Source organism: Cupressus sempervirens, chromosome 11 (assembly GCF_028749045.1).
Source record: "Cupressus sempervirens isolate cs-2001-9-10 chromosome 11, ASM2874904v1, whole genome shotgun sequence".
Classification (NCBI taxonomy): domain Eukaryota; kingdom Viridiplantae; phylum Streptophyta; class Pinopsida; order Cupressales; family Cupressaceae; genus Cupressus; species Cupressus sempervirens.
This window is the reverse complement of record NC_143128.1, coordinates 572598026-572742204: the sequence shown is the minus strand read 5'-3', so window position 1 is coordinate 572742204 and position 144179 is coordinate 572598026. Positions and strand designations below refer to the sequence as shown.

At 35.3% G+C, this 144179-nt stretch overlaps 4 protein-coding genes across 5 annotated transcripts; 1 reads left to right on the top strand and 3 right to left on the bottom strand.

Moving 5' to 3' along the window:
• The first annotated feature begins 45280 nt into the window (after positions 1–45280).
• Positions 45281–128637, top strand: LOC149530929 (putative pectinesterase 53). Of its 2 annotated transcripts, XR_016358585.1 has the most exons (8): positions 45281–45569; positions 61801–61990; positions 62260–62466; positions 71982–72067; positions 75209–75284; positions 75364–75472; positions 118244–118329; positions 119527–119622. XR_016358585.1 is itself a non-coding variant. In XM_089809338.1 (6 exons), the coding sequence occupies exons 1-6, from the start codon at positions 45433–45435 to the stop codon at positions 127498–127500; spliced, it is 822 nt and encodes a 273-aa protein (XP_089665464.1). In that variant the 5' UTR covers positions 45281–45432; the 3' UTR covers positions 127501–128637. The 2 variants fall into 2 exon arrangements, 1 of the variants encoding a protein (XP_089665464.1); XM_089809338.1 differs by lacking the exons at positions 71982–72067; positions 75209–75284; positions 75364–75472; positions 118244–118329 and adding exons at positions 64663–64764; positions 127411–128637.
• LOC149530930 (uncharacterized) lies at positions 108126–111595 on the bottom strand. The gene is made up of 2 exons (XM_089809337.1): positions 108869–111595; positions 108126–108703 (listed from the first exon to the last, which is right to left on the bottom strand). Exons 1-2 carry the CDS (start codon positions 109606–109608, stop codon positions 108394–108396), a joined length of 1050 nt encoding a protein of 349 aa, XP_089665463.1. The 5' UTR covers positions 109609–111595; the 3' UTR covers positions 108126–108393.
• Positions 127498–129285, bottom strand: LOC149530928 (UPF0481 protein At3g47200-like). Its single transcript, XM_089809336.1, has one exon. The coding sequence runs from the start codon at positions 129283–129285 to the stop codon at positions 127621–127623; it is 1665 nt and encodes a 554-aa protein (XP_089665462.1). The 3' UTR covers positions 127498–127620.
• A 10154-nt stretch (positions 129286–139439) lies between these two features.
• LOC149530927 (UPF0481 protein At3g47200-like) lies at positions 139440–141017 on the bottom strand. The gene has a single exon (XM_089808273.1). The coding sequence runs from the start codon at positions 141015–141017 to the stop codon at positions 139440–139442; it is 1578 nt and encodes a 525-aa protein (XP_089664399.1).
• Positions 141018–144179: the final 3162 nt, after the last annotated feature.

The following is a 144179-nucleotide window of genomic DNA, read 5'->3' as shown; positions in this document are numbered from 1 at the left end:
TGTAATTCCTGATATCACAATCCATGTATTCAAATACCAAACAGACGAAGAGTCTGCCATAATTGCATTTCATGTGATGGACATCAAGTAACCTACATAATTGCTTCAATTAGCCCCAATGAGAAGAGTGATAAATGCAATGTAAACAAATACATAGGAATTATTGTCATTGAGAAACAATGCACGCAATGTAAATAAACATAGAGGAATTATTGGCATCGACAAATAATGCATTCAATCTAAATAAATCCAAATGAATTCTTGGCTTTGAGATACAATGTGTTCCTTACCTTACAATGTTAAGATTCTGAGATAACATTCTTAGAATGGACATCTCATGAAGGGTATGTTAGTTTGAGCTTCACTTGGTTTCAAGAATACTATAATATTCTCTGCTCATCTGGCCTCACCCCCCTCCCCCTAACATCAATCTAAATTACCCATTATCATCTAACTACATACTTCATTCATTCATTCATCCATTTATGAACTATAACATTCAATCAATTATACAATCACATAACATTCATTAATATGATATAAAATTCATTAATACACAATACTAATCAAGACTTCATTAACACATAACAATATTGATTAACATAAAACAAAAATTAGTATTAATACGCATCATTCATAGATAATTACTTAAGACAAAGTTCTTTCATTATCCAACAAGATTTATCAAAGAGCATTGTTAAAACATCATTTATTCTTTTTGTTTTTCTTAGTTCTCTTAAGAAAAGTGCTCATAAGAGCATCCATATCTGTGTCATTCTCCTCCTCTTTTGGCACGTATAATGTCAAATTATGATGGCCCCTTCTCTTTGGAGGAGCAGGAGGTTGCTACACTAAAGGGGGCTCTATTGCAAGAACAAGTAAACGGGATAAATTGGCATACTCTTTTTTCTTTTTTTAACTGTTACAAGTCTGTAATTAAGTACTAGTACAACATAACATGCATTTTTCTTACCTAATAATTCCACATCATGTACATTAACATTTTGATGCAGCGATATGTTGAACACTTGGAACATGCTCCACTCCTTCAGCATGATGTTCAACATGCTCTGAAATATTCAAAAAAATGATACACGTCAAATTAAAATTGAAGATGTTAAATTGTATTCATAATTGAATAATTAATTTCCAATAGCAAATTAATACCTCCACCACTATAATGCACATCATGGCCTTCGTCACGAGTAGGTTTTGTGGTAGGATATGAAGGTTGCAGTAAAATGTTATGCACATTGTTATGCAATCAATTTACGTTCAAAACTAATACCAAAAAAGAATCTTCTCAACTATTCAATTTCATTTAATTTATATCTGACCAATTTACCTGTGAGATATCATTTGGTGCACTGGATTCATGGGCAAGGCTTTCAGATTCTTCGTGTAGGTGTGCAGCCACGACTTTATAGCCTTCCTTCAAGGCAATTTTTCTATATTCATCTGTGACCTCCACATTGAATTCTGTGCCCTATATTTTTTGCTTAATATCATCAATTTTCCATGTATGGTTTCATTAAACAAAATTGTTTGCAACATTATATAAAAAAATTAATATGAAATTTCATTACTCCTACTTACAAGTCAAGATTGGAGATTCATATAGCCACCAGAGCCAAGTTTGTGTTGGCCAAACTTTTATAGTCTTGCTTTTGTAGCCATGGATGTGTCCTACAATCTATGAACAATTTCAAACATCTTAGATTGTATATTTACAAATATCAATAATTAGTGCATGATTACAATTTACTTAATACTATCATGACATACCTTTTTTATCCCTGTGCTGCTTCATTTACTCTATTTTCACATAGCCTTTTCTCCTTTGCATCTTCTATTATTTCATTCCACTCCATTGGTGGAAGCATAGGAGGACAGTCATACTTTGGGTTATCCTTAAGAGCCCTTCTATATTGATCCCCCACAGTCTTTATATGCTTTGATGCTCTTTTGAGAAGTAGGCCAATGTCAAAAATGATTTTTCCAAATTTATGCTCAAAAGATGCAATTAGCTGATTTTTTAGTTCCATAGCTTGTAAATTCCACCTTTTTAAAAAAAAATAGATTGTTAAATCAATAACTCTAATATATTGCAATAAATGGAAGAAAAGAAAAATTATGTAGCAATGATATGAAACTACATACATTTTACATATGGTGGGTGCAAATAGTCTCAATGTCATATGAAAAAGATGATCAAAGAAAGCATTATTACCTACAAAAACATAAATGGTTTATTAGTCCAAAATGAGTAATGTAAAAGTAAACTAAATTTACACTTTAAATAATAACAATTTTAAAGCACCTAGAAGCTTTTGTTCTTTTAACGGAAACATAGTTTTCTTGTTTAGCAACAATGTCCCTTCTTATGAACCAGTGCTAATCACACGGACTGCTCTAGGAAATGGATCAACTTCAGAAGTACTGGTCTCTATTGCTCTATCAACTAAAACATCATGACAATTAAAGCAGACACCAAATGAAATGAAAGGCAGAGAGACACCACTAGTCACACTTTGTTAATATGACCAATTAATTTGATGCTTAGAAAAAAATGTAAATTATAATGCTGACCAAGTAGAATAATGTTTCAAATTGGTCATGGCCAACTTAACCTAATATGGTTGACTTTATAAAAGACTTTAATTTACTGACAAACTTGACAGTTGGATTATATATCTATAAGCTAGCAAAAGTATCTCAGCATTGGATATTCAAATTGAGTTTATTCAGAATGAATAGCAATCATATTGCATCAGTAAGACTATCAATCAACAAATTGAAACAAATGATTAGAGTGTGTTGTAGAAAAGTTGTTAAGAGAAAAGATACAATAATTGTAGAGTTTGTTTGAGGACAGTGATTCATAGAAAGGATTAATCTTTTATTATTTCAAAGAGGAAAATAATGATTATTGTTTTAAAAGGTTTGATTCATAACTAAAGAAGCATAATTAATTTTTTTTTGAGATCTATTAATATGTGTTTAAGAAACAAGTGTGATTAAGGGAAAGGTGACAAAACTGAAAGGCTACGTCCATTTCAAACAAAAAAATTTCTACATGAAGGTATACAAGATAATTGAAAATCAGTAAGAGAGGAAAAGAGTGTAAGTTCTACAATATAACATCATACAAAATGGGGCAGATATAGAACAGAAGTACATGTGTGGTGTGTGCAATGAGAAATATTTGAGTAAAGAGCAGGCATAATGAGGGTAAGTGAAATGGAACATGTGTGTGTCGTGTGTATGATAAAGATATATCATATAAACTAACAAGAGATATTATATGCAGATTTATAATGTCTATGGCAGACTTATAAGAGGAATAAGTGCACATTTGAAAGGATAATAAGAGCAGACATTAAAGGATAAAAAGTGTTGATTTGGGAAAAGGATAAGTGCAAACAACGCAAATTTATATGAAGAAAATATAAAAAGGTGCATATATTAAAAGAGATTATAAAAGGTAGATTTGAGAAGATCATTGCAGTAGAAAAATGCAAGAAGAAAGGTATAATATTTAAAGAGATTATAATGTCCATCATCTGGTGAAGATAGCAACATTGTCAAGGTGAAATTTCAGACTTAAGTGAAGTTGGTTCTTTGCTTTGAGGGGTTGGTGCCTACAAATTGTTGGATTTGTTGCTTCTAGTGATTTGATGCACATACAATTAATGATTTTGTGCCTCTAATAGGTTGGGGCCTACAAACATTGTAAAAGAACAAGATATATAGCAATTATTTGTCACAATTGTTTGCAACAACTCTTCAAAATTTAGATCTGGGAATGGTTATGGACTTGACATAATGTTTTTGATGAAAATCATAGATGGGCAATATTAGCATTGCTCAGAGAGTTAATTACTTTATTCACATGAGAAGAATTGTAAAAAAATACTACATTATTGTGAAATTGCTGAAAAATAACAATAGGCTCAAAGAAATTTCTTGACTATATCATGATAGCATTGTTACAATAGTATAACATGATGGCATAATAAAAGCAGCAATAAATATATCATGATAGGAAATAGCAATATAGAAGCAATAACATCAATCATTATGGTGGTGACATCAATAGATTGTAGTAAAACATAAGTAAAAATTGTGATTTAGATTCACAGTTGATGATATAACAGTTAACACAGCAATAATTTGGATTTATGATCTTACTTTTCAAAAAGGTTTCAGACTTCAAAATTCTTGATATCATTGGAGTCTATCATTATTCAGTTGAAAAAGAAAATAAAGGTGCATTATCCATACTTTGGTACAGTGTGGTACTGGACATAAAGTGCAAACAAACAATGTCTTTTTGGAATGTGATTGGCATGCGTGCTTTTGTAGACATCATTTAAGCATTGATATGCTAGTTCATTATTCATCAACTTATATAAATACCTCTCTGCATGTCTCCATGTCTCTCTATGTGTGGGTATATATATATATATATATCTATATGTATGTATGTATGTATGTATGTATGTATGCGTGGTGTACATGTATGCATGTGTTTGTGTGTATGTAGGCTTCTATAGACATCATTTAAGCACTGATATGCTACTTCATTGTTCATCAACTTGTAGAAATACATTAAAAAATATAGCACATTATAAAATATAGAAAAACAAGGTTTTACCAGTTATAGTGGGCATAGACAAGGATGTTTGCATGGTCCTTGTTGCCAACAATGCAAAAATAAGCAATATTGGACTACCAACTGAAGGAGGAGTCTGCACTTCATCATGAGCTGAAGAATACAATATTGTTAACAAAGGCATTTTCAATGTATAAAGATCAAATGGGATACTAGCTAGAAGCGTCCACAAAAAAAAAGGTAAGTGTTATAATGTTGATGAAAACAAACAAAGAAAGTGTTACTTACACGAAGGTTGTGCATGACAACCCTCACCATGTTTACCATGTGATGTCACAATTGGCACATATGTCTATACAAGAACACATAAAATTAGAGACCATGATCCATAAGATACTATAAAATATTAACATCTATTGAACTTCTATTATTGCTTTAGTCGAATTACTACTTACCTTCAAAGATTGGATTTTACGGTCTAATTCTTTTCTCAGTGCCTCTTTCTCCTCACTTCTATCACTCTCAATGATAATGTTAACAAGTTCATCAGTGTATCTTTCTTTAATTTGTTGGGTGATGAACATAGGGCCAACATTAAGGGCAATGTCATATAGAAATGATGCCCATATTTCAGATCGCATTTGATCAGCAGTCATTCTAGCTTTTTCCTATCATTTGTGACATCAAATATCAATAAAATTTCATCAAAATAACTCCAAAGCCATAAAGAAAAGAGCATAATAATATGAAATTTGTTTCTATATTAACATTTAAAATTGCAATAATTAATGTTTACCTCCGCTGAAGGTGTCTGTGTTGGAATTATGGTATATTTGTCATTAGTGCAAATACTTATTCAATTCTAAATGCTTATCTAGCTCATCACTTAGTCTACAGTGTATACCGAGCATTCAGTGGTTACCTTATAAATTCAACAGGTAAACAGTTCTCACTGAGCATTCCAAAGGATACCGAGTGAATGAGAAGTTCACTAGTGTTCACCGAGTGAAAAAGGTAACCAAAGGACTCAATGTTTACCGAGTGAAAAAGGTAAACAAAGGACTCAGTGTTTATCGAGTGAAAAAGGTAAACAAAGGACTCAGTGTTTACCGAGTGAAAAAGGTAAATGAAGGACTCAGTGTTCACCAAGCAAAGCAAGGTAAACGAAGAAGCTAGTTTCTATCGAGTGACACTATATCTACTGAGTCACCAATGGTTACCGAGTTCCAAGCAATGTTGTGTGGCTAGTATGAACCGAGCCTCTACTCCTACCAAGTGCATGATGATGCTGAGTAATGTAGTGGATGCCGAGTATTAGAAGGTGATCGAGTCAGCTTGAGAAACTCAAGTTTTCTACTTTCTGGGCGACTCAGTAATGTTTTATTCACTTGTGTTTTGGCCGACCTTGCAATTGTAAATATTGAAATGGTATATATGTAATGTATGATATCATTTGCAGTATGGTGTGTGTGTGAAAAAGATATAAAGGAAGAAATTGATGTTCGCATGTAAAGAGGGTATAGAAAATCAATAGCAAAGTAAAAGGGATACAGCAAGGTCAACATAGGAGCAGAAAAGTTATATCTATCACATCAAGTGATCAATGCAAAAAAGATCTTATCAAAAAATAGTTGTAAGCAGATCCACTGCTTCATCCTAATAGGTGAATCAGTTTATAAATCCTTTAACAAGGTAGACTTAACAGTCTTTTTGTAAATCTCCTAACAGAGTGCATACTTTACTGTATGTTTGTAAATCCTCTAACAAGGTGGATCTAGCAGTCCTACTTGTTCCTAACAAGGTAGATCATTAGAAGTGATCATTGTAAGCCTTAACCGGCCAACTTCATACTATAGTAATGAAGTTTTGTGGGCATCATCCCCACCCCAATTTTACTTTCTATTTAGAAGGTTTCTGGGTCACCAAATCTCTATGTTCATGTGCAATAAATGTTTGATCTTTCATTTATGCAGTAGATTAGATGAATGAATGATTAATGGCTAAAATGTTGAAGTGTTTGAAATTTTTACAACTTACTGATTCACCCCTCCCCTCTCAGTAACCTATCTTATCTTGAATATTTCTAACAATTGGTATCAGAGCTTTGTGGTTCTCAAGATAAAAGTTTGATAGCTTGAGCAAAGATCAAGGACAATGGAGATATTCAGACTTGACAAATCTATTGAAAATGAAAAGCTAGATCTGGAAATGGCCATGGCTCAACTCAAAGAAGCAAAGGAGCATCTTTCTCAATCTCTAAAAAGAAGGAAGGAACTTGCAAGAAAAATGAATGATCATTGGTATGTTGAAGAAAAGATTGAAGACCTTTTAACATCAAGCAGTTCAAATGAAGTTAACGAAGAAATCAAAGAACTCCTAGCAAAGAATGGTTCTCTACAAGAAGAAGTAAGGAAGCTTAAAAGAGAACAAGAAATCCAATCAATCAAGCTATGTGAAGTTTTGGAACAGAGAAACAAGGCAAATGAAGACTTAGAGGTAAGAAATAATCAATTCCTTCAGCATGAAAATCTTGTAGGTCAACTATCTAATGCTAATGAAGAAATTATGAATCTAAGATCTGAGAATGAAAGTTTGAGAAATGATTTAAGCACTAAAAGACAAATCAATGCAAGCTTACAAAGTGATCTAAGATCTAAAAGACAAATCAATGAAAGTTTGGAAAATGACTTGATCACTGAAAGGAAAATCAATGAGAGAATGATGAAATCTCAAGTAGACATGACTCAATTAAATCAGCAAAGTGAGAAAAACTTTCATAGACAAAAAGGTAAAGCCGGTCTTGGATATAAGGAAGAAGGTGAATCCTCCAAACAAGGTGCCCAAAGGAATCAAAAACCCACTTGCAATCACTGTGGTAAGTTAGGTCATACATCAAAAAAATGTTGGAGTAATGGAAAAGGAAAATTCAATGGCAAATGCTTCAACTGCAATCAGCATGGTCACAAAGCTAATGAATGCAAAGAGAAACCAAAATTTGAAGGCAAATGTCGCAAATGCAAGAAACAAGGTCACAAGGCATCTGAATGTAAATCAAAAACATTCAATCTAGCAGAACAAATTATCAAAGCAATATTTGGTTGGGACTACAATACTTGGTGTAGGTGTCACTATTGTGGAGAATATGGACACATTGGGATAAACTGTGCAAGACATCACCTAAAAAAGAAGGATACAACCATAAGATGTTACACATGTACTAAACTTGGTCATATAGCCAAAAATTGCATGAATATTGAAAGAATTGAAGATGAAAAGAAAGCTAAAGCTGATAACATTCAGAAGCAAATGAGACAATAGTGGATTCTTAAATCTACCAAGCAAGACAGTTCAAATGATGGTCATGTCACTCAAGAAATAGGTGACTCCACCATTACTAATTAGATTTAAGAAGAATCAAGAACTGCATCTTTTAGCCATATCTTAAGCAGTTCTAGAGTGAAAGAGTGCAAATGATCAAATCAATATTTCAGATACAAGGATCAAAGAAAAGTTATCATTCACTGTGTTGCATCTGTTGGATACAATTAAGTAATTGTGTATTGTCTTTGATGTTACACAAATGTCATATCAGTTATCAGACAGAGTTTATCGAGCTCAGTCGGTCAGTAAAAGCCTTTTGCAGTATATACCGAGCGTTCCTGTATGTCACACGGTGAGTTAGTGTTAACCGAGTTCACTCGATAAGATAAGGAAAGTTTAGTTCTTATCGAGATCACTCGGGTATCAAAGGATTTTGTAGCGAACGGTTAGTGTTAACTGAGTTCGCACGGTAAGATAAGGAAAGCTGAGTTTTCACCGAGCTCACTCGGTAGTCGAAGACAGCTTTTACCGAGTCCAGTCGGTTTCCAAAGGAAGTGGCAGGTTTACCGAATTCCCCGGTAAATGTAGTTTTTACCGAGTTCTGCCGATTAACACAGGAAGGAAGCTTTTGTTCTGTATTGACCGAGCAGCGTCGGCCAGTAAAGAATTTTGTTTTTAGTTCAAGCCGACTTTGGAATATGTTTCGTCAAGTTGGTTGGGCAAGCCGACTTTGGAATTTTTTTGACAAGTTGGTTGGGCCGACCTGGTATTATGTATAGTATATAAAGAGGTGCTCAAGATGCGGAAAAGTGTGGAATATAGAGTATGTACGGATAGTGCAAGGAAGTGCAAGGAAGAAACTTGCGTATGCCTAAGCAAAATTGAGCAGAGGGAAATCTTGGAGCTGCAGAGATATATTTGATCAGTAAGGATCTTGTGGAGCTAAACTGAGATCTGTATTCAGCAAGATAAGTTGCATGTATTTTCAGATCATTCATTGTTGCTTTCTAACCATTGTAACAGTGATTCCAAAATCTCCTAACAGAGTTGGTTTAATAGCCATTTCATAAATCCTTTAACAGGGTGGCAATTCAGTTGAATTGTTCAAAAGACCTCTTACAAGGCCACTCCTAACAAGGTGATTAAATCCTCTAACAGGGTCACACCTAATAGTGTGTTTTGTAACCTTTAACAGGGTTGGCTCCTAACAGGGCTCACTTCAGAAGAGTGAAAATTGGTGACTAGTTGCTGGTGGTTTTTCCCATATTGGGTTTCCACGTAAATCTAGTGTCTACTGTGTTAATGATTACTTTCTTTTGCATAGTCGCTTATTTCATTAAATGCTTCATAAATTAACTAAACATCTATCAAGTTTTAAGCAGTATTTTTTGTGTTTATCAAGTAGCAGCAGCAACTAAGTTTAAGGCATCTTTGGGACTTTTGAAAATGTTTTTGTGGTAACTGATTCACCCCTCCCCTCTCAGTTACCCCATCTTCATTTTCCAACAGCATCTACCAAGCAAAGTTGGTTGAAGACCTTACTGAGCTAGGTCAGGAGTAACTAAAAGTTTTGTTTGATCACCGAGTTGCAAGCTTCTACCAAGCAAGTGAATGACAGACTGGCAAACACTATGTCATCACAGCTACCTTCGTACCAAGCATTAATGATAGTATTTTTGTCAAAAGGGCAGAATTTGATTTCATTCTTCATTGTGATTTCAAAGCAAAGAAAATTCTAGTAAATCTAGAGCAAATTCCACGCAATTTCAAGCGATTTTCAAGTGAAGAATTTGTTCAAGATTATCTTATACTTACCGAGCAGCTATGGCATCTGCAAGCACCAGCAACACCAAGGCGAAAAGAGGTTCAAAAATGTTGATAAAGGGTATAGAATGGAAAGTACCCAACTTCAGGATTGTTTCGGCCATTGCAGAATCACTCAACCCAACTAGAGCTCAATAACAAATATCACCTAAGGTACTTCTTATCAATAATATTCGTACTCATTCCAAATGTTCCATTCAAGAAATCGAAAAGCTAGAGAACAATGCCCTAGGTGAAATGAGTGTAGATGGCTCTCTGAAACCTGAGTTCAAGCATCTTGAAACCAAAGGCTTGACTCATATCTCGCATATGCCTAGAAATTTCCAAACCAAATGGATTAGGTATATCTTGAGTCGGGTGCATAATGGATAATTATGGTTAGAGTAGCTAGTGCTAATCACAAAGAAGATGATTCACAAAATCACAGGTCTCCCTCTGCTCAATAAAGCAAAAGCCACCAAAACCCTAGGTCGGGGGGAGCTACAGAAGCAAACCCTAGCCGAGTGGGATGGTAGAGGTTTAAAGGTCAACACTATATCAGATGTTGAACTAAGATTTGGCATTCATATAATTGCATATAAATAATAGAGTTCCAGTAGATTGAATAGTGTACCTTGTGAAGCTGTGGATTTGGCCCTCAAGATTGTAAAGAAAAACCTTGAATTTGATCTGTCTGAAGTATTGCTCAAACAATTGAATAAAAATATGGATAGTATAAGGACTTCCAAGAATAACCCTTGTAAATTTGGTTCTCTGTTGATCTATTTATTTTTCTACGTTCAAAAATTCTTTCCATCTAAAGGAACTATCATATGGAGAAAAGACATTCCAATTTTGTATCAGATAAATGAGTTTGTAGCAGAGATGGGTGAAAATTCTGATAGCATCATGGACAATTATTTTGAAGATTTCAAGGAGAGAATGAATAACAGGTTCTGGATTCCACCAAAACTAGTTGAAGATTACAGAGATGATGTATGCTTCATGGTTGACTGTGATAAGGTGTACATCTAGGCGGTTAGACCCCGAGTTGCATGGGTAAAACCTCTTCCCTATGAGGTAAATATTGATGAAGCCAAAGACATCATAGAAGCACTAGTAAATGAGCTAGTAGACCCAAGGCAACCAATTTTTGGAACCTATGATGAAGCAAAGGCCAGAATTGAGCTTGAAATCAAGCTACCACAGGCCATAAGCAAAGGCAAGAGAAAGATAGCAAAATTGAAAACTGCATCTAGCCCTCTTATGCTAACAGAAGGAAAAGGTGAGGATGAAGGAGATGATGAAGAAGAAGGAGGAGAAGAAGAAAAAGAAGATAAAAAATCTAAAGAAGAACCTCTGAAGAAGAAAGGAAAGGCAATAATTACCAAACCTAAGAAGAAGCCTACTGCAGTATTCACAAGAAGAACTAGAAAAGATAAGCAGGAACCTATACTGGTCAGGCCTGCACCCACATTTGAGGAAAGGCTTAAAAAATTGGAAGAAGGAGCAGGCATCACAAATTTCAAGGCATTGAAAGTTGAAACAAGAACAAATGCTGAGAAAATGCAGATTAAGGTATTGGTACTGAGCAAGATGGGTAAATGGAAATACTCCCCAGACCAGCTTGCCTCCCAAATCTCAAAAGAACTGTTGGAGAGATTGCAACCAAGATGGGAGTCAGCGACCCAAGCGGTAAAAGACATCTATGAGCAATCTCTAAAGAATCTTAGACCAAGTCTCACTGGAGCATAAATAAAGACTGAGATGAAAAACCATGAAGGTAAGATGATGATAAGATTTCACACATATTTAATTTTGATCAAAGACATTGAGCATGTTGTAAATGATGCAACAAGCATGTGGAAAAACATCTATCATCTACATAAGCCTAGTGAAGACCCAGTAGAAATCAAGGATGATGACAACAGTGACGGTGATGATTTTGATAGCACTCCATCCATTGTAGTCTCACCAGGAGAGTTGCATGCATTAATGGAAGAAGACAAGGAGGAAGAAGCTGAAGAGGAAGATAAGGAGGAAGATGATCTAGTAAAAATTATAGTAGCAGTTGCTAAAACTATCACATCATCTAAGTTGGAGTCAGCTTCAACAAGTTTGATAGCTTCTACAAGTGAGATTGTGAGCAAAATTTTCACATCAATTGCTCAATCTTCACCGGCCTCCTCCCAGCTCCAGGTATTTGAAACAGATGTGCCGAGCACTTCATCTACCGAGCTGACTGTTACTTCTTCAACTACTGAGCCAGCCTCCTTAGATCCATCATCATTAGTCAGAATAATAGTAAGTTCCACAATTTTTTCTTCATCAATTCCATCTTGTTCTACAATTTGGTCAGCATTATCTACATCTACTTCAAATCCAGTTAGTTCAGATACTGCATTACCGAGTGTATCATCATTTTTGGGAAGTATTCCAATTTTTGATCTGGTAAATACTCCTATTGGCACTCAATCCTCAAGTCCTATCCCAGTTTTCACTACTAGTCCTTCCATCTCCACTATTATGTCTATTCCTAAGGTCAAACCAGTCATCACAGAAGTCAAACAAAAGCAACCATTAAGACTTCTGATCACTGGAAAGGAAATTCCAGAAGATATTGACTTAGACACAGAGATAGTGATTCCAAAAATTGACTATGAAAATGCTACCACTGAAGAGATGAGGTATGCTAGTCAACTAATAGAGATGAAGGCTACATAGAAGTAGTTAAGGTCTAAAAGGGATAAGGAATATAGAATAATTGAAAATGCCAAGAATATAATTATAGATGCTATAGGTGTTGAAGTAGATTCTACTCAACACATTTTGATTTAGTTAGAAGAGGCTGTAAATAAATTCAATGAGGACACCTCTGGTCAAGAAAAATTGATTGAAAAGGCTGAAAGAAAATTTGATAATAAGGTTCTTGAGCACATTGCTCAGCGCATTGCAATAAAACAGGTAGAATTGTCTACAATTTTGGTCAATCTTGAAAATTCTTTTAATAATGTAACTTCACTTTTTGTCAAACTTTGTGATGTTACCGAGTACACCAAGGAGATCAAAGGAAAATTGAATAAAATTGATGAGGATATGAAGGTCAGTGCCCAAATGCTGCAACTTGACCCTAATTCAAGTTCATCCCATCATCTCAGAATCAGATTTTTGTCAGAAAAGTAGGCAGAATTGTTGAGAGAGGAAGCAAGGATTAGGTCTACCTTGATTGACATTTAGAATATGATCCTTCCTGTCATGGACACAGTGCAGAAACACATTGTATACTCCAAAACATTGATCCATGACAACAATTTTTCAGTTGCAGATCATATGATTGAACTTTTAGCTGAAGTTCAAATAGCACTCTCCACCTACACAAGTTTGCAAGAAAATTGGGATAAGACTTTGGCTCTTATTCTCAAGGTACATTTTGAGTTTATCTCCCATTTTGGTGTTTCTGTGTAAATACATATTGTTTACTTTGGCATTATTGTCAAAAAGGGGGAGATAGAGTACCAAAGAAGAGATAGAGATATATGTAAATAAGGAAGCCATGTGTAAAGAAGAGATACTTGTAAATACTTTATGCATATTGTATGGGGGAGATATATGTAAATCAGCACAACAAATTTTGCACATAAGTTTTGGCTCATAAGTGTTTTTGTCACTAATGCCAAAGGGGGAGATTGTTAGAATTATGGTATATTTGTCATTAGTGCAAACACTTATTCAATTCTAAATGCTTATCTAGCTCCTCACTTAGTCTAGAGTGTATACCAAGCATTTAGTGGTTACCTTATAAATTCAGCAGGTAAACAGTTCTCACCAAGCATTCCAAAGGATAACGAGTGAATGAGAAGTTCAGCAGTGTTTACCGAGTGAAAAAGGTAAACAAAAGACTTAGTGTTTATCGAGTGAAAAAGGTAAACAAAGGACTCAGTGTTTACCGAGTGAACAAGGTAAACAAAGGACTCAGTGTTTATCGAGTGAAAAAGGTAAACAAAGGACTCAGTATTTGCCAAGTGAAAAAGCTAAATGAAGGACTCAGTGTCAAGGTAAATGAAGAAGTCAGTTTCTACCGAGTGACACTATATCTACCAAGTCACCAATGGTTACCGAATTCCAAGCAATGTTGTGTGGCTAGTATGAACCGAGCCTCTACTCCTACTGAGTGCATGACGATGCCGAGTAATGTAGTGGATGTCGAGTATCAGAAGGTCACCGAGTTAGCTTGAGGAACTCGAGTTTTTCACTTTCTGGCCAACTCAATAATGTTTTGTTCACTTGTGTTTTGGCTGACCTTGCAATTATAAATATTGAAATGGTATATATGTAATGTATGATATTATTTGCAGTATGGTGTGTGTGTGTGTGAAAAAGATATAAAGGAAAAAATTGATGTTCGCATGTAAAGAGGGTATTGAAAATCAGCAGCAAAGTAAAAGGGATACAACAAGGTCAACATAGGAGCAGAAAAGTTATATCTATCACATCAGGTGATCAATGCAAAAAGGATCTTATCAGCAAACAGTTGTAAGTAGATCCACTACTTCATCCTAACAGGTGAATCAGTTTATAAATCCTTTAACAGGGTAGACTTAATAGTCTTTTTGTAAATCTCCTAACAGAGTGCATACTTTACTATATGTTTGTAAATCCTCTAACAAGGTGGATCTAGCAGTCCTACTTGCTCCTAATAGGGAAGATCATCAGAAGTGATCATTGTAAGCCTTAACTAGCCAACTTCATACTACAGTAACGTAGTTTTGTGGGCATCATCTCCACCCTAGTTTTACTTTCTATTTGGAAGGTTTCTTGGTCACCAAATCTCTGTGTTCATGTGCAATAAATGTTTGATCTTTCATTTATGCAGTAGATTAGATGAATGAATGATGAATGGCTAAAATGTTGAAGTGTTTGAAAGTTTTACAAGTTACTGATTCACCCCTCCCCTCTCAATAACCTATCTTATCCTAAATATTTCCAACAGTCTGAGATGGTGCATCCATGCCGCCCTATGAAAAAAATTAGTAAGTCTTAGAAATCAGCAGCAAAATTAAAGTAATAGACTTACCCAAAAAATAATAATAATAAAGTAGATTGTATATGTAAATCATTTGTCTTAAGTTAGCCAAAAATTTGGTGTAACTAATGTGTATATCTAAAAAAATATTTGACATGTTCTACTTAATGTTTATATCTACACATATGGTTTGGAAAGAAAAATTTGGTCGTACATGACCCCATCATAGTTGACATTGATCCTACCTAGACATTTCATTGATCATCATGATCTTCATCCATGTCATCATCATCACCATCATCTTACTTGTCACTTTGATCATCATCATCACCACCACCATCTTCATCACCATCACCATCATCTTCATCACCATCATCATCATGACCATCATCGCCATGATCATCTTCATCTTCATCACCATGATCATGATCATCATCAGCATAATCATCATCATTATCACCATTATCGTCAACATGACCAAAATCATCACCATCTTCTTCTTCTTCATCACTAGGTAACTGTCATTCCTGATAATCATTTACTTTGTTTTGTGCTTCTTCAATATCTTCTTCTTCCATCACATTATACTTTAACGACCTTCCTCTTGGGTCATGTCTAACAAAAAATGACCAACCTGGTTTGTGTGGAACACCAAAGTAAAACACTTGCTCGCATTGGCTTGGAAGAACATAGGGCTCATCTCCGACTGGCTCAAATGACCTTATATTAATCATAGTAAATCCACTATCATGTTCAATAATAGTCCTATCAGAATCATTTCGATTAAGTTGTAACCTAAACCATTTGATGACAAATAGAACTATTTTGAATGAATTAAATTTGTACTCAAGTATATCATCCAAAATGCCATAGTATTGATTTTTAGATTGTTGAGGATGTATGTCAGTTCTAGAGGAAATATTGGTGACCGCGAAGAAAACACTTATCCCAAAAACACATGTGTTCTTCTTTTTTTCTAACTTATTTGTGAAAAATTTATAACCATGGTAGTACATAGCTTTGTGGTGTTTGACTTACAATTATTCAAACATGTCAAGATTATTTGCATCGATCTATGAGTTGATATTAAACTTATGTCTCATGATTAGTAATCTTATGTGTACCTTTGTATCTCTTAAGCCATATATTAGATCAAGTACCATTAGCGTAACATTGGGATCTCCATTATGATGAGCTTCTCTAACCAATGATGCAACACCATTCCATGTTAATGAGTGATCATTTTCTTGAGATTGTTCAATCCATACCGTTATCCAATCAAGATTGTTTTTAATATACAAATGTAGTGCATCCCACTCACAACCAACTATCAAAAAGATAATTGCATCAGTTAGAAACAACTTATATATATTGATGATGGATAAGAATGATTAAACTACAAAAAAAAAAATTATAATTACCTCTCACCCTCCTCAATCTACCTTTCCTCGTCAGGTACTCCCCTTGGAATTTGTCATTAGAGTTGGGATCCCAAATGCGATCTACATGGATATCTGCTGCAAACTTTGGAAGATATTCACTAATGTACACCATGGTCTGGTATACCATATATCCCTCTATCATAAAACCCTCAGGATGTGCTCTTTGTCAAACCAAGCCCTTCATAAATTTCAAGTGCCTCTCAACCATCCACATTGACCTAGTTTGTATAGGTCCACACAATTCACTCTACTCAACTTGATGTATGAGGTAGTGTTCTTGAGCATTGAAAAGGGTTGGATGTAAACACTTTTGCATTTCACACATAAGTTGTGGAATTTTTCTCTTCTAATATTTTATATCTTTTTTATCAATTTCTTTAGATGATAACCACCTAAAAGAGATTCAACACGCAAAAACACATAAATGAGATTTCAAATAAAATTATACAATAGATTTCAGATAAAAAGCTACAAATCTAAGAAAAAACACTTCTAACCTTGTGTACTTTCCAAGATCGTATATAACTTATTTAATACTATTGTCAAACTGGTGTGGAAGGGATAGAGGTAGGACATACTGCAATCATTAAAAAATGATCATTTCAATATATTATTAAATAATGCAATAGGTAGTACATTTAATTTTACAAATATATTGTAAATAGAGAACATGACTTACCTTGACGAAGGTATGTCAATCATGTGTTTTTAACCCTAGCCCAAAATCACCTTTCTTTGATAGAAGAGTGCTTATATTTACAACAAATCTTGTTGGAAATTTTGGTTTTTTTATAACTTCTTTTAATGCATCACTTTGTTGCTCTGTTAGTAACCAAGGAAGGGCACTTGTATTTATGTGGTCTCCATTGCTATTTGATTCATTGAAAACTTTTAGTGCATGATTGGATTCATTAATGTCAGTACAAATTTTGGCAATTTGTTCTTTATCACACCTTCCATCCAACATTTTCCATAGTGTCTCTGTTACATTCTTTCCAATATGCATAACATCAAACAAATGCACAATTGGGAGATCCTTGTAGTACAGTAACCTACTAAATTGAGTAAGATAACTTTTCATTCCTCTAGGAAGTTGGTCATTGATTCCTTGATGACCTTCACAAGCATCAATTATAACATTAGTAAATATAAGACAATATCCAAATATAAATTTTAAACTTCAGACGACAAATTGGACATTACCTCAATGATTTAGTCGATCATATTCCAACTTCCATAGATGAGGTGTCATTCTTCGTGGCCTTGATGATGTCTCTTCTTTTCCATTGAAAAGATGTTTTTTACAAAAATTTGATACCTATGATTATTGTGGAGAAAGTGCCTAAACTCATTAAACACCTACTTTCTTAAACTTCTCGAATGACGAGATTTCATCTTCGAACCACAAACTAGACATACAAATTTTTCCTTTGTTTGAAGACCTAAAAGATCATGTACAATTATCATGCGCAACTTAAGCATATGATAGTAATGTGTAAGCACTATAACAAGCCAAAAATATGTGATCTTAACAATATAAAATACCGCAAAAATGAGTTAACCCAGGGGCATCATGTATTGTCCATACAAGCATTGCATGGAATTGAAATTGTCAATGTCCTATTGGTCTAGAGATGTCATACATAGTGATGCCATTCCATAACTTCAACAACTTGTCAATTAAGGGCTCAATATACACGTTCATATCTTTAACTTGGTACTTACCTAGTAATTGAATGAACATAAACATTACATAATTATTATGACCATTTTCATGCACTATTTATAATTTAATTTAGATAACTATAAAATGAAAAAATACTTGGCACAATCATTGACAACATTGTGTGCTCCCTCTTTATGGACATCCAAGGAGGAATATTATTGTTAATAACAAAAATAGGCCACACTGAGTATATAGATCTCATATTTCCATATGGATTGACACCATCTACTGCCAATGAAAGCTTCAGATTATGAGGTTCTTCTTTAAAGTGTGATCATGTTTCTTCTATCTCTTTAAATGCAAAACCATCCACAGGCATTCACATAATGTCATCTTGACTTCTATTGTGTGCATGGTAATCCATAAATTGTGCCAAGCTAGCATACTTGAATAATCATTGAAGATGTGGAATAATGGGAATGTACTAAAGAACCTTGTGAGGCACCTTTTTTGTTATTTGATCTGATCGATATCTACTAATATGACAATTAGGGCATTAGATATTGCAAATTCATGTTGTTTATCATATAGAATGTGATCATTGGGACATGCATGTATTCTCCGATACTTCATTCCAATCTAATTTATAATGTTAGATAATTCTCAGTACAAACGAGGAAAAATGTTTATTGGTGGTAAGAAAAACTCACTAATCAACCTACAACAACAAATATGCATTGTTAATATAATTAATAGTAATTGTATACTAACATTGAAGATGACAAAAATGGCATACCTTAACATATGTGACATTCTTACATTGGATATACCATTCATAACCTTTAAGTTCACCAACAACACTATAGCCGAGAGTAGAGTTGTTTGGGAGCCTTCATATAAGGGCTCGTGTGCCTTCTCAAGTAAAGGAATATCAAGACCATCTTCATCATAATTATCAAATTTGCTAGTACCATCATTGTGAGCCTCTTCATCACCTGCCCCAATACCACCTTCTTCGGAACTGAGCCCACAATGTAGCCATTATTTCATTATTATTTTTTGGGTTCATATTATCATGCGTGGTCTTTCTTTACAAGAAAATATATCTACAAATAAAGTGGACATGTTGTAGTTAATGTTTATATATGCACATATGGAAATTGTGATTTAAACTAAGCAAGAAGATAACTGAGATAAAGAAGCAAATATATTGGTCTGAAATTTATTTATTGTAGCACAAATAAATTCTTTACAAGCATGCGCAAGCTTGAAACTAGCTCAAAGATTCAACAATTACACTGATAAGAATATGAAATATGATTTAACAATTACACTAATAAAAATATGAAATATGGAAACATTCTGTGTTGTCTAGTTATTGGTTGATGGACAAGACCACAATACACCTATAGAGGGACAAAATAGACCAACCATAGTAGGGAGAGGTCTTATTTCTCCTCTCAATAACTTGGCCAACACAAATAAAGAGGGCAAAGCCAATGTTACATTTGCATCTTTCATACTTCTGACCTGTGCAAAATACCTCACCGCCTCCAAACATCTTGTGTCTTGTGGAGGGATGGCAGTGACTCCTCGCAAGCTTAGAGTAATAGCAAAGCATTGGGTATGAAGAACACTCACTGACTAGATGTCAAAACTATAATGATGGGACTAACAGTCAAAAAAAGGTGTAAAAGGGGCTTTTTTTTTGTTTTATCCTTGTTTTCTAAACATTCAAGTGGCCCCTGCTTTTTAGGTCTTATTCTGAAGGAATTTTGACTGACATTGTTTCTCCATTTTGGGTAGGTGGACTACATCCTGGGTTCGAATCCCATGAAGATGTCGTACATGGTTGGGTATGGATTAAAGTACCCAGAGAGAGTTCACCACAAAGGCCCATCTCTACCTTCAATTGCTTAGCACCCATAGACCACTAGGTGTAGCGTAGGCTTCCAAGCCCTGAATAGCAATTCCCCCAATCCAAATCTTCTAACTAGAGCAGTTGTGGGTGGCCCAGATTGCAATGATCACTTTTCTGATTACAGAAATGATTATGAACAATCTAAACCTTCTACCTATATCAATGCACCACTAGTTGGCTCTCTCACTTATTTGGCCCATTCCACTCGCTCTTAAAACATACTACTTTTTCTCTATCAATATCAGTATGGTAATAGAATTGGGTTAGCTACTTTCAATATGATATATAGACTCTTGAGAGTGTACTAAGTAAGAGTATGTTTAGCTTGTTGTGAGGATGGCTCAAAGTTGGAGCCTTAGTCCCCCATTGCTTGATTATGTTGTGTTTTTCCTTGCGATCAACTTTAACAAATAGATAATAATGTTTTTGAAGCATGATAAAAGGCTTTTGAGATTCTATCATTTTTTCGTAAGTTTTTAATGTTGGCTCTGCTCTCTTTGAAAATACTATGATTAACAAAGGCTCTTTCTGAATGATATTCCATCTGCCGCCAATCTGAGTATGTTGTGAGTGTGTTAGTAGTGAGAGGTCACAACTATGATTAAGTATAAATTTTGAAGGAATCAATATTTTTCTTTCTTTCCTGTTAAAATATCTAAATTTTGATGTTTACTAACTGATTAAAGACCTAAAATTTGACATTTACTAATTGAGTCTACCAAAGACTATGTCTCTGAATAGATAAATCCATTCACAAAGAAGAAGTTATAGACCTTATTTTTCCAAATGCTCCTAATTTTACAACTTCCATTAATAGTGAAGTCTAGGTAATGCTTCATTGAAATAGGACTCAAAACTACAAGAAATGGCTCAAAATACTTTTGTTTAAAATGCCAGGCTTTTGCTATCCCATATGAGAGTAGATAAATTAGATGGATGTTTCCCTAAAGTGACATCTCTAGTTTGAATGGATATGTCTGGTTTGGAAATATTGTGGAAACACTTCTCTTTAACATATTTTTTCAAACACTTGGCATGCACCCTTAAATTCCCCACATTTTGTACCCTTAAATCATAGCAGCTCATTAAATTGTGCACTCAACAATAATATCTAAGGACAAGATATGATGAAAAAAAAATAGACATACTAATGCTCCAAGAGTTTAAGGTTGTCGAGTTCTTTCTAGATATTAGCTTGAAATGTAAATGGAAAGATGTGAGAGCATTCACCTCTTCTTACTAGAAAGGACAGGGAGGGGATGCTAATTTAGTAGGACTTAAGTGAACCAAACGTATTCCAAATTGGAATTGTTCCCCTTGTCATTGACTGGTTTGGAACACAAATAAAATTGATGATAAAGAGACATATATCTCCAATGTGTACGCTGGCAATGATCATAGAGATAGAATTGAATTGTGGAAATGGATGTTTCGATTAAATAGAATTCCATATATCACTAGCAGTGAATTTAACATGGTTGAGGCTCCTCAAGACAAGATTGGAGGTGACAAGTTTGAATGGAAAGGGTGTGAAATGCTCTTGTGGTACAATATGATTAATAAGCATAAACTTTTTGACACCTTAGTTGGTTGCAAGTACAATTATAAAGGAATTTTGGCATACCTGGTACAATTTTACAAAATGGAAATAAGAGAACTTAAGAGATTTTATGTTCATAGGGATGTTTTTTAATTTTAGGAAGGATGACACAAGTGTTAGTGTTTGAGTCAGCCCCTATACCTTATTGAATCCCCACCCTATTATTGCTGATATTTTTCGAATTGGTAGGGCTTGTTTGGATAAGGGGGCAAAGAAACTTACCCAACTAAAAAATGAAGATATTAATACTACTATTAATATTATCAGATGATTTAATGAAGTGATGGTGAAGCACCAACTTGCTATTGAGACATGATCCCAGAACATCAATAGTTGCTAAACCCTTTTTTAGGTAGTGACATAAAGAAAGCCAAGAGAAGATAAGAATGGAATCTAAACTCCAAAAACCTATATAATGCTAGAGTGCATGTAGAGTAAACTAGTCAATATTGCTACTAAATAAGAGTTTGTGGCCCAGTCCAGAGACTCCTTCTGGAGGTTGCAATATTTCAAGAATCAAGGTGTCAAAACTAGAGCCAGACTTAATTGGATCAGCCAGGGTAATAAGGGTGCTAGATACTTCTTCCAAATCCTCAAATCCAAAGAAGCTAGAGAGAGGATTGAGTCTATTTGGAATGAAGGGAAAGAACTTAACTCACAAGATGAAATTCTTTTGGCCTTTGCACATTAATATAAGAAACTCTTCATTTCTGAAGATGTTGGACAAGACATGGAAAATGCTAGGACAAAACTCAATGGAATCATTCCTAAAAAGGTGCCCATTGAAGAGACAACTATGCTTGACAAACCTATATAACTGTGGATGAAAACAATGCTATTCAAAATTTGAGTAATGAAAAGGCCCCTGGGCTAAATGGAATCCCAGTGGAGCTCTATGAAAACAATATTAGTTGGATGGGCAATGAACTCCTCTAGATTTATACAGAAGCCATTAACATGTCTCTTGGGGTGGACATCAACTCCAGTCTCATCAAACTTATCCCCAAGGAAGGAGATAGAACATTCATCAAAACTTGGAGACTTATTACATTGTTGGATGTATCTTACCAAATTTTGGCAAAGATCCTGGCATTAAGGCTAGAGAATGCTCTTCCTCGTATCATCAACCCTTCCTAGACTAGGTTTATGAATGGCAGATATATCTTGGAAATTCTTATCACTTTCTATAGGCTATGGATTAGGGTAGGGAATCTAATCAACAGGCATGCATGTTGCTCTTGGGCTATGAGAAAGCATACTACAAAATTGAATGGAATTTTATTGCTATGATGGTCAATAGTTTGGGTTTCCTAACTTCTTCTTTCAGATGGTCTTAACTCTCTTGAAAGAAGCTAATGCAAGGGTGCAGGTGAATGAAGTGAAATCTGAAGCTTTTGATCTTTCAAGGCCAATAAGGCAAGGTTTCCCATTGGCACCAGCACTTTTTGTCATCGTTGCAGATGCTCTATACTATAGACATAGGGATAACTCTCTATCTCCAAGAGTTAAGGGTATATAGCTTCCTAATGGGGAAGATATATCTAATGTCCAATTTGTTGATGACACATCAATTACCATTGAGCTTGTTGAGGATAATATATGTAACCTAATGAACACACATGACTTATTCGGTGTAATGGACTTAATCTAAAAATTTGTGACCTGTGCAAGATACAGTGCTATTTACTTACAGACAAAATCTAATACATAAACTTGTAGGATTTAGATAAGTATGATTCACACCAAGTAATAAATCAAACCAGAATGAAAGTGAGCAATACAATGGACACAAGTTTGTTCTCCAAAAATTATGCATTTTCATTCAAATCACAAGAGTAATGTTGTCAACATATCCAACAGTGAGTTACAATTACATGAAGAGAAAAGGAATCAATACAAGCTCTACAAGAAAACCTTCAAGAGATCTGGATACACGAAGAAGAACTAACTCCAAAATGAGTTGAAAAACTCAATAACTACAAACTACCCACAACCTCCTAGGGTAAGATGCAAGAAAATAGCTCCCAAAATAGGACACCCCACTCTCTAAAATGAAGTCTAAAACATGAAAAAGTCCCTCCAAGTCATTGAAACATTTATGACTCCCTAAAACCACCCCAAGAAGTGCTCCAACTACTCATAAATAACCTTTAGACTCTATGGAAAAGTCAAATTTGACTTCCCTATATTCTCTCTTAATGTCTCCAAATTGGTTAGATTTGAAGAAGTCTTTGAGCTCATGAATACATCTTTTCCATTTAAGAAAATGCATCATTATTATGTTTCCTTAAAAGACTTTAACAATTATCAATTGATAAATATAACATTTATCAAAATAAGTAACTGTTAAATTACAATATTTGATTCTAAAAGGAGACAAAAATAATACTTTACTATTATCTTTATTTACTAATATAGTAATATAGTAACATATTATAAGTGTATTTCACTATATTATTAATAAAGACATGAAAGTGAAAAAATCCCACAAAATTGCAAGGGTGTCAAACTTGAAATTTTCTTAAATGCACTTAACGGCTTTTTAGATAGTCCAACATCCCTAAAACACTTATCATTTTACACTTACAAAATTTGGAGAAGAGAAGATGTTGAGGGTTTTGAAACCCTAACTACCTACCATTGTTGACAATATGTTAATTTGTTCGAGTCATAAGGAGCTTGAAAATTGAAGTTCTCTGCTATTTCACAATGACATCTACAAATTTTAACATTGGTAAACATTTGTTTGCAAAGTTTTTTCATTATAAGATGAAAGCTTATTCATTTCAAATATGACCTTGTATTGGACCTAAGTTTGTGGCTCCTTCTATAGATCTCAATGGTGTCATTCCCTCTAATTTTTTAATGAAGATTGTTGGGAAATTTGAGGGCTCAAACATGAATATTTTCTTGTCATTTTTCAAATAAAACTCCATCCAAGGTAACTCCAAAATCTATAGTTGTCACTTTTTTACTCATTGTTGTTATAGAAATGTCCATTTTCTATTTGTATGTATACTATGTGCTTGTTGCTTAAATAAAACCCTAAAGGTTTTTCCTACTATATTTATCTAAACTAGTTATTAACATTGATATCTATGATGAGGGATTCAAGGAAGGGTGTGTGTTCTTTCCTTTTAAATTTTGTGTGTTTTGTGATTTCAAATTTTAAACTTTGGATTTGTTGTTTTATCTCCAAAAGTATCTATTTGGTACCATATTGAACAATCACGCTACTAAATAACATCTTTTCCATTCCCTATTCTTGCATTAAAATAATAAAACTCTCAAATAATTCCATTGACATGGTTAGAAGATCTTTAAACCACCATTCACTGTCTATCAATTATCTTGAGCTCACACTAACATTGCCCAAAATTTGGGATTGTGATAATTTTTATTTTATTTTTTGATCAGGAAACGGTCGTAGCCTTGATTAATTATATTATATTGAAAATAGAAATAAAGTAATTCCCCCGTTCTGACGGGCACTAGTAGGAAAGAACGAGGAAAGAAAACCTCCAGTCTAGCTCGGGACTACAATCCTATGTTATACATAAGTAAAAGGGGCATACCCCAGTGAATACATCATAATTATGTTCAATACATTTAATTTTCCTTTCTGACGAAGCTCCAGACTGGAGAAGACATTATCAAAATCTATCTATAAGTCATCACATCCAACAAAACGTTAAGGGTTAAAGATAAACCGAAATCATCAATCCTCAGTACACAATCAGGAGAAAACCATTTAAATATTGAGTCATTTAAGGTAATCAATTAATAATTAATTAACAAATTTTCTTGTGTTTATTTAAATGTTTGCAAATTTGCTTGATTTTATTTACTTATTGTATAATTAATGATTAAATTAAAATTTGAATTTGGGTATCATCATAACTAAACATGAATGATACTTGTGAGAGATTTTTTTTAAATGATTATTAGTTAATGCAAGATCATATAGTTATTAACCAAATCCAGAGGGGGCAAGCCGAGAAGGAACGAAACAGAATATAGAAGGGCACCCAATCTTTAGATTTATACACTGATAAAATAAGCTCTAAAGATAATGCTTTTATGCGTGAAAACCAGAAATGGAGGGTTGCAATAAACAAAATTAGATCTAAAACTAAACTAATGGAGCCGAAATGATAACATAAATCATGTCAAATCTAAACTCAGATAACGAGGCTAAATTTTATCTATAAACCATTTCATTAATATAGATTGATATATACAGTAACAAAATAATCCCTGATAAGTATTAATATGGACACTTTATTAAAATGTGCCCTGCAAGCTATTTTGACTAATTTATAGTGACTGTTGCTATCTACAAGAATACCCATAATTAAAAGATCACTAAAATCCAAAATTTTGGGTCGGAGTATTATACAAAATGACCCAATAACATCTTAGTATCATGCCTTCTTGAAAACCATAATGATTTCTGTAGCTTCATGCAGAGTAGTTGCCTTGGATCCTAGGGGGAACTCATATGTTGACCTTCCCCTACTAGTTCTATCATAATTCGGCAAGCAGAATTCCACCTCCTCTAGATTGTTAGAGTTTACATCTGGATGAATGTAGGCATCGTACATCCGCAGGTAATTGGTTAACCAGTCCCTTTCAGGGTCTTCGACAATTCCCCTCCACCTTAACAGGAAGTTGATACTCACCTCCATTCGCATCCACTCTCTAAAAAACTAGACATTATCCCTGACTATCATGCATGGGCGTCTCGAACTCCTTCCAATTTTGGGGCTGTTCACATCAAATTCCATGTAAGCCTCTGGGAGAGGGATATGAAGCCGAGCATCAATGTTTGCAACAGCATTTTCCAACCCAACTAACCAACAGGGCTCAAAAATATTATGAGTAATCCTGATGATATCCCATTTTTCTACCCCCGCCCTAGCCAAGCAACCTACCCAGAGCCCAACAATTTCGCTATTGATCCTCCATGAGTATTCATGACTGAAAACTCCCTCTCCTAAAGCTCGACTAACTGCTACATGACTCATATCATATATGGGTCTTAACATATGATTCCAACGCTCTGGTGTAATCGACCCACAAAAGGCCATGGTGCAATTTTTGAAAGCATGAAATAGACATATATTGGAATCCATAACACCCTGACCAGACCGCTACCTGTCTATTGGAAAGAGCCAAACTCAAACTAAGGTGAAAAGTAGTATAGCCCCTAATCTACTAATAAATAGGTGAAATCAAAATTTCTAGATGCCTAGTAATGGTGAAGGCATTTGAATAAATAATGTCATTCCTTGCAAATTCATCATTTAGAAAGGATTGTTTTACTTAAGTGAGAGATTTCCACAGTATTAGTACTCTGCCCAAAACATGTGAAATCATTATATGTGTAGGAGCTTGAAAGAATATGATTATACTGAAGTTGAAGAAGGTTTAAAGTTATGATTAAATATTAGAGTATTAAAACCATTGATGCCTAGATTGGCTAATATATCAACCTCCTCATTGCCTTCTCTATAAATGTGCACATATCTTATTTCTTCAAATGCCAAAAGAGATTTGATGATAGCTTCTAATTTGGAATTTAACACCCAGTTTGGGATAGTTCCCATCCTAAGAGCATTAATAATGATTTGGGAGTCCCCTTCTATAATAAGTTTTTTAATATTAAGTTTAATGCATAGGTTAATTCCTTCTTCTACTGCTTCAAGTTCGGTAATATTATTTGATACCATGTCTAGAGACTTAGATGTTTTAATAATCCAATCACTTGATTCATCCCATATAATGCATCCAATTCCCACTTTACTTGGATTTCTTCTTGATGCCCCATCAAAATTCAACTTCATCCATCCTGGTGGGGGAGGTTCCCATTTACACTTGAGTCTAGCTAAGTCATTCTTATTTTTATAGTAGAGGGGAGGATTAATTAATAGTGTCCATCATTTTTTAATTTCTGCATCCCATTCAGAGAAAGATCCGTCTTCTCTAGGTCTCTTCTTGAGATCATTGTTCGTCACTTTCGAAATTGCTACTTCTATTTTTGTAAAGAGGGCTTGTTCTGATAGACATTGATCTAAGAAAATTAGGCGATTATGTTCTTTCCAGATTTCCCAAAGAACAATAGCCGGAGAGATGTTCCAAAATTTCTCATAGGTTTTCTTTGGATCATCTTTAGGCCAACTTAATAAGTGATCTACCCACTTACCTACTAATAGAGAGGACCAGTTAAATTTACTTTGAAGCCACCTCCAACATTCCTAAGAAAATTTGCATGTGTATAAGAGGTGTTCTGCATTTTCTTCCTCCTCTTTTCAAAGAGTACATCTAGATGGCCCTTCAAATCCCATTTTCTAAATTCTATCAGCTGTTAGTATTCTCTTTTGCATGGATGCCCAGAGAAACATTGTTGCTTTAGGAAGTCCAGCTGGATCCCAGCATAGATTCAAGGGGAGGGTACTACTTTCCCATTTCTATGAATTGGTGATCATTCTGTATCCTTCTTTAGCTTTGTATATCCCATCTTTTGATGCAGCCCATATTAACTTGTCCTCCCTATTTTTAAGTATAATAGTTGTGTTCTTTAGAAAGTCTTCCAATTTCTCCTTATCTTCCTAGTTAATATCACAATCTGATAACGATTTCCATTTCCATATCTTACCTATGTCTGAGTCAATTTCTTCGAAATAATTTTTCACCTTGGTTCCCCATAAAGTTTTAAGGATAGATATCGTTTCTTGAGAAAACTCTGCCCCTATCAGAGGGGGATTTCCATTCCATGAGTCTTCTGAGAACAATGTTTCGTTTCCAGTCCTTATGTCCCAAGTGAGGTATTTGGAAATCAAACTACGATTATTCATAAGAAAATTCCAACTTGTAGATTCTTTGGGAGGGGATTTTATTCTGAATAATGAAGTTTTGTCTAAGGGACTAATATATTTATTAAAGAATATTTTAGCCCATTTCCTTTCCCTTTCTTGATAGAGTCTCCAAACTTGTTTGGCACCTAATGCTTCATTCTGCCATTCTAAAATTTGTATTCCCAATCCACCAAATTCTTTCAGTTTGCATGTTTTACTCTAGCTAATTAAGGCTACTTTTTGCTTGTCCTCTAATCCTTTCCAAAAGAAGTTTCGTAGTTTACTTTCCAATTTAGCGTTGATATTTTTGGGCAAATGTAAACATGAGAGTTGGTAGGATGGGATAGCTTCTAAGACTGCTTTGATCTTTGTTGTTCTCCCTACCTTTGTTAACCATCTTCCTTTCCAAGATTCAGTATGGTTATCAATTTTCCTGAGGATGTGTTCCCATCCTGGATTCAAAAGTGTACTCTTGTCAAGGTAGATTCCTAGGTATTTGAATGGTAAATTGCCTTTTCTTGAATCCTAATTTTTGACAAATTTGATCTTTGACTTCTACCTTTGTATTTAGGAAAAAGATTTCTGATTTCTCAACATTGATCATTTGTTTGGATGCTTTTGTATATGTTTCCAAGATGATTTGTATCTGGTCTGCCTCTTGTAAGGTTCTAATTCCAGCTAGTATAGTGTCATCAACAAATTGTTGGTGGGTAGTGTTATCAACTTCATTTGTGAATTTCACTCCTTTGATTTTACTTGCCTCTTATGCTACCTTGATTGCCCTTCCAAATGCCTCCGCCATTATGATGAACAAGAATGGGGAGATTGGGTCTCCTTGTCTAATATCCCTTGAGATATTGAAAAAACCTTTCGGGGTTCCATTAATGAGAATCAAAATTTTAGGAGTTGAGATACATTGAAAAAAAATGTTGATCCATTGTTTGGAAAAGCCAAATGCCTCTAAGGTTTTACAGAGGAATCTCCAATCTACCTTATCATATGCTTTTTGGATATCTAGTTTAAGCAACATACAGGCTTCCTTGTTTTTTATTGCTGAATGGATGGTTTCCTGTATAATCGATATGCCATCTGGTATGGATCTACCAGGGACAAATTTGGTTTGCTCCTCTGAAATGAGTTTAGGAAGGAAGCTTTTGAGATGATTAGCTAAGATTTTTAAGAATGCTTTATATATAGTGTTACATAAAGCAATAGGCCTGAAGTCCCCGGGCACTACACTTTCGTTATTTTTAGGAATGAGAGTGAGAAACGTATGATTAATTTATGTTAAAATTGCTCCTCCCTTACATGTGGCTTCTAAGGCTTTCCACAATTCCTCTCCTAGAATGTCCCAACATTGTTGAAAAAAGAAGGCTTGAAAGCCATCTAGACCTGGAGATTTATCCGGGTTCATGCTGAACAATGCGGATTTCACCTCTTGGAGGGTAAAAGGTTTGTTTAGAAATTTATTGTCCTCTTCTGAGATTAGCTTGGGGATGTGTTTTAACATCTCATCTTGTGCAAATTTGTTTGATGAGTCAAAATTGTTGAGTATATCATAGAAATACTTGATGAATGTATCAACAATTTCCTCTGGATTCTCAGTTTGCTCCCCCTCTAGATTCCTGATTTTAGAAATGTTTTTATAGTTTCTATTGTTAATAGTGCTATTATGAAAAAAAATTGTATTCCGGTCCCCTTCTAGGAGCCATTTTTCTCTAGATTTCTGTCTCCAGAATATTTCTTCTTTAGCTAGAATTTCTTCGTGTTTTAAGAGGTACTCTTTTTCTAATTGGTAAGATTCGTTATTCATTCCTTTCAGAAGGATCTCTTTATTTAGTTTACTCATGTTTTCTTCAATTTCAAGTTTTTCTTTAAAGATGTTTTTAAAATGTAAGTTATTCCATTTTTAAAAAAATTATTTTATGCTTTTCAGTTTGGAGATCAGGCAAAACATTTTTGAAGCCTCAAATTGGTCTTCCTGCCACCATCCTCTAATCTGATCCATACAAGTTTTATCCATAAACCACATTTTCTCACATTTAAAGGGGTTTTTGCTAGGTTTGATCTGCTCTTTGATTTCTATTTTCACTGGGAAGTGATCTGATTCGGCCATAGGTAGAATTTTCGCATTAATCAAATTATTTGTGCCAAGATCTCCTTTCAGAAGAAATCTGTCCAGTCTTTCTGCTATATAATAGAATCATTTCCTTCTATTTTTCCAAGTATATATGTCATTCTTTGTTTTTATATCCATGAGAGAGTCTTTCTAAATTGACTTTTTAAAAGCTTACATTGCTTTGCTTATTTGATTACTGCCTCCCTATTTTTCTTTCTTGCTTAAGACCGCATTAAAGTCTCCTCCTATAATGACTATTTCTAGTGATAAAGAGTTGATAAAGGAGCTGATCATATTCCAAACTGCAAGCTTGTCTTCTATAGGTGTCAATCCATAAACATTAATTATAATTGTCTGTAAGTTAGATTTTGTACTAACAACTCTAGCTCCCATCCAATTTGTTTGTGAGGGAAATACTTAAACATTGATTAGCCTAGGGTTCCATATTATACCCAATCCTCTTGAGGCCCCCTGTGCCTACTAAAATTCTGATTTCCATTTTCCTAATTTCTGGCTCAGCTTTTTCCCTTCTTCTTTATTTAATTTAGTCTCTTGTAATAATGTAATATTTGAATCAAATAAGGTGAGATTATGCTTTAACAAGCATTTTTTGCTAGGGGCATTTAGGCCCCTAGCATTCCAGGTTGTGATTTTCATTGCTCCTTGGGAAGGAACTTCCCCTTCCCATTGTGAAGAATATAAAAAAAATTTGTCTGATCCTTGACTAGCCCTGCAACCTCTCTGAGTTCTTTTAGTGATTTCTTGCCATGTTTCTATTTTAATTTTCCACAAATTGGTGTTTTCATTCCTTCCTGATTCATTGCTATACCAATTTTTTCAATATTTTGCTCTTCTAATACCTTTTCTGCAATAATAGACACCTCACCCTCCTGGTTTTCTTCCATGATGATTTCCTTAATTAGATTTTTGTTGATTTGTTGTTCCTTGTCCTTTATTACCTCATCCTCTTTAAAACAATCTTTTTTGTTTGGACTTTCTATAGACTCACTCCCCCAATTTTGAACTATTTCTGCTGAAAGTAATGATTCTCTTAATGCTGATCCAGTGTTCTCTGTTTTTGCTGCAAACATGTCTTTCCCATCATTAGGTGTTTTCCAAAACTTATAACTTTTCTTTTTCCCTTTCTTCCTGATGGTAATGTTTTCCCACTAGGCAAAGTCTGATGGTGGGATGATGACCGCTTGCTTTGTTACTCTTTCATGAATAGCCTTTCCTAGCGGTGTTTTTGGTTCTTGTTCTATTCTTCTATCTGATGTTTTCTTTGTTTGTATTAGTTTATTATTCTCGCAATGATCTAAGTCAGCTTCTTGCTGTTGATCCTTTTTTTGACTTTCACAAACTCCTGATGTTTCCCTTATTTCTGTGATTTGAATCATTTTCCCTTTATGTTCCTTATGTATTTCTTCTGCTAATATACTTTGATCAATTAAATCATTTTGAATCAAGAGTGTTTCATGAAGGAGCTTGTTTAATTTGATAATATTCAAGTCCATTTCTTTAATGACTTCTTTTTCCATCTGACAATCCTTACATTTCTTGAATTTATTAAGTGAATGCTAGTAGCTAATATTGTCCTTCCATTCTGTTTCCTTTGTTCTATCTAGATCCATCTTATTATTTATTGGCTCTGATGTATAATCTGTATCCCCTTTCTCAAGAAATTTTGCTTCTATTTCTTCATTCAGAGCTTCTTTGAGTTTTGAGGGTTTTATTATAGCCTCTTCCTTCCTTTCTACTATTTTGCCTAGTCTCTTTTTAATGGTTATTTGATCTTTAATATTATTTTTGATACAAGAATTTGAGAAGTCTGCATCTACAATTTTTAGTATTTCTCCTAAATATTCGTTGAAGGTTAAATTGTATATGGATCTGTTTGTGATGATCTTCTTTCTGACCGGATTGTTTTGATCATTTTTAACCAAAACCCTGATTTTATTGGATTTATTTCGATTCTCTTCAAATCCAATTATGGTACCTAAAGAGTTACCAATTCTTTAAATAGTGGTCTCCTCCATTAATTCTAACAGGATTTCTATGCTCTCCATCCATTTGATGGTTTCAATATTATTAATATAGTTTTTGTTAAAGTTAGGTTTCTAGTTTAGAAATTTAATGTGGTATCCTTTATAAAAGAGAAGGTCTATTTTCAAAATTTCCTCTTTATCCTATGCATGTCGACATAAAATAAACCAAAATTTATTTGCAAATGGGTTGAGAGTACTTACCTTGTCACCCCAAATCTTAGATATAATGCCTACCAGCCTGGATCTTTTCCTTGACAGACCATTCCAATACATGTAGATGCCCTTATCCTTACATTCCATCCACCTTCTTTCACTATGTGGATTGTTGATGATTACTTCGTCACATTTTGTACTCTTGTCTGAGAAACTTTGTTGTGTCCTTTCTACTGTTCTTCCTTAACATGCTGTTAGATCTATCTTTCGGTGTGGCGGGATATACAGTGATTCTTCTTTAATGGAGTTATTAATTCGTGAATTCCTATCCAGTGAATGCTTTGGTGGAGCCTTCATTTTTTGGGGAACTTTCTCAGACCCTGCCCTAGAGGGATGGCATTGACTTTGGAGATCCATCGTGGCCTTTGTGGTTGCTCCTTTTGGATGAGATTTTTTCCTGACTTGTCACTCGGATTATCCACTGGTTTTGGCACATATTTGGTATGATAGTTAAAAAAAATTGTTTCTAATTTTTTTCTCACAATCCTTCTTGTTCATGCCAAATTTGAGGCTTCTTTCTTTTCCTATGCACCAAATCCCAGCCTTCTTCTTTTTTGAGGGTTTGAGTGTCGCACATTTCAAAGTTACGTTTGGTATGTTGTCTGACGAAAGATTCAAATTTGTTTTGATCTGCATCATGAATTTCTTCTTGATCTAAGTTTTGCTATGAAAGGGCATCAAATTTGTTTTTAATTACCAAGGGAGGTTGTGGATAAGTCTTCTGCTGTTATGCTGCGAATCTCAAAATGGGGTGACTGGGTTTTGTTTGAAACTTCACTTTTTTCGTCATTATAGCAGAGCAGAAGTGATTTTTAGGAATTGTGATAATTTTATAATTTTATTCTTAATGCTTTTTTGTTAAGGACATGAATAATTTGATTAAAAATAATATGAATCTTAGCTACATAAAATGGGATCTAAAAAGACAATTTTATTATAAAATATTAGGAAATTTGTTGTTAGGCATCAAATTATTTTAGATAATAGGGTTCATTTAATGTTTTATAGATATTTGGATATGGTTATGCTAACTCTATATTCACTGATAAGGGACTAATATGTTGGATGGTAAGTGGTTAATTTGTAGAGTAGGTTTAAATTAATAAAATAATTTTCTTGGCAAGGTACATGATACATGAATATAATCTCAGCAAGAAAGATGTCACTGCCTAAATCAACTATGCTAGATTGGGTAGATCAACCTCCTAGCTAGTGCAACAGCCTGGATCTTGCAAGGGGAAACCCTAATCATCAAGTACAATAATTAGGTATCCCATTTTTAGTCAATCCCAACTTACAAGGAATGTGGGACTGGATTAAGGGAAAATTTGAGAGAAAATTCAGCAAATGGAACACAAATAATCTCAGGCACTATGGGTAAGGAGAGTGGGGGGTTTGGGGTTGAAAGACCTTACAACACAAGGGCTTACTCTTGTCATCAAGTGGATTTCCAAAGCTACCCTAGAGGAAGAGCCTTGGAAGGTGCTGGTTAGAAACAATATAGCTAGGGCCAATCTTGATAATACCTCATCCTGGAAGGGTCTCCATATTAATGACTTATTATCTGGTAATTTTGCAATCAAATTCATAGGAATCAGTGCATTCAAAGCCATTTTGAAAATTTGGGAGCATGTTAGGAAGTTAATAAAAAATAACAATTGCATTGATGAGAATAACAAGCTCTGTGGAGAAAAATCAATATGGTGGAATCTCAAGCATGGGGATAAGCCATTGGCTCTCTTTTAGGGTTGCTATGCAAGAAGCTGGGCTAGCATTATCGATTGGTAGGAACTGCAACATATATTTGGTATTCCTCAATCACATTGAAGAACACATACTATGATGAGAGAAGCATGCAACAAGTTAAATTTTCTAAAGGACTAAATATTGTCCCTTAAGTGGGCCTAATGGTGCCAGTCTTCCCAACACTAAAGTCAAACTTGTATACAAAATCCTTCACGATAGCCAAGAAGTCATTGAACATCTTAACTCCCATTAGAGCATGAACCTTAGACCCATCAGATTGGAGCAAACACCTTACTAACTTGTGGCATAGACTTGTTGAACCCAAGAATCCCTGCTTCATGTGGTGCTTCTTCCTACATAAACTACCTATTAAAAAGCCATTGGAGATGTTCATATTTGTTCCTTTTGCAAAACCTATGTTATTATTTTCCATATTTTCTTTGACTTTCCTTTGCCAAGAAAGTTTGGGTTATTTTTGGCCTATTTTTGCACCATTGTTTCAACTTACTTACTAACTTGAAAGTTCTTAGGCCTAAAAATCAGTAGCAGTTCAGTTTGGTATGTTCTTTCTATTGAAATGATATGGTTCACTTGGAATATGTGTGATGAAGACATTTTTAATGGTAGATTTGGAAACCATATTGAGTCTCTTTGGAGGGTCATATATTAGGTGTTGTCTATGGTGCCATGAAAATGCACTTCCTAAGACCGTAAATATAACACTCTTAACACAAAAACATAGAGAATGTCATGTCCCCTTTTCAAATAATAAAAAAATAATAATCTTTGCTAAGACAGGCAGGCCCAAGAAAGTGAAGTTTCGGAAAAAGGGGGGTTAATCTTTGGAAACCGTTGGACTAATAAATGAAATTATTATTAAAATATGTTTCATTAACCTCTCTTGGATGTGAGTTACAGTTATGGCCTCTTTTAAGGGGTTTGGAGGCATTTTGGGCAGGGAGGAGAACTTGATTTTTGCTGATTCTTTGTTATTCTTCAGAGGCTACCAAACCTGTGGAGAAGGAGACCCAAGAACGAGAGTTTGCAGGTTTCCAGGGAGACCCAAGAATGGGAGTTTGCAGGTTTCTAGGAAGGCTAAGGATGAGAGTTTGAAGCCATTCTATGTGCATGCTCATACAGAGTTTGCCTTTGTGCTGAACAGTGTAGATTTGTGAATTTTTGGGTGTGTTTTTTGCATGAGTTTGGTGTTTTCAGTTGAGCATTTCATATCAGTTTTGGTTGCTGCTGTATTTCAGACTTTAAGCTGTTAAAATAGAGCTGAATATATGTATTGGGACGTGATTAAACTTCTGAGATAGTTTATTAGTGTTTTTGTGGTGTTTCCGAGCATTTTTGTGTTAATTTTGGGAGCCCGATGAGCATAGTTTTTGTCCTACATTTGTGAGTTGTTGTGTAAAGGCTATATAGATCTAGAAATGTCATTTTGTAGGCTGTTATGCTGCTGAAAAATTTGTAAAAATGGCCATTTTTAGATTTATTAATAATAGGTGAAGCTGTGAAGCTTTTGGCACCATTTCTGGCATACCCAATTTGGGGTTTCTTGAGAAATTTGGAGGATCTTTGTGATATTAGTTGTTTGATCTTAAAGATCTGATTGAAGATTGGAAATATCATACAAAATCAGAAAAGGGACATTTCAGTGGTATCAGAGCCATGATCTTTCCAGCCTGAGGGTTTGTAAAAGTTGCAGGTCAGTTTTGACAACTACCCAGATCTTGCATGTCAATTTTGACAACTACCCAGATTTTGCATGTCATAATTTATGGTTGCATGTTTCTTCTAATCAGTTGCATGTTAAAATTTATGATTACATTCTACTTCTAATCATTTTCATGTTAGTTCTTGGTGAATTTGGTGGTTGGAGAAGTTTGCATGTCAGTTTTGACAACTAGCCAGACCTTGCATGTCAGTTTGACAACTACCCAGATCTTGCATGTTAGTTTTGACAACTACCCAGATCTTGCATGTCAGTTTTGATAACTACCCAAATCTTGCATGTCAAAATTTATGGTTGCATTCTACTTCTAATCATATGCATGTTAGTTCTTGGTGAATTTGGTGGTTGCATGTTGCTTCTAATCAGCTGCATGTCAAAATTTATGTTTGCATGCAACTAAGTGAAAGAGAAAAAAGATATTTGCAGCGAGAAAAGAATAAAGAAATTTTGATCAAACCTCCAATTGAAAGTAAAAGTAAAAAATCCAAGGAAGGGAAAAGTATGGCTGATCCAAATGAGATGGCAAAGAAATTCTTCCAAGACATCCAAAATACTCAGAAGCAAACAGTGGATAGTTTGGCAGAAACTAGAGAGGCTTTGCAAATATTGACAGAAAAACTACAAGGAGTTGCATCTATTAATGAGAAAGGGAGCACTTCAGAGGAGCCAAGAAATCTGAAATCCACACCATCTAAATCAACCAAAACTATTTTCTTGCCTGCAGATGAGCCACCAGTACCAAATCCAGCCATTAATCCTATGGAAGAGGTTACAGGTAACTTGATTACATTAAGAGCTACTTATAATGGCTTAGATGATGACTTTTGTAGTTCAGTTCCTTTTAGAGAATATGTGGATATGATGAACACTTTGATGCCCAAGAAAGAGTACAGAAGGGAGCATGACATAAGTGGAAGAGAGCTCAAAAATAAAATAAGCAAGTTTATAGCACCTACTTTTGATGGAACAAATAAAATTTCAGCTAGAGCATGGCTACAAAAATTACAGACCTTCTTCACACTTAACCCCATGAAGGAGAGTGATGTTGTTCAAATTGCAAGTCTACACTTGGAAGATGCAGCCTATGATTGGTGGTATCATGGAATGACTACTCAAGGTCATGATCAGGTAACTACATTTGATGATTTTAGTCAAAGAGTGATAGATAGATAGAAAAAAAATGGAAATGACTTATATAAGAAAGGGAATATTTATTAGAGTAATAAGATGTTTTCTTATTAATTCTATTTTAATTAAGCCAAACTTTAGACATATATAATTAATTTTTAATTAATTATTATCATGTAATCTAGGTTAGTTTACTATTAGGGTTTTGATATCCTTTTATAAGGATTGATCTCTCTTTGTAATTAACACTTTTTGATTGAATACCAATTTCTATTTTGCACATCAAGAATGTCTCCTCTCTTATGGATTTGTGAATTCTATTCTCCATAGCTTTGTTCCTCTCTTTCTATGACATGTGTTTGCATGCATTAATTCTTGGGACTTGTGGGTTGAGCTTTCATCAACTTCAACATGGTATCAGAGCTCCAAAATTTCATGCCCCTATTCTCTTTATAAGAGGTTTGACTTTATTTTTCAGATCCATTATTTTTAGAGGTCTTTTGGTTGGGATACAAAGGTGAGCTATTTGTCAGAGCATCTTAGGCCAAAACAGACCTCACGGTTGGATTCATAGCACCTATAAACCCCTATTTTCATATAAAATTTGTCTATTTTGGACAAAGTTGCAATCTGTGGCAAAACATTTTCACCTAGGGTGTACAACCTAAGTATGGTTAACACAACAATGATATTTAAAAATTGACATTTTTTTTTGTTTCAATATTATTTTTATTATCAGGGCGCATTCATCTATTTGGTAGAAGGGGGAAATTTTTTTCCAATAATTATTTTGGGGACCCATTTAATAAGTACCCCTATCAACACATGCAGGTAGGGTATGGGCCCTCCTGCCTCATACCATCTTGCATCTCCTGTCAATGCAAGTGTGTTCCAAACTAGTGGGCCTCACTTTGAAGGTTGTACTTGTGTTATTGCAAGGTCTTGGGCTTGTCAACAATGATAAAGCCTTTGCACCTTTTTTTGGCAAGTGCCTAGATGACACACTTTACTCCAGTGCCTATCAACTTCTAGTACAGGCAAGCGCCTTGGAGGTTATGAGTTTTTTGGGCATGTATTTTTTTGAGGGGTGGGCCCCTCCACTAGCTGTGTTTATGGGTTGTAGCTGCATTTTGTTTGGAGATCACATTTTGTCCAACACTCCCTTCATTCTACAGGCTCTACACTTCCACCATCCGAGTGACCCCACATTTACCGACGTGCACCAACAAACTTTTTCCATGTGGGGAGATGTAAAGGCTACTTGCATTTTCATAGTGTTCTCTGACTCCTTTATGGAGGCTACATGATGCAAGGAAGCATATTAAACCTTTTCAAGAACTCCCAAATCCACCATAGAATTCAATGATAACACAATTTCTTCAACATGATAGAGGCATTAACACATGTGAAATAAACTCTATTCTCATCATGAAAATACAATCATAAACAATCATCAACAACTCTTCAAATATTCATAATCAAGCCAATCCCACAATTCATATTTTAGAATAGCTAATTATGCATCATGTCTCCAATTTATAGCAAGATTCAACGATGCAATAAAAAGTTACGAATGTTTTCCCAAACTTGGTCACTGTGAATCAAAGTTTTAGTTAGTTACAAATAGTTTTCACCAAAATTTTGATAACTTCCTCAATATTGCATAAAATCATCTCAAACCAAAAAAAATGGAAAACTTATTCAAAGTAATAAACTACCCTTATATAAATACACTTGTTTATAGGTTGTACATGGTCGTACAAGACTTGAAAAAAAGAGAAAAAACTTTCAAGACAACAAAACAATATATTTAAACAATGTAAATATGATACCAAAATATTTCCAATGCTTATCCAACATTACATCATGCCTATTAAAGACCATTACAAGGTTTTAATAGCCTTTACAACTTCATGTGGAAGTTATAACTACTCAACTTCCTCTTATGACCATCAAATTTCCCATTTTGTATTTTCACGACTTTTTAGAAGTTGCATTTCACAATTTCTACAATATTTGACTCAAATGACTTTACAACTTTACAAGAACATTCCAAACATATTAGGATGGAAGAATATTGTCCTTTATCACCATTTTACTGCTTCATGGTTATTTTGTACAAATTTTATCAAATAACCAATTCAAGATCATAATAAGAGAAAATTAAATACTTTGTTGGTGCCCCTCCACCACTACAACATTTTTTATTTTGAGAATGATAGGTGATATATTCCCTTGTAAAAGGTAGATTTTTTTGGCATGCACGGGAAAAAATGACATTTTGTTTGCCACATGAGGAAATTTAATGCCAAAAGTTATTTATTAGCAAGGTGTTTTTTTCTGGCATTTAGATGTTTTTTTGTCTCGATGACCATTTGATGGTCAAATTTGAGCTCATCACTTGTTGACATCAATGCCTACATCATCACACTTGTTAGCCCTTATGGGTCTATTTTGACCTACCTTCAATTTCTTCTCATATCTCAGGCATATGGTCTTCATTTTTTACAAACGAGATATTGTCACAACGTTGGTTCTCAAGCTATTGTGATGGTACAAGTATTTTTGATTTTTGATTTTTTTTTACTATCACATTTAGAAGTTCTATTTTGCACTCTGAGAGACATATCTTGAGCATTTGATATCCGATTTGAGAATTCTTTATATCATTGGAAAGATATTTCAATGTTTTTTCTAGTGATGCTAATTGTTTTCCAATTTTTTTATTTATATTTTTTATTTTTTACTATGGGTGCCTCCTTTTTTTTCCATTCTAGTGGATATCTTTGTTATTTTAGGTGTAGGGATAATTTTTTTGCTTCAAATAACTCGACATGTGTTGTACTATCTATTGTACTAGCATTAAGTCCTTTGATTTTTTTGTAGACATCTATTATATACATTTTTGCAAACACACTAAGATGAAGTGTCATATTTCCATGTGTGCTTTTGTTTTAGTTGTTTTGCCTTATTTTACCTTCTGATTCGAGTAGTGTCATATGACGACACTCATATAGATTATTGTATTCTTGGGATCTACCATATCTTGTACCTTATTGTACATGCACTACTCTAATCAAGTGCTATAGGGGTTTTTTTTTGCCTTTGTTTGCCGTCTACCTTTGTCTATTAAGTTTGTCTTTTATGACATTAGCCTCATGACTTGTCTAAGATAAATCACCTCAGTAGTACACTATTATGTATTTATGCATCTTGATTGTGGTTCCTTGACATGCAATTCTTATTAACCCACTTCTTCAGTTGCCTATTACCTCACCCTTGTCTACATTTTTTTTTGGGGTGGGGGGGAGGGAGTTTCTCTTACTGGTTCTTATAATTTCTTGGTTTGATAGAGTGAGCTAAGGTATTCAATATTCATTCCTATGTACTAGGTGGATGTAGTGGATGTGTATCTATGCATTTTGGTGAGATGGGTAATTTATCATATAAACACTCTTCTTTTCATTCCTACTTTGGATGCAACCTTCCATGTTCGATTGATAAACTCTTCAGGATTTGGTGTTCATGTCATCTATATCTTTGTTCAGTTGTTTGCTTCTGCGTGTCTCATGATTCAAATGGTGTCATTTAAGGGCACTCTTGTAGATTATAGTCTTCTCTACCTAGCCAATTAAATTTTAGTAGAGGTTCTTCATATAAACAATTACTTTTTGATAGAGCTTTGCAGCTTCTTCATGCTTCATTAGTATTTTTCATGATCATCCATTTTACTCCCATCTCTTGAGAAATTATTTAGATTGAAGTCTTATGGAGTCCTTCACTATTTCTTTCAACATTCTTTCCATCTCTTCTTGGAGTAGGGATTTTCCTATGTGGTTTTCTCCATTTCTCCTCTTTACAAAGATTTGGTTTGGATTGGGTACCTCATCAAATCTTGTTCCCAAGACCCAAATTTACTTTCAATAGTAGTTTCTAGGTTTTTAGCTACTCCTTATTGCATAATCTAGTAGCTAAAGGTAAATATATTTGGATTTAAATTTGTTTATAACATACAATGCCATGTCCAAATATTATAATTTTAAAATTGCATTTCAAATACCACGACAAATGTATTGATGTTAAATTAATATTTACTAATTGGACATGTAAACAAAACAAATATCATGAACCCAAATGACACTTTCCCAAAATTTTGTGAAATATTATATTTGCAAAAAAAAATCTAATTCTACTTATATAATATGATTTCTTTCAAAATTGTACAACAAAAAATAACTATTCAAAGATAAAGAACACTCCAAAACGAACTTTAACTAATAAATCATACATGACAAACAACTTATATTTAAAAAATAATGTTAATTAGTGAAATCATTAAAATATTTTCAAAGGGATCCAAACTCTTTTTTTTTTTATTGATAAGAGATTGAAACCAAGGTTAATTATTATTATTTATTGTGATTAATTATTTCAATTATTAGTTAAGCTTGAGTAGTTTTGAATCCAAGACCTCCTAATTAAGAGGCTCACAATTTACCATTGTGTTGTAGGCTCTTGCCTACAAAGGGATCCAAACTCTTAATAAGTTGACAATTATCAAAATTGTCAAATTCAAAGTTGCCTATCGGTTGTTCCCTTACACCTCCTATGACGCAAGTGCTAGTAATAAAGTATTAACTATTAATATTTATTATTACCTACTTCTACATTCTATATAGTTACATTAATACACATTTCATAGTGGTATCAATTTTTTATAGAGAAACTTCGTTGCTGCCAATAGAGAATTGTGTTGCGCACGAAGTTTAGAATTTTCTAAACTTTTTTTCGTTAGCTAACCTATTTCCCATGCAACTACTTAACTTTGTTTTCAGTAGGAGTGTTCCCATGGAAAATTACCCCATGTCCCTATGCTACTTAATTTTAAGCAATTGAAGTGTCCCCATGCAATTTTTTGATTATAAAGAAATGATAATTTAGAATCTTTCCCTATTTTTGTGGAGCAACAGTGCTTAAAAATTGAAAAGAAACATTAAAAAAATAGATAGGGAAATGATAATTTAGAATTTTCCCCTATTTTTGTGGAGCAACAGTGCTTAAAAATTGAAAAGAAACATTGAAAAAATAGGAGGGCTTTAAATATGGAGCTGAGAAAGTACACATGTTTTCACAATTTTATTAATCTCTTATTTATTTGCCTCTAACTTAACTTTAAGATTTTTTTTAAAAATATACAACTACAAATATAATTTCAATAATATTTAAAAAATTTATGCATAAGACCATTTGCTTAATATTGAATCTTTTCATATTTTTACAAAACAACTATTATTTAAGAATTAAAATAAACTATGTAGAAAAAGAAGGAGCTTAAATAAGCAACAATGTTAGCACCTACACATCCCCAAGATTGAATGAATGAATGCTTTTTAATGATGTCCACGAGACCAGAGCAGTCTAAGGGACCGGAGATCAACCACACTACGTAATTTCCTAATTCCTTTCCATTTCTAATCTTTTGGATTTCTAATTTTTTGATATGTATCTTAACCAATAATAGGAGCCTACTTTATCCCCTTCAAATAAACTATGAATGTTGTCCCCTTTCAAGATGACATCGTAGAGAATGAATGAAAGATTTTTAATGATGTCCACGAGGCCATAAGCCTGAGGGACTCGCATAGAACTCCTAATCAATCTGATGAGATTTCTCCAGCCTGTCTCTTTTGTTGTGAATCTGCATACGTAAAATGGCCCCCTTGAGGAGTCTTGGTCCTTCGAAAAGGTCTTTTATGTTGTTTACTTTTAATGTTTCTTTGTGTTGGCTGCAAATGTCTTTGTATGCGTACAATCTTTTAGATAGTGCCACTCTGTTTCCACAACACCCTCATTGCAAAATCTACAAATTATGTCCTCCCATTCTTCCTTAGGGACCTTCCATCTACCAATTTCACATCTCAAACGATGGGAACCAGATCTCAATTGAGCGATTAGGATTCTTGCCTTTCCTTTGATCTCTGCTCCTAAATATTCTTTGTTGTCATGTTCGTATGTGGGGTTAAATTCTTTGACATAATAGGCTTTTTTTTCTACCTAACTGATTTGCCCACATGATAGATCTGAATTTTCCTGCCACCCACTTTTTTATTTCAGAATTTGTTTTTCGAGCATTCTTGGTAGTCAATATTCCACTTATTGAACCATTTATCGTTTTGTTTCTTCCATGTCTTCTTCTGACGAGTCAATTCTTCGTCAACCACCCTACTAGGCTAGTGATGTGCATCCATTTTATTCACCTTCTTTAGATAGCTTAGCAATCTAACAATTGTCGAAGCCTCGATCGGGAACATGCCCGCCTCCGCTAAAATAATCTCATATGGGACTGTGGATTTGATTCTAAGATTAGTTGTGATGAAGTGTTTCTAAATCCTTTCAATTTGTCGTCACTTATGATTTGATACACTGCTCCTCCATACCTAGTTGCCATATAAAATAACTAGTATCACCAGCAACCCAAAGAGGGTTTTCTTAGTCTTCCAATCCCATAACTCTGCTGTCCTACACCTGTTTTGAAGAAGATAAGATGCCTTCCATCCCCCTTGTATACTTTTTGATTTGCATGTTTCCCAACTAAGCCGGTAATGAAAATCTATCTCCAAGTATTTGTATTCTTCTAGAATTTTTAGTGTTTTGTCATTAAATATGAAAGTGCATTGTTGTTTTCTCTTCCTCAAGGAGAAGACCATGATCTTGGTCTTAGAAGTGTTGACCTCCATCCCTACCTCAGTGCAAAAGGTTTCTAAGTTCTTCAAATGTTCTCTCAACACTTGTGCTATTTTAGCAATGAGAATGAGGTCATCAGCATATAAAAGCAAACTGATCACATAATCAACCAGTTGAATTCCCTCTCTATTGGTTTTGTTTAGCCACTCTTCTAACTTGTCAATATAGAGGCCAAACAATGTAGGTGACAATGGGCATCCCTGTTTGACCCCTATGTCACTGCCAAAGCATTCTGACATGCCCTCTTTGGTTTTAATTTTCATTTTAACCTGTTCATAAAGCTTATAAACAACATCTCTATATTCTATTGGGACCTCTAATTCTTCCATCCTATTCCATAACTTATCCCTAGGGACAATGTTGAAAGCCTTCTTAAAGTCAATAAAGCAGAAAAAAGCCTTGTCCCCTTGTTTATCCCATGTTTTTTCTATGACGAACCTTAGGGTAATGCAGTGATCAATGGTGGAGTGTTTTGCTTTGAAACCTGCCTGTCCCATCACTCTTTTCCCTTCTTTTTGCGCCCATCCACTGATTCTCTGTTTTACCATACTCTCGTAGAGTTTGCTTAGTAGTGGGTTTATCATGATGGTGCGGTAGTTGGAGGGGCTGTTGACATCTCTGCTCTTATGGAGAGGAATAACAACACTAGTGGTCCACTCCGTGGGAAAGTAGCCTTGTGTGACCATGTTAAAAATGTACCTGATGTGTGGAGTCAATAGATTTGTCCCCCACTTTAGAAATTTAGCTTGCAACCTATCGATATCTTGAGCTTTTCCACCTGCTAATCTCTTTATCCCTAGAGTAATGTCTTCATCTGAAAAAAGTTCATCTGAATTGGTGGTTGTGGGAAGTGAAACTTCGTCCTCTAGTCTCTCATAAAGAGTCTTTGCACACTCTAACCATTGAGAATCCGTAATTTTATTTCCAACCTGTTTTCTAGCTTGTTGTAGCTTCCTCCAAAAATCTTTAGAATTGTGCTTTCCTAACATGATTAGCTCCTTCTTTCGATTAATCACATTTTTTTTTTAAAGGATTTGATCAGCTGTTTGAACTCTCTTATGATTGCTTTGTTTTCTTTTTTCCCTTCACATTTCTTTTTTGTGGCCTTGCATTCATCATCATACCATGGATTAGTCGGGAAGGTGTTTGAGATGCTCTTCTTTATCCTTGTTCTCTTGCAACCTTTTAGTGCTTCCTTAATTAATGGGATTAGAGAACTACTGCTGACGTGACGTGATGTTCGCGATGTTATGATGTATTTGGAACTGTTGTTCAAGCTACCACAAGTACAATTAGAGAGTGGCTCCACGCAGAATAAGCCTAACAACTGCATGAAACCTTTGTGTAATTCTCTGTCCTATTTCTCTCTTCTTGCACATCCTTCCTGAACATTTGGCTTCACCTACCCATGGACGGAGAGGAGATCGGGCTTGGTGAAAGGCAAGAGGAGCATGGTGCATGAGCTCCTGCCGATGGCGAGCAAGCAGCTTGCGCTGGTCAAGAGTCTGGCGGGCACGGCAAAATCGGGCACTTGTGCTTTTCGCTGTTTATCTGCCGCTCGTTGTGGGCGATTTCTCAGTTCTAAAAGGTAACCGCCTTCTGTGGTGCTGCTTATCTGCAAAATGCCTTAAGTTTTCGCATTTTTTTTTCATTACAATGTGTGCACCTTGTTTCTCACCTATTGCTTGATTTATTTTGATTTTATCAACTGTGTCTTGTTTTCGAAGACACGTCTACATTGTTTCCCTCAATTTTTTTGGCGAAAATTTTAATTGATCGCATGGTAGTTTTGTTATTGCCGCTTGTGATAGCAACCATAATAGTTACAGTTGGTTTCTGTTTGTCTCATTTAAAAAAGAAATATGCTGTGGCAGGGCATCTTAAGTTTTATCTGCAAACTCTGCCTATTATTTATCATCCATATATGTGGTAATGACAGAATTTGATTAGACGATTGAAGCAAGTTAGTTGCCATCGTTGCAGAGTTTTCCTGTAAACTTTGGTTTTTTTTTTTTTCTCTCATCCACATTGTCCACTACAGTCTCTGGTTCTATAAATTGCCAGAAACAATATGAGTAGGACAAGTATGCCTTTTAAATCTTGTCTATCCAAACATACCAGGCACCTACTATGAGGAATCAGAGGAAAAACAAAGTTTTGACTTGTAATTTTGATTACTTTTATAGCTTTATTTGTAGACTGCAAGTATGTATTTGAGCGGATCATAGGGTTTAGCTTCGATGCAAAAGAATTTAAGTTTCAAATGGTACCTTGTGGTGGAAGCTTTAGAAAAGAGCGTAGGTTCTACTGAAATAATTCTATGTTGTAAAATATAGCAAAAACAATTATATAAGAATCAAATCAAACATTTAGTAAACAAAATGGGCGTAGTATGGAAGGATGGAAGGAAACATTTAGTAAGTTGTTGTGTGAAGGAGGCCTAATTAAGCCTTGACTGCCTGATAACAGTCCCTTGTTGAACAAAGTCTCCCAAAGGAGGCTGATGATTAGTTTGAATTCATCATGTATCCCCGTAATGGGTATCTAGAAATGTCTATCTTTTGGGTCATTTTTCACTGCAATAGAAGTTATAGTCAGAAAATCAGAGGTCGAGGGCTACTACGGGGACAGTGCTGTCTGTGTGAGTAGCAGGACAGTCTAAGGTGACAGTGTTCCTGAAGGTTGTTTGAGGAGTAAATATGCTGTAAGTGCCTGGTACAAGGTGTTCTTAAAGTCATCTGAGTTTGATAAACCGTGGAACCATAAATTGGCATTTGTGACCTATAAAGCAAAGTGTCACTGTGAAGAGGAGTTTTAAGTCTGTGAAGGGTGGCAGAATATTGCTGTTTGGATACTTCCCTTGATGAGTCCTTGTCCAATTGAAGTGTTGCATGCTAAAGCGACTTCCTTGAGAAGGAGTTCATAGTATGATCATTTTTGTTGAGTCTGTGGGAAGGGCATTGAGCATATTGTCATGAAATATGCCTGACTGGCATTGAGATGTTTACAAGTTTTTGAGAGTTGAACCCTTACCTTTGCATCATTATTGGTACTATAACTGTAGACCTGAATGCTCTCTGGTTTAGCTTGCCTCTTTATGTTTGAGTCAAGCACTTTGTCTTGAAAACAATATAATGCATCATTTCCAACAGACAAGAGTCTGTCTCAAGCATTATGATGTATCATATGCAAGATATGTGTCCAACGGTCTCTATAAGTCAGAAGAAAGGTTTCTCAGAATTCCATTTGTTGTATAATGTAAGTTGGAGCATTTAATCTTTCTGCATAGTACTTTCTTCATGAACAGGAACAACTCAAACTATTATCATTATGGAATCAGTCTTGGCTATCCCTCTTGCTTTTTGTACTGCAGAACATGGTGAGGTGCCTCTTTTTATGCAACTGTTTTCTAGCAAAATATCTCTAGAAGGACAGCTTTCTGATGAATACAAATAATATACAGGATAGCTTTGCTAAACTTGGCATATTGGCATAAAATATCTAATGGGTTTTTTCTGCCAGCCTTTGTCTTAATTTTTTGGTCAGAAATATTAAGTTAAACCCGCCTCAATTAGTGAAATACAAGTGATGCTCAATGCAACAGCTGGCCGTCATGAATATGCAATATCTGTCACAATATTTCTTTTAATATATGTGATGAGCTTTTGGAATTAACATGTGCGTGTCCTAAAATGTATGCAGCACCTGCTTTCTTGGCTTCGATAAGATCCACAAGCTCTTTCTTGACTGTACAATCCTAGTTCGGGCTCTTCATTAAGTCATAGTTGACTTTTTCTTATCTATGTAAAAGCATTTTAATTGGGTGAACTTTCAAGACTTTATATAGTGAAGGTATGGAATTTAGGGGAGAGAGCCTAGCAGTTGAACACCCAAAGTCACACATCTGAATATCTTGCATTGAAATTTCAAATCACTCCCAGTTTATTAGAGCAGCTTATTAGTTGGAAAGTCTCCTGGTTATAACTAAGGAGTCACGGCCACATCATCAAATATGAGGGCACATCAACATGCTTTTTGCCAAGGTGGTCAAAACAGCGCAAAAAATGAGATAGTGATGATCATGCAAAAGGGAGATCTACCCTTAGGCAGCTGATGTAAAATCACATCATTGGTCACTTTTTAGATCTAAGGGACACATTTCGTTCAACTATGGGTTGTCAGCATCAGCAATAACAACCTTAAAGTCACAACTATTGGTGCAATATTGTCAAAAAAGTTGGGACATTAAATCAATAAGAGCGAGAGTTAAATCGACCACTGCTATCACAACACTGGAATGCACTCAAGTACTGGGTCCTTTCCTCTAATGCATGGTTAGATAAAACTTGTCACAGACTTGGTAATAACCCTGTTTATTACTGAACCTAAAATTTCCCTTCTTTCATGTCATTGGCATTTAGTCAAACAGTTTGCATGCTATTACTGAATGGTTTCAGTTGGTACTTTGTTTCTGGACAAACAGATGACTTGAAATGTAATGTACCAATTTTCATTACTATTTCTTATAAACCAATCAGAGATATATAGTAATGAGGAACAACACCAGCACAATTAATATTATTCTAGTGGTGATGCTAACCTTCTAGCATTTATAAAGAAACGCATCCCACATATGCTCACTAATTTTGTATTTGAATCAAAGATTAAGATTTATCACAAACAACATATAGTTCACCCATTTTGTTTAATCTTTGAAGTTATAATGGCATTTGAATCTCTCACCAGTTATAGTTTGAGTCAGAAATGTTTCCGACGATTTTCCTGAGGAATGAATAAATGAACTGACATCTTTTGTAACATCCCAAAGATACTGTTTCTCTCTAAGCCCTTTACCATGTTTGTTAGATCCTTCACCTTTCTCTTTTTCCTTATATTTCTCTGCTTCTGAAAGAGTCAAGGTATGCAATAACACTTTGGTTTCAACATTATCTCTTTGTTCAAAGCTTTCTGGTGAAGTAGTCAACATGGAATTCTGTATTTTGTTTTTGCCTGCACTTTCCCAACTATTGTTCCTACCAAAGTTGCAGCTTAAAGCAGTTTCCAAAGAAGCATTCTCGATCTTACTTATGTCTATGCTTAATTTTGAACCAGAATACAATGGAACGCAAAAGACTAAAATACAATAATTGAAGACGCAACAACTTATCCTGGGAAAATCCTTCTACTCGAGGGAAAATCCCAGCCACACCCAAAAGATGGTGCCTTTATTCAAAATTGCTCAAGCAATTACAAGAGTGTTTGCTCCTTATGACTTGTTCAGCATGCAGTGATCACTCACTGATTAATATCAAATAACCAACATAGTTTTGTTGTTAAGGAGTCACAATACATAGAGAAGAAAACAAGACACTACATAGAGAAGAAAACAAGACACTGATGGTCATACACAGAGCATAAACATAACATGATATAAATTGCTCATACATAGAGCATAGAGAACATCATACAACTGCTCATATATGGAGCAGACACTAGTCACAATACAACATAGACACTGTTGAATAACTTCAACAGATTCTCAAAGAAAACTACATACACTCTATAATCTCCCTCAAAATCCCTTCAATACACCTGATATGATTGCAAAGGCATGATACATATATTAGGTATGCCGTTCAGTAGAATAATTACTTCTGCCGCACTTCTTGGATAATACTGCGAAGAATCACTCCACATGGACACATGAAGAGACAAGGAAACGTTATAATTGAATCTGTCAATAATAATAAAGCAATCATTTAAAATGTCTTGCCACATGAGAAGCAACAAATTTCAGTGAAGACTGCCAGCAATGTTGCACATCAAGGACAATAATCTTTCTTATCAGTTACTTGATTTCATCACTGCACAAAACTGAAGAGATGCCAAATAATAGTGACCATTAATTTCATCAGTAAAAATGGTGGTGCTGGAAATTATAACAACACAAACAAAGAATAACACGAAAGAGGGAATCAACACTAGAGCGCTGCATAGTTGGAGATATGCCATTATGACATGAGAGCTCACAATGATGCAAGACCACCAACATTACATACACATCTTTGAAACTTCAGATATGCCATTATTCCCCAGATATGCCATTAGAGGAATAATTACACAGACATCTTTGAAACTTCATATATGCTAAGGTCCAAGATTGTCCCTCCTTGACCACATCCCAGATCACACTATACTTAAAGTTTACAAATCTACCAAATGTCAAATCTAAATACTTAAAGTTTACAAATCTACCAAATGTCAAATCCAAATTGACTTTGTAATTATGTTCTTTGCAAATAAGAGTTTTACGATTAATTATAGCACTTGGCCTTGTAAAACTGCAGCCCTCTTGACTGACATACAGAATTATTCACAAATCTCCCTCTTGATCCTTGCTGCCTCAGAGATTGCAAATAAGCTCACTGGAATTTAAGTCCCTTTGAGAGTCATCTTGGCCCCTTAGAAGAAACTGATCACAAAATAGTTAGAGTCCTCATTCTCCAGCGTACATAACTTGTTCACAAGTTGTATCAATTTCTTCCTTGTGTACAATCTCTCAGTAACTAAAAGGCTCACTGCACCCTTGCTACAATAATGAAGAATATTCTTCAGCAAAGATTTTGTGATGGAGTGATGCCTCCTTAGAAAATGGCCTTTGAAGTTACTTGGATATGGTAAATCAGTCTGTAAAATTCTGAAACATTATTCATATGTCTGTGGAAAAAATCCTCAACAACTCAAACAAAGCAACTAGATATCAGTAGTTTATGTGTTGTATCGATGACAGGCTTTGTCATTGATGACAAGTTGACAACATATGTTTGTATTTTCTTGACAGAAGAAGATTCTGTATATCTCATGATGATTGTTAGCACAATGAATTGTTACATGACAGGTTAAGCTATGCGATCTTAGATTTGTGTTGAAGGATGAGTATAGACATCATGTCAATGTTCGCTGATGTAATGCCTCACCAGGGAACCCAAAAGAAATAAACCTAAAGTTTCAGTAAGTTTGTCAATTTTTTTTTGAAGATAACAATTAAACAACAATAGATAAAATAGCGGAAGCAATAACTCACATACATACAACCATCATAAACAGATTACATCTCTTAAGGGTCCCATGATGTTGAATCACATTTAAGTTCTATTAATATTAAATCTAACACATAACCAAAATCCACATCATGGAATAATCACAAGTACGAATCCAATAAATAATATACAATTACAAAGGATGCCACTCAGCATAACCAGAATGCATAATCATCCACTGTACAAATCACAGGGTATGAAAAGCTCAAAGAATATACATCATCAATAAAATACATCACCTCATAAGATCTTTGATAAACAAATACAGTACAACAAAATATAACCATCCAACAGAAATATAAGATAAGAATGAAAGGATCAACTGCATAGGTACATCAAGCAACAACATCCAACAGTCGAATCTCAATGGGATAAGAAAAATGCACTACCACCCAACCTTGTGGAACCTAAATGGCCCACTCCCACTGTGCTGAGGAGATAACCTCAAGTCCCATACGGATATCAATCCACAAGTCATAACCAACATCTAGGTCAAGGAAATGCCTGATAGAAAACTATCTCAAAGGGTATCAAGACACGAGTATCATCTAAACCCAGAGGCAACAAAGACACGTAGGAAATTTACTATGCAAGTGTCATCGCATGAGCCAACTCTAAGGTTGCCCTGACAACCTTTTTGGACTTTGGCCCCCTAGTGTTTCTATGCGGCACTAGTATCCTTTCGTACAGACAAGGCATACTAATGAAGCAAGGGCGCAACCAAGCATCCGCTCTACTCCCATCCTAACCTGTACCAGCCCTAGAGGCATGGGTGAGAAAGAACAATGATTCTTATTAATTCATTTTAAAACCCATTTAATGAAATGTTATCACATATTAAAACAGCTTACAATGGGTTACCCAGGCAGCTACTCTGGGCTCCGGCCTCCACTGCAAGCCACTTCCCAACACACACATAGATTACCTACCCTAGGCTCATAAAAGTACAAATCATAAAATCACAATTTTCACCTCAGTCCTTTACAAGCAACTGGAAAACACCTACAAATAAAACACAATATTTATCTTAGTCCTTTACAAGCAATTGGAAAGCACCTAAAGACAAATCATAACATTCACCTTAGTCATATGCAAGGAACTGGAAAGCACCACAAGGCAAATCACAATAATCACCTTAGTCTTATACAAGCAACTGGAAGCATCCAAAAGACCACTGATCGAACACTCAAAGGTTATATTAGAAACTCATACCATTCACCTCAGTTTTATACAAGCAACTGGAAAGCATTAACAAACAACAAATCAACACTCATCATAGAAACATGTGACACATCACCATGGTCGGGTATAAAAGATCATATACATAACATCATCATAGAACAAAACCTCCAAGCCTCTGGTAAACATCTTGATTGGTCAAAGTTCTAAGTCAAACTTGAACCCCACAACAATAAACCACACGTCACAAAGTATATAATAATCATAGCTTTCATAATTCATTAGGTTTTGAAAACACTAAAGTTCAATCTTTACTAAAGGTTTTCAAGTTTCCAGTTTTCGTTTTCAAGTATTACAAGTTGATAGGGTTTTCGATAACAATCCAAGGTTTTAGTTTTTATTGCCAAAGTAACAAAATTACTAATATTTTGAATTATCAGAAGATGTAAAAAGGTTCCCTTAATAAGTAGAAATCGTTTTCATAGAAATTTGATTTGTTAAGTAAAACCCAATTTTATTAAAACATTCCATTCTCTAAGTTGAATTACAAATTTATCAATTACCTTACAAATATATTTTAAAGCATAAGGTAATTAATAAATTTTTCAAATATATATTATTAAATTTCAGCATTAATATTAAATTATTAAAGATAATAATTATCAATTATTAATAAAATAATTAATATTAAATTTTCAATAAAATAATATTAATTACTAATAATAATATTTAATAACAATTAATATTTAATATATATAATCATTTATATAAAATAATATATATTAAATATTAACAAAAAACAAAACAAAAATAAACTAAATCTATCCTAAGCCTTACACGGGTTGCACAGCAGCTTTGGCAGCCGTGGACTGCTTTGGGTAGTTGCGGTCTGCAGCAACAACCGTAAGCTTTAAGGTTGCCGCGTGCGAAGAGAAAGGAGGAAGGGGGGGTGGGCTGGTGGTGGCCCCCGCCTACCATTTTAAAATTATATATATATATATATATATTTTAAACAACAAGCTTACCTGTTAAATGCCATTTTCTTGATTTCAACAAAAATATATTGTGATAAAAATTATCATTGTAAATATTTTACTATGGTAACTTTTATTATGTTTTATTATATTATTATTTTTAAAAATAATTTTATGAATTAGATCTAATAGGGCAACAAAATAGAAACAATCGAATTTAATAATTTAATCTCTGGTGTTCCTTCTCAAACCCCCATCCCGAATCCAAGCAATCCAATTTCAAATCCCCAAATTCATCAAACAAGTTTTCCAATCTCAATTTTGTTCACAGTCATTTTCAAACGAAAAACAATAATTACACAAACAAGGGTTTCTAATTCCCAAATCATATACAGATAATCTCAAAATGAAGAACAATGAAATTTGTAAAAAGGTTTCAACCCAATTTAAAACTTTGAAAACAGAATCCCCAACAAACACGGAGAAGATAGAGAAATAAAAGAACAAGAAAACTACCGCACAAATCCACAAGATCCTACTTGGATCTGATGCTAAACAACGGATGCACGAAGCTATCTGATGCTAAACAACAGACACACATAATTTGCAAGCAATTCCACTTTTTTAAAAACCTTCTTTGAAAATTCGCTCCTCCAAATCTCGATATGGAGAAATGAACTCTAATTTCCTAGTAAATAGTTTTTCCCCAATTTACGGCTTCGATTTTGCAATCATGCGAAACCCTTTTACCTTTTATTATTTTATTATATTTTAATTCATGTGCACCTTTTTGCAACTTTAATTAAAATAACTTTATTAAATCAATTTTTTCTCTCTTATTAAATCACGAGATGCTTTTAATCAAATATTTATTAAATTCAACTAATAATATTATTTAGACTTTATTATTAAAATTAAACTCTTAAATGATTTATTATTAAATTAAATAAATATAAATATACCAAAATTAGAACTTTAATTAAATCTTCAAATTTTATTCTTTTATTTAATTAATTACTTAATTAATTAAATATAATTAAATATTGAATTTTCTTTATAAAATTTTCATTAAATTATCTTTTAATTTGACTTAATTATAACAGAAATCACAACAGGCCCACAAGATTAAATACGACAACTTAATTAAAGACAAAGAACATAATTAAACTCCAGGGTCAAAATCACAAATTCACGTCACTTGACGAATTCGGATGGTAAACAACTCAGATATTTGTCCGACTTTCTAGGGCATGTACATATGCATATAATCAAACTAAATAGGCAATGGTGGGGAGTGGTGCATTGTGTAGATCTTGACTAGCAGGTGACTACGACTCCCTCCCTCAACCACATTAGAAACGTCAAATATAAAGTAAAACATACAAGTACACCATACACATGCAAGTATGGGATAAGTAACCATAGAAACTGCATATAAATAGTCCATCTAACTATCATCATGAAATAATTGAACATACATGTATCATCATCGAAATAATTTTGAACACATGAAATAACTAACTCAACACATATATCAATTGAACATGAAATAACATTTAATCAAATCCGGTAACCAAGTACCACTATTCATAAAACATAATCATAACACTGGCCTAAAAGAATTCAACAATAAAACAGAAAAGTCAACTAGGGGTAGACATATTAGCTGAATCCTATGTTCAGTTCTGGATAAGTTACAAATCATTTGGTGAAGACTAGTAGAAGATTAGTGTACAAGAATCATTGACAGAGATAGTTGATTGTATATTTGCTGTATCTTATTGGTGAGGTGGAATCAATGTCAACGAGCTTGGATCATGGCAGAAGACTTTCTGCACCTATGTTCGTGATAGCAAGGCGTTTGGATTATTCTGGAAATGTTGCTGTTGTGTAACGTGTAGTGTATTCTACTGGCAGCTGACTATGAAAAGGAAGAGTTTTTTTTTTATCACTGTAAAATGTAATATTTGTATCATAACGTGTGGGAACTACATTGTAATGTTTGTAATGATGCTTATGAAGGTGTGTAAGTCTTAGCATGGACCTATGTAATTAATTGTAGATTAGGGAAGCCTTAAGAAGACTACCTAATTAATTAATTGTAAAAGGTATAGAGGAAAGATGTTTTCCTTGGTTGGGAGTGTGGTTATCGATCAATCATCATGTATGTGATCAATGGATGCGAACTATGATGCTGGATGATCAGCGCAGGGTAGTGATTGAGTTGGATGATTAAGTTGAGCTTCAGAGGAACTTTTTTGGAAATTAAGTTGAAGATCAGCCAATTCATTGTTTTAGATATGTTATCTTAAAAATTTGTTCTTTGCTATTGCTGGAGCATTTAGGCAGTGGTTCTATTTGTTTCTTATTAGCCTTTAATAGGGTTGGAACCTTCTAACAAGGGTTCAAGGTCTCCTAATAGGGGCCTTTCCTCTAACAGGGACTGTCGTACTAAATGCATTGTATTTGACTCCTAATAGGGTCACATCCTTTCACAAGGAACTTATATATTAGTACAATATCTTGTGGGTACCATCCCCATTTGGGTTTTCCCTCTAATCAAGGGTTTCCCTAGTCAACAAAATCATTGTGTTATGATGTATGATTTTTTATTGTTGTGCATTATTGCTTTAATTGTTGGAGTTCTGATTTATAAGTTTGGATTTAAAAATATATTGGTACAACTGATTCACCCCCCCCAGTTGTGTGTGGACTTTGCTTCTTAACATGATGCCTCCTTAGAAAATGGCCTTTGAAGTTACTAAGATAAGGTAAATCAGTCTCTAAAATTCTTTAACATTATTAATATGTCTGCTGAATCAATCCTCAGCAACCCAAACAGAGCAACCAAATATCCAGGCTTTAAACTCTTCAATACTTGCCCAAAATAGTCTCAATTTAAATCTGCAGCCTTTTATGACATCATTCCAGACTCATGGCAGCAAGTAGGATCACCATATTTGTTTCTCGATTCGTCCTTAACACTTTAAAAAAGATTAGAAACAGATTCAATCTATGATTTGAAGAAAAAAATACAGATTAATGCTAAACAAATTCATGGTTCTAGTGTAATAACACGAATTCATGATCATTAATCAAAAGTACAATCACAAAATATTTATCTCTTGGTTGTTGATTAATTTAGCAATGTTCCCACAGATTTCAGGCTTCACATTTGCTCAGGATAGGAACAAAAATTGACTTGATTCCACATCAACACTTACTTAGGTTAATCAAGATGGCTCCTATGTTGTACTCATAAAACCCCCTTGAACAATACTCCACATTCTATGAGCTACACAACTAGTAGCAATTTTTAGGACAAGCTTGTTGCCAGTGGGCCAATGCCCCTTGCTGGATATGCAAAATGGTTTAACAACCTCCTTTGTCTTCTATAAGTCTAGTGGGTGTATTAGGCATGAACAGGTTGATCTTTTGGTTCAACGACAACCTTAGCATTTAACACACTAGTACATTTGACCTCATTTTTCTACCAAAATTTTCGACCATCAACTAAAAAAGTTTAGGTTGGTCGGAATGTAGAAGGCAAAAAATTCATTTTTTTACATCTAAGCCCCGTGTTGGTCGAAATTTCAACCAACAGGGGGCTTAGATGTAAAAAAAAATTAAACATTTCATGTTTGTTGTTTTTAGAGTGTGCAGGATCATTTGCATTTTTTTGGAGTTTTCCGTGCACGCAGAAGAAGATAGACTTGTACATGCAAAGAAGTGGCTTGATTTTGTTCTTCCACTGTCAAGCTCTATAAATCTAGCTTGAAGATTTGTAACCTTTTGAAGGGATTTGAATCTTTTTCGGATTCTGTGTAGTCCATTTAATTCTTTATCATAGGAAATTGCATACCATTAGCTGATATGTGTTTGGGAACGTTTATACACAGTATCAAATTATTGCCAGGTCAAGGTGCACAGTTGTGTTGAGCTGCAGGAACCTATGCTAAAATAGTGAAGAAAAATGAAACTCATAGTCTTGTGCGGTTGCCTTCTAATGCTGAAAAGGTCTTAGACTCTCGATGCAGAGCCACTATCGGTATGGTTTCCAATCCCAACCATGGAGCACGGGAGCTTTATAAAGCAGGACAGAGCCGGTGGTTGGGTAGACGTCCTATTGTTCGAGGTGTTGCTATGAATCCAGTGGATCATCCTCATGGAGGAGGTGAAGGATGCACAAAAGGAGGCCGACCTTCAGTTTCACCTTGGGCAAAGCCTACCAAATTTGGATATAAAACTAGAAGCCCCAAAAAAGCTCCATCTTTTATAAAATCGTTTTGAGAATCAGCAGAAATGGGTTACACCACCTTTTGGTATGTCCAATTTGACATCTTTTATTTGCACATTCAAAAAACCATGTTTTAAATAAATTAGGTGATTGCTTGTACTCCCTTCTTCGTCACCAACAATTTTGCAGTTTCTGGAAGAGACACTGTTTTCTTGGCTGATTCTTGGTTCAAAAAAATATAAAGGGATTGGCTTGATTGCATCATCAGCATTTTTTGAATACTTTCCTTGTAGAATTGTAAAACAAATCATACTTTTAATTTTAATTTTTATCTAAGTTGAATCTCAGTTGTATTTTTTTATGTTGTATTCAATTGAATCTAATAGCATATTGGTTAATATTTCCTGATTGGCAGTTAATTAACTGTCTCAGTTATAATAAAAAATTAAAAGGAAAAACATTACTGAATGTTGTTCTTGATTTTTCAAGACTTAAGCATGTTAGGCTTTTATTGTGAACTTGTCGGCATGCCTGTATCTTGATTCCAAACCAGCTGATATATGAATGAAACATGTTGGAGATACCTGCAAACCTCTTTCTGGTGCAGAATACAACTATTTTAGGGCCCAAAAATATCTGTCGAACATTGCTCAGTGTAGAATGCGTAATCATCCACACAGAAAATTATGTCATGTATTTAGTCAACAAATGCCTCACTGTGCCAAATGTAGCAAACTCTATCTTTATTGCAGAAAATTAAGGAACTCAATGTGTCAATTCTGCATATGCAATAACTTTGTCTTGTTGATTCTGTTGCTGTCTTCAACAACTGCTTTAAGTTTTGCATTAATACTGCACACTATACTCTTCAATATACCAGTAGCCAAGCAACCTTACACACCAACAGGTATACACTATACACAGTCTTTATTCAATCGTTCACATTCAAGTAGTCTGGCATTGTTGAGGAGTTTCTCTCTAAAGGCATGTCTAATAAATTTGAATTGAAAGACCATTCTTTCTCATTAATACCATTTATCAATCACAAACAACTGAGCTTGAAGTAAATGACCGTGTGATATTCTTCTTACATTTTTGTTTAGCTACTAGAGCTGTAGAGATTTTTGTTATTGCAAGAAGCATTTTACCTTCAACCTGATATGTGCGTCCGGGGAAGAAAGATATTTATCTCTTTTGATTTCAACTTGTGAAGAGAGTTTGGTTAAATTAGGTTCACAAATCATCTCTGCATGGTTAGTCCTAGAGTGTGGTTTAAGATTCTTTCAAATCACAATTATTGTTCTTGTCAAAAGATAGAACATCCTCTTCTTGTAATTAAACCATAACTTTCATTCTAAGTTGCATATGCACACACATTAATTTTACATCAAAGGATGGTGTCACACTTTTTCAGCAAAAGCTTTCCATGCATATAGTTATTAAGAGGTGTTAACTCATCTTTAAAATAAAATGATTCCAAAATAAGATTATTACAACTTTTGGGATGTAAAGAACCATTTTTGTCTATTCTTCCTACAAAACCAAATTCTCATATTCTGGTTTTGCACACAAATCTGAAAAATATTTATTATTAAACCTTTTTGGAATAAGATGGCTTTCCATACCTCTAAGATTAAAAATTTCTACCTCCAGAGTGAAGAAAGACTCTAGCAACTCTTTGCCATTTGAACTCTCGTGATCTTCAATGTTGTCCTGGCTCTTTTTAGTTGCCGAGGTCTGGTTTTCTTGAGGCGGAGTCATTCCTTTCTGAACTTCTTTCTCATCCAAGATTTTGCAATTGCAAGAAATAAAATTTGATGAGATTACCAGAGCTTCATTGTCGTCAACTTCCAGTTCTTTCTCAAGTTGAGATACTTTCTTTTTATATTCTTGCAGATTTTTTACCTTATGAAACCTGACACACAAACTACTCCAATAAAGCATGGATGCATGGTCATCTTCTTGTTTCAAGCCAGTTCTCACAGCATGAGAGATACTATCCTCGTCACGATCCAGAAATATTATAGCACATTGTTGTTGATTTGAAGGATTTTGAAGATGGTAGGAATTGGTGTTATCTTTCTTGCAATCTTTCTATTTGGCATGATTTTTAATAGAACTGTGAAAACGGAAAATGGGAAGAAGAGTGTTAAGGCACATAGGGTGAAGACCTCAAGAGACAGGAGAAAAGATTTGGATGAGGTTTCAGTTGTTTGTTTGGTTTGTGAGGGCTTGGGAGAATTGAAGTTTTGGGATCAGTGCAAGAAAGGGTTTCATTTGAGCTGCTTGGGGCCGCAGGAGGTGCATGGAATCGATCCCTAGCAATGCCACCATAGAGGCCAGGTATTCACTATCTTAAATTACTTCAATCCTCCCTAATCAATCATCGTGTGATTGCTAGAATAGTGAATCATGGACATAATGAATTTTTTTCAAATTGCACTTAAATATATTATTTGTGTACAAGAGACTTCAACCTTCCAGCATTGGTGCAATGCCAGCAATAGCTCCAGAGGACAACGCCTTTCCATGTTGCGGACATTTTCCCTATGTTGTGCAGTGCTTTTTCTCTTTTTTTGTGTATATATATATGTGTGTGTGTGTGTGTGTGTGTGTGTGTGTACACATTATATTCAGGATGTAGGAACTTGAAAGTTGAAACTGCTCAATTTAGGGACACATCTCTCGAATTCGTTGGGGAAAGGGATGTGATTGTTGGGGAGGGAAGAGGGGGTGGCATTGGATACATCGCATTTGACATAGCATTTTCTGTTTGAAAATCTGGTTTGTTATTTTCCACAAACATCCTAAAAATTCCTGTCACCAAAATTTGTTTACTACTATACCCATAGATTTCATTAGTAAGACCTAGAAAATGGTAATATATAGGATCCTCGATGATTGCCAACATCAGACCAACGTAAGCCCACAGAATAGTCAGATGCTTTCTTGATGTTCAAGCTCTCCATGCAGGCAGAAATCAGCAATAATTGCATCCTACTTAGATTGCAAAAAAGATTGCCCTCCTATTATGGGGTTTCTTAAAGTTCCACATGTTAGTGAATATTCGATAATTCCTTTTTGATACTCTGCTCTCCAATTCTAACGATAATCCATATCAGTCTGATTCATTTTGATGTTGTATTATTTATCTTATTCTCTTCTAGCTGTGCCCTGGCACTCTTGAGTTCATGTAAAGATTTATAGAACAAGTGGAGCCTACCCTGCACAAATCATCTACCTTTGACAAGTAATAGATAATCAAGTCTGAAGCAAAAGAGGCTGGGAGCATGCTTTTGACAAGTAATTTTTGAGTGAATTTAACATGTCACGTAATTTTTTTAATATTCCATCAAATTTGAACCAAAAAATTAAATACTTTTGACCCCAGATCTGAAAGATTTCCAGCAGAGAGCAGATTTAGTCTTCACATGAACTCAACAGTGACAGTGGACAACTAGAGGAGAAGAGGCTGGGAGCATCCTTTTAACTGGTAGTGGTAATAGATAGCCAAATCTGAAGCAAAAGATGCTGGGAGGATGCTTTTGACAAGTAATGTTAAACTGAATCTAACACGTTACATTAAAACTTGTAATATTTAATTAAAATTGAACCAGAAAATTAAATACTTTTGCGCCTGAATCTGGAAGATTTCTAGCAGAATGCAGTTTCCCCCCAAAAAATTCAATTCAATTCAACTGAGTTTCAAGACTGAAAAATGTTGAAACAACAAATTCTGATTGTTGTTGTTCTTGGTTTGTTATTCACATCTGTAGTGGAAGGCAATGCAAGAGTGCATAAAGAAAAGCCTGTCCATACAAGGGCATTGAATATAGAGAATGAGTACACCAAATGGATAAGATGGATGGGTACTCTGAGCCATTCATTGTATAAACCAGCAAAGAACAAGCTTCTACCTTCCTCTTACCTTGTGGTGGATCCTATAGATGGAGTAGGGGACTTCACTTCTGCTCAGGAAGCCATTCATTCTCTGCCTCTCTTCAATATTTTTAGAGTTGTTATCAAAATCAATGCAGGAGTATATGAGTAAGTATGTGTAAATTAATGTGGTTTCGAAAATAATTGTGTGACTTTCTTTGCATCAATGCTTATGCTTAGTGATATATTAATAAGATGATGAAATATAATTTAAAGACTGAAAAGTTAGCTGAGTTTGAAGATTGAAGAGTTGGCTTACTTCAAAAAGGATAAAATGGCACAATTTTATCTTTTGATCTGTTATGATTGTAGTTTACAAATTTGGATTGGATCAACCTTGTGAGTTAGCTAAAAATATTTGGTTTTGGTATTTATTTTGGTGTTTGACAGGGAGAAGGTGAACATACCGATGACAAAAGCATTTGTAACCCTTGAAGGGGGAGGGGCAGATTCCACAGTCATACAATGGGGAGACATGGCAGGAACATTAGGGCTAGATGGAAAGCCATTGGGCACATACAATGGTGCCACTGTAGCAGTTAATTCTCCTTATTTCATTGCCAAGAACATTACTTTTAAGGTGAGATTTGGGATTTCTTACTTCAAATGCTTTCTATTCAGAATTGGCCTGCATTTTTTGTGCTTGGAATCTTGGATGATTTTGAGAAATATCACAATGTATAATTGATTCATAAGTGATAATTTTAATAGGTATTTGAATATATGTGTGGGTGTTCAGTTTGATATTAGTATGGTTTGATGGCTAAATTGTAGTGTTGTTCTTAATAATAAAGTTCAAATTCTATGAAAGAACATTTTTTGATGTTGAAATTTTTTTTGAAAACACAGAATACAACACCTATTCCTCCACCAGGGGCAATAGGGAGGCAAGCAGTAGCTCTGAGAATAACAGGGGACACAGCACCTTTCTTTGGGTGCAGCTTCCTTGGAGCTCAGGACACCCTTTATGATTACACTGGATGCCACTATTTCAAAGACTGTTATATTGAAGGCTCTGTGGATTTTATCTTTGGGAATGGCCTTTCACTCTATGAGGTACATACCCTTTTTGGAATTTGTGAGAAAGATTCTTAAAACAATTTTTCATATTGATCATTTTAAACAGTAGATTCTAAAGTTTCATGAGGTATACTCAAAACATTTTATTTGTTTTAAGTGATTCATTTGAAGTCGTAGTAATGATGAATCTTATTTAAAAAGTTCAGTGATTTCTTATGAACATCATAAATAGATTAGGTAGTAAACCTAAAATAGTACTAACTATTGTGATTTATATGAACAACACACTAAGTCCTATCCAGAAACTATTATGGTTTATATGAACATCATACTCTTTATGGACTATCTGAAATTATATTAATAAATAGGTCTTATTGAAGAGGTTATACCAATAAATGGATATTATTGGAGAAGTTAAACGTCATACTCTTTAATTAATTAGATTAAGTAGAAATCTGAAATTATGTTAATAGATAGGTCCTATTGAAGAGCCTAGACCAATAAATGGGTATTATTAAGACCCTGAACTGTATATCTGATTCAATTAGGTATATTCTCTAGTTTTGTATGGGTGTCTGTAACTTCTGTAATGGCAGTTGTATTAAATATTGGTCCAAACAAGCTTCTAGTTGTATCTTTGTAATTTGTCTTTCAATTTTATTTTGAAGTGTCCATGATAGACTCATGGGCAGAATAAAATCTTATTGAATCTCTTACGCCTGAGATGATCAAGTGATTGATATTGTTTTCAATTATTCCTGTGTCATATTATGTAGAGCAACACACAGGATGGACATTAATCACAGAGATAATGTTGCAAGGATTATATCCTGTTTTAAGGATGTCCACTAAGAATTTGAATGTGATGCTGAATGAAACATAGGAATTTTGGTTTTGAATAAATCAAATTACAATTTGTATAATGATGTTTGTTAAAGTTTAGCTTTCCTTTTAACAGTATATCTACATTTTATGTTGGTACCTTTTTACAATTTTCAGTATGGCACACTAGCGAAATCTGTAAAATGCATTATTTGGGAATTATTATTTTTCACGGTAAGGAAGTGTTGTTGAGATCATTGTGAAGGGAGCTATGGTCACTATCTACCACGTCTTGGTGAGGTCAGTACTAATAGGATGTGCATGCTCAATTCTCCCTTGCTATGCCTTTTGGTTTGGTCAATACTCTACAGTATAAAAGTGAAACTACTGAAGTATGAGCCTTGAGGCTTTTGCAGCTCACCTCTTTTTTTTCACAATCCCCATTGTCTTATTGCTTACTAATTATATATATTTTATCGATAAAAGGCTGAAGTCAAGATCAATATTATTATGTGTTGTGATCAATTCTCATATAAGATACTCACAATTTACCGTTGTGTTGTAGGCTCTTGCCTTATATATAATGTATTGTTATTTATTATCACTACTACATTTGACCTTTTAGACCAAAATTTTTGACCATCTAATAAAATGGGGTCAAATTGGTCGAAATATGGAAGGCAACATATACATTTTTTTAAAATACACGGGCTTACACTATGTCAAAAAACATTAAAAGCTCTTTGCCACCCTAATTTCATCCTTATGCGACCGGAAGACAACTTGTGTGCATCTTTATGGCTTCGGTCGATCAAGTTATCTTACTCAAGTATTAGAAACTGGCTCTGGGTCCTAGTCGCATTCTTCCTTCCATTCTTAGCACTTCCATCTCGAGGTGCCCTACTATTCTATAGCAGGGGTGCCCGGTAATGGTGCTTAAACTTGCTCATTCATTCCAGCTAGCTACATAGATCCGGAGAACAAGTGACCGGGCATCGAACTCCATCCATTGGCCCTATGGGGCGAGGCACGACCGCTTGAAAGCATTGGACTACGATTAATTTTTTCCTCATTGCATTTTGTGGTGCCAAGATTACGCGCAAAGGCAGGGTTTGAGGATTACATGCCAACAGCGTTTTACAGCTTCAAAGCGTTTTACGTGCAGAGGCAGGGGTTTGAGAGCTTCACTGATGCAACCTCCAGAACATACCCTTCTTTTCTTCATTAGAAACACAAACATTTTAGTTTAATCTAATGGCTTTGCTCAATCATTTAATGCTTAATCGTTTAATGTTAGCATACATTTTATTTCCATATTTCCCATAGTTTGGCAACTACATTTGGATACAATGGGATAATATGTTACTTTGGATATGAATTTGTATCCTATTTTAATGTGGAATTCTGCAGATTGGTTTAGCGGGAGAAAAGAAAAACATCTTTACTAAAGATGGTTCGTGTACTGTGAAGTGGAATGCATCAATTTCAAATCAGCATTTGACGTGGTATAAGGTAATTCATTTTGGTATCAAGTACACATCTCAGTTATCATTTTCATCCTAAGATCACATAAAATTGAAATCCATATAGACTCGCACGAAAACAAATGTAAGGGAAGTTCATTTTGTATATAGATTGCCTTTAAAATTCATGGAAATAAAAAAAACACGCATAAATATCTAGCCTTATTTGTGCATGTGTATGTGCATATAAACTATCAAATATAATGGTTGTTGGACTGATTGAAAAAATACCTTATATTTTTCAAGTGGCATTTTTGGGCAAATTTAAAGATGTGTGGAAATCTTTTTTTCTTTTTATTTTACATTAATTTTTCAAGCCTTTTTTATTCAGAAACATATCAGTTAGTCTATATCATTAGACAAATTAATAAGTTTGTGGCCTGAGTTGTCTTATGCATAGATTAGCTTCTAATTTTGAGTAGTAGGCTTGGAATTATTATCTCGAAAAGTAGGGCTGCCAATTTTAAATAATTTCATCAAACACTTCAAATTTTTTGAAATATGTTCATATTTGGATGTTCATCTCAACTTTCAATGAGTACATGGAACACTACTAGGTCAGGTGACTCTTTAGTTCCTTTTCACAATCCCTAAAGACACTTTTTTCTATCTTCTTCTGTATTTGTACTTTAATCAATTTGAAAATGGTAAGGTGCAAGAATCCAAGAACACAAAATATACTATTGTTGAAGAGAGGGATTCCCAATAGTAGACCCAATGTTACCTTTGCATTCTTGACTGTGGGGCTGGTATAGGGGATTTGGCCAAATATAAGTATATTTCTCATACTTGTCTATGTTAGGATGGTCATGTTTGGTTGTTATTTTGGATTGTGGATGATAAAATTTCTAACACAAAAAATATTATATTAAAGTTATAGTAAATAAAAATTGAACTTTTAAGCCATGATAGTCAAGTGTGAATTGTTTGGTAGGTTCCCATCTTCATGGTACCAAAATCAAAGAGGGTGGTGAAGTTGAATATATTACAACTCCAAAGGAATTCCTATCATACAATTTCAATAATGTATCAAATGTCAACACTCTATGGGAGACTTTCTAGAACAAGCAAAGAAAACTATATGAACTATCCAAATGGTATGGACCAGGTTGCAAGAAGACACTAACTGCCTGAAGTAAAAGAGTATTAATATTTTGGATGTGGAGGAACAATGAAAGGCAATTTTGGCAAGTACTAGAGAACAAGCAAAAATGGTCATGCAACTAAACCATCATACAGTAAAGGAACAACTCTGAGAAGCTAGAGAAGAAGTAGAGCAAGCAATGCCAAAGGAATGAAGAAGAACCAAAAAAACTATAGGATCATCATCATGATTAGAGTTGGAAAAGGACGTAGTACACTAGGTTCTATACACAACAATACCAATCAAGATGACTGACCTTCAAACTTCGTCACAATTGAGACTGGCAATTACCAACACGGTGACAGGAAGACCCAAGTAAAGACATGATAGTAGAGACATGAAAAACCAAGTGTTGTTGATAATGAATATTCAGAAGATGCCAATTCTAGTTCAAATGGAGATCATGGAGACAAATTTGACCAAATCCGTTGTGAGAGATGAGCGGGAGTCAAAGTACTACCCAAAGGTACATGAAAGTGACATGGGAATCCAACCCTCTAGCTACCAAAATTCCAATTATTAGGCACTGACAAGCATAGAATCAAACTGTCGGGGTTACTGATGGAACAAGAGGCAATGAGTGGAAGCCAACAATTCTCCTAAATTTTGAGGCCATCCCATTCCAGAAGAAAGCATACAATGAATTAGTCAAGAGAGTGTCAATTGGATAATAGAACACAAAATACATTTAAAGCAAGGGTTTGAAGTATGTAATGAATTTAACGAACCAAGTTGTCACCGAGGAAGTAGTTTCCTTAGATTTTTGAAATTTAGGCTCCAAAGAAGACAGATGAATAGTCAAGGTCAAAGAGATCAAATGATGTAGAAAGTTTCTAGTCATGCTCAGAGGATGAAATAAACTTTTCAGATAGCCTATTTCATCGGCAAGTAGAGGACTATAAGGTAATTATGTCAACGTGTAATTTTCTCAAAGTCACAACTCTCTATGAAGAACAATAGATGAAAGAATGCAATTTGCAAATGATATATCTAAAAGTATAAAGATAAAAGTTTTAATATAGGTCTTGTCAAGAGAAATCAACTTTGACAAAGATTTACTGAAAATTTTAAGAAACAAAGTGATTATGTGTTATGACGAAAAAGATAAAAGATAATATTAAGGGGAAATTATAATGAGGTCATTCGTAATATACGACCTCTTCATTTTCAAATTGTAAAACATAAAGAAAAGGTGATTTCCAAGAAGGGATAAAATGATAAAGTGCACCCAAGTCAACCATATGAACTATATACTTTGCATGGTTTCCATTTTACATATCACCATATACTATATTATATGTGACCTCAACATTGACCGAAAACAGTGTGAATCTGGAAAGTTATTATAACTATATTATTGGCAAGTGATTACATGATACATTAGTTTGGTCCTTGTTTGGAAAGAGTCAGGAAATGCAAAGTAAATTTCTGATGTAGCCAAACCATTATAATGCATTTAAAGTTCAGTTGACATTTTGGGAATGCTGCACTAATGGTTAAAATTATATATATCATCTAGTAGTTGAAAGCCACTTCAGAAAATATTTATTGCTATGGAAATGACACACTGTTACTTCAGAATTCCTGAAAGATATTGGCAATACTAAAATATTCTTTCTGCTGTACTATCGGTGGAGGGGAGGACAAATGCAGTACTAGGAAAATGAGGTGCTTGGATTCATCCACTATGATTCAAAGAGACTTATCTGATTGAAACTAAGTAATGGAGTTTCATAGCATGTTTCATAATTTTAAATTATTGGTATTCTTTTTCTCATAATGAAGTTGTAAATATCCATGTAACGTCTATTTGAAAAGATAGTTTGTGGAGAGGAAAAATACACTCTTGATAATGAAGCCTTCAAAACAAAAGATTGTATTTCATTGTATTGAGTTAATTGAGCAAAGTACAATTGTGCAACTGTATATTAATGCCGATCATATGAGCCTTGCCCTACTATCTGGCCAACCTTTTTCTTCGCTTATGTTTTGTTGGATGTTATGGCATTATGTTGACGAAAAACGAGATCCCTATTTTCTAATATCCATGGCTCACATGAAGCCAAAGGACTCAACCAAAAACTTCGTGGCTTCATCTTCTTGGCCTTTGATATGATTCAGTACATTTGAAGGAAACAGTCTGCCTGTGTGCTTATCCTTTGATTAAAAATCAAATATTTAAATAAATATAATAATAATGCACATGGCCGCAGCTGGGGCTTTCATCAAAAATCTGCATCGCTCAATTTGTAATGACTATGAAATGAGCAATGGCATTAGACAGATATTGTGAGAGCACTTTCTTTGTATAGGTGTATGGTGTATAATTCTTAATGACTGACAATGATTATATGAGACATACCATTTAAATCTAACTACCAAATGTCAAACTTCTCAGGGCATATAGCTTGCAAGACATTTTGGTTTCTGTCTAGTTGTATTGGTGCACACCTGTATTTTCTTATAAGAAGGTGGTGGTTGGTTGTCCAGTAACTCTGATTTGGTTATGATCAACAAATACATTCCAAAACATTGTCATAAGATATGGTCAAAAAGAGCATGTTGATGTTGGCGAAATATGTAATGTCGTGCTCACCCAAGTGTTAACTCTTACCCTGCTCTGATATTTCTACCATAGGATTAAAAGTTATATTAAGTTCATTCTGATATGATGTAATTGTAGGATGGATATGCACCTTCTAGATTGCAATCACCTGTTCACAATATTATGATAGTTCGGTTGTGATTTCAATTATCGGATTTGATGCTTCACCTCAAGTCTGTATAATGTATATACAAGTTTACGACTAATGAATGTATATGGAAAGGAATGACATGGGTTCACTAACCCTTCTTACTGTACCTAGTCTGTGTGGTCAAGTTAGTGACCCTGTTACTTAGGGTATGTTTTGTTACTTCACCCATCATGTTTGGATACAAATAAAAGGATGTTCTTGCCTAAATTGCCAATAATCTGAACTGTTTGTTATTTTGAACCCATGTGTTGTGGATGAACATGCAAAATGGTTGTTTCTGTTGAATTTGTAGCATCATTCTTATCTGATTATTGCTCTCATACATAAACGTGTGTGTATGTGTGTGTGTGTGTGTATATATATATAAATTGACTGTACAAACTGGTTCGATCTGATTCAAATCTCTGTTATAAAGCAGCGATCATACTTTGAATATGATTCCATTATTTACTGTTATTGTGAACTACTTCATTTTGCCATATCATCGACTGAGATTGGGTATTGTGAAATATCATATGCCAATCATGATTGGACTTTTGAAGCACATAACCACCGATTGTGGTTAAGGATAACAAATAATGGTTTAAGGGTAGTCTCATGTAGAGACATTTGGGCACGTAGAGTCACGTCTCTACATGAGACACAACAATTCAATATTTATATATATAAAGTGATATGATCGTTTGGAAAAACATCACACAATACATGTTACTACCAGCGATCTGCACACACACACATATATATATATATCAATCTGCAAATACTAAAGTAGCATCAGTAATATTCATTGAAAGAGCAAAAGACAAGTAAGATATCAGGAATTTATACAACGCATTTAATCTATACCTCTGATGTGATCGATATCAGAATTAAAGCAATCAGATCTGTCATTGTCTGGCAGTTACTTATAAGGTAATCTTCTACCTCTGATCTAACATTCCTTAACAGTTTCCTTTGTGTGTCTTTATTTTACTTGAGCTCACTTTCATGTGCACTTACTAGGTTTTTGAAATGCTTTTTTTAGTGTGTTTGTGAAGCAATTCTAAATGCTTGGTCAAAAAATTATGAATGGCTAAAATGGGACTGATGGAATGTAATAGTACCAATGTGAGAGGTTATTATGTATGAATGGCTAATAGTGCCAGTGTGAGAGGTTAGAACTTAGTATAACCCCAAAAATGGCTAGATGACAATCATGTAATCTCGATGTGTCAACATAAGCATATGTGATGAGCTTTGGATAGGGGATGTCCCTTCCAAGAAGAAACCTTAGGGGGTGCACTCCAAAGAAGATGGTGGAATAACTAAGGTTAGAAAAATTGATCTAGAGACATCCTTAAGGTTTGGGGTTAGAATTGGGGTAGCACTTGCACCTAGAATATTATAGTTAAGCTTGTTATTATTTGCTAGTAGGGACATTACACCCCACACAGAGCTTCATGGTAATGCACCTTGTTTATTTCTTGTTAAAATTTTTAACAACAATACAGTCTGTAGGGAGCATTCTCTTCCTCTTTGGTGACTGCCAAAGAGCATAGGCTCATGTTTTACAGGTTTTCTAAAGTGGAGAGCCTTGGAGGAGCCACCTTTTAAGTTTGGGGGAAATGTTTTAAGCTTGGCTATTTTTCTTTTCCTTAAGTTTATGATTGTGCTTTTGCAGTACATTGGGACGCCCTAAAATCCCTATGATAAGTAAGAGTACATCATTGACCTGCTCAAATACATAATGCAAAATTCATACATAAAACCTTGAAACTGATTAGAATGGCATTAGAAGCGATCAACTTGCTTAAAAAAAGGGAAAATATGAACTCATCGAGAAGAAGAAGAAACACATAAATCTCCACGTGTGGGATAAATAGAACTGAAATCAAAACAATTTAAAATGGTAACTATGCATATTGCCCTTTCATTTGGTTTGCTTGTTATATACACATAGCATTTCCCAACAGAGCATAATTTCATAAAGATGCTACAAGTATCTTAACATACAAATTTTGCATTTATATTACTTCTATTGAATTTACTGTCATTGATGTCAAAGGTTAATTTAAGCTCATATGAATTTCAGAGGATCATGTAATGTATTAGAATATTTGGTTAAGCTGCTTGCTTGGCTAATTGAGCTGGTTGCCTCTCTACGGCAGCTGGCTACTTGTCTGCTTCTTGTGCCATGTCAACCTTTTGTGAAAAGAGGATTGATTTATAGGAAGATTTAAATATGGTTTCAGATTTAAGAGCAAAAGGTGTCATCTCAGATTTTTATAATGGCTTCAGATTTCTTTGCCATGCTGCTGCTCATTAAGCTTTAACGTCTTGGAAACAAGTCACATGTGTCAAGTTACATGGTACTGCCATCCTCGTATTATGTAATTTTGCTAGCTTTTGGTAATACTTGAACCTTGAGAGGGATGGAACACTTGGATCATCCCATCTATATTGGAGGAACCCATAAGAAAGTCTTAAGACAAGGCCAAAATTCTTGATGACATGGTACGATGCACTATTAGCATAAGTACCTATGCTAGTCAATACTAATGAGTTCCTTATCAATCACCAGAGATCCAAGTGTGCATTATCTTTGGTATTCACAAATGCACATGAATGCCCATATATGTCTTGTTTTCTTTTTTACTAAATTTAAAACAATATTTATTCACAAGAAATAAAATAAAAAAAACCCATTTCATATCGAAACTCCAAATTAGTTCAATGACTAAAACAACTACAATCTGAGTGCACTGCATTATTATATATTCAGAATACACAACATCTGTTGAGAATAAAAATTACGTTCTTCGGTGATAGATATTTTTTTGAATATCATATGCAAAGAAAAGCCCTTCTACATTTGTTTCCAATTACTGACATGTCCTCCTTGATACGTATTTGGCACGAGAATAGAAATTGGTGTTCTAGTAGTTTGACCTACAGAAAACTATAAAGATGATCAAATGATCAACACCATAAATATTATACAATTATATGTAGAACAATTAATTAACTATTCTTGGGAACAGGTTATCGCATTTTCCGTGCTATTTACTAAGAGATTAATTGTTTTTTGTTGAAATTGTCTTTAGACTCTCAAAATCAAAGTGTCGTGAAAGGGTCTGTGTGTTGTAACATTTGGGAGCATATCTTACTTTTTGTACTTTATAATATGAGGGTAGATTTTTGGATTAAATATCAACATAATGATTTTCAAGGACATAAAAAAAAAAGAATATGCTCATACATGCATTAGTAGTATTGAAGCTATTTTACAAGGCTTAGGTTTGTAATTGGAATAGCTACAATATGCAGGGTCTGAAGCAGGAAGTGATTATAGATCTTGTTGGACAATGTCATACTTACAAGCAGCGCATGATGCATCTTGTCAATACAACTTCGTAAGTTACATTTTCTATTTATGATTTTCATTTGGAATCCATTGTTTTAGTTCTGAGATGAATTTGGTAAAATTTTTTTTGAAATGAGTGAAAACTCTAAAATACTGGGATGTCCTTTGTAAGTTATTATGTTGAAACATTGTAATCATTTTAAATGCTAACTTTCATCGGAGACACCAATTCTAGTTTGGGTAACAGGGTCTGGTAGATAGATTTGTTAAAAAACTGGGATTGAATTCATTTTGGATTCTGCATAATTTCATATGACAAATTAAATTTCTGTGAAAAGGTCATGTAATTTGGCACAATATACTCCCAGCAACGAGTCTAATAGCAATTTAATAACAATGACAAAGCATGAAGGTAAAACTATTTATCTCATAGATGATCAAAAAATCAAATGACACTTACTTAAATCTTAAAATAAGACACAATGCCAACAAGAAACAAATTTACATTCCAAAAGGAGAGTTGTTGTCAAGCAGCAGCTTCTATATGATGGAAAGAGACAGAGGAAAAATAACAGAGTTGAAGACAACTCTTCAATTTATATATTGCATATAATCAGTAGATACAAAGTTATCTTTACAAAATAGAGCTGCTGCCCTACATGTCAAATACAAAAAAAACATAGTCCTCTATTTCAGTTGAATATTTTGCTGTTACTACAGAAACAGATAATTTCTTTTTAAATTTTCAAACTGTTCTGCTCTGCTACAGCAAAACCCCTGTTTTCTAACTTTCTTCATTACATATTCTCCACTCCCTGTACATTCAAGGAAAAAAACCATAAACATAGCATTACAAAAAAAAATATATCAAACACATACTATAAATGTTTGAAGTCCATTGTACAAGTCTCCAGAAAACATAATAATAATATAGTAAGTACAAAACTTGTCTTAGACAAAATGATGGGACAACAAACAGCAAAATGATAGGTAAGCCTTGGTAAACGAAATTATTGGCACTTTAAAATCGAAGTTCCCTACATGAGTTGGCTTAGCTTTGGGCTATGATATGATGTGAGGATAAGTATTCTTCACACTAGTTAACTTTAGTCTCTTTCTCTTTGAATGATAAGGGCTCTTTTGGCCCCAGGAATAGGAATCAGGTATAGCTATCTATTATTGTGTATTTTGTTATTCCGATCTGTTATTCCAACCATGTTTAGTTCTAAAAAATGAAATTGGAATATGAGTGAATTTGAATTGAAATTAAATTATAAATTAAAATTTGAATGTGTGAGATGAAATTAAAATTTTTATTGTAAGCCTGCACAGTCAGCACATAGCTCTACACAAAAGGCATCCACTGTGACTTTGGAGGGTGCTAGGTGCTAGTTCATTGTTGTCAAGCCAGTATGAGTCATCCACATGAGCAATGACATTGCAATTTTCTCAGTTAATTTTGTTTCCTCCTCTCTGCAACTTAAGTTTCTTTTGAGATTTCCCAACTGGGTTTCTTTAACAGAAAATGGAATCCCCAATGAGCTTGCATGATAACAGAATCTTCAAGCTGTGTGTTGGGAACAACATGGATTGCTACAATCATCACTCCATTTGATGACTGTGTCTTTGAGATGATTAGTACTGTGGATCTCAGTCTTCAGAGCTTCCACTCATATTGGCCACTGCATCCCAAACATAATGTCAAAATCAGTTATGCCAATTTCTTGAGGAAGCAGTTGCTTGGACAGTCAATATGGACCACCCATTGAGGTTTGTAGAATAGAGGAGTTGTCTGGTATGACCCATTTAACAGGACCCTGGGAATCTCCATGGTTGAACTGACCCAGAATCTGGGTGTGCAGGCTAACATACCATTAATATAGTTTTTAATGCATCTCACTAGCAATAAAGCATGTTTTATTAGCCCATTATCTAGCTGTTTCACCTTTATTTCAAATTTAATGCAGGGACGAGGAGCTTGTTGGTCAGGGTCTTGCATTGAATGATGAATTGGATCATTTTGTCCTCTATAAGTTTAAATAGCTCTTTCTTCTATCATCTAAGCCACGTATTATGTCTGGCCTATTATTGTTTTGTGCTTTATAACTTGAAATAGCTCTTTCTCCTCTATATAATCTTGTGTTTACACATTTGCTTTATATTTTTAATACTGTGTTAAATAAGCCTATCAAAATAGGGTCATCCTATTCCATCCCATACCCTACTTTGACATGAAATCTTCGCATATTATTAATGGGTCTTTACGGCGCTCAAAGATTTGCATAATTAAATTGGAAAGAGATGTGATACCTTCATCCCACTTATTGGATTCTTCATTTAGAGAGATGTCCATTCTCTGCTCCTCCCATTTTGATTACAGTTTTAGTTTTGTAACTTGATATTGTGAGTCACATGTGTGAAATTTTGAGTGAATGATGTTGAAAATTGTTCATTGGAAATACAGGCACAACCCTGATGGAATGGAATACTGAAGAAACTGTCATCATAAGACAAGAAAATGTCATGTTCCTGCGAAGAAAACAAAATGTTAGCAAAATCAGAACTTGTTTCTTCTCCTTCCTTCATCCACTCATCCAATGTTACTGCCACTTCTTCATTCTTCATACTCCCTTCTTCATACATCATTATTGCATCACTTAGCTCTATCACACTCTTGTCTTGATTATGAAAAATGTTTTCAAAAGACATGCTGTCCCATGTCAATATACTGTCCCATACATTGTTATCCATATGCTGTCCCATTACTTTGCCATAACACATCCAAAGAGTGATAATATATTAGTTGTGATAATATATTTATTGACCGAATTGAAAATGTTACCAAGTAAGAAGGTGACAACATAGCCTTCAAGGCTGCTTCACTGTATATGTTGTACATGTTTAGTCTTCCACAGATTCATCGCTTCCCTTACCTCACCATGATTCCTTATGTAAAGGAATACTAATTGCTTAGTAAGGTTTGTCAAACATTAGGGTTATTATATTGCATATTAGTTTGACAGGAAAAATGGTAATCAGTTTCTCATTCTTTTCCCCTATCTTAATATTTTAGTAGATAAGAATATAAACTGAAAGAACCATCTCTTTAATACATTGCATTAGTAAATTACATTTGTATGATAAATTTTAGTGAAAAATGACAATTTGTTTGATTTTTCTTTGTGGGCAGGTTGTTGAATTGTAGGTGAGATTGCATTGCAAGGGCTGTGAGAGAACTATTCGTAAAGCCCTCTGTAAACTGAAAGGCACAACTCTCATCCAAAATTTCTATGCTTTTCTTTTGATTCAAACTTTAGCTGATAATTCTGTCATAAAACTCTGTAGGTGTGCAAACTGTGGACATAGAGATGAGCATGCACAAGATAACAGTTGTTGGGTGTGTAGATCAGAAGATGGTGCTCAAGACTGTGAGAAAAACAGGAAGAAGAGCAAAGTTATGTAATATCATATTTTTTTGAATTCAAGTGCATTTAATATCGACTCAGTCTTCATGCTTATTAGCCAGAAATAATATTAGAAAGAAATTGTGTAAGATCTGGCAGCATGGAGTTCCTGTCATTTGCTACAATCAATGTTTAAAAGAGAGCAATTCTTATGCAGTAGCTAAATGGTTATATCTTCCAGATCAACATGGTTATATCTTCCAGATCAACAAGACCTGAACATTAGTAATGCATTTAAGCACCATACTTGAAAAAGGTTGTTCATTTGTCTTATCAAAAGAAGTTTCCTTGAATCTAAGAAAAGGATTTGACAAATGTTTCTTTTGCATATGGTACCCATGTGGTGATACATAACATAATTAATTGTACTGGGCACAAATACAAATGTCAGTTTCACTGCCATTTCTGTGAACAATATATTTGTTGTGCTCACAATCAATGTCCCTTACTAACGTTAGATCCAAAAATAAACAGAAACCCTGCTGCAAACTTGGTGATAGAGAAAGTGCTATTAAGGAGTGGTTAAAAAGCTTGTTAGTGATTTGATTTTGATCAATTAGGTATGCTTCATGTGTCCAAATTTTGTCTACTTAGAATTTAGCTCTTGTTTATGGCCTATTATTATTATGAGCTTTATAAGTTTATATAGTTCATTTCTCTGTTAAAAATTGCTATTACATTTTGGTTTTCTCTGTGTTGTACATAATCCAAATTAAACCCATTTATTTCTTATTACAGGGCCGCATTAGCCTTATGCTTGAAAAAAGAAGAGAAAGCCTCATGTTATAAGAGTAGAACCACAAGAGCCATAGGAGAATGTCGAAGATAGTCACGATGTGCCTATTAGCATCATGACTATCTTCGGCATTCTTCTATGGCTCGTAAGGGAGATCAGCTAGCGAAGATGCTCTGTTAGCTTTTAATATGCTTCATAGATGAGATTGCATTATATGAGATTCATTACTACACTCGGGAATGGGTTCATCTTCAGTCTTCAAAAGATTGAAGATGAGCCCATTCCGAGTGTAGTAATGAATCTCAAAGCTCCTTTAGCCTGAGCATATGATGTCTTTCGGACGATCTTTCTGAAGCTGCATCAACATTGTATCCTTTAGGTGTTTGATTCTTCATCTTTCTTCTTTATTATTCTACAGAACAATTCTTATGGTTTAAGTTTTTTAGCATCAATTTGTAATTTCAGTCGGAAATCTCTATATGTCTTTTCTTCGCAGACAGGGTTGCTTAGTTTTTATGTAAATGTCTTTGCTTTTGCAGCTTGGACTTGAATTCACCACCAATGTTCTTTATACTCAGCCAACAATATATTTGTACCAAGTATAGTGCATTGTAATGGTATTGTTCATACAATGTTGATGTTTACTCAAGAAGACTATTTTTATTTAGTTTTATTCGCCAAGTTTCCTTTTCAGTTTGATTTTGAGTTGGTGATGCTTGAGACTCAAATGCCTACAAATGCTTCATGCAGTGTCCAGTCTCAAGCCTTGATCACTAGGCAAGCTCCTAGCTTTTATTACAGTTTGTTTACTACTATGTCACATCCAGTTTGCATGTGATTCTACTGACCTAAAGGATCCTTAACCACAAGCAACAGTAGTCTCCTCTGCCCAAGATAATATAACTTTGTTTGGATTTAAATAAGAAAATCGCAGCAGCATTATTAGTGAGGATTTGTGTCCGCTCAGAAACTTCTTATCTAAGAAAGCCTTCCTGAGGGTTGTGAGCTTGTGTACTTATCCTTTACATCAAAGGTTCAGTGCGAGCATGTTGCTAAGACCCTGCCCAAGGTTACAAATGCAAAGTGAACTAGTTTTTAATGCTTCTCACTAGCAATAAAGCATGTTTTATTAGCCCATTATCTAGCTGGTTCACCTTTATTTCAAATTTAATGCAGGGACGAGGAGCTTCTTGGTCAGGGTCTTGCATTGAATGATGAATTAGATCATGTGCTAGGGAAACACAACTCCATTACTACAGGGTCTCCTGTTATGTGAAAAAGAACAAAATAGAGTAAACTAGAATAAATTTGGTAACTTTCCACATTTCAAATGTGGATTATACCTCTGAACTATTGCATAGAGAGAGAGAGGGGGGCAAGGTGTTGCAGAACTATTGCATAGCCAAGGAGACAACAAAGGAGCCTCCCTGTCTCCCCTGCCCCTACATGTGAGAGAGAACACTATTGCATAGAAAGGTACGTAGGCAACAGAGCAAGAACATGCACTCGAGTTTTCCCTAAACTGGGTGTTCCCAAAGGTAAATAACTGAGGCTGTTCCACTTGTTTATTTTCATATTTTCCATTTGAATGTATGCATTAGAATCTATTATCAATAACTCGGCATAATATCTGTATTGGTGACTTCGTCCATTGGAATTGGAATGTGGAAGACAAGTATGTGCCAACATTTTATTCTATTTGAGAGCACATGGTTTTCCCTCTTGTTTTATGGTCTATGGCAATCCAAATGACTGTTAGAAAAACCAATCTCAAAGTTCAGAATGGTAGAATGATAATATCTTCATGAGTTGATTTATAATCTTGTGTCATTTACATTGAAATATAAGTATAATAGGTTAAATTGTAGGTTCAGTTCGGGGAGGGGTTAGGTTACATCCTGTTTGTGAATTCTTGTAATTTTTAAACGTAAAGAATTAGTTTCTGGGTAGATTTTTATTCATGATCTTTGCCTTTCCACTGGTCTATTGGCAGTTGCTTTGCTAACGTGGTGCTTCAGTGCCTGCTATACAGGAAACCTCTTGCAGCCTATCTACTCCATGGATCGCATTCTCAAAAATGTATGTTATCATTTCTTAGTAGATTTATCCTTAGACACAGGCATTGCAATATTAGTTGCGGCTTGCAAAAACAATAACCTATACTATTTGTTGGGTCTGCTCAGGTCAGAAGAAAGACTGGTGCTTCATGTGTGAGCTTGAGTTTCTTGTCTCGAGGGTGAGAGGAGGAGATGGTGCCTTATCACCAATTAGAATACTTTCTAGAATTAAAAACATTGGCAATCACCTTGGATATGGAAAACAGGAAGATGCTCATGAGTTTTTAAGGTAACATGAATTGCAAAGTGCTTAGAGTCTTTCAATTTTTAAATCATACCGACATATATCAAGATAGAAATGCTCATAGAAAGGAGTATTTAAGGATATGCTACAAATTATGTGCACACAAAAATTAATCTCCATTGATGTGCTTAAACATACTTACATGGCACACGCATGCATGCTCGCGCGCGCGCGCGCACACATAGATTGATATCTTGTTTTTCTTTTCCCTTTTAGATTTGCAGTTGATACCATGCAGTCGATATGCCTTGATGAAGCTGGTGGAGAGGAAGCCATTCATCCAATAGCACATGTGACTATGTTCATTCAACAAACATTTGGTGGTTATCTTCAGTCGAAGGTGGTGCTAGTATTAACTTTACAATGCAAAAATGTCAATGAACAAATACACGTGATTTGTAGATTTTGATTATAAAATTTATTTCTGTATAAGGAGTTCAGATTAGGGGAGTCAGCCTGGCGAGTTGACATGGCGACTCGACTTAAAGTGGCGAGTTGGTGGGGCAAGTGGGGGTGACTTGGTGAGCTGACTTGGAGAGTTGGCTTAGGGGGCGGACTTGGTGAGTGAACTTAGAGAGTCGACTTGGTGAGCGTACTTCAATTGTCAGTTTGGCGAGTTGACTTGGGGAGCCGGCCTGGTGATCTAACATGGTGAGTGGGCTTAAAGTGGCAACTTGGTGGGGCAAGTTGGCGAGCTGACTTAGCAAGGTCACTTAGAGACGTGACATGGCGAGCTGACTTGGTGAGCAAGCTCGATGAGTTGACCTAAAGACTGACCTTGATGAGGCACTTTGGTGGGGTGACTTGATGACCGAACTCAAAGAATCAACTTGGCGAGCATACTTGAACAGTCGACTTAGTGGGGCAAGTTGGCGAGCCGACTTAGTGAGTCCACTTGGTGAGGTGAGATGGTGAGCCGACTTGGTGCGGCGACTTGGCAAGCTAACTTGGTGAGCGGACTTAAAGAATGACCTTGATGAGGTGCTTTGGTGGGGTGACTTGATGAGTGAACTTAAAGAGTCAACTTTGTGAGTGTACTCAAACAGTCGACTTGGTGACATGACTTGGTGGGCTGGCTTGGCGAGCCGACCTAGCGTGCGTACTTGAACAGTAGACTTGGTGAGTTGACTGAAAGAGTCAACTCATTGAGGTGACTAGGTGGGAGTGACTTTGTGAGCTGGCTTGGTGAGTTGACCTAGGGGATGGGCTTGGTGAGAAAACTTAAAGAGTTGACTTGGTGAGCACACTTGAATTGTCGGCTTGGCGAGCAGACTTGGGGACTTGGTGGGACATGTGGGCGAGCTGACTTGGTGAGGCAAGATGGTGAGTCGACTTGGTGAGGCAACTTGGCGAGCTGACTTGGTGAGCAGATGGGGGGGCGACTTGGTGAGCTGATTTGGTGAGCGGATTTAAGAACTGACCTTGATGAGGCACTTTGGTGGGGCGACTTGATGAACAAAGTTTGAGTCAACTTGGTGAGCGCACTTGAACAGTCGACTTGGTGAGTGTACTTCAATTGTCAGCTTGGCGAGCTGACTTGGGGAGTTGGCCTGGCGATCTAACATGGTGAGTGGGCTTATATTGGCAACTTGGTGGGGCAAGTTGGTGAGCCGACTTAGCGAGGCCACTTAGAGACGCGACATGGCGAGCCGACTTGGCGAGCAAGCTCGATGAGCGGACCTAACAACTGACCTTGATGAGGCACTTTGGTGGGGTGACTTGATGACCGAACTCAAAGAGTCAACTTGGCGAGCATACTTGCACTAGTACATTTGGGTTCATTTTTCGACCTTTATTGGTCGAATTTTTGACCCAATTTTTGACTAAATTCAACCAACCCATGGGTCGAAATTTTTTTGGTCGAAATTTCGACTAACTTACTGGTACATGATTTATCTCAATCATATAACTAATTATATATTCTTCATATTAGTTACTATCAATGTTTTTCAGGCATTCTATAAAAGAGTTCACATGCCTTGCGTATGATATGACATTTTGCATGCATCCTGCACTCTTTCTCATCCAGCTAATGATGGATTACGCAGAGTCCTCTGAAACCATGATGCTAAAGAACAAACAATCAAATCCAAAATGAACTTGCACTACAAATGGATTGTGGAAATCTGATATTAGTAAAATTGCATGCATGTCTACTAGGACAATCACAACTTAAACATACATTTGTCCTAGTAGACATGCATGCAAAATTAACAATATCAGATTTCCACAATCCATTTGTAGTGCAAGTTCATTTTGGATTTGATTGTGTGTTTTTTAGAATCATGGTTTCAGATCATTCTGCGTAATCCATCATCAGCTGGATGAGAGAGTGTAGGATGCATATAAAATGTCATATCATAAGCAAGACATGTGAACTATTTTATAGAATGCTTGAAAAAAATTTACACCTAGCTGTTGGTGGAAATTTCCACCTTCATTGGTTGAAATTTCCACCAACGCCTGGGCTTTTTCTACCTTTGTTGGTGGAAATTTCCACCAACTCTTACATTTTTTTCGACCTTTGTTGGTCGAAATTTCCACCTTCATTGGTCAAAATTTCCACCAACACCTAAATTTTTTTCTACCTTTGTTGGTTGAAATTTCCACCTTCATTGGTTGAAATTTCCACCAACGCCTAAATTTTTTTCTACCTTTGTTGGTCGAAATTTCCACCAACGCCTAATTTTTTTCTACCTTTGTTGGTCGAAATTTTCACCAACGCGCAAATTTTTTTCTACCTTTGTTGGTCGAGATTTCGACCAATTCCTGTTTAAACCGGCACAATGGCTTTGGTAGGTTTTCGACCAATAGATTGGTCGAAATTTCGACCAACCAGTGAGTTGGTTGAAATTTTGACCAGAAAAATATCGACCAACGGGTTGGTCGAAGTTGGTTGAAAGTTGGTTGAAAAATGGGTCGAAAATTTGACCAATAAAGGTCGGAAAATGAACCCAAATGTACTAGTGACAAGTGGTATCAGAGCTTGGTCACAAGTTCCAATCCATGCAGGCCATGGTGAGTAACGCTGGGAGGGGGATTGTTGGTAGTGTGCTAGTGTCCCTTGTTGGATTCGTGACATGGTTTAACAACCTCCTGTGTCTCGATAAGTCTAGTGGTTGTGTTGGGCATTAACTTGCCGATCTTTTGGTGCAACCACAACCCTAGCAATTAGCAAAAGCTTTCACCTAGAAAACTCCTTTGTCAGTTGAGCTTGCCCCATAAGAGAATTTAAGATAACAAAACAAAGTACCCTAACACCATTCATCTTTATGAATGCATCCCATCCGCTGCATCTCCTAATCACACTGTACTGAAGGAATTATGTCTTATTCGTTGACAAGATAGCTGAATCTTGCTTCACTACATAGGACAATCTCAAACCCAACTACTTTAAACTGAGACTTCAAATAAATGATTGCAAAACATCAACTGCCAACCTCGTGAAAACTGGAATGCCGAACATGTAAGCACAAACGAGCATGACAAAAACCATAATGTTGAAGTCAAAAGAAAAACTTTAAACAAGGTTGCATGAGAAGCCACGGAAACTGAGATTGTAACATCCTCAGCGAACACTTGACTGTGGATCATATTAGCAAACAAATATTCTCTCTGCTCTCCTCTCAAATTCAACACATCCAGTATGATTGCAAAGGTACGATACATATATCAAGTACACTGTCCTATAGAATAATTACTTCTGCCACACGTCTTGAATAATACTGCCACGAAAATGATGAGATGCCATGTGGATGCACAAAGAGACTAGGAAAATATTATAATTAAAACTGTTGATAATAATAAAGCAATCATTTAAAATGTTTGGCCACATTACAAAATCGGCACATAGAGAAACAACAAATTTCAGCAAAGACTGCCAGCAATAACGCCACATCAAGCACAATAATCTTTCTTATCAGTTACGTGAATTCATCACCACATAAAACTGAAGAGACGTCAAATAATAGAGACCATCAATTTTATTAATAAAGACGGTAGTGCTGGAAATTACAACGGCATAAATAAAGAATAACATGGAAGAGGGAATCGACACCAGAGCTCTGCATAGATATGCCATCATGACACAAGAGAGCTCACGATGATGCAAGACCGCCAACAAGGATTATAACATGTGCAGATACTGAGAAGCTTGATTAGATGTATTCTGATATTAAGATCTGTCTTGCAGCTATTGACTGTAACAGTATAACTCTTTTTGACTTGCCATTTCAGCCTTTGTAGAATCTGAAGTATCATCCAAAGGATCAGGTGTTTTTAGACCGACATCCCTACTAAACTTCCCCAGCTTGACTGAAGGAATAATGAACAACTTCACCATCTGAAGCCTTAGATTTGCCAATTTCCCTTTTATGGGTCAAAGTTCCATCTCCATCTGCAAAGTTTGTTCATAAAATTTTGAGGAGGAGCTGAATGCCTATAATATGTACTAAATCTTAACCCTAGAAAATCTGCTACATCAACATTCATATAACAGATTAGACTGAAAGAATAATGAATTGGTAAGTTTTTTTTTCTGCTGTTCTTGTTAAACTTCCATTAGAGATGGAATTATCATATAATTGGTTCTCTTTTTGATGGGGAGCCAATAGGATTTCAGAGAACTCCTAAAATGGATCCTCCAAACTTGAATGGAACACCCAAATTTCTAAGTTTTCCCAATGCCCTCAAATGCCCTCAAAGGCTCAAAACACAAACTACCCTTTGATTACTGATTCCAACACCTTGGAAGGTTTTAATTTACCCAAACAAACTTGATTCAACAGGTTTACAAACCCCCAAATAGAGATTTTGTACAGAAACCCACTTCTAGCTCTCAACTAGGCCTATTCTTCAATTAGGTCTCAAAACACTGTTTTTCCCTCTTTCCTCCCAAATCTTCCAAAACATTGGACAAATAAACAACTGTTCCAGATGCCCATTTGGACATACTCTTAACATATAAAAAACTTAAGTGCCCTTCCTTTGGACCAACTGTACAGAAATGGGGAATTTGTCACTGATTTAGGCCTAATTAGGCCACTTTTACCAAGCGGCTAAACTTTTTATCAACTTCCCAAACTTGGTGCACTATCTTATTTTATTGCCAAACCAAGGATTTTGGCGCTTTTTTGGTCAGCTACAACTTCAAAGTTACCTAAACACCAAACCCTCAACAAATCAACCCAAAAACTAAGGCCTTTTTAAAAACTTGTCAAAATTCACTTCCAGAATCAAAAGGTTATCATTTCACCTTTGCGTGGACACGTCCTAACATAATGAATGAAGATAGTGCCCTCATTAAGCGAGTTTTGCTACTGCTGTACCATTACCTCCATTTTTACGACTTTCTGGCAAGCAACCAGTCAATCAACTTGGGTGATCACCCCACAAATCTTCACTCCTTCATCCAACCTGTTAGTATAAGGTATAGTACACATCATAGGTCCATCCCACAAGTCACAAATAGAAGCATAAAGTGGAATGACCTCTTAAGCCATTAATACTCACAAAATGAAGTGCCTTCCTTAGCGTTGTTCAGAACAGTCAGTTATAAACCAATGAAAATCATATGATCCAGCTTTTACATGGAAAGTTCAAGGATGTTTTAATCATGGATTAGAGAACAAATTGTTGAATGCAAAAGAGTTTTAGTTCATTTATTTCTCATTGAACAGCCCATACAATCTGATATTTGATCCTTCCAAATTTCACCATACTACCATTTGGTCGTGTAAGGAGGTCATTTAAACCTGTCCTTTCCCTCCAAATCAAATACAACCACTTAAATACCCTTCTCCCTAACAAAACTCTTAAATCCTATGTTTTGGCTAACTAGCCATTGGCATTTGAAATTCAAATTTTAAAAACTTAAGTAATGAACTCCTAAACACCTAAAACTTTGGGTTTGATATCTATAGGGTCTTATTACATCATTAATGACTCTTCACACTCATTTGACCTAATTAGGCATCATTTTGCTATTTTACATGATTTGGTCCTATGGTCTTTATCAAGACCATTAGGACATTTGATCCTTACATCATTTTTATTACATTCAATGGCCATTATCGGCCTCAACACATTAAAGTTAAGCCGTAATGACTGCATTTCGTTTGCCTTCATGGATATCTTCAAGTCTTTTCTTGGTTTATCAAGTGCTCCTGCACACTATAGAGCTCACTTGCTCAGTGTCTCCACATTCTTGGTGTATAAAAGTCTTGTCTATTTTAGCCATAGTTGAAAAACTCAACAATATCTCGACTAGCTCAATTTTTTTGGAAAACTCAGAATCGCAAAAAACTTGGCAACTAATCGACACTTTTATCGAACATTTGAAAATATATAATTTGTATAGATATATTAATAAATAATTATGAAGACTATAAATAAATATATTTGTTCTCTATAATGAATTTATAATTTATAAACACTAAAAACTTATAAATTAGTTTAATAAACAATGCATATGCATATTAGGATTAAGAATAAATATACATTATTATAATTTATTAGATATACAGTTATTAATTTATACTAATTTATAACTCTCTATAATGAATTTATTAATATACAATATTATACTACTTTAGTATTCATATAGAGTATAATGGTATTATAAATCTGTATTATACAGTATTATAAATTTACAAAACCAATTCAAATAAATTAGAAATTGTATATTATAAAGTTATCTATTAACTCACGATCACCAATTCATAACTTATAGTTATATAAATTTACAACTTAGTTCTATAAAAATATAAATAGTGATGATGATGTGTATACAAGAGCATAATAATGATGTGTATATGAAGAGAGTTTACTACTATGCGTTGACTTTCCAAGTCATTCATTGGGCATACTTAGACAAATTTAAATTAAATTTCCAATAATGTTTTCTATAACTTGTTGAAGAGCAAAACCATTACGTGTGTATCCTACAATCAACACTATGTGATGGCATATTTGAGGCATATCGTCAAAATAGTTCATGTGTCTGAATCTATGCTTCTATGTTTTTTCAGCAGTCTGAATCTGTGTGCCTTAATAGTCCTCAGTAATCACACCTTTCTTCAGCAGCCATTGCAGTGCTTTTGTTAGCCATCACAGCCTGTGGGAAAATGAAAAAACTCTAAACATTTTTTAGAAAACTTTATTGTTTTTCAAGTTGACTTAATCAGTGGTTTTTTGACCCAAAAATCTTAAAACTCCTGATTTTTTCATCCCAAATGCGGTGCAATTTTTTCAAAATATTGTCGGCGATTTATTTGGCGATTATATCGGCTGGCAGTTTTGCTCGCAATATCTCGTGATATCAGCAATATATCGCAGTTTTTTTTAACTATGATTTTAGCTTTCTCACTTGTAAATAAAGTTTAAATTAGACTTCCGTATAGTCTATAATATAAAGGTCAGATGTGTTCCTCACATAAAGAAATATTTTTTAAGAGAAAAATCTATAATCAGAACTTTTAGCTTACATCTTAAAAGAGAAACAATAAAAAGCTTCCAAAACCCCTCTTTTAAATTGGAGGTCCTTGATTTTCAATTTGTATGAATGTTAAACTCTTCAGAAAATAGCAACATATCTGACAGGAGCTTTTTAATATTATGCCCTTTTGCCCTCTGAACTCTTCCCATCTCTTGAACCTTGTGCTAATTTTACCTTCCAATTTTGTCTTCCTTTGGCAAAGGTTTGTCGTCATTCAATTTTGTATTAGCCAAATCCACGTCAGTATTCTCTGCATTTAACTCTCCCATCCAAATCATCTGCCTAAATATAAGTATTTAAAAGAGTTAGATTTCTCTATTTTCCAAATGGCCACCACTAATTAACTTTTGTTTCTGTTAGAGGATGAACATTATTCCAGCAGCTGTCAAAATGACAATCAAAGTTAAGCAATATGAACAATGAACTAAATTGAAAATGGAGATAATGAAAATTCAGACTACTGCAGAGGATGCAGAGCCTTTTTTTATAGCAGATGATTTGAATATCATAAGTACAAACAAACAACAATGGCGCAGGTGAGATGAGGAAGAAATAGCTGCAGTATATATTGTATGCTGTATCTCTTTTTTCTTATGCATGGTGAAATACAAAACTAAAGTAGATGTATCTCTGTCAATAACAAGCTGAAAAATTGAGAATTTGATTTGATTAAATCTTTTGTTCACAAAGAAAGACGAGAAACAAATCTGTTGTCACCAAGCCACCTATAATTTTTTCTTTATTACTAGTTGAAGCTAAAAAATAAGTTTCAGGCTGTGCTCCATCAGGTCCCAGTCCTGTACCAAAGTAGCACTGGTATGGGCTCTGTCACAAGAATGGCCTGAGAAGAATCAGGCAGCCCTAGTCACTCTTGAGCACTTCCAGGAGATCCCAAATGCACCTGCATCCAGAAAACTAAAATGAAAATAATTTATACGTAAATGTCAAAACATAAATTTTTAATTGTGTTTTCAACATTAAAACATTTAGAAAAGAAGTTAGTAACCAAATTAAAAGTGCATTCATCTACTCTGTAATGTTTGTACAAACACTCACTGGTTTATTAAACAGAAAAAAACCAACAAACTGCATCAAATGTAAGTTTTGTAGAAACCTTTTCTCGCTGATAAATTTGTTCTTTAATATGTCTAACTTCCATAATGATTTGCAAAGTCCTATAATAAATTCTAGAGGCATATGATAGAGTTTGTGTCATATTTGATTGTGCAATCTGTTCCAGTTTGTATCGGTAACTACTTCAACTTGGCCTTAGTTCCCTTATTCCTACAGTATGAATATTCCAATAATCCTCTGCTAATGACTGGTGCTGTCTCTTCATGTCATGAATTCCAAGATACACAAATATGAGAATCAAATGCTACGTGACTATGAAATTCATTTTCAGCAAAGACACCCATAGTTGTTCCATGGAACTCCCTGTTACAAGATTCAAGAATTGGCAGATCAACGGATTTCCGGATGATTGATTTATTAACAGAGGAACAAATGGGTTCCTTATAAAGAATTACAAGCATGTTGTTTCTAAAAGAATAGAAACAACGTAGACTAAAGACGAAATTAGAAACAAAACTGAAGACAGGATAGGAAATATTCCTATCTAGATTGAAGACAAAAGACACAGGATAGGAAACATTCCTATCTAGATTGAAAGATGGACTACAGACAAGTAGTTGACCATTATAGAAAGTATTTAACTAAGAAGATAATATCTTAATAAAGGTATTAAAGATATTATCTTAATACCCTCCCTTAATGGTCAACGTACAGCTAGACTGAAAGATAGACTAGAGACAAGTAGTTGACCATTATAGAAAGTATTTAACTAAGGAGATAATATCTTAATAAAGATATTAAAGATATTATCTTAATACTCTCCCTTAATGGTCAACGTATGGATGTCGAAACATTCTGGGATAATTGAGACCCTCCCTGGATCTACAGAATGTTAAAACCAAGAAGCTTTGCTAGAAGAGTGCTATGACTCAAAACAGATTGCAATTACAAAACTTTGTTTTTATGAAAAAAAGGGTAAAACCCAGAATCTCACGCAACCTTGCGTATTACGAACAACATGAAATGGTTTTTAAGGAGAAAATCAACAAACCCAAAAAAAATAGAAACAGATTCAAAAGGTGAAAAATGCAGCTTAGCCTTGATCAGGAAGCTCGACAACTATTGCTGTTGGCTAGGAAGCATTTTGCCTTGCTTGGGCAGCCAAACGTTTCCGGCACTCGAACTTCATATGGCCAAACTTGTGACAGAAATTACATTGTACATTTTGCTTCGTAGAGCCATCCAGGGATTGAGCAGAAGGTTGATGCTGGAAAAGTTGAGAATATTGAAGGTTAACATGCGCTACTTCTAGTGGTTATAATTGTGGCCATTGAATCGTAGATTGCCCTCCAACATCAGATTAGTCAAAGATGCCATTTCGAAAAATTCAGGTACAAACTTCAAGACTGAAATTCAATAGGCATGGATTTCAAGAAAAATTCCTAGTTGACCCAAAAAAAATCAACAGGTACCTAGAGGAACTGATACTAAACCTAGAAAGAATTTGAAGTCAATTTTTGGATCTGCTGGCTTGAAAATTGAGGCACGAAAAACGAGGAACCTAGAAAAACGGACAATGACCTAGTTGAGCTCCCAAAAAACCCACCAAGAATCTACAATAAAAAAAAATTGCGACCCCAAAAATTAGGGTTTTGGGCAAAAACCTAGTCGGCTGCTTGGAAGGTTGAATTTGCACCAAAAAAATGGCGATTATTTTTTTATTTTTTGCAAGGAGAGCACAAACGATGAAGAATGGAGACAAAACAAACTGATCCTTGACCCTACAATCACGATTTTGTTGTCAAATGAGCTTGAAAAGATATGGATGCGAGCTGCTTCAGATGTGTGCGATTTGGAGAAAATACGACATGATTTGTGTTGTGATTTACAGTCGGAATGAGCCCCTGAATAAAACAAGAAGAATAGGGCACTAAATTGCGGCTGGTAGAGACTTGAAGGCACAGAAAAAAGCACGAGTTGGAAGCCGCGATTTGTAGAGAAAAACCAGATGCCAAAACCTGCATTTAAAAAAAAAGAAAAAGGATGCAACCCGTGTTTTTCAAAAAATGGATGCCGAACAAAAACTCTAGCTGTGATGTATGTGAAAAACCAGAAGTAATTTCAAAAAAACTTAACAAATAATTTCAATGGAAATTATAATTTTTTTTTTTGAAAAAAATTGAAGCATTGGCTCTGATACCATGTTAAAAGATTCAAGAATTGGTAGATTAACGGATTTCCAGATGCTTGATTTATTAACAGAGGAACAAATGTGTTCCTTATAAAGAATTACAAGGACATTGTTTCTAAAAATGTACACTAAAGACGAAATTAGAAACAAAACTGAAGACAGGATAGGAAACATTCCTATCTAGACTGAAGACAAAAGAGATAGGATAGGAAACATTCCTATCTAGACTGAGACGGACTACAGACAAGTAGTTGACCATTATAGAAAGTATTTAACTAAGGAGATAATATCTTAATAAAGATATTAAAGATATTATCTTAATACTCCCTAAATTGACAATGATATGCTACTTCAACAATCACTTCTACTATTCAGAATTGCTCAGTGCATATAAATCACTGATTTCTGCTCCCAATAACAAAGTTTAAACAACATTTCTTTGTAAGCACTGAATTAGATATTTTCAGACTATTCTCATAACCCTTGACTAAGCGAAAATGTAGAGATTTGTACTCTCTACGCCAAGCAAAAAGCTTTTACTTATCATGTTTTCAGCTATCCTCAAATAAGGCGTTTTTTCTTTGTTGTTAAACCACTTCATCTTTCTGGTTCACTTCATCCTTCTTCATTTTTTAATCTTCACTCTTTTCTGCCCATGCCACTAGGGATTTTTTGTGGACTATTGGAGAAGTCTTTGAAGCTATTATGACGATTTTCATGGAAATTATATGCACCTCCATAGTTCATAGGTATGGTCTTTCTGAGACACCCCTGAGCTCTGTTCATTTGCTGGCTTTGGCTTTCATTATATTCAAATCTCTGTATGTGTATATCATGAAATTTCCACACTTAATTCTTAAAACCCTTATCATGGCTGTGGATATGATCTTTGAAGTTCTCTGTTTTCATGAAACAAAACTTTGAGGGTTTTCTTGTAAATCCATTCCCAGACTGTGAATCACAATTCCCTGAAACCCTAGCTCTGGGCTTATTTCTACAGACCATGGAAACATTGTTTGAAACCCTCTGTTCTTGGTGATGCATCCCAGACTTACTGTGTAAATAATGACAGAATAGAATGCTGCTTTATCTCAATCAAGTCACACTATGTGTATGCAATTCACTAGAAACTTACCACTGGAATGTTTGGGCTCATTGGACTATACATGTGTGCTAATGCCCTAGGTCTAGATGCCACAAGTATGGGATGACTGTAAGATAATGGTACAAAGCTTGTATTTGACAATATTTTACTTGATGATTTTCCTTATCAATAGATGAAAACGATTTATTTTATGTACACATGGTTCCTTAAATTTACTTTTCTACTTCAAAAATAATAGGCTCATATTGTAGCTGCTACTATTTATCTGGGTAGTAGCTCAAGAATTGCTGTAACAGAATTGAATTATTGAATGCCTCTGGACCTCAGGATAATTAATAAGGCATTTTCTTTGAAGGACTATATGCTCAAGTTGTAATGGATTTTATAATTTCAAGTTCTAACTGAATGGTCTAGTCCAATTATCTCAACATTAGTTCTAACTTGCAAAATCTAACTTCATTCAATAACCGATTAAAATGATATCTTGGGTTTACTTTTTTTTTTACCATGTATTGCAGATGCTGCTTGATAGGAGGTAAAGAGGTTCAAAATGCTATTTTAAGTAGCATACAAGACTTGGAAAAAGCATTTTCAGGTTATCGAGAAGAAGTATTGGTAAGGAATCCTACGAAAATGTCTCATTTCTAAAATTGAATGATATAATATAACTTGTACACATGAGGGTCTCTTCACATTTGAGATGCTGAAGTACAAGTTCACCACATAGCCAGTGTTGGCATTGCCAAAGTATAGTGAGCCATTTGTGGTTCAAACAGATGCATCCAACTATGCTATTGGAGGTGTTTTGATGCAGCACAGACACTCAATGGCATACGAGTCAAGGAAGCTATATGATAGGGAAAGAAACTACTCAACTCATGAGAAGGAGATGAAGACGAGAAAGAAAATACTCAGTTCATGAGAAGGAGATGCCGATGATTGTGCATTCTTTGTGAGATTGGTGACATTACTTGTTGAGAGTGCCATTTGTGGTGAAAACAGATAACATTAGTTCAACTTACTTCAAGACACATGCTAAGCTCATATCGAAGCAAGCGAGGTGACAATAGTTCCTTGCCAAGTTCAACTTGGAGCTTGTCTACAATCCAAGAAAACACAATGTCGTTGCAGATGTGTTTAGCAAGAAAGCTCAACTTGGTGCATTGCAGAACATAGGGGAAGGTTCTAGTCAAGTTATGATCTTTGAGGATGTACAAGATCAACTCAGTTAAGGTTTGGAAAATGATTCACAAGCACACCGATAGTACTCCAAGTCAGAGCTGGGAGGACGAGGAGATTTTCAATGAAGGATGCATGTTGTATTATGTAGAGGATAGATTGCATATTCCAAAGTGGAACGAGTTACACAATGAGTTGCTACATGAATGCCATGATTCGACCTAGGCAGAGCATCCAGGCCTGAAGCAAACAATGACATTGCTTTAAAGAGGATTTTATTGGCCTAACATGTGCAATAATCTTGAGTTGTATGTGAGGACTTGCCTAACTTGCCAACAAGATAGGTCAGTGAATATGCAACTAGGAGGTTTGTTTCGACCTCTGAGTTTTAGTAAGGCCATGTGTGAGTGTAAGCCTAGATTTCATTACACAATTGTCAAGTGTTGACGGATACTAAAGCATCATGCTGGTTATTGATTGGTTCAATATGTAGTGTTTGTTGCTTGTAAGCAAACATGTTCAACCGAGTTGGCGACAAAGTATTTCTTTAAGCATGTGGTGAAGAATTCAAGAATTCCACTCAACATCATGTCTGATAGAGATCTAAGATTCACTTCAAAATTCTAGTTTGAGTAGTTCAAGTTGGTTTGCATGAGTTTATTGATGAGCATAAGTTATCATCGTTAGGCTAATGGCTCGACCGAGCGAATCAATGTCGTGTTAGAGGATTACTTGCAACACTTCCTGGAGTCCGATCAGAGCAATCAGCCAAGATTACTTGTTGGGACTCAATTCAACTATAATTTGCAAATGAGTGGATAATTAAAGTTCTCTCCGTTTGAGTTGGCGATGAGACTATAATTCATGCTTCACATAGTCATGTGGGGATATTAGTGATTTGAAACTAATGCTATCGAGCTAGTGGTTTTGGAATGAATAAGTTGACATGGCTAGATATCACCTTACCAAGGTGGCAAACCACATGAAGAAATTCGCCAATGAGAAACGTAGGAAGGTTGAGTTCAATGTAGGACAAGGTTGTGTTACGTATGGATCCAAATTAATTTAAGGTACCTAAGGGTCTGAGTACATCATTGGTAAGGAGATGGGATGGTCCTTTTGAAGTAATGCAAAAGATTAGTCTTGTTGCATATAAGTTGAATTTGCCTTTGCATCTTGACGTGCATCTAGTTTTCCATTTTTTCAGCTTTGCACACATCATCTAGATGAGGAGGATTTGGCGTGGCATGTTCCTAACAAAGGTTCTACAAATGTGATAGACAATCCAAATTGGTGAGTTGGTCAAGAGTATTAGTCATGCATGCTAGCGGATGCAGGGGGAAGATATTTCGAAAGTTCTTGGTGGTTTTGGAAGGATTAGTTTGGCAAGAGGTGACATGGGAAAGAGGTGAGACTTGGAGAGTTGAAGAGAAAATCATGGAGTACCTTGAGGGCAACTCGTTACAATAGATTTGAGTTGTGGTGCAATAACATTCATTTATCTTTAGGTCGGAGGTGCATTGACGTCAAGGGTGTCACCACGAGTTGGGTGGGAGAGGGAGTAATGCTTGTGATTGAAGGGCTTATGTTGGGAGCTCGAGGTAATTGTTGAGCTTGATGATGCATTAGAATTGGGTGTGTAATAGTCCAATATTGATTTTCTTGGCATCGATCATGATCTACTGTGTTAAAACATTTGGATACGATTGGGCATGGATTGAGATTTGGATGAAGAAGTTCTTAGGTGAGTTGGAAATCTTGATGCGGTGATTTGTGGAAATAATTTTGTAGCAATTTGAGGTAGACCTCTCCACACATTACAGTAGTGTCTTCTTTATGAGCTATGCACAAACCATTATGGATGGTGATTCCAAGGCTACATTGTTTTGCAATGTTGAGGCATCATTGGGCGATTCCATGAGGAGAGAGATTTGCGATTGTAGAATTTTCTGAGCTATGCAATGGAGTGATTGGAAATCTAATAGTGCAAGATGTGTTCATTCTTTGATGAATTGCCAATAAGCAGAGATCAATGCGAAGGCTCAAAGCATTGAAATGGTGTGAGATGTTAGCATGATGATGGTGAATGGAGAGATTGTTGGAGTTAGAATGGTTGAATCATCATGCTTATGTTGTCATTGCTAGTGAGAGATGGTCTACATGTAATGGCTTGGCTACACGAGCAAGGATTGATCATATTGGCGGGATAGTGAAGTATGTAGTTTATCAATGAATAAACAATCAACAAGTATTTTTGATGTGCGCTAGTTAGGTTTATGTTTTCAAGTATGTGGTTGATAAGAATGGTATATTAGAGATAGATACCATAGTTGTTTGTATTTACCGGAAATAAGCACAGATGAAGATTTCATGTAATAAATAGGTTACACTCTAAAGAGTGGAGCAATTGATAGAATATTTTCTTTAGATTTGGTAATCTAGTAATTTTAAAGTCAAAGGATGGATTAGTTACCTAGTAAATTATGTTAGACCAGCATCATGGCAATGATTTCTATGTAACGACACTCAGTCATGAAATTTGAATTGCAATTGGAGGTTACTACTCATGAAATTTGAATTGCAATTGGAGGTGACTAAATGGTAACATGTTTAGGGTATTTCCATTGCCTTAAGTATAAAATGGATTGAAAGATCGATGTGTGTTGTTGGTGTGATTATTTTTGTTGTGGTTACAGTAAAAAAGACCATAAGTATGTTAGAAACAATTTAGTGCAGAGCATTGAACACAGATATATTCGATCTCTCATGCATTGAGTGCAATTATTAGAGCACTTTACACTTGTTAATTTTAACAGGTTAACAAGCAATATCCCTTAACCAGCTCACTCCTAACTAGGCGAGCAGGATCCTAATAGGTTTGAAACACAAATCCTCTAACAATGCATTCCTCTCAAAAAGAGTTTTAAATCCTCTAACCAATTAGATCCTAGGAGGTTCTTGTAACATCTCTGAACTGGGCTAAGAAATTTTTAACCAAGTATGCCCTTAACTTGGTGGATGTAATTGCTCTTGACAGGGCAAACTTATCACTTCAGTAGTGAGATTTGTGGTTACTAATTCCCACCATGGTTTTTCCCTCTAACCAAGGGTTTACACGTGAAAAATATTGGTGTTACTTTGTCTCTTGTGTGGATGCTTGATTTACTTTACTTGTATGTATTACTTTTCATTGCATGTTTCGTATTGTGGAAGATAATAGTTAAAGAATTTGAATTTGAGGTTGCATTAATTCACCCTCCTCCCTCTTAGTGTCATCTACCATTAAGAATTTGTATCAAAGCTTTGTTCCCTTGAAGAAGCCTAACAACTAGGGGAAGATCTTTAAGGCAGGAGTCAACTAGACATGTGAGGCAACTTGAGGACCCAACTTGTAGAAGCTAATGATGCAATTGAAAATTTGAAGGATCTACTCAAGAAGTCCAGGAACAAGAGGAAGGAGCTTTGTGATCAACTGGAAGAGTATAAGAATAGTGGATCCAAGGAAGCTACGACATTGGAGGCTTTATCACAAGAGAATGAGCAATTGCATGAGGAGAAGAAGAATATCAAGAGAGAGATGAAAGCTTTGTCCATCAAGATGGGTCGAGACATGGAAGCTTTGTCCATCAAGATGGGTCAAGAGATGGAAGCAGGGAAAGTAGTAGAGGATGCCCTAAAAGCCAAGGATCAAGCCTTGAAGAATAAAAAACACAAACTCTTCAAGTCTGAAAAAGAGGTTGGAACTTTTGCATGCGAATCTCCATGAGACTAATGAGGAGAAACAAGGACTCAAAGAGGAGCTTAATAATCCATTGATGAGTAGTGAAAGTCTGGTCAATGAGAACATGAGGTTGTAGGAAGAATTGAATGTTGTAAATGACTTGTTGAAGAGGTTTAAGGAAAGTTCCGCAAATCTGGATGAGTAGATCAAGAATTAAAGGATGCATGGTGAGACACATGGCTTAGGATATACTGATTATGAAGTTGGAGAATCCTTCGGATGCTAGAAGACTAAGCAAGATGCCAAGTCTCCACCAAAGGTGAACAAGTAAAGTCCTGATAAGAACGTTTATAAACTTGTTTGTTTCAAATGTCATAAGGTGGGACATACTGCAAATGGAAGTAGGAATAGACCTAGTTGTCCCATATGTTCAATTTGTCACGAGATGGGTCATTTTGCTAGGGTGTGTAGAAATAGACCTAATGTTTTTAATGGTCATTGTCACAATTGCAAAAAAATTGGTCATAGAGCTAATGAGTGTAGGACAAGGATGGATAATCAAAAAACATTTGTAAACCAACGAAGTTCTTATTTGAATGAGAACTAGTGGAGTGTTACATGTTCACAATGCCACAACTATGGTCACATGGACATAAACTGTAGGTTGAGGACTAACAAATGTAATGCTAGATCTGCTGGGTGACATGTTTCCATTGTTACAAGGTTGGATACATTGCAAGGTTCTACAGGTCAAGAAATAAAGGAAACCAACTAGTGAACCAAGTGAATAACAAGAAAGGAAAGCAAATTGCTATATTTGAGGAGACCAAAAATCATGAGTAAGATATGGGTTATGAAGGATGAGTTTTAGTCATTAGAAGGGTCTACATCTCCACTAGGTGCAAAGAATATTTGCAAACTAAGTTTGTATTGGCTTAGGAGGAGCTACGTTGTCAAATTAACTTCTTGACACCCTAGATGCATGTGTAGTAAGTTCAATCTTAATGTATAGATGCCATAGTTACACTGCCCTGGGGGGATAGGGGGAACGATAGAATGGGAGACAAGTTTCCAGAACGAGGGGACAAAGGGGCTTTAATTTAGGGACGGTGGGGGGACGGGAGGGGTTGTATATATTATACATGTGGTACTCAAAATGCTAGTTATGAAAAGATCTACTGCAATATAAGATATAAAGATGCAAAAGAGTAGATACTTGAACATTGCATTGAATTGGAACATCAAACATTGAACTTAAATAGTCGAATCAGCAAATAGTCAACACTGGGACATTCCCCCATCCTCAACGGAGGTGGTGGAATATGGTGGCGCCACTAGGGACAGGGGAACGAAGTCCCCAAGTCCTCAGTGCATCCCCGTCTCTGGGACGTGGGACAAAAAGGGGGGGACGCGTCCCTGTGTTACTATGATAGATGCATGATGATGTGTTGTGATATGCGATGAAGTTTGGTTGTAGTATGAGAAGTTTTACTCTATTGGAAATGAGATTTTTTAAGTTAAGCAATGCATAGTTTTGCTCAATTGGTTGCACATGAAATGCCGATGTGTGACATAAGATTAAAAGTGTTTTGGACTTTATTTTCCATTGACGCGTTCAAAGAGCTAGTGCAGAAGCTATCAAAGTGATCATTTGAGCAATTCAAGGTGATCTAAGCTACCAAGAGAAGAATTTGTTGGTGATTTAGTGCATAATTGTGTTGTGGTCAAGATTGCTTGACAATAACCCTAGTTTCAAGGGTATTAATCAAATCTTAAGTTTGAATATGTTTTCTAGAATCGTGATTACACTTGTTGTTGTGGATGATCCCGAGAGACCTCGTTTAGAATTCAAAAGACACCCCTTCAAGTCAATAGAGGTTGATCCAATAGGTGCATTATCTAGTGCGTCCTATGGTGTGATGTACATCATGGATTGTGAGAGCTTACATCCACTAGAAGTTGGAGAATCTTGGGGTAAGAACAATATTTGATCAATACAAGTAGCTCTATGATGACAATTTAGTGCTGAACGAGGACCATAAGGTTTTGGCTAATGAAGGATTGACGAACACTATGCATTTCCCGAAAAACTTTGAGGATGAGTAGATAAGATATGTTTTGAGCAGAGTTCATGATTAGTTCATGTGGTTGGACTGGTCATAAAAGATTACCAAGGAGGCAATCCATGTTATCATTGGATTCTGCACTACCGGTGAGGTGCCTACACTTAGAACAACACAACAAGTGAGCTCAACCGGTTGAACAAATCCAAATGGGATAGGAGAGCAATGACATTTAATGTAATGAATGAATTTCTAGTCTAGAAAAGAACTATATTCTAAAATAAAGTAGATATGAAAGCAATACTTGAAACCAAAGTACCAAAGTGAACATCTTTATTCCATTTCATGTGAAATTAACTGAAATAACATCCAACTAAATAACTGATTTCTATAATAATTACAAAAGAACTTAAATCATTACCATCAATTCTATGATATTTAATAATTACAAGAAAAAGTAATGCATAGTAAAGAATTGAAGAGGAACATACATAATCTAACTGAGGGGTCTCATACTGTTGTGCAAGTCTCGACTTTTGGATAAGAGGAGAAGCATTAGCTTAGGCTTAACCTCCCAACCATGGACATCATCCAAGCAATACTGGTGTTTAGAATGTCCGCTCAGTAATAGACGAGCGTGCCTGATTAATTGGCACCATCGACATCATGTGATCTATAGAAGGCAAGCATGCCTTTAACGACCTTGGCTAGGGCTTTTGATGGGTTTATGATATGCGATCACCATTGCTCGACTTGACAACAAGGTATATGAATTGGACAAACATGAGCTTACTGGAAAGATCTTTAAGTTTAAGTAAATAAGTTATCATGATAATTCTGATTTTTGTTCTTTCTCTTTGCAAGAATCCCTTTCACCTCTTCACCCCCTTTTATTGGCCATCTAGCCGAAGAGTCCTTGGTATTTGATCATTAATGGAATCCTTCCATTATCAATTCATTGCTGATACTCAACTGATGCAAAGATGATAATTCATTATTGGTGTTAAGCTGTCTTTGTGACTCGAAGACCTCACTGTAAGAAATGGTTTTTCATAACAAAAACAAAGACAATTTATAAGGAGACTCATTGAATAGATAACTGAATTCCTTTTCATATGACATTAACCATATCAATGATCAACTAAAATAATTAGTTTCACGATTAACTGAAAGTAATTGTATCTATGATCAACTAAAATAACTAGATTAATGATTAACTGAAAATAATTGTATCTATGATCAACTGAAATAACTAGATTAGCGATTAACTGAAAATAACTATATCCACAATCAACTGAAATAACTAGATTAATGATTGACTATCTTTTCTACATACAAGTAAGTAAATGCTTATCATGGAAAGAAGAAAAAAAACATAAAAATATCATTTGGTTGGTCTTTAGCTGGTTGTGCAAGCCTTGGCTTTCGGTAAGAGAAGCATTGACTTAGGCTTAACCTCCCAACCTTGGACCATACTTATCCGCACACAAGCTATTGAGTTAGAAAGACCCTCCCTACCCTAGGATCAAGCTTGGGATATTTTTCATCCAACCACTTGAGCCTCTTGGTGTTTAGAATGTTTGCACAGTTATGGACGGACATGTCTGCATAATTGACACCACTGACATCAAGTGATCATTAGATGACAAACATGCCTTTAAACTACCTTGGCCAAGGCTTTCTAATGGGTTCAATGACTTGATCACCACCATTTGACTTGACAATAAGAAACATTATTAGCGACGAGCATGAGCTATTAAGTAAGATTTATTTAATTAGATTTAATGTATCAAGTCTAATTTCACTTTCTTTATGCTTGCAGATTTCATCTCATCTCTTCACCTTTTCCATGGCTAAACAACTAGTGAGTCCTAGGTGTTCGAAATTTCAGAGCAACTGACTCTTATTGATTCATGAAGATTATATACTTCCAACATTTCACAATCTGTGATTACATGATTATGTTCTTAAAAAAAATAATTGCAGAAATAACTATCATCCAATTCCAAGGTCTATTGGCAAAGATAACTTATGATTCCATGTTATAGACACTTCACTATGCTTATTAGTAAGCAACTCCCTAGAGTTATTTAGTTATAAATGAGGATAATCTATAGCTGTAGCTATGGAAATCGATTTGTAAAAACATTGGAATAACATTGATTTGGAAATGATTATCACATGTCCTGATATAAATCTAGAACTATTTGAAGTCTTGCTAATCAATTGGTAATCAGCTCTTCTTCGGTTGCTTGTAGACTTAACCACAGTGTATAGATAAACACTCAAATCCGTAGTAAGGAAAGAGCATATACGACAGACTGTAATAGAATGACATTGCTTATGAAATGAAAAAGGTCTTCGAAATGGTCTTGCAAATATTCAATGGATTTATAGCAGAGTAACAATTGTGAGGGAAGCCGGAATAAGCAAGGAAGAATGCGATATTGAAAAAGAATGGGAATGTGTGCTCTTGCGTCTTTGTCTCTCTCGACTCATGATATAAAAAGGTTTTAAAATGACTCTTTGGCTTTCGTAACTTAAAGAATATTTGTCAATTAAAAACGACAAGTGTTCAATTGGTTTCAAACAAGGAAAAGAATAAAAGATGGAAAAAGAGTTGGAAGGTTATAATTCGAAAATTATTATGATTTATATTTATATACATACATGTAAATATATTGGTGAGGTGGCATCATTTTATTATAAGAAAATAATATGATGTTGTCACTTCATCTTTATATCTATGTGTATGTACATAGTTATATATTATAATAATATGATGAAAGATCATTTAAAATTGTTTGAGGTACGTATTATATTTTAATTAAATTATTTTATGTTTCTTGAATTATTTATTTAATAGCTCATGCAGGTCCTACAAATGTATCTTGAGTTCAATTTTTTACGTCCTTACCAAAAAAGTTTAAGGTCATCCTATTAATCCTGTTGACTGGACTAAGCAAGTATCCCATTCCATTGATCCTGTTTAGCAATGCTTCCCCCCTTCATCTTCTTCTACAATCACCCGTGAAACACTTCCACCATAATAACAGTTCCATAATAATTTTCATATAAACATTTAAAAGACTTTAAATTATTAACCATAATTTCAAAATCAAGCAACTGCTAAACATCATATAACAATAATGATTAACGACCATCTTCATTAATAGTTAATACAACGGATATAAATAACTACCTACTTCACATGATCATGAAAGAAAAATCTATTAAATCCAACGACTATGAGCAATTTTAAAACTAGGTTAAAATTTGGGATGTAACACTCACTCTTGTTTACTCAAAAATCTGTATCATTAGAAGTGAAGGACAAACTGTTCAAAGATAAGAGACACACATTGCATATTTGATCTGGTTTTGATATGAAACAGTTCACCATAGATATTGAATAAAATGAGAAAGTTCTGTACTAAACTGAACATTATTTTATCGATTTGTATCATAGATATTCTTTGATGAAGAACACTGGCATATTTAAACCAATACTTGCATCGATTTTCAGACATATATAAAAGATAAGAGCAGAGATCTACGTAACCAGATCAATGATAATATGAATCAGGTAGTCCCGACTAGTCGGCTCACAATGTTTTGAACAGTAGAAGGCCAAGCTGATGTCTGATACAGAGTTCCGGTATATAGCAATGCTTGGTTTCACATCCAGTGATGGGAGCCAAAGAATAAAAACGAATAGAAAGAGGGAGCCAAATGGAAAGAATAAGGTGAATGGAAGAAGAATAGAGTCGGATATATTTCTTGGCAAAGAGAGAAGATTTAAACTTAAGCCGTGGCCAAAGATGGTAGTTAAAACAAGATCATCGGTTTCTTGGTTCACCGATTCAAAAATAAGAAAAAGGGGCGGCAAGTGTATTCAACATCTCTCATAGAGACTTATAATTTAAAAACAAATATTGAAGGACTCCTTATTAAAAGAAGGAATCAATAATTATATATATATATATATATATATATATATTTTTTTTTTTTAAAATTTTAAAATTATATCGTCATACTATTATGTCCAAGGTCATACATATTGGATACGCATATCTATATACGTGCATAATTTGGAGAATTATGAATTATGATTTATCTTAACTTCATATCCTCCTGATGTATATATATGCATGTATACATTTATACATATGTTAATAGAGACAAGCTTATCATACTGGCATCATACCTTTATACATATGTGCACACACACACACACACACACACATGTATATGTATATGTATATGTAAATGATGAAGGTGCCAACATAGAACAACAAAGGTACGAATTTTGATTATGTTTAAATATACAAATGTTTTATATGTTGCCCAAGTAGCTCATGCGTGTCCAATGTATGTACCCTGTTATGCAGTTGCTAGGTCCTTGCAAAGGTAGTTAGAGGCCATACCTGTCGATCGGATCAATGGACTAAAGTAGTGCCCCATTTCGTAGATCCCATTTAGCAATGCTTTCTCTCCTTCGTCTATTCCTAGAACCACCCGTGCAACATTTCCACAATAATAACAAGTTCTCCCATAATAAATCAATACTGACATATAACACAGATAGTTGCAAAAATAGTTAGCTACCATCATCCAGTAAACAAGCAACTGCTAACTACCATCATCAAACATATGACAAATAACGGCTAACTACCATCATCACTAAGCAATTATACATAATAATTGTTAATAACCAAGTTCATATGAAACAACGGTTAATTATAACTACCCTTTTCACATGATCAAGGAAAACAATAGTTTTTAACTAATCATCTCAATGGCTATAATTTATTTTTAATTAGGTCAAAATTTTGGGATGTAACAGTTAATGACAACATTGATCCGTTGGTAAGATTTGCTTCAATGAATATTGGTTACAAAATGTTTCAATCAAGTAGAATGAATAACTACTAACAACTACTATTCTTATTGCATTTAAAATTGTAAAGGAGGATATTGATTTTGATCTACGTGAAGCGATGAGAGAACATTTGTATTTCAAATTGGAGAAGACCAAAAGTAATAAGCTACAACCTTTTAAGTATGGTCAAGTGCTAATGGGTTTTTTCTTTAATCTCCAAAACTTCTATCTTGGTGTTGGTAGCATGGCATGGTCAAAAGATACAGTGACAATTGTTCAACTAAAGAACTGCATTAAAATGCTTGGTAGCAGTTTCACTAGTGATATATGGGGTTATTTCAAAAGTTTCTAGAAAGGATCTCCTCAAAAGTAAAGATGTAGTTTGTTTCATGGTTAACATTGATACTGTTTTTGATGGAAGCACCTGAACCTAAAACTTCATGGGTAATGCCAATGGGCTATGAAGTTGAAGATATTGATAGCTTATGTGGAGGCCTTACTCTCCAAACCAAAAGATTTGGAACATTTGATAAGAAGGATAGAGAAGTGTTTAGTCAATTACATCAATCCATGATTGAGAAGTAAATAAGAAAGGAGGTAGAGCAATATGCAATTAAACATGGGCTTACCAAAGAGGAAATTGAAAAGGCAATATCTCAATATTGGGTGCAACAAGCTGGCATATCTGCTGCTATGGCACAACAAGAAGTTGAAGTCTAGATCTCCAACAACCGACAAAGCCTAAACTTGGAGACAATTTTAAAGAGTGACTGTAAAGAAGGAGAAGGTCACACCACTAACCAAGTTACACATACAGATTAGAGAGAAAGCTATGAAGGCTTATAAGCCTGAGTCTACCAAAGGAAAGCAAGTATTTGAACCAGTAAAGGACACTGGAAAAAGAAAGAAAGAAAATACATGAAGGAAGAAAATTGATGATCCTAGTGAGGAAGAAAACACAAAATCTAATGAAGGCCAGCAAAAAATGAAAGCAAGTGGAAAGAAATCAAAGATCGTTGGTGATCCCACAATGAAGCCTACACAAATTCACATGAGTAAGTATGATGTCGGTAATAAGATTGTTGATCAAGCTAGGAATTTTGGTATTTTGGTTAATGTAAAAGCCAAATACCAACATCTCTGTATGATAAACTAGAGGCTAGATGGAAGTTTGCACTGAAACAGGATAAGGAACTCATTGAATATGTCTTAGTGCAACTTCAATCAGAGTTGTCATCATAAGAGATTAAAGAATTCTTGAGAAGACAAGACCGTCTTTTAGACCAAGAAGAGGTCAACAAGACTACTGAATAGTGAAACACAATCAATCCAAGATGAGATTAAGGTTATATTAAAGAAGTTCTTAGGACTGGTGGAACTGGGAAAGGAAGAAGTCCAAGTGGTTAATGATGAATTGGAACTAGAGGAACAAGAGCATCCAAAGGCAATTCATACTAATGTGGGATGGGATATTGGTGGTGTAGAGGTCACGTTGATGACATTGATATCCCTAATGCTCCAGAAGAACCAATGGAAGTACTGACAATGACTGGCATTGATCAAGTGATGGAAGAATTATTGGTTGATGATAGTACAAAGAATGCTCCTACCAGGGAACAATGCAGGTAACAGTGGAAGATGTTACCGAGAATGTTGAGAGCAAGGATGAACAAGCACAAAAAGGAATATGTGGATTGAGGGAGATAAGGAGAAGCCAGAAGAAAGTGGGTACTGTAGATAAAGGGAAAGAGCAGGAAGTCATAGAAAAAACCCTATTTTTGCTGAAGAAAAGTTCTGATGATGATGAAGATGACACACTAGCTCTACAAGGGCACATAGATCTGAGCACAATGAGCCCTACTGAAATAATGAATATGGTTCTGGCTCTTTTGTCTAAAGTCAAAAGAGATCGGGAGGAGGCAAAAATAAGTTTTTCTGTCAAGGATTTATTGTCATACTTAGTGCTTGAAGCAAGATATGATGAGAAGCATACACCTACAGAGCAATTAGGTTACTTATTGACAGCTGCAGGAGATCAAATGATATGTCTTGAGGATGCAACTATGAAGAGTATGCAGAGAGATTATGTAAAGAAAAGGTCAGAAAAGTTGGCACAATGAATTATACTTGACAAAAGATCATTGACTGATGAAGTCAATCATGTTAAGGATAAGAAGAGGTGTGAAGCTCGAAAAGGGCTAAGGCTATTAATAGCAACTTTTGATCAAATCAACTAGTCTGCTACAAGATTTGGACAGAAGTAAACATTGTAAACAATAAGCTCAAAACTTATAGTAATGAAAAAGAAAAAAGAAAAAGTAAATGGATGGATTTGTATAGCCAACTGGACATGAATGGAACATTTTGCAAAAAGGAGTTAAGGAAGCAGAAGTGGTATTAGCTTTCCTTGATACGAGCACAATGGATGCCTTGGAGGAGCTAGCCTATTCGATATGTGGTCAGATAGTGATCATTGAAAATCTCAAGAAGACACGGGTGATTGATCTACAAGTCCTAAAGGCCAAATTTGAAGAAGTATTCAAGACATGATGCTAGTGAAAATTTTGTACCAGGGAGTAGTATGTATAAATGTTGTAGTAAGAAGGTTTGCTGATCAGCTAAGGAGGAGTTACATATTGGTTAGTACTTGTTTTGTTAGTTTTGTTTTTTCACACTTAGTCAAAATTTTCCCTAGGTGTTGGCATCAATGCCAAAGGGGGAGATTGTTGAAGTCAAAATGGTTGAATCGTCATACTTGTGTTATCATTGCATGCCACATAATGGTCTACAGGTAATGGATCAGCTATACTGCCAAAAGGATTGACCAGATTGACTGTATAGTGAAGTATGTAGTGTGTTGGTGAATAGATAGTCAATCAAAGTACTTTACATGTGCAGTAATCAGATCTATGTTTCCCAGTATGTGGTTGATAGGGAAGGTACATCAAAGGCAAATATTTCTATTTCCAGAGTTGTATCTACCAGAGATGAGCACAAATGGAGATTTGATGTAATAAACAAGTCACTGTGAACAAAGCAATCGACAAAATATTTTGTTTAGATTCGATAATCCGGTAATGTTAAAGTCAAAGCATGGATTAGTTACTTAGCAATCTGTGTTGGGTCAATATCATGTCATTAATTTTAATGTGATGGCACACGCTTATGAAATTTGAATTGCATGTGGAGTTGACTAAATAGTAACACGTTTAGGGTTTTTTCGACGACTTAAGACAAGTATAAAATGGATCAAAAGATCAATGTGTGGTAACTATTGGTGCGATTATTGCTGTTGTGGTGACAATACAAAAGATTAAAAGTGCGTTAGAAGCAATTCAAAGCAACACATTGAGCAAGGATATATTGGGTCTGTCATGCATTGAGTGCAATTATCAAATCACTTTACACATGTTGATTTTAACAAGTTGACAAGCAAAATCTATTAACCGGTTCACTCGTAACAGGGTGAGTAGGATCCTAATAGGTCTGAAGCACAAATTCTCTAACAAGCTGACTCTTAGAAGGAGGTTTAATCCCCTTAATCGGGCAGGTCCTAACAGGTCTTTGTAACAACTCTTAATTGGGTAAGACACTCTTAATTTGGTATGCCCTTAACTGGGTGGATGTAATTTCTTCTAACAGGGAAAACTTATTACTATAGTAGTGAGATTTGTGGGTACTAATTCCCAGAGTGGTTTTTCCCTTTGACCAAAAGTTTCCACATGAAACATATCGTTGTTACTTGTATCTTGTGTGGATGCTTGATTTACTTTACTTCTATGTATTACTTTTCGTTGCATGCTTAGCATTGTGGAAGATAATAGTTAAAGGATTTGAATTGTGGTTGCACTCATTGATGTAAAAATCGCCTGAGAAGATTAATCGCCTAGGCCTGAAAAAGTTTAATCAGGAAAAATTGGGAAAAAATCAGGGAAAAAATCAGGAACTAAAAAACCACTAAATTTTAATAAAAAAATGCGATTTTTTTATAGAATTCAATGTTTTTTTGCATCTAATGACTTAATTACTAACAATGCATAAGAAACAATCATGTTTAGATATATATCAATGCAAAAAGAGTTATTAATCAGTAAATTACTAACAAGTAAGTAGTGACAAGTTGTAAATTACTAACAACTAACAAGTTCACAACACATGAGAAGTATTCTCATAAATAAAGTGTGAAATGTAAAGAGTTCAAATAAGCACATCAACATGACTACAAATAAGTACAAATGTCAAATACAGGACTACTTCTTCCTCTTCCCAGTCGCTTTACTAGCGAGTGCGGGAGAGGGTAAAGCTCTAGAACTAGAACTCCGCAAGGTTTGTGCCCGTGTTTGTGTCTGTGCCAATGCAGGAGATGGTGTAGCTATAGAACTAGATGTCGGTAGCTCCACATTCGCTGCGCGCAAGATGTCAAGGTCCTCTGCAGTAAGCTCAATGTCATCATCCTCATCATTGCCCTCCTCGATGTCATCCAAATCGATGTCATATCCAGTTCCACCCCCTTCCTCCTCCGCAGCCTCCTCCACGGCCTTCCTCTCCAAATTGGAGATGTCCTCCTGTGTAAATAAGGGAGCCTGCTCCTGTGCTGTCCGATCATAATGAGGATCTATCTCATCCAAATCGATTGGCCCAGGAGGATCTTGTTGTGCCTTTGTCATGCGCAATTTAAGATTATATTGCACATAGACCACCTATTTCTCTTTTTTGTGTGGATGGCCTCAAACAAACTCCAGTTGCGCTCACAATGTGATGCGTTGCAAGGCTGTGATAGGATTTTGAGAGCAAATTTTGCAAGATTTGGAGTGCTTGCACCCCAAGCGGTCCACCAAGCCATTGCATCACAAAAATTGTACAAGTTAGAAAATACTAATAGACAACAAAAAGTGAAACATAAATGTTAATTTAGCATTTGAGATTCAGAAGTTTGCAAATGTATTACCTGGGGTTTGTGTAAGCCTTGCTCTCTTGCAGAGAGAAGTGGAGAACACCTTGCCCCCTGCTGAAGTGAAGATCTCCTGCTCAGCGATGATTTTATCTCTTGTTTCCTCGCTGGTTACCATCTTTTCGACGCACTCACTTAGGCCTTCGATGACTTCTCCATCAGGATCTGCATATGTACCATCAACCCTAATACCAAAAACCAAAAACAAATAAGTCTTGCAATTTTAGTACACACCCAACACCCTACGAAAGCAAAATGAACTCAAGTCTTCGTTAACTTAAATTTGAGTAAGAATGAGCTTACGGTATACCTAAAACGTGGGTTGAGGAAATATCCTGCTGCATGAATGGGTTGGTGGAGCTGATTATGCCACCTTCTATCAATGATCTGCCAAATGGGTTCATATTTGATGCTTTCCCCCTTGTAGTAATTTTTGACAGATTCTTTGGCCTTGTCCATGGCCTCATATAGTTCACCCACTGGCGTTTGGTCTCCATCAACCAAACGCAGAACTTTGACTAAAGGTTCAGACACCTGCAATATAAATTTGAAATTAGTTGACATGTTACAAAATTATTATTTACTTGAGTTACAACTTAGTATGTTATAAAGTTGTAAAGTGTAAACTAAAACTTAAAGTTTTGTAGTTACCTTTACTATTTCATCAGCCTTATCTTCAAAATATTTATCAAACACAATCCGCACAACATTCTCTCCTTCACTCTTCTTTGAAAATGTGGAAGCAAGCCATTTTTTGGAAACAAACATTTGCTTCAAAGAAGCCAAATTATCGAGAATGCTTTGCAATGTCAAAAAAATCATTGCAAACCTTGTGACGATGGGCATGACAATTTCGTTGCCATCAGTGTGCTCTCTCATCAGGCTAAGGACCCATGGGTGATTGTATATGTATTTTTCCACCCGCCTTGCATCCTCCACAATTGGAGTGACCCACTCAAGTTTGCCCATGTCCTCCAAAAGAAGGTCAAGGACATGTGCTGCACATGGGGTCCAAGAGAGAGTGGGGTGCCTCTGCTGTAGGAGTTTTCCTGCCAATTGTAAAAGCAAATACTAATTAGTTTCCAACTTTTCAAAAATATCAAACTATTAAAAATTCTTGTTGTGAAATTCACAATGCACATGCAACATAAAATTACGGTTTACCTGCTGATACATATGCAGCAGCATTGTCTGTGATGATTTGCACCACATTTTCAATGCCAATCTCTAAGACCATGTTCTCCAACATCAATGCCAATGTCTGAGCATTTTTTACCTTGTTGGAGGCATCGATTGATTTCAGGCACACCACATTATCATTACAGCAGGCCAAAAAATTAATTATGGTCCTGCTCTTCCCATCCGTCCACCCGTCAGAAAGAATGGTGCAACCAAATTTTGTCCATTCTTGTTTCTGTTCCTCAACAAATGCTTTGGCCCTCTCAACAGCATTTCCAATAAGCCTAAAAAAACAAAATTTAGTTATGTCTTAGATTCTTAGTAATTTAAAATTGATTTAGACTTTAGTAATCAACATTCTAATTTCTAGATAAATTAATTAAAATTTAGAACTAAGTAAAAAGTTAAAAATTAAAAGGAAATTGAGTGTAATAAAATTATTCGCTTACCTGCCACCCAACACAAAACGAGAAGGGGACTTGTACCCCTTTCCTGCAACTGTCAACCCTGTGGCCAAAGCCTCCCAATAGGGACTGTCAACAACACTAATAGGAAGGTTGTTGAAAACCCAGAAATCTGCTAGTGCATTGTCCAACTGGTCATGGACCTCCTTAGTCCATCTAGTGGCCTCTAATGAAGGTTGTGCACTAGGTGTGTGCCTCATCACAAAATAGCTCCCTATCCCAGAAGCACCTGCTGATCCTGATGGTGTAGAAGTGCTAGGAGGTGTAGGAGTGGGAGTGGGAGCAGAACTCGTTAAAGAAAAACCACCCTGTTTGCAGACACGCGGCCCATGATAAGAGCCGGCCATGCTCTCAATGGCTGCCTCGTCCTCTTGAACATCAACGAAACTGCCCTGGGTCTCTGCTATGGCTGCCCTGACATGCAATTTATTCCACTCTCTTTGCAATTTTTTGTGCTCTCCAGTTGCAAGCAAGGCATTTGCAAACCTTTTTATTTCTTTTGTTGTACTCTCACAAGGATTCATATCATGTTTTGAGATCCCTGCGATGTGATATTTGAACCGGTAAATGCCCCCGGATATTACTTTTTCACATCGAATGCAAATCACTTTGGTTGGTTCATCGGGTGCTTCATAGGCATATTTCCATGCCTGATCTCTCGCATTCTTTGGCCTAGTGCCAATGTAGCCTGAGGGGCATGGAGTCAATGGCCATTTGTTTGCCATTTAAAACTGCTGCGGGCTGCCTATACATACAAATTTAAAAAAAAAACTATAAATAAATTATAACAAGATCAAAGTTAATAGTTAAACAAAGAATTCAAGCAACATTCCAATAACAACGCCAATAAATTGAAATCCAAATAACATTCAAACAAACTAGCTGCTAGGGTTTCAAATTTTTAAAAAAGTGCAAATTTCTAGCATAAATTCAATCTAGAAAGGAAAAAAATGCAAATGAATGCATTTAATCTTGCTTACATTCATCAAATGCATTCCTAACTAATTAGGAATGTATTTTTATCCATTTACATGCAAGAAAAAAAATACAATCTCTTGCAAAAATAAAAAACAAAGATTCAAATTGCTTACCTAGTAACGAAGAAATCGAATCAAAAGGCCTCCAAATGCACTCGATTCCACCTGTTTCTTGCCAAGAACTCCTCCTCTATCCTCTCCTCTCCAAAATGCCCTAAGCAATGTAAAAATAGAATGAAAAAAATGTGTTTTTTCGTCACTTTATGTGACTGCCGGGCGCGGGTGATTTTTTTGCAACAAATCGCGATTTTTAGGCGATTTTTTAGGCGATTAATCTGCAATTTTTTGGAAAAAAATCTGCAAAAAAAAATTTGCGATTTTTGGGGCGACTAAATCGCCGGCCCCAAAAAATCGTGATTTTATCTCGTATCGCCGATTAATCGGCGATACTCACATCTATGGTTGCATTGATTCAACCCCACCCCGCACCTCCCCCCACCCCCCTCCTCTTAGTGCCATCTAGCATTAACATATCGATGACGAAGTTCCTAGGTCAATTGGAAATTTCAATGCAATGATTTGGGGACATCATATTGTGGTGATTTGAGGTAGGCCTCTCCGCATATTACGGGAGTGTCTTCTTGATGAGCTATTGGAAAACCGTTATGGATGGTGATTCCAAGGCTGCATTGGTTTGCAATGTCAAGACATTATTGGGTGATTCCACGATGAGCAAGATTGGCAATTGCAGATTTTTTTGAGCCATGTGATGGAGTGATTGGAATCCATTGGTGTGAGATGTGTTCGTTCTTTGATGAGTTGCCAATAAATAGAGATTGATGCGAAGGCTCAAAGCATTGAGAGTGAAGGTGAGCGATTGGGAGTGGAGGCAAACAAAGTACTTGATTGTTTGCAGTGATTTATGACAGAGTTGGGAAGCTGGATTGGTTTGTAATAAATCTGGCCAAGTCTTGTTTTAGCTTGGATATATACTTGGGACAATTTATGTGTTGTTCAATGCAGGCATTGTTGATGGAGCTCAACCTGCAGTTGACACGACTTGACTTTGTATTGTAATTCAGGTGTTGGAATGATAAAGGATTTTGTGTTGCCCCTCTTATCTGTATTGAGTTGAATTGTTGCATTGGTTTCTTGACAATATTAAGTCTTTCCCTGCTGCATTGAAACGATCCATGTTGGTGAGGCGTAGTCTGGGATCAGACTTGTACAGACTTCAAGTTGATGAGGGTGAGCTGAGTGCCAGTTCTGCATGGGTTTTATTCTGGGCCTGTGACTAGAGTGTAATGTTATTTTGTATTGGGGCCCATTAAAGGGAAATTTTCAGATATAGAAGAATTTCTGTATCATATTCAGCTAATATTTCTGTAAGAATTTGCCACAGGGCAAAATTCACCCAAGATCAAGGAACTCAAACATAAGTACAAAATAAACCAGAGTATGATCAAAATAACAATATAGTATTCAATTCAATTGATGTACAAGTACACTAGGAGTGCTTGTATATAAAGGCCTCTAGAATGCTTCTAGAATGTCTAGGAGTCAGCACATTGGTAAGTCTTACAAGCAAGCACATGTCCACCAGGAGTGGATTATCCTTCATTAAGCACAGGAGTAAATGCAATTATGAGAGGATAAGCCTACAAAGGTGGAGCACGAAAAATAATGTTGTAGACACCATGTGCTAAATTAGAGTTGCTTACTTCTGTGTTGTCAACATGACAACTCATAAAAGTATGCAAACTCCTAAGTGTCAACCTAATAAATAATAAAATAATGCATTGACCTAAGTAAACCTAAGTAAAGTGTAAATAGTGAATACTTATCTACACCAACACCCCTCCTTAAGTGCAACTTAGGGGAATGCACTTAAGCTCACAAATGCATGATGGGTCTCGACTATGAGGCCATGTTAGGTACCCATTACAAAAGCAATGCTCTACATACAATGATGCAATGCAATCTCTCATAAAGTAGAGAAAGAGGGAAAACCTCATGGGAAAAACCCTCCTCCAAAAAAAGAGATAAGTACAATAAAGAAGATGAGAGAGAAGAAGACCCCAAATGAGGAAAAGATCCCTTCCAGAAGAAAGAAGAGAGAAGTCAAGGGACTCCCCTTTCCTCAATATCCAACACCCCCAAGAGATCTCGCAAATGAATATACTTGACCTCAGTGAAGGGTTTGGTGAAGATATCTGCGACCTGCTTTGCTGTAGGACAATACTGTAATGCAATGATTTGCTCATGTATCAACTCTCTGATGTAGTGCATATGAACCTCAATATGTTTGGTCCGCTGATGCTGAACTGGATGTTTAGAGATCTCAATAACACTCTGATTGTCGCAATGTATGACTGTAGGTTTGAGTAGATCAAATCCAAACTCCTCTAGGATGTGCTATAACCAAAGAGCCTTTGTAGCTGCATTGATAGTTCCTCGATACTTAGCTTCAGTTGAAGAAAGAGCAATGTTATTTTGCTTCCTACTCTGCCAACAAATGGGGCTAGAACCAAGGTGACAAATGTAACCTGAAGTAGACTTGCGAGAATCTAGATCCCCTACATAGTCTGAGTCTATATATCCAACCAGCTAAAGTCCTGTACCTGCTGCATGATGTATCTCATGTGTATGTGTATCTTGTATGTAGTGCAAGATGCGCTTGGCGGCCTTCCAATGAAGCTCATGTGGCTCTTGCATGAAGCGAGAAACCATGCCAACTGCAAAAGCTATATCAAGGCGAGTATGTGTTAAGTAGATGAGACTCCCAACCAACTGTTTGTATAATGTAGCATCAACAAGTGGAATGGTACACTTGGCCTCTAACTTGACACCTGAAAGAAAGGGAGTAGGAGCAAGCTTACAGTCACTCATGTGAAATCGAGAAAGCAAGTCAAGTGCATACTTGGGGTTGAGAAAGTGTGATCCCTGCTGAAGACTGTGTGATCTCAATACCAAGGAAATAATGTAGTAAACCCAAGTCTGTCATAGCAAATTTGTCTTGCAAAGAGGTCTTGACACTAGCAATGATGGATGAAGTATTTCTTGTAATGATCAAGTTATCTACATAAAGCATGAGTATCAAGTGTGAGTCATCCTTCTGAAGAATGTAGACATTCGAATCAGAATGACACCTGGTGAATCCTGCTGAGAGTAAGAAGGAATCCATCTTGGCATACCAAGCCCGAGGAGCCTGCTTAAGACCATAGATAGACTTCTTCAGTCTGCAAACCATAGTAGAATCCTGTATGAACCCCTGTAGCTGCTCCATATAAATTTCCTTGTGAAGATCATCATTCAAAAAAGCACTCTTTACATCCATCTGATGTACAAACCAACCATGAGCTGCAACAATAACTAGTGTCAAGTGAATGGAGTTCATCTTGGCGACTAGTGCAAAAGTCTCTGTATAGTCAATACCAAGAACTTGTGAGAAACCTTTGGCAACTAGTTTGGCCTTATGCTTATCCACACTTCCATCCGCTGTAAATTTGGTTCGATAGGTCCACTTACATCGAACCAACTTTCTTCCCTTAGGAAGGGGAACTAAGTCCCAAGTGTTATTTTTCATCAAAGAGTTATATTCTTCCTCCATAGCCTTGTCCCATTCAGGAATCCCTGATGCTTCCTTAAATGTTTGTGGATATGAAGCAATGGCAATATAAGCATGTGGAAATGATTTGTGCTATGACCTTGTACTCCGAGTGTTTGAAGGATTTCCCACCAATGAACCTGCTGAACCAAGGGTTTGCTGTGCCCAACGAGGTTTAGTGGAAGAAGAAGGAATGTCCTCAACTGTTTGTGGACCTGTGAAGGTGGTGTCTTGCGAGTCAAAGTTAAAGGAATCTCATCCTCCGAGTCACTATCATCACTATGATCACTTTCCACGAAGGAGGAAGGAGGAGTTGAAGAAGCCAAACTCGGACAAGTTTCTTCAAAGTGAACACTCCTCTCAAAAAAGATTTCATGTGTCTCAGGATCCATGAGTTGGTATGCCTTAAGATGGTCAGGATATCCAACAAATATACATGGTTTTCTTTGAAGTTCTAATGCCTTTCGCTTTTGTGGAGGTTTTCTTGTCCATGGCGGACAACCAAAAACTTTAAAGTGCTTTACACTTGGTTTTCTTCCACACCAAGCCTCAAAAGGTGTAATTCCATCTAAGGCCTTACGGGGACTTCTGTTTTGGATGTAATTGGCACAACACATGGCTTCTGCCCAAAACACTTGATCTAAAGACTTATGTTGAAGCATACAAGTGGTCATCTCTTTAAGGGTTCTATTCTTCCTTTCAGCAATACCATTCTGCTGTGGCGTGTAGGCAACTGAATGTTGAAGATCAATACCCTCATGAGTACAAAAGTCTATAAGCTTGGAGTTGACATATTCCCTGCCATTATTTGTTCGTAGAGTCTTGATGGCTTTCCCTGATTTTTTCTCAATTTGAGCTTGGAAGGTGATAAACTTATCAAATACTTCACTCTTATGAGCAAGAAAAAAGACCCAATTGTACCGTGAAAAGTCATCAATAAAGATGAGAACATAGTGAGCCTTACCAAAAGATGGTACTAGAAAAGGGCCAGCAAAATCATTATGAACCAATTCAAGAGCAACAGTAGCCTTCCAAGACTTCCTCTTGTCATATTTCTCTTTGGGATGCTTGCTTGCTTCACAACCTGGACATAAACCCTCTAAATACTTGACTTGAGGTAGACCAATGACCATATCCTTGCTACTAAGTTGTTGAAGGTAGCGATAATTGAGATGTCCAAATCTCTCATGCCATAGTTTACTTTGTGAATTTGAATGAGTCAATAAGGCAAGGGAAGTGGACTTAGGCACAAAATGAGAAAAAGAATAAAGTCTTGTCTCATGATTAGCCTTTCCAATTGCCACCATAGAATCATCCTTGAGATTTTTCACCACAACTATATCTGGAAGGAACTCCACTTTGTTGCCACATCTATAGTGAGTTATTTGATAGATGGAAAGAAAGTTGGTGCTAAGGTTAGGAACATGAAGAACATCCTTGAAGACGCCATTGTCCAACTCAACATTGCCTTTCCCTTCAACTTCCACTTGAGTGTCATTGCCCACATAGATGTAAGGTACATTTGACAGTTTCAAAGAGGAAAAATGCTCCCTTGATGCACCCATATGATGTGTAGCTCCTAAATCAAGAACCCATTCCTCAGCATTGTTTGCACTTGCTACCAAAGCTTATCCCTTACCCTTTGAAGTGGTTGAAGATCGCTTATCCTTATAGGCATTTGGTACATCAATTTTGTGTTTCCTCATTAGGTTTACCAATTCATCAATCTGCTTATCCTTACACTCATGTTCATCATGACCATTCTTCTTACAATAGGCACAAGTTTTCTTTTCCCTTTTGTTGGAGTTGTTCCCCTTCAGATTGCTTTTGGAAAAAGACTTGCCATGTTGTGAGGAAGATTGTTGAGTGGAAGAAGATTGATGAGAGGACGATCGTTGTTTAGAGGAGGATTGTTGCGTGTCATCTTGTGGCTTAGCCTTCCATTGCTTCTGCTTCTTGTTGGAATTTTTACCACTTGAATTCCCTTCATTAGCTACCAAGGCTTTGGTCTTGGAAGACTGGAGAATTCCCATACTCACTAAATTGTCATGTTCTAAGACCAACATTTCTGAAAATTTCTCGAATGAAGGCTTAGTGTAGGCACTACCCATTGTTAATATGTGAGTATTATAACTGAAAACAAAAGGAGCATATTCAGGTGGAAGATGAGTCATTATATGTTTGATCATCTTTCCATCCTTGATGGGTTGACCACAATCCTTAAGTTGTGCTCTATACATGTCTACTTGGGTAAGATAATCTTTGATGGTGTCAAAATTCCTAGGATCCAACTTGAGAAGTTTGTCCTCAATAGTGTAGGCCATGTCTTCATCTACGGTCCCATACAATGCTTTAAGTTTAGCTCAGACTTCTATTGGATTGGTAAGTTTTCTAACATGATATTTGACGAGATCTGAGATATTCTTTAGCAAGGTACCTAGGGCCATTTCTTGTTTGGATTCCCAGCCTTCTTTTCGAGCTTCATCAACATCAACTAGAGGTTTCTTTGCTGCACTAGTTACATAATGCAACAAACCTTTTTCAACCAATGGTTCCTTTATGTTTTCTTTCCAAGTAGCATAATTATGTGGAGTTAATTTTGAAAAAGAACCCATAATGCAAGAGCACAATATTAAGAAGACACAAAACACAATACACCCCCTGCCCTCTGCGCCCCCTCCCTTGTCACTCAATCAAAAAAAGCCCCCCCAAATGAAAGATTTTGGCATTTTATATGTAGTGCATTTACAATAGGCCACTTGTCAAAACGAACTAAGTGGGCTTTTGATTTGTTGTTTACAACCTCCTTTTGGAGTTAAAATCTGGAACTTTACAATGTAGTTCAGAAATACAACAATTTTGAAGTAATACAATGCAAAGAACGGACCTATTTCTAAAAGTGGTATTTCTATCCACACAAGCTTATAATTTGATTGTAGATCTGGAAAGTAGATGGAAAATTATTCACTTTAAAAAAAAAGGAAACCTGATTATGTGTCTAGATGAGCCCATACTAAGCATTTGAGGTTGCAAAAATCGGGATTTGCAACTTATAGAAAAATTCAGGAACAAAGAGCTCAAACATCCTGCACCAATGTGTAGATCACGAAATTCTACCCCAAAACAAAAAAAATTGCTCGCAAAAAGGAGTCTGTATTAGGGAGATATCGTTGTTTGAAAATCATCTCTGTTATTATTTTTCCTGAATCGCTGCTATTGCACCACCAAAAATCAAATGACTCTAGATTTCACCTCAGATGTCCGATCTTGATGAAACAAAAGTCAATATGGGAGTTTTTTGACCTTCTAAATATGATGCCAATATTTGATTTGCACTAGTAAGCACCAATCTTGTCCTACAAAAAATCTCTCCTCTACAGGTTTGATGGCCAAAAAAATTTCGAACAAAATACATAAATCCGAAAAATAATACAGAGAAATTGTTGAGATTGAAATAATAAAATATGCAGATTTGAAAATTAAATTCAGAGATCTGAAATGATCATACCAATTTTACAAATCGGGCCTTTGGGTGCCAGTTTGCAAAATTTTTTTTGCCTCAATTTTGACTATTGCAACACAGGCAAATTTATAGTCAAGATTCACTGAATTGACGCTCCAGACGCAATGGTGAGGTCCGCTTTGGCTCTAGACACTCCCAATGACTGTAGATGCTTTGGATTTGAATCAGGTCTTTCGAGAGGTAAAGCAACAAAGGTCTCCAATGGCTATGTGAAGAGAATCTCCTTCAGCTTTGATACCATGTAAGAATTTGCCTTAGGGCAAAATTCACCCAAGATCAAGGAACTCAAACACAAGCACATAATAGACCAGAGTATGATAAGAATAACAATATAGTATTTAATTCAATTGATGTACAAGTACACTAGGAGTGCCTGTATATAAAGGCCTCTGGAATGCTTCTAGAATGTCTAGTAGTTAGCACACTAATAAGTCTTACGACCAAGCACATGTCCAACAGGGGTGGATTATCCTCCATTAAGCACAGGAGTAAGTGCGATGATGAGAGGATAAGCCTACAAAGGTGTAGCACGGAAAATAATGTTGTAGACACTATGTGCTTAATTAAGAGTGCAAATAATTGTGTTGTCTACATGACAACTCAGTTAATTATGCAAACTCCAATGTTGTAGACACCATGTGCTGAATTAGAGTTGCTTACTTCTCTGTTGTCAACATGACAACTCATAAAAGTATGCAAACTCCCAAGTGTCAACTTAATAAATAATAAAATAATGCATTGACCTAAGTACACTTAAGTAAAGTGTAAATAGTGAATACTTATTTACGCCATCAATTTCCAAACCAGGGGTGTATATGAAAGAAATTAGAATCAAATAGTTACAATTGCAATAGCTCATGTTTTTGTTTCAACTTTTAAAGGTTTTGCTGTAATTTTTTTTAATGTTTTGGATCAAACGAGTTATAATTTTTTCATTTCATGATGTTAGTATGTATTGTTTTTAGATCTGATTCTATAAACTTTTACCTCCATCTTTTTTTATCAAATTCTATGATCCATCATCAATGTTTGCATCTAATATTGTTTTCTTCTTTGATTATATGGAACAATCTATACAGTAGCCAATTTATTATTTGTGGAATCCTTGGAAGGTGTTGGGTTTTCATATACGAAAATTTCTGATTTTCTCAGCATAGATGATAAATTCACTAGTAATTTAGTGGCTTAGACCTGAATTTTTTTCCCTTTTTTTTCTGTTTTCAATTTGTGACTTGAAGATTGTGGGTCTGCAGCTGAGCATTCATTTGGATTCGTAATGGGATGATTTGAAAGGCTTTCGAAGTCCCATGACTTTATATAGCAATGGAAAGCTATGCAGGCACGTTTGACGTAAATGCCTAATGTACTTCACTGATTGATAGCTCAAATACAACATGTACTTGCAGCTTTTTCATTGGTTAATCTGCAGGTCATTAAAATGTTTTAAAACATATTGAGGGCCCATGTCATCATGCTATGTAATTGGATTGCTAGAATTGTTCTTGATCTAATGTGCTAGAAGTCTTTATTTCTATTTATCTCCTTCATGAGAATATCTTCTGTGTCAAGAAAACTTGCATTTTTCTTTACAGTTATATTCATTAAGAGAGTGGCAGTGTTCATTTTTACCTTTTCTTTCAACGAGAGCTTGAATCTTTTATTTTCCATTGCATGCATGAATCTACAATAACTTACCTTTTTCTCTTGGCTTTTCATTGAACAATGAAATAGTCTAAGACTCTAATGCATGGAAACATGCTAACATACAAGTGTTCCATCTTGTATGGGCTTAATATTCTATCCTTCTGGCATCATAAACTTTCTCATAACTTGTCCAAACCAGCAAGTAAAAAATAATGTTTATTAGTATTGTGTAACACTGATACAAACCCTCCTCTGTCGAAGGATTTTTTTAAAAATCACATGGGCTGTCTATTCATTTTGTCCTCTTTCTATACAACTGTCATGTCTTAGTGCTTACAGGGCTGCCCTAACCCATATGATGACTGTCATCTGATTTCCTATCAATGACTATGCTGGACTTTTAAAGATCCTGATAATCTTAATTCGCTATATATACCTTTGTCCATGTGTATAAACTTTGTTGTGCAATATGACCATCTGAAACTTGATAATTTATATGATAATCAGAGCATGCTTCTCGATTTGATTGTGTGATTTTTTTTTTTAGCATCAATTTTCGGATCACACTATGATCCGTCATCAGGATGATTTGTCCTTGCTCTCTATCATCTTGATGAGGGATCATAGATTGTGATCCGAAATGTTGATGCCCAAAAACCTCACACAATCAAATCCAGAAGCACGCTCTAATTAAACTATGGATTGTGGAAATCTACTCAATCTATTTTTTTTTAATGCAAATTGTGATACAATGCAATTGAATTTTTATTGTTCAAGTGAAGAAAAAATTATAAGGGTTGGGATAAATTTGGCAGTGTTGGATAGAATCTGAAATATGATAGAAATTTCTAGTAATTACTGGATTTAAGAAGTCTTTCATGATATGTTTCAGGATAGGTTGCAGACTTTTCTCAGTACCTTGTCAAGGTACACTAAATCACTACCTCAGAAAGTGAAGAAGCGAGGGGAGGCATTGCAAGATCTACAGGTGTTTATATGTTCATCTTTCAATTTTCTGTTTAGATATATTCATATGCGGGGATTTATGATTCTTTTTGCTGCCAATAAGGGGTAAACATGATCTCTTCCTTTTCTAATGAAATATAGAATTTTTTAGGCACTGTTTTATATTGTTATCTTTATCAACTTCTTTGGTCCAATAGATTGAAACTTGCTTACTGATACGACTTTACACACGTAGTCCATATTATTTTAACATTATTTATATGCAATGAAAGTTAGTCTTTGCCAACATTATTTATTTTGAATAAAACTTAGGTTCTTTGCAATTTATGAGATTATACTTGCTACTTGATCTGAATCAAAATAGGGGTTGCACAATAATATCTGGTGTAGAACTAAACCCGCGATATAATACTCAATAAAGAAAATATAAACTCATAAAAGAGCTGTATGCAATCCAAAAACTGTTCTCACTCAAAATTGTAAAAGTATATACAATTCAATGAACTTCAAAAGTCACCATAGCCATAAGAATTCAAAATGAATAGCTGGTTGTAATAAAAACAAAATAATTATAAAAAATTTCAAAAAAAATAGGAATTTATTTAGCCCAGCTTGGTGAGGTCATAACTTTTGACTCGCTCAAAATTCAGAACCATCTGCGCCGTTGGAAAGGTCTCCAAGAAATCTATTTTTAGTCTTTAAAAAAGTGTGTACGACAACCCAATTAGAGACCAATATGACACTCTCGACTCCTAATTTTGCGCAGAAGACATCCGAAAATGCAAATTGCTAGGACCTATCAAATTGCGGAAGACTCCTTTTCAACATTCAGTGGACTAGCAAATTGCTGAACAGGTAGGGCTACATCCATTGGTGACAATGGTCAATACCCAAGACAAACCTCAAATGGAGTTGTGCCTTATAGTACAATGGAGTGCATGGTTGTAGTTGTGTTGCATGTAGGGCAAGCTGTCACCCCATGTGCGAGGATGCTTGGAATGATACATTTGTAAGATATGAATAATCATTCGATTTACCACCTTTGTCTGCCCATTTGTTCGGGGATGAAATGCTGTGGACATTGTCAATTTCGTATCCATTATATCCCATAGTGAAGACCAAAAATTACTGATGAGCTTACTTTTCCTATTTGAAATAATGCTTTTTGGCAATCCACTGAAGAAATCATTTTTGACATGTCACTATGATAGTCATTTTAGAGAACCTATTTACCACCATATATGCACAATCATGTCCCTGTCTGGTAGATGGAAGTCCAGGCACAAAATCCATTGAAATATGCTGCCATGGTTTATTAGGAATAGGTAATGGTGAATTTGGGCCCAATTTACAATTTGTAGGCTTTGCAATCAGAGAGACTGCACAAGCTTGTATATATAAAATGATATCTTGTTTCATTTTTGGCCAATAGAAATACTTTTGGGGGATAACAGTAGTCTTCCCAATACCAAAATGGCCTACAACACTGTTTTAGTGTGCTTCCCATATCATTCTCTTTCATTCTTCACTACGGACACATATCTGGGTAACTGATAGAGGGCCACACCACCCTTACCCACTCGCAATCAAGAGTGCAACAATATGGAAACCAAGAGAAATAAAAAAAATGCTTCACAAGCAATTTTATTATACTTGAAGACCCTTACAACACCCACAAGATGATATCATAGTTATGACTTCTTCAAAAAGAAGTTTACAAATTCTTCAACATAAGAGAAATCCCAAATAAGAGTCTTCACACCAAGAGCTTCACCAAGAATTTCTACTTTAAGAGCTACACCTTTAGAGCTTTCACACCCTGAAGTCTTCACACCTTCTAGCTTCTACTTCTCAAGCTTGATTAGAAATGCTCATATGCCTTGCTTAAATAGGCACTTACCACCCAATGCATGACTTATCCACAACCTTCTACACAATATCCACAATCTTCTAAAACTTCCATAACCTTCTAGAATTACAACTAAGCACCACCATGTGGGCCAATTAGAAAATTACATTTCCTTTATGGATCACAACAAATATTAAATGCAAGATTTAAGAAACTTTCCACAAGCTTCTAAGATGCCACCTACACACCTCGATTAATGTAATGACAATTGTTTTTCTTATTTTTCTATTTATGCCACCTATGCACTTCAAAATAAAAATCCTCTTTTCTTTTCTTTTCTCCTTTTTATTATTATTATTATTTTATTATTATTTCTCCTCTAATTTTCGTCACTTTCTCTCTCCTCCAGATTTTTTTTTTTTTTTTTCAATTTTAAAATTATAAATTCAACATGTCTCCCCTTTATTTTGGATGCAAGATGCTCCTGCATCAGACTCCCTAGGTCCGAAAAGATGTTCTAATAGCTGGAAGAACATCTTTTAGGATTCAACACATAAATCCCAAACTGGTTCTTCACATATATGTCCTCCAAATCTTCAACTTGCACACTCTTTCCCTTGTTTTTCTTCTTCTCCTTTACATCCACCACAGGTGTTCTATAGGTCTGTTTCCCATGCTGATTTTCAATCTTCGCAAAATTTGCCAACTCAACTCGACTGCCAACACTCAAGTTTCTCCTACCAAGCGCTTTATTCTGCAAAGGAATCAAGGAAAACTTCCTACCACCTTTCTCAATAGTAAACACATTCCTAACACAATCATGCATAGCCCTGCAATCATACTGCCAAGGTCTACCAAGTAACACACGACAACTGTTCATATCCACAATATCACACAATACTTGATCCTTATATTGCCCAATCTGAAAATCAACAAGGCATTGCTCCCTCACTTCCAAAGCATGCTCAACTTGCAAGCAGCCAATTCTATAAGGACAAGGATGTCTCAATCTCTCCAAACCAAGTTTTTGAACCATCTCCTCAGCAACAAGGTTATCAGTACTACCACCATCTATAATTACCTTGCAAACTTTCTCACCAGACTTACAACAAGTTTTGAACAAACTAGTCCTCTGACAAGAATCCAATGTCTTCTTACCCATTAGTACTCGCCGAGCCAACAAACTTTCTCCTTCCTCAGGCTGATTTTCCTGGACTTCAACCTCATTCACAGTAGTAGCTGTCCTACCAATAGAACATTCAAAAGATCTATGCCCTCCTTGACCACACTTGAAACAATTACCTCTGAATACACCTCCACCTATCCTTCTTCTTTGTTCCATAGGTTTTGGTTCACCTTCTGCTTTTGGTTTAGCTTGTACCGAACTATCCTGCTTCTCCTTCCCTCGGGAACTACCTTGATTCTTCCTCTTTAGCTTCTCCTTTGCTCTCAAAGCATACTGATAAGCATCCTCCACTGTGGAAATATTCAGCATACCAACCTCATCCTGAATATTGAATCTCAAACCATTAATGTACCGTGCTACCTTCTCCTTTGACAATTCTCTATGCCCAGACCGAATAGTCAACTTGTAGAACTCCTCAGTGTAATCCTTCACAGTCATATCCTTTTGTTTCAGATTCTGCAACCTCTTAAACAATTCAAGTTCATAATCAGCAGGAATGAACTTTGCCTTTAACTTAGTCACCATCAATTTCCATCTAGTGATCTTCATTTCACCTTCCTCTTCTCTATCTCTTTGCAGTTCCTTCCACCAAAGAGCAGCATATCCCTTCAACTTAGTTTGAGCCAACCTTACTCTCAATGGATCTTCAATACTCTCAAGCTCAAAGTAGTCCTCTAATTCACCAATCCAATCAATCAGGTCTTCAGGATTCAAAGTACCTGAAAAATTAGAAACCTCCATCTTATGCTTCAACTTCAATTGAGATCCAGGTCGAGCAAACTGACTAGCCCTAATTCCAATAGGTCTCTCCTCATGATCACTTCTATCCTCACTAGCAGCTTCAAAGTCTTCGGCAACTTCATCATATCTGTCTTCATACCCACATGCCTAGGTACACCACCCAAAGCACTCACAATTTCAGCAATCATGTCACTCTTCATCAATGCAATCTCTGATTTGATCTCTGCTCTTATCTTCTCTAAGATTCTTTCTTCCATAGCTTCACTAAGGTCATCGCTTTCCTTAGGGTCCAATCTTCTTGGAGGCATCTTCCAAAAATTTAGCAAACCCTAAGCAAAAAAAATTCACCAATCTAAAAGATCAATCAGCCACAAGATCAACCTTCTTTGCAAATCCTGGTGTAAACTACCTCACATTCAGCGATCTGTCCACACAATCGGGAACTCCCACTCTGATAAACTTCACCCAATCAAGGTCCTGGTACAAATTGCCTCACACTTCGGCGATGTGCTTGTACACTCAGGAACTCCCGCTCTGATACCACTTGATAGAGGGCCACACCACCCTTACCCACTCGCAATCAAGAGTGCAACAATATGGAAACCAAGAGAAATAAAAAAAATGCTTCACAAGCAATTTTATTATACTTGAAGATCCTTACAACACCCACAAGATGATATCATAGTTATGACTTCTTCAAAAAGAAGTTTACAAATTCTTCAACATAAGAGAAATCCCAAATAAGAGTCTTCACACCAAGAGCTTCACCAAGAATTTCTACTTTAAGAGCTACACCTTTAGAGTTTTCACACCCTGAAGTCTTCACACCTTCTAGCTTCTACTTCTCAAGCTTGATTAGAAATGCTCATATGCCTTGCTTAAATAGGCAATTTACCACCCAATGCATGACTTATCCACAACCTTCTACACAATATCCACAATCTTCTAAAACTTCCATAACCTTCTAGAATTACAACTAAGCACCACCATGTGGGCCAATTAGAAAATTACATTTCCTTTATGGATCACAACAAATATTAAATGCAAGATTTAAGAAACTTTCCACAAGCTTCTAAGATGCCACCTACACACTTCGATTAATGTAATGACAACTATTTTTCTTATTTTTCTATTTATGCCACCTATGCACCTCGAAAATAAAAATCCTCTTTTCTTTTCTTTTCTCCTTTTTATTATTATTTTTTAATATTATTATTTCTCCTCTAATTTTCGTCACTTTCTCTCTCCTCTAGATTTTTTTTTTTTTCAATTTTAAAATTATAAATTCAACATGTCTCCCCTTTATTTTGGATGCAAGATGCTCCTGCATCACCAACATGACAAAGCAATCCATCTTGCAAGTTAAAATCAAGGACAAACCTCCCTTCTAGCAATTTACTGTATATGTCAACAAGATCAGGATCATTACCATATATTTGAGCCCAAGTTGCTGTTTGATGGCTGCACAAATCCAACACCATTGTCAAACCTACTATTAGAGGCCTGCTCAAACAATTTACAACTTTGTTACCGCTTCCCTTTTTATGACAAATATTAAGGTGAAATTGTTGTAGATAAGCTGACTACCTTTGATGTCTGTCATTTGCAACTTCCCTTGTGATTGCAAGACTTGAAGAGGTTTATGGTTTCTATGTATAGCAATTTCCTTTCACATGATATAATGTTTCCATTGTTTGCAGACCTGAACAATGGCATACAACTCATCATAGGTGGGGTACCTATGTAATGTATCATAAGTTTCATTATGATAGGCAACCAAATGTTTATGTTGCATGAGTACAACATCAAAAGCGTATTTTGATGCATCTGTTTCTATTTCAAAGGATTGTTGCAGCTCTGGAAGGACCAACACTAGTGCTGGACATAATCTTCATTTCAACTCCTCAAATACTTACTGGTCCACTGGAATTTTGCTTGTTTCCCACCACTTGGCCTCTAATTAAGAGGCCATAAGTGCGAGAAACCAAGCACAAATCTATGATAGAAGTTGGTTATACTCAAGAAATTGTGAAGCACTATACAATTTTTAGGAGGTGGCCAATCTCTAACTGTTTATATCTTTGCAGGGTCGATAAAAACTATTAGAGTTAAATCTCTCTCTAATTTTGTTTCTCTCTCTTCTGTAGATTTACTTATATTTCTAATGGTCACTCCTCTTCTATGATACCATATTTTCTCTTTGTTCAATATGGAAACTTCTCTCTCTTCATAATGTTTCCATTTCTCTCTCTTAGTTCGTTATAGAAACAGTCTTGTGTATACTTGTATATATTGATCATTTATGATTTTTGTTTAACAACACATTCATTGTTTTACCATAATATGGCATTAAAGCTATTTTAAAAAAAAAAAAAAATTTCATTATTGAAATTTCTTGATTTATTTTTCGAAATAGGTTTTGAAAATCTTTAATTTCTTCATGAAATTTTTGACTCCAGATTTTTAACATCCTTCGCTTGTTTCAATAATTTGTTTGTAGGGATATTTTCTAAAATCTATCTAGGGTTTATGTATATATTCTTTTCTCTGAGCGACTTTTCTCTTGTAGCTTGTGCATCATCTGCCTTTGCCTTGCCCATGCGACCAACTTTCTCTCATTGGCAATTTTGGGCCTACATTTAACATTTTTTTTGTCAACTTGTTTTTCTACAATTTCGTGGCCTTCTTTTTGGGCATTTTTGAGCGGACCCTTTCTACACATCTTCTGCAAGGGCAACGTCTAAGGTGTTTGAAACCGTAGGTCTCTGATTTTCATCCATTAGTTTCGTTTCCACCATTTTTTATAGTCAAATCTGCCATGTTTTTGGTTTTTTTCAAAAACAAGGTTTTGTTTTGAAATTCTCTTTTTCCGTGCCTGTTTTAAAAATTGAGATTTTTGGTGGGTTTTTGTAGATCTCAATTGGGTTAGTATCCGTTTTTCCTAGGTGCATTGTTTTCTGCGCCTCAACTTTCGAGCCCATGGATTTAGAATATGATTTAAGATTCTTTATGGTTTTTTCGTGTTCTCTTCTTGGTGTCCTTTCCTTTTTTCTGTGTCTTTTGTCAATCTGCCTCAAAGTTTGTGTTTTTTCAGATGTTCACCTTTTTTGGCATAAAAAACGTGTCATGGCATCTCTCACAAAACTTCTCTTGGAAGGCAGCCAACTATTCAATAGAAAGATCTACAACATGTGGAATCATAGACAAATGACAATCTTCGGGTACTGTCGCCATGAAGCGCTTGTTCGAGGTACTGAACCTCGACCTACCATAGTTAATGCTACCACAGACCAATATTGAGGAACATGCAGATCTCATTGATCGACCTGAGTCTGCCTTTTTTGCCTTCTGAGGATTCGCCTGTAAATGTTTTGTTTTGAAGTTAGATTGACCTTTAAGGGAGGGTATTAGAGTTAAATCTTTCTCTAATTTTGTCTCTCTCTGCCGTAGATTTATTTTTATTTCTAATGGTCAATCCTCTTCTATGTTTCCATATTTATGCTATTTTGTATATTAGTTTTCCATTTCTCATTTTAGGCAATTTTTTTGTTGCAGAGGATTAAAAACAGAGTTCAGAGTTACAGTTAAGCTGTCCACATTATTCCAGATTCATTGAAGACCTGAAAATGCCTAAAGAGCTTAGTGCTGGCATTGTATTGTAATCATTGTTACTTACAATACAAAGTATTGGCTTTTAGTGTGGTGGGGTTTTTGCCTCTGAAGGTTTTCCCTCACGTAAATTGGTGTGTTGTGTGTTTATTTTTTTGAGTGCTTTTTATGTGCATTCTTTCTTTGTATCTGCTTACAAAATCATTAAATCTGCATTTCTCCTCTCTTAGATTAGTGTTTGGAAGCGTGATTCCACACCTCTGCTTCCTTTCAAATATCATTTAAAAAAATAATTTTAGTAATTTTATAAAAAAATAAAATCTCAAATTATAACATTGTGATTAAATGTTTTATTTTTCTAAATTGAAAAAATTCAAAATCTTTAGAGTGATGACCATGAATAAAATCTTACTTAAATACCACAGTGGTCAACAGCGAACGAACGAAACTTACCTTTGAACACTGAACTGAATGCATTGTTCAATAGCGGCCAGTCACAAAGTAAACAAGGATGACAAAAACTTGATTTTGACCTTTGAATAGAATGCAATTTAAAATAGTGGCTAGTCACAAAGTAAACAAGGATGACAAATGGCGATTGACAATTCTTGCTGGTGAAAGGAAGAAAGAAGAGTTCAAGAAGAATCGGAGTTGCAAGTGAAAAAAAGACATAAATCTTGCCCCGCTGCCATCAAGATCAGCAGCACGGCAGCCATGGAACCAGCAAGCTGCCATGGTTTTGAAAAGTAAGCATTTAAAAACTCACTCCACAATTTCTTGTACTTTCTTCTTGTATACTTATGTAATCCTATTCTGACCTCATCAATTGGTTTGCAACCCCGGAAATGGGCAATCCCTTTAGCCAAGTTGAAAAGATCAGCCACTTCCTGGTTGCTTCCAAAGAAATTGTTAATTACCCCTGCCTTTCTGAGCACTGCAACATCCTCTTCGTTCTCAATCAGCTCATCCATAAGTAACATAAACTGAATCATTGGTTTTGTTCCATACCCTCGAACACCCACTTCCATTGCGCCAATGCTACCCGTGACTCGATCTAACTCTGACGTTACCCTTATTTGTGGTAAGTAAAACACTGATGTTTTCTCTTCAAACCTCAACCATCGAATGGCTGAAGAATATTCGAACAATCTTGTTGGATGTTGCCCAACTGCCCTTTCTATGTCTTCACAGAACACTGGCTGAATCTTCACTCCTCCACGCACGAGTTCTGATGCTGTTGGAAGCTTCAGATACACATTGTTGCATGGCATCTTTTTTTCTGAGAAAGAGGGGAAACGCCCACAAATGGCTTTCATTGAATCAAGCCATTTCCCATAGCAGGTTTGTTTGTGATTGTTAGATGAAGGCAGCAAGTCTAGCAGCTCACCATCATCAGAGGAGCTAAGATCGTCGCCCACCATGGAGCGGTAAACTACTTCGAGCACATGTTTCTTACAATACAATTTGTAAGGAACCCTAGCTTTCCAAATAAAAAGCTCATGTCTAGCTGCACTTGAAATCAGCATATTCATTAAGTTTTCTACTTTTTGTTTTGCACTTCCAGCAGAATCCACCTGGAATTTAATGAGATCCTTCAAAACCCAAAGAGGTACTTGATTTTCAAATAAAAGTATATCACTCATTAGTGTCTCTCTCATGGGATTTTGAATATCAGCATCAAAGACTGCATCGTACTTCCACTTAAATGAACTCACTTCCTGTTCATAAAAACTCTGGACATACTCTAACTGAGATACTTGTGTAATTTCACATATATCTCGATTATCGCTGCTAACTTTTATATAATTAACAAGAAACTCATAAACGAAACATGCATCTCTGGTGACCATCCATGCTAATTCTGTAGAAGTAAGTGGAATATGTTCACCATAGAAGTCTCTAATCTTCTTGTCCTTGAGCAGAATGTGCTGTTCAACAATTGACTTGATAGAAATATGTGGATTTCTCCTCTGGATCCTCTTTTGCATCCTCCGAACTGCTTCAGATTTGGAATTCTCCAAGCCTTGCAGATCTTTCTTCCCATAATGAAAAGGGCCGATGGAAACAAGATGGGGAGTGTACAAAGCATGATTGTAATATGGGGGTAGCCTTGGCACTCGGAAGATCTGAGCAGAGGATACATCGGGTATGTCCTCTTCATTTATTGTCACATCACAACCCACTTGAATTATACAGCTGTTATCATTGCAGCTGTGAACATCGCTCGAATTGATGCCAATTAGTACCATCCCTCTTCGTTCAAATTCGTTGAGTGATTGAGGGTCTCTTCCACAGAGCATTAAATAAATTACATGTGTGCGAAGATTGAAAAATCTAGTAAAGAAATAAAGAAATATCGTTCATCAAGTATTCTAACATGTCGAGGGTTTTCTTGCAGACTTTATGTTCTCAGTCAAACGTTTTAGTGCATATATATAACCTCTTTTGATTAAAACAGCTACAACTGTCTTTATTGACCGGATATTTCTGGTCTAATACTCTGTCTAAACACACGTTTTTATTACTCGAATGAATAACAAAGGAATACAAGAATAAAAGCTTTTAAAGGTTTCTTTCACTGTTGTCGGTGGATGAGAAAAGCATAGCATTCTCCCGTTGGACTTGGAAACCTGCGTGGAACACTTGCTGGATGATAATAATTCATTTTCTTTGTTTATTTCTCGTCAATGATAATAATTCTAGAAGAAAACTAAAGTCTTAAGGAAGTGACTAAAATAATAGAATGATTAAATTTGATGTCTCTTTTAATTATATTTTATTCTTGTCAATAATAATTTTAGAAGAAATGTGAAACTCTGCATCCGTAGGTTTCGTTACAAAAGACTTGTAATTATCGAAAACCAATTATATAATATAAAATAAATGGTTTGTTAAATTTATATATTAAATCTTTTCTTGTTCATCTCTTGTAAAAGAAATATAAGTTAAAGAATTTGCAATTATTATTATAGTTACAAAAGTGTTTGTCATGTTGAAAAAGTTGTTTAATTAATATAAAAGGTTTTTAATCTTATAAATTAAAGTTTAAAGTTATCTTATTTCATTTAAATAATCATTTGTGTTAAATTGATTTGTGAAAAGTATTGTCGATTTTTTATTATTTTTCTTAAATAAAAACGTGATTACCCTAAAGTCATTGGTTTAGTTGCAAAGGTCAACATTTAAAAGGTAGTTCAGATATTCTATAAGAAAAATGCATTTTTTTAATGGTTTATAAAATATTATATAAGTTTTGTTTGTGATTTTTGATATATTTTTATAATAATGTTATTATAAATTTAGTTATAAATCTTTAGTCAAATTTATAATTATATAAATTATAACTAATATAACTATTATATGGTCTTTTAATATAAATGTTAGTTAAATTTGTATAATATATGAATCATTTTCACAATATGTAAAGTCAAACTTGTCATAACCAACAAGAATTTTGATAGAGCTTGAGTCTTATGTTAAAAAAGAAAGAAAGATAAATTTCTACAAGAATTTAATCATAATTACTAAACAAAAATCTCTATAAAAGAGATTAAATGAAAAAATTAAGTTTAGAAATCTTAAATGCAAAAATAAATTTGAATCAAATTTATTTAAATATCTATATTTTAGTATATAAAGAATAAGGATATTTTGAAATAATAATAATAATCTTATTTAAATATCTAATATATATTATTTAACAATACAAATATTTCTATGCATATTTAAATATTTTAAGTACATTAATATTATATATTCATCATGTCTTATTGAAACAATAGAGATGCTTTTGAATTGCTTTATAATCTATGTTAAAGAAAATAGTTTTCTCACATGCTATGTAATAATTTTTGGGTAAATTGACCCCAAATCAAGAATAAAGAATGAATGACCAAAAATAAATTGAAAAATATATATATTTCTCAACTTCATGAATATGATGATTGTAGTTATAACTAGCAGCTTGCAATGATGAGCTGATAGGTGTTTACTTTAAGTAAAATAAAATTTAATTTGATAATAAATTAAATAAGTAATATTTATTTATGTAATTTATTGTATACTAATAAATTATCATCTTAAAAATATTCCCATAAAAATCTATTATGGAAAACTAAAATGAAAAAAATATGAAAAAAAATAACACATATAAAGTGGAGCAAAATTTATATAAACTAAAATAATTATAAAAAATGGTGCTTCACTTCTGTGAGCATCACCTAGCTCCAATGATTTATAGTGTTCTATTTATTATCACGAGAGATGGATTCTTGTAAATCACTACTCATTAAACATGAGTCAATGAGTTTGACTAAAAAACTACATAGTTAAACCGTGCATAGTTAAACCCTGATAACAATATCACAATTTAATTTCTTGTAAAAATTAAATATGAGAAATATTAAAAAAATATAGTAAGAAAATAGGAACTCCTCTCACAAATAACTAAACTAAAAATTAATATTTAAAATAAAAAAATTAAACTAATTAAAATAATTTAAAGACTAAAATTTCAACCAATTAAAAAAAAAAAAAAAAAATAAAAAGAAAGAAAAACATGAGTAAAAAGTGGAGATAACAACTAATTAATTTTCTAAATAAATAGAAAATGATAATAGTTAAAAGTATAGCTAAATTTATTTATAAATTAAATACAAGAGTTAAAAATAGAGATAAATAATTAAATAAGAAAAGAGAGAGAGAGATAATAGTGTAGATAATAGCTAATTAAATTAAATAAGTAGGAAAAAAAAGAGAGTTAAAGTTGGAGTGAGATAAAATTGGTCTAAAAGTAATTAACGACAAGGGCTGATAGTTTTCTAAGTAATTTTACAAGAACACATATAGCCTATCGACTAAAAAATTAATTAGAGCTAACATGGGAAACATTAGTTCCCTATCTTATAGAGGGAGTGACTAATAATATATATTTGTTGACATGAATAAAGTTTTTTCATTTTTTTCTTTTAAAATTTTGGCTTCCATGACAATACTTGCAAAGATAGATTTTTGTGGTAGTTTTAATAGTTTATAGAGTCAGTAATGAGAAAAGAACTTATCAATGTGAGAGGTTGAAAGTTTAATTTACATAATTTCAAATATCAATAATGTCACTTATATTTCTATTGTTTAAAATAATATATAAATAATTTCATTTATGCACTAGTGTTCTAGGAAGACAATCATAAATGTATAAATGATTAATTAAGAAGGATAATATAAATTATAGTATTGAAGTTAAATGTTTTATTTTGAATGTTAATTGTGAAAAGACAAAAGGAAGAGGAGGAGTCGTCTAGCAGCTCTTTGACTTCCATTTTTACCACGTAACATTTTAAACTAGTTTGAACATACTTTGCTTACAATACATATTCTAACAAATTCTAACTTTCCAAATGAAAATTTCATTATAACCATTTAAGATCAACATCAAAACATATCTCATACTTTCATTTAAATGCACCGGCGTCCTCTTCATAAAAAATCCAACATTCTCAAATATAGATACTCAGTATTTCACATGTATTCTAATTTTTATTTTTATTTTTAATATAATTAACATAAAATTCATGACTTCAAAACATGCATCATGGCTGACCATCCATGCTGATTCTATGGAAGTAAAGGGAATAATTGTTTACCATAAACCTTCCTTATCGTTGTTTCCTTGAGCAGTATGCACAGTTGGACAATTGACTTGATTGGAAATGTGTAGATTACTCCTCCAGATCCACTTTTTATCCTTCTAACTGCCACAGATTTTGGGTTCTCCATTTCTTGGAACTCCCTTTCTCAATAATGTAAAAGGCCGATGGAAACAAGTGTAGCTGTAGATATTGTCTGTTTAGCCTTATGCTTGCCTTGGCACTCGGAAGATCTGAGAAAGCATGTCTTTTTCATTAAATGTCAGCTCATACTCAACTTTAGTTCCACATGTAGTTCTAAAGGTTTCTCTACAATTACCATTTCATCCCTTCCCATTTAGACGTAATACAAAGCCTGGCTGTATTTAAAGAAATTTTCATTTTTTTTCTTTCTTAGCTCTCTCTTTAACATTCTGATGATGGATCATAGAGTATGATTCGAAACGTCGATGCTAAAAATTCTTAACACAATCTTACCCAGAAGCTCGAATACAGAACTACTTAAACATTATTGTTCAACAAATTTACAGCTCGCCTCATATTTCTTCAAATCTATAGTTTTCATTGATCGACTAATAAAGGAAAGGAAGAAAAATATATACAAATTAGACACACCTGTTGTGTTAAAAAATACGCTACATTGTACAGTGAGACTTATCCTACACATGTAATCTTTAGTCTATTCAATCTTCGACCATATATATAAAATATGTTCAACTAACTAATAAGGTTAATAAGGTCAATGTGGGAGCTTTAGAATAGGGCTGAGATGTCCTAGCATATAAGAAGGTTGGTTTAATTCGATGTTATAGTTAAATGTCCCAGGAGATATGTATGCAGAATATGTTAGAATTTAAAATTTAAAATCGATTGCTTCGAGCCTTCGACATGCAAACTTATCGGTCAGGATCTCCCAGTAGTGAGTGAATACTGGAAATGGAAATAGAGAATAGTTCAAAGAGGCTTTGTGATTCCTAAAATCACTTTGGTGTTTGAGATGTAGGAAAATATTGTGCTAATGTAAATGCTTTTAATTTGAAGGACATATGAAAGCATTGTCAAATTACTATTTTGTGTAAAGAAATTTAGGTAATTTACATGATGTTCTGGAATACTTCATTTTTATCTGTTAATTCATTAGCCATTTATGAAATCTTAAAAAACAATTGAGAACCTATAGTCTTCCTAAAAAAACAAATTAGTGGCATAATGTCCTATATTCTATTCTTTACCAATTGTTTAAGAATTGTTCTAACATTTGAATGATAAATCACCTCTATAGATCATTCCTTTGGTTTCCTGAAAGAATTGGCGACTTCATCATCCTAACTACACCTATCTCTTGTACATCTCCATTCCACTAACTCCCTTATTTTCATACTGCCTCTCTTGAAGTTCAGGCATTTCATAGGTAAAACCTACTCCATAGAGTTCATCCAAAGTGTATTTCTATATCATTGTTTCGTTAGATGACAATCAGCAAGGTTTTGTGTATTATGATTACATGTAAAACTATAGCATTGCGATTAATAAATATTTATAAAAAGAATTCAGAAGGGAGAAACTATAGCATATGGGCTCGTTGATAGTTACGCTAAAATTCTTTTCAGCTCGTTTTTATGCCAGTTAGTAGGGTCGACGTGTGGGTTTGAGGGCTTTACTCAGTAGCATATGGGCAGCGATAGAAAGCCACAGAAAACATTGTCTGCCAGGATTCCTCAGAGAGATGTCACTTTAGAGGATGGAATGAAGGGATTAGAGTATATGCACAAATTAATTTTTGCAGCGAAGCTCTCAGAATCTGCGATTTAATGAAGCACCCTGCAACGTGGTTAACCTTCATGCCCATGATGGCTATCCTGTGGATGCCATAAATTTTATTGGTGCTTTACTGCTGCCTGTAAGTGAGAATTAACTAAGATTTTCCATTTCCAATGTCGAATTATTTTGGGAGGAAATGTTTTTATTGTGAACATGGAGGTACCTGAGAAGCCTTTGCACAATCATCTGGTGGTTTGTTTTTCTTTCTTCAGAGCTCTATTAACAACATTGATAGGGGGAAGATCGATGGAGGCCTGTGAGAAGAATGTTTTGGGCTTGATACTCTTTACTAGGTAGGAGTAGTACGAGCAAATTTTTTATTAGTCATAAGGTGTATTTCATGAACGTTTATCTGTAGGAGGACTGTGGAGGTGGTATTATCTTTTCTAGTTATGAATGAATGCGATTTTAATGACGTTCACGAAATCATAGTAGTTAATGGGACTAATAGAACGTGCTAAGCATATTCTATATTTCTTTCCATTTCCAATCTTTTGATATGGATCTTAACCAAGAAATCCACCGTTTGCTTGATCTTGTCAACCTCAAACAAACTATTGATGCAGGAGCATCTTGGGGCAGTGGCTATCTTGCATGATTAAGGGGATTTTAGTGGGGTTGAGTGGACCTATTTGGGTCTTGGGTATTTAATTTTGATGTATTTAATAATTACTGTAAGCCTTTAAAGACATTTGGTACTTAATTCCCGTTGGAGGTCGACTTGTGGCTTTTCAAGTAGTTAATGTGAGGGATATTTAATTTGTTGCATATTGGGCCGACTTGTGGCTTAGATAGGTATAAGTAGGGGTTGTGGTGAAGTCTTTAGTCATTATTCATTCATTTAGAAGACGAGTGAGTGTGGGGAGCAGCTGGAGAGCGAGTTTTTCCTGAGTTTGTGGACAGAGCGCCGAATGTGAGGCAATTTACAGCAGGATTGTGATTTATTCATCCATCTTGGAGAAGAGGAGGTGGTAGAGGAGCGAATTTTGAAGAGAGCTAGTAGCTGAGGCTTGGGAAACAAGGAGGTTTCTTGGTGGCTTGCGAGTACAAGTTGAGATCTTGGAGGTTTCTACTACAATTTGTATTTAGACTAGCTAGTGTTTGGATTGGATCTTGAGGGATCTTGCAGAACTATTATTGTAGTTGCTATTGTATTTGGCCATTATCGAGAAGGCCTGACAGCTCGACACATTGCATGTAAACAGTTATTTTATGAATGAAGAGTTGCATTTGGTATTAGATTGTGTGTTTTATGTTGTGTTTCCTCTGTGTGGTTATTTGTTGGGGGCTAGGACATCTCCTTAGGGGATTCTTCTACCTTGCACTGCATCAAGTGGTATCAGAGTGAAGGTTGTTCATAAGTTTGTAAATAGATCACCGAAATTGAGGCAGTTTACACCAGGACCTTGGGAGGATATGCAGATGGATCTATGGTTGTGACGATGGAAGGTTGATCTGTTGGTGATTTGTTGCAGATGGTTTGGCGAAGATCTTGGAAGATGGCTTCGAGAGGATTGGACCCTGAGATGATTGTGAGTCTCCGTGATATAGTGGAGAGGAGGATTAATGAGATAATAGCTCGAGTGGATGATGCTTTTTCTAAAAGAGTTAAGGAACCAAAGAAGGAAGTTGTATGCTATTGGAGTTGGAGTCTACCAATCCGGAGCCGGTTAGAAGACTTGTTTGAGAGAGAAGATGACATAGCAAGGTCAAGGTGGAAGAGGTTGGTTTTGTTGATTAGTTTGTGCAATGTGATACAGAACTTGCAAAGCGACTAGAGGTTGTTGTTGAGGATATTCCTAACCTTGTTGATACTGGGATGGAGATTGGTTTTCATGATTAGTGGCTGAGTTTGACATGTAGAATGCAGAGCACTCGATCATGGATGATTTGGTTTCTGTTCGTGGTGACTTGTATGTTGCAGAGCATCTTGTTGTGAGCAATGAGATGGTTGGTGTTGAGAGTTCGACATGTGTTGATGGAGGTCTACATATTGCTATTGATATGGAGTTTGTTGCTAGTGTGGATTCACTAGTTGCTGATGTGGATGAGGGTTTGTTGATGAAGCATTATGTTCAGTTTGTTCTTGGGAGTGAGCATGCTAATTGGATGGTTGAGATTTTGGTGTTTAACAGAGTGATGTAGATGTGGATGATTCGCATGTTGGTTTTCTAGTCCCTATTGGAGTAGAAGCCTTTGGTGAAAATGAAGATGGTTGTGGGATTTTTTTTTTTATTGGGCATCAAAGTGTGGGACACACTTTTTTTTGCACCTGGGGAGTCTGATGCAGGAGCATCTTGGGGTAGTGGCTATCTTGCATGATTAAGGGGATTTTAGTGGGGTCGAGTGGACCTATTTGGGTCTTGGGTAGTTAATTTTGATGTAATTAATAATTATTGTAAGCCTTTAAAGGCATTTGGTATTTAATTCCTGTTGGAGGCCGACTTGTGGCTCTTCAAGTAGTTAATGTGAGGGATATTTAATTTGTAGCATACTGGGCTGATTTGTGGCTTAGATTGATATAAGTAGGGGTTGTGGTGAAGTCTTTAGTCATTATTCATTCATTTGGAAGAGGAGTGAGTGTGGAGAGCGGCTGGAGAGTGAGTTTTTCCCGAGTTTGTGGACAGAGCGCCGAATGTGAGGCAGTTTACAGCAGGATTGTGATTTATTCATCCATCTTGGAGAAGAGGAGGTGGTAGAGGAGCGAATTTTGAAGAGAGTTAGTAGTTGAGGCTTGGGAAACAAGGAGGTTGCTTGGTGGCTTGAGCACAAGTTGAAATCTTGGAGGTTTCTACCAGAGTGTGGATTTGCACTAGCTAGTGTTTGGGTTGGATCTTGAGGGATCTTGCAGAACTGTTATTGTAGTTGTTATTTTATTTGGCCGTAACCGGAAAGGCCTTACAGCCTGACACGTTGCATGTAAATAGTTATTTTATGAATAAAGAGTTGCATTTGGTATCAAATTGTGTGTCTTGTGTTGTGTTTCTGTTGTGTGGTTATTTGTTGGGGGCTAAGACATCTCCTTAGGGGATTCTCCTACCTTGCACTGCATCAACTATGCATGTTGATCGCTTTTTGTATGATATCGTAGTAAGTTTGGATGTTGTAAGTTGTGCACTTGGAGAGAAAATGCTATTTTATTTTAATAGCTCCTGTCCTACAAAACATGCATATCCTCTCTTCCCAAACCTCCTTGGGCCTCTTCCATCTGCCCATCTCGCACTAGAGGTGATGGGATCCAGTCCTCAATTGAGTCAATAACAACCTTACCTCACATTTAATAGCAGCCCCAAGGTACGCTTTCTCAACGTGATCCCCAGTTGGGTTGAATTTTTTAATGTAATAATCCTTTTTTCTGCCAATGTTATTATTCCACATAGCATTTTGAAACTTTTCCCTAACAAACTTTTTTATGCCTGCATTATTGTTATGAAGATATGTCCATAAAAATTAGTGAAATGAATAAAATAGGATAATGTGAAAAGTGATGAAATACGGTGAAGCAGTGATAAATGTACAACATAAGGCAAAATAATTAACATATTTATATTTTATAAAAAGATTAAATTTAAAATATTTAGTATTCAAGGTTGGCAATTTGATAAAATTCATTTAAATGTTTTATACTTTAAGCTAGGAAAACAAATTGCATCCATTACATGCATATATATATATTCCTACTGTCTATAGAGACTGAAAAAATTAATTTTTGTTAATGTAATGACCAGTGTAACCCGGGTGCGCACACCCGGGTCAAAAACTTGAAGCACCCAGTGCGTGCATGCACCCAAGTACCGCTGCTGGCCGAAAATGCGCCATCGCACCTTGGCCACACCGATCGAGCACCCGAGTGATTTGCGGGTGCTCGGGTGTGGGGGTGCTCCCTGGGTGCTTGCGGGGTGCTTCCAGGGTGCTCCCAAGGTGCTCGCGGGGTGTGGCCAGCTCAATGGCCCAAATAGTTTTAATTTTAATTTTAATTTTTTCTTTTTTAAATTGTTTTTAATGCATGCTTAGAGAGCACTTGGGATGACTCCATTCTCATTATCAACATTTTGTCATTTTGTTGATTGTACTCACTTTGATATGGCTATGATACATTATTTCATTTCACTGTTTCATGCTACTCAGCTCATTGTCATCATGACCATCTTTATGATATATCATATATGATATTCATATTTGAACAATGAATTTTGAATCTTGCATCTTGAACTAAGTTAATTTGTTAAGTGGTCATTGGTAACGGTTATGAAGTTTCATGTTTCAAGTTTGAACTTATGGTTTATGAATCACATTTCAATTTTCTCTATTCAACTATATTTGGTTGTTAGATAATATATTGAAGTATCATTTCATAATTAGCATTTTCAGTCATATTTTATATATTATGTAACCAACTCCCCTTCCTTCCCCCACCACCCCCCCCCCCCCCCTTTTCCGCACCCTGCCGCCGCACCCCCACCGTCCCCCCACCATCCCCAAATTGAGGCCTTTTCTTTTTGCACCCAAGCTCGTCCCGACGTTCCCCCACACCACCGCATCGGGGTAACACTGGTAATGAAAGTGAATTAAATCTTGACATTGTAGTTAAATATTGCACTTAAATACCACAGTGGTCAACAGCCAATCATCCAAACTTACCTTTTACCATTGATCTGAATGCAATCTAAATATAGGGGCCAGTCACAACGAAACTGAGGTTGACAAATTGATTATAGGAAATGGATGTCCATCTAAATTTTACAGTTGATCGATTTTCGAAAGATCAAAAACATCATAGATTTTTTTGAAAATTTCAGTGTTTGATCTTCATGATCTACATAGTTTGTAGTAAAAAATAACAAAAAATTTGGAAAAAAATCACTACTTTTTTGTGAATCTGGAAAAAAAAAGTTCGACTTCATTTTGTCTTAGTGCTTTTAAGATAGAGATTAGCCTGTCCCATTAGGATTCTTGCTGGTGAAAGAAAGTCTTGTAAACGATGCAGTTCAAGAAGAATCGGTGTTGCAAGTGACGAAAAGGCATAAATCTTGCCCCACCGACAGCAAGACCAGCAGCACGGCAGCCATGGCACCAGCGAGCTGCCATGGTTTTGAAAAATAAGCATTTACAAACTCACTCCACAGTTTCTTGTACTTTCTTCTTGTATATTTATGTAATCCTATTCTGACTTCATCTATTGCTCTACAACCCTGGACATGGGCAATCCCTTTAGCCAAGTAGAAAAGATCAGCCACTTCTTGGTTGCTTCCGAAGAAATTGTTAATTACCCCTGCCTTTCTGAGCACTGCAACATCCTCCTGGTTCTCAATCAGCTCATCCATAAGTAACATAAACTGAATCATTGGTTTTCTACCGTACCCTCGAACACCCACCTCCATTGCGGCAACGCTAGCCATGATTGGAGATAAATCTGACGTTATCCTTATTTGTGGAAAGTACAACACTGATGTTTTCTCATCAAACCTCATCCATCGAATGGCTGAAGAATAATCGAACAATCTTGTTGGATATTGCCCGACTGCCCTTTCTATATCTTCACAGAACACTGGCTGAATCTTCACTCCTCCACGCACGAGTTCTGATGCTGATGGAAGCTTCAGATACAGAGTGTTGCATGGCATCTTATTTGCCGAGGAAGAGAAACACCCACAAATGACTTTAATTGAATTAACCCATTTCGCATAGCATGTCTGCCTGTGATTTTGAGATGAATGCGGCAAGTCTAGCAGTTCGCCATCGGTGTAGGAGCAATGATCGTTGCCCGCCATGGAGCGGTAGACTACTTCGAGAATATGTTTCTTACAATACATTTTGTAAGAAACTCTAGCTTTCCACATAAAAATTTCATGTCTAGCAGCACTCCATAGCAGCATATTCATTAAGTTTTCAACCTTTTGTTTCGCAGCTCCAGCAGAACCCATCTGGAATTTAAGAATATCCTTCAAAACCCAGAGAGGTATCTGATTTTCAAATAAAAGTATATCACTCATCAGTCTCTCTCTCATGGGATTTTGAAGATCCGCATCAAAGACTGCATTGTACTTCCACTTAAATGAACTCACCTCCTCTTCATGAAAACTCTGAACAAACTCAAACTGAGATACTTGTGTAATTTCACATATAGCTTGATTATTGCTGCTATCTTTTATATAATTAACAAGAAATTCATAAACAAAACATGCATCTCTGGTGACCATCCATGTTAACTCTATGGGAGTGAAGGGAATATGTTCCCCGTAAAAATTCCTAATCTTGTCGTCTTTAAGCAGAATGTGCTGTTCAACAATTGATTTGATAGAAATATGTGGATTTCTCCTCTGAATCCTCTTCTGCATCCTTCGAACTGCTTCAGATTTGGAATTTTCCAAGCTTTGCAGCTCCTTCTTTCCATAATGGAGAGGGCCGATTGAAACAAGATGTGGACTGTACAAAGTATGTTTGGAATATGGTGGTAGCCTTGGCACTCGGAAGATCTGAGCAGAGGATACATCGGGTATATCCTCTTCATTCATTGTCACCTCATAACCCACCTGAATTACACAGCTGCTATCAACCATTACCATCCCTGTTCATTCAAATTTATTGATTTGGGGTCCTTAAAGAGAGCGTTAAATAAATTACATATGTGTGGAGAACTATTAAAAACCATCGGCCATCAAGTATGTTGATATTACGAATTTTTCTTTGTAGACCTCTCTTTCATTGACCAGATTTTTCTTAGTCAAACGTTTTATCATGCAATAAATTAATCTTTTTAAATTGAAACCGATACTCCTCTTAATTGACCAGATTTTTATGGTTCGATGCTCTCAGTCGAAAAACGTATTTATTATTGGAATGAATGCCAAAGAAATACGAAACGTATAAAGTCTTCAGGTTTCTAGCAGTATTATCTGGGGTATGGAAAAGGAAAAGCCTTGCATTCTCCGTCACGTGGAGCAACATAATTCATTCCCACTGCCAGCAATAATAATAGTCGTTGAAATGTGAGTTGAAGACCTGTATGTCTAAAGTTTTGTTTAGAAAAGTGTTGTAATGTGAAAAAGACATTCGATAATAGAAATGGTTTCATGTGTATCATTAGGTTTGGTTGGAAAAGTGTTATAATTATGAAAAAGTGATTAAATTAATACTAGTACTTATATTTCAATAAGGTGAAAAAGTTGTTTTGATGAGAAGATATATCGGATCAATATATAGAAGAGAGAGAAAATTTTGTCTAATTTTAATCTGATATAAGAGAAAAATTAACTTGAACATTGTGAGACATCTCATATAATGATTATGTGTAATACATTTCTTACTGTTATTTTATTGAAAGAAAACATAACTCATTCATTGCCCATAATCTCTTCATAGGTTCTTAAGGAATGGATGTCTATCTTAAAACCAAGAGAAAATATGTTGTGATGCTTTCTGTAATTCAAGGATCAGATGATTCCTCAGTAGATGCTGGTAAATTGTTCTTTCTGGTCCCCTTACCTCCGGATCCTTATTCAGTTGACCTGTTTTCCAAGAGTTTGCTTCTGACAATGTCTATTATAAAGCAGCAATTTCTCTCTCTCTCTTTGGAATGAAGATCCCAACCTTTTTATAAGACCTTTTGCCTTAAACTTCAAAATTGCCCTATGTCACAATCACTTTCTTGATGCTGCATAGTGAATGAATTTTGGTTAGTGCCTAGTTGTCTAAGGTTTGAAGCCTTGTTTAAAGAGTTCTTGTTTAGACTTTTGCATGGCCTTGGGTATTTGTGGCTTAACAACATGCACAAATATGACCTTTACGTTCTCTTTCTTATTCTAATTTTCATCCTCAGTGTAACAGACCACTTCCATGTCTATTTTTAAACCATTTTTCCTTCGTAAACCATTAAAAGAGGCCTCTTGATTACCACTCTCATAATTAGCAGTATACATTTCAAAATATGTTATATATAAAATTTGAAAAATAAATACTTATTTATCTTGAATTTTTACATTGTGTACCTACAAAATGATAACACGTCATCTTTTTGCATATTTTTAAGTTCTGCATGCGCTTTTATGATTAGAAAATCCTTGGTTATCTTTGCTGAAAACAATACACATAATGAAGAAAGTATTTGTTGACAAAATAAAGAAAGCCAAAGCAAAATTATATTACAAAAGATAATTGATAATTTCAAAATTGCTCACTGATTTCGTGGCTGCCGTGCTGCTAATTTTAATGTCTGTTTTTCACTTGTGACCCCTATTCCTCTTGATTCATATTGGATTAAGACTTTGAATACTTAAGACCAACATTTTAAATAACTAAACTTGTGAAATTACGGAGAAAATTCATATATATATATATATAAACCATAGACCAAAAATTGTATGAAAGGTGGATACGATTTAAGTGAAAATACTGGATTTGTCAAAGGGCCTCTGGTCTATTGGTGAAGCTGAAAGGTTCACAAAGAGCCCACCAGGATCAAGTCTTGCTGAGTGCAAGGCCCCTGACAGCTAAAAAGGGATGAGGTCGGGATCGTGCTCGGAATGAATTTGGTGGAATGGATACCCTTCAATCTTTAGTTCTTAAACAAAGAGACTAGACGAAAAAAGACAAAAGCAAAAACTGGATTGGAATCAAAATTCGGATTGACATGCTATTGGTTTAAGCCTGATATCAACAAATTGACATGCTTGGCGCACTCGCAATGAAACCATACATTCCGCAGTCCACACGGCAAGAGCGTCAAACACGAACCGTTAGACCAAATTCAGCTCCTGCAGAAAAACCTTTTTCACACAATCTAATACTGTTCAAACACGAAGTTACAATCATCAATAGTCTGACCAATAGATAAATTACAATGAATGCTTGCCAGATCATCCTGATCGTTATCCTTTGCCTTTTCACCAAGATCGTTTTTCAGATGCAGAGAAGAAAAGTGAGTGGACGATAATCACGTTTTGAACGATGGCTTTTGGCGGCGTTTCTGGAGTAGATCAATTTTCAACGATTCATATGTCATCATTGCTTACTTTCTGACGTGTGGCTATTTTATTTTATTATATTCAGTTCAATGGTCAAAAATGTATGGTTTTTGGTTTTTGGTTGTTGACATTTGGTAGTTTAATTGTTCAAAGGTGTGGCATTTCAGTATATTGTCGAAATCTTGATCAAGATTTTATTCATGATCATTATAAATTATAAAACATTTAGACATAATGTTATAATTTAATATTTATATAAGATATTTTAATTTTTTTTTATGACAACAGTAAATTATATAAATCATTAGATATATCAAATTTATGCATTTAACATATTGGCATGTTAAAATTAAAATTAAATTATAGATACATGGAAACTAAAATAGAATTTATTTAATCAAATTTAATACATGGTAATAATGTTTATTGAAATAAAGATAAGTTTTCTTATCTTTACATTTGGTACAATTCAAAGATGACATATTGAAATCTTTATTATCATAGCATGTGTATTTTTAGGTGTAAAGTTTGTTCAATAATATCTTATGTTTTAAAGAGATTTTTCTACCTAGAGATGAGAACACAAGGGCTGATATATCTTCTGTTAACTTTGTAAATTTTTTTTAATTTGTTACCATTGTTAAGTATTATCTACTTTACAATAGCATAAGCATATAATATCAAGTTCAACACTCAGTGCCCTCATTCAAGCAGTAAGCAAGTGATTATCTCTTGCTACTAATCACTTGCTACTATGGGTAAAGG

What these genes read in the sequence shown, in the direction of transcription:
- LOC149530929 (XM_089809338.1), top strand. Translation starts at nt 45,433, where the DNA reads ATGGTGCATGAGCTCCTGCCGATGGCGAGCAAGCAGCTTGCGCTGGTC. An exon ending in AGCATTTGACGTGGTATAAG is followed by an intron (nt 64,765 to 119,526) that starts GTAATTCATTTT and finishes GATATGTTTCAG; the next exon opens with GATAGGTTGCAGACTTTTCT. An exon ending in AGGCATTGCAAGATCTACAG is followed by an intron (nt 119,623 to 127,410) that starts GTGTTTATATGT and finishes TAAATACCACAG; the next exon opens with TGGTCAACAGCGAACGAACG.
- LOC149530930 (XM_089809337.1), bottom strand. Translation starts at nt 109,608, where the DNA reads ATGGCAAACAAATGGCCATTGACTCCATGCCCCTCAGGCTACATTGGC. An exon ending in CGTTTTGTGTTGGGTGGCAG is followed by an intron (nt 108,704 to 108,868) that starts GTAAGCGAATAA and finishes TTGTTTTTTTAG; the next exon opens with GCTTATTGGAAATGCTGTTG.
- LOC149530928 (XM_089809336.1), bottom strand. Translation starts at nt 129,285, where the DNA reads ATGCTCTGTGGAAGAGACCCTCAATCACTCAACGAATTTGAACGAAGA.
- LOC149530927 (XM_089808273.1), bottom strand. Translation starts at nt 141,017, where the DNA reads ATGGTAATGGTTGATAGCAGCTGTGTAATTCAGGTGGGTTATGAGGTG.